A 144,179-nucleotide genomic window follows, 5' to 3' on the forward strand; every position below is an offset into this window, starting at 1 on the left:
CCCTTTAAGAATCTGATAACATAGTCATTTTCCCTATATTTTCGCACAGTGACAAGAGCTGCACAGATACATGGAGTTGCACAAGTACATTGAGGAATAGGGCGAAAATTCTCTAGTTCATCCCATAAAATTTTCAAATGAGTAAAGTAATCTGTGACAGAATGTTCACCTTGTTTAAAACTGTATATCTCTTCTTGTAAGTCAGAAATCCAATACACATCTCCTTGAGAAAACCGATCCTTAAGATCTTTCCATATATCTGCTGCAACATCAATCCATAGGACACTTTGTGCTATGGACTGAGATACTGAATGTGTGATCCAAGAAACTACCATCGTATTACACCTTTCCCAAACAGAAAACATTGGATCTGTGGCAGCTGGCATCTTGAGAGTTCCATCAACAAATTTCATTTTATTCTTAGACTGCAATGCCATTCTCATTGCCCTTGCCCAAGAATGATAGTTGGATCCAGATAAAACAGGAGAAACAAGAAATAATGCAGGATTTTCATTAGGATGCAAGAAATATGGATTCGAAGGATTTGTGAGATGATCAGGAGCTGAATTTCCAAATTGAGAATTAGCAGCTTCAATTGCCATGAGTGCAGATCAAAGAGAAGCAAGCAAATACAGAATCAACTGGAGGAAGAATAAAAAATTGATCAAGAAGGAAGGAGAAAAAAATCTCAAATGCAAAGAAGAACAGAGGTTACCAAAAAAAAAGCTCTGATACCATAACAAGTTTCTGGAAATGAAATTGTAATTCATTCTCATTGATAGAAGGCCCAAAGATATGTTTTTATACACCAGCTAGAAAATAAGCGGGAAGAAAACTAACTGCTATATGACACAAGTTACATGTGCTAAATATTTCTAACAAACTATATTTTTAGAATAAAGTAAATTTCAGCTCAGTAACTTCTAGCTGAATTCTAGCTCTCAGCTTTATTGCTTTGTAACTGCTTTGCTTCATGTGATACATTATTAACATTAAGTGATGTTGGAAGAACACCTTGCTTTTAACATTGATTAGTTGATTAATTTGAATAAATTTGATTTCTGATAATGCACTCTCTCAATATTCTTAATCTTAAATTAATGGCTTAATTCAGTGATAAATTGAGATTATTTTACAAGTGTTAAATTTAGTAAATTTTATTAATGAATTTTAATTTAATAATATTAAAATTGTTTTTAAAATTATAATATATTCATTTAAAATTACAACGGAAATCGAATAAACAAAAAGGTATGTTGGTTGGGAGGAAATTAATTTCGCTTTCTGACACTGACTTAATCAAAGTTCCTGCCATGGTTGAGGTGGTACATCTATGTACCAAAGGAACTCTCACCGACTTGAAAATGTAAAAATTTTTAAAAAGGAAAACTATTAAATGAATTTAGTTTGTCACATTATCTACATAATATATCAAAAACATTATGCTTTAGAATAAATTTATCATTTAATTACTGATATCTATGAATAAATTAATAAGAGTTGAATTTAATTAATTTTTTAATTAATTTTTATGTTTACAATAAAAGAATTTAATTTTTTATTTTATAAATTTTTTATTTAAAAAATAAAATAAAATTTATACATAATTATAGAAAAATTCTTTTAAATTTTTTTCTTATAAATAATTTATTCTAAATGAATTCAATATGTATTGGACTTCAAGTAGACATACTTATGTTTTGAATATACAATTATTAAGTTTAAATAAAATTTTTCATTATTAATTAATTAACCTACTTTGAAGATATAAAAAGCCCTTCATTAATTCTTGCATCCTTAAAATATTTTGCTAATCTGTTGGATGAGGCTAAAAGCCTATTTTAATCCTTAAAATATTTTTTAATAATCAATTAAGCCTCTAAATAAATTTTAATTTCGGCTAAATAAGTCTTATATGTTAGAATTTTAATCTAATTAAGTCCAAAATAGTCAGGTGCCTCACTTGACTATTAATTCTATTAAATCTCTGTCCATGCAACTAATAAAATATTATTAATAAAGTGGTCCCAATCTGGTGATGCAATCTTCGCGAATGTCGAGCGCGTGGAAGCTAGACTTCTTTTTGTTTTCCTTTCCATTTTCTCAGTAATCAAACGGAAAACTCAAGATCCTATTGTGATTGAATGCTCTTGTTTATTTCTGATTCCATTACAATTTCCTTATGTCAAAATTTTGTTCTCTGTCATTGTTTGATTAGGCCTCAATGATTTCTAGTAGTAATTTCAAAACCACTTACAAATTGGGTCACTCCAAAACTTGTCACTCTGTCCAATTCCATGAACTCTCCACCATCCAGTCTCTCACCCTGACTATTGAAAATCACTGAATGGATTCTAATTCCGTTTCGTTCTCTGAATCCTTTCGAAGACGGTGCTTCTAAATCTGTTCCAAGCAATGAAGTATTCAAAATGAGTCCCATAGGAGGAAGAGTGTCGTCAGCATGTGCTCGGTTTGAAAAGAAGGAAGGGATTGAAGAGCGAAAAGTGGAACCTGTGGTGGATCAAATCTTCAATGTAGGTAGTGCGGAAGCTAGGGTTGGAAGGGATTTGGAATTTCGATGCCCTTCAATTTTCTGCACTTTCTCACTATCCAAACGGAAAATTTCTATTGGAATTGGAGATTGTTATTGTTTTTTTTTTTTTTGTATTGTTTGATATTGGGTAGTCAATTTGTTTAGAATGCGAAGCTGTTTACATTAATGTATTGTGTGATTATCATCAGAAATGATAAGCGTGAGTGGGTTGCGAGTTTCGTAGGCAATTTCGGGAAGCTTCCTGTAGATGTAGCTGAGCTTCGGGCTATGTTCGTTGGTCTCTAGCAGTTATGGGACCTAGGTATTCGTAAATGTATTGTGGAATCTGATAGTTAAATTGTGGTTAATGCTATCCTTGGAAATCAAGATGCTTTTCTATTGCTTTGGCCGCAGCTAAGTGCTGTTTTAAAGTTGCTCAGGAACGATTGGGATATTAGTGTTTGTTGTGTCTGAGAAAGAGGAACTTCACCTTTGATAGCTTAGCGCATCTTGGCTTTGATTAGCCTTTGGATGTGCAGTTCTTGGATTCTCCTCCAGATGTTGTTTTTGCTTCGCTCGTGCATGACTATGTTGGAGTAGCTTACTCCAGACTCTGTGTTAGTTAGATGCTTTGTTGTTTCTATTTTTCTCGCGAGACAATATATGGGGTGATTGTATGCCAATTGCTTATGAATCTGGAGGCGGTTGAAGAAGTCAGCAAACAGCTAGATCAAATGTCCGTGATGTATCCTTTATTTTTGGTAGAGCTGGGACAATTTTAGGAAGGAGGTAGGATTGGTGTTGGCCTTTGTTTTTGGTGTTTGGTTGCCAAGAAATTAAAGGAAAATATGGATTTTGTGTTTGGTTGCCCAGAAATTGAAAGAAAATCTGGGTTTTTCATTTGCTTTAGTTTTTTTATTTAACTTTAAGTTTTGATATTTTTAAGTTTTTTTAATAATATTTTAATTATTTTTTCCCCTGTAATAATAGTGTTAATTAACACTGTTTAAATAAGGTTTAATTGTTAAATTTTATTAATATAAAGATTTGATTGGATCAAAATTTTATTTAAGGGCTAAATTGATTATTATATAATATTTCAGGGGTTAAAATAAACCTTTGGCCATTGAATGAGTTTTTCGAAAATCGACAATTTATAATATATAGACCAAGACCAAGAGCTCATTGGCCATAAAAGATTTAATATTTTTTTTATTGCAATAAATGACTTAAAATAAATAAATAAATAAAATAATAAAGACGACAAAGCTCTTCTGATTTTTTATGTGATTTCCCATTTAATAATTTGTTTGACAGTATATTCCCACCTACTCTCACCCCCAGATTTCATTAAATATGTCTATTCCTATGTTGGATATATGAGAGTTAATTATTCAATTAGACATTTTATAGTATATAAACCAAGACCAAGAGCTCATTGCCATAATTATATCTATGGTAATGACCTAATGTCAATTTGTGAGATTTTGACATTCCCATCGTCATTGATATTACTTGGTGAAGTTGTATATGGTGAAGGAATGCCTCTAGAATTTAAGATCGGTCCAATCATATTTAAACTGCAGCTCTTAAAATTTATCAAGAGCAAACACTTTCACCCACAACCTATATGGACATCGTATGATACTAATTTCTAATTTGAAGAATGGATAAATAAAACTACCAAAATAACTTTTTTAAATTTAATTAATATGTATATATACACTACTATTACTAGGAGATGTCAATGATAGATGATAGCTATGCAATTTGAATAATTTATGATTGATTTGTCACTTATACAAATTATCCTACATACAAAATTATGAGAATAATATATAATTACTTTATCAAATACACGAAATGACCGTATTATCAATTAACTTTGGCTAATAAAATAGTTACTTTTCTTTTCTCTCTGATTTTTGGCTAGTTCCTTGAGCTAGGGTTCATGTAACACCCTCATTGTAGCAATTTCGTACATTCTACTGTTTTGATGACCGGTATCGGTCTGGACAGCTAAAACATCTGGAAAAATATTTAGACTAGAATAAAGAGTCATAAATAACTCAAATAATGGTAAGAAAAATTTAGGAAAAATTTTAGAAATAAAATACAACTAAATTAAATGAGCCGGTACCCTAGCGATGGGTAACCCAGTAGGAAGTTGCTGTTTTTACAGCTAGAAGCCCTAAACCTAGGGAAAAATTCATGAAATAATTTTTGGGGCTCCAGAGAAGAGTCATTGAGATTTCTATGGCATTAGAATGCAAAGAAAATGTTTAGAAAAATTTTTCGATCGGTACAAACGATTTTGGCTCAATGAGCCAAACAGAGGGCATTTTGATCATTTCGTCTTCGATGATGATTTTTTACCGACTTTTCCAGTTAAGTAAATAATTATTATGACATAAAATATGAATAAATATTGCTACAAATTAAATTAAAATTGAGTAGAAAAGAAAAGAAAAGAAAATGAATTAAAATTACAATTTTGACCTCATGCTTATGTCATTAAAGTACTCCCACCCAGTCACATTTTGACACCTCATTATAAACCCAATTAAAGGAGGTAAATAGGCTGAAAAATCAAAAGAAATTATACTCCCTTCTTTCTTCTTCCTTCAGCCGAATTCCACTCTCTCTCTCTCTATCTCCATTGATGACCTCACTTCTCTCTAAATTTTCTTCATAAACACTCCCTCAAATCCTTTACTCCTTTCACTAAAACTTCTCCTTGCGACTAGAGCAAGCGTAAGGCAGCAATTTGAAGAGGAAAAAGTGAAGATTTACAAGCTCAAGTTAGAGCTCCAAAGTGGTTAGTGTCCAATCTCCTTATTTTTCTTTAAATTCATGTTTAGGAAGTTGAATTAAGTTGAGATTTATGAAGAATTGAAATGAAATTCATTGGCATGCCCACTCTACATTTTCGGCAGCCACGGCAATTTTAGTGTAATGATGAATTTCTTTGATTTAAAGGAGTGTATAGGCTGCCCTTGATGTGAATGTATCACTTCAATTATTAATTTATGAGTTTGGTGCAAGAAATTGGAACTTAGCAAAATTTAGGGCTAGGGTTTGAAACTCAATTGGTGGGAAATGGTCAATTGCCTCAATTGACCCTAATTGAGGTTAGAAATGGTTAATTAGGACCATTTGTGGTGTGGTTGAATTGGTAGATTCAAAGTACAATTTAGATTGGTTAATAACCTATTTTGGTAGTTTGACCTAGGTCCTTTTGAGGGACAAAAACTGAAATTTTACCAACCCGATTGGTGTGAGGCTAATTGGAAATGAAAATAAACACATAATGACACATTTTTCATGTAGAGACCATGCCCAGAAAATGACATTAACATAGTGCAAAATTAGGTCAAACCCGAGTATGGTGCACTGCCACTGTACCAAAATAACCAAATGAACAGTGTTCATTCATTTGGCCATAACTCAGCGTAGAAAGATCTAATTGACCTGGAGTTTATATCAATGGAAATGTTAGACAATTTAGAACAACTTTCATGTAGAACACAAACTCTAATTCCGGACTTAACCAAATAAAATTGTTAGCCAAAATGGGACTACCAAATCTAGCAGAATGGTATTCTGCCTAGAATTTCTGGGTAGTTACCAATCCGGCCAGCCTTGCTCAAAATTGCATATCTTGAGCTAGAAAACTCTAAATGGAGTGATTCAAAAAAGGAATTAAAGAAGACACATAAATAAACAGCTTTCATGAAGATAATATTGCCAAATTCTTACTGTACAATTAACCAATGGAACAGTAAACCAAGTACTTGAGATCTAAAAATTTTAAATAACCAACCCTAAGCTTTGAAATGGAATTGGCAACCAATGCCAACAATTTTAGAAAGCAAAATGTGGTATGTTGGTGATATTAGAACTAATATATCTATTGTCTATGAAAAAGACAACATTTTAGTTGACTAATGAAATAAATAATAGCCATAAAATTTCAATTTCAAAGAATTACATAATTAAAAAGTGTAATTGCCCTAGTAAGCCTAGTGTGATTGGTTTGGATAGGTTGGCATGTCAATAGGGTTTTGTTAGCAGTACTGCACATGGCATCATGTTATTCTGTGATTCATGGCTTAAATGGTCATTCTGTGATTTTATGGCTTTTAGCCATTCTGACATTGTTATGATACTCAGCCTTGTGCCTAATATTTATTACAGCTTATTAGCTGTTTTGTTGCACACCGGGAGACACTTTGTGACCGATGGTGTGACGGCCTGAGGTACTTGGTACCCAGTGCTAGTTTACCCGTTATTCAGTCCAGTCAATTGGTATAGGTTACTTGGGCAACTAAAAATAAATACTGAAAAATTTTAATCAATTATTGACCAAATAAATAATATTACAAATAATTATCAAAAATTTGTCTGTATGAGAAATTAACATATACACTGCATGTTTATTTCTTTTAAGTTCTTTTTATTTTATTATTGGTACCACTAGGCAGTATTGCTTAGCGCATTGCTTTTGCCACGCGTAGGTTTTGGACAGACTGATAGAGAGCCCAGCAGACCACAGACTGGGTGAGGCCACAAATCTGCATATAGTCAGAGTCACCTCTCAGGCTATAGTGCATTGGTAGGACATTAGGTCTCATTTTGTATTTTGTAATTTTTGTAAACTTGTAATTAAACTTTTATTTTATTATGTATATTTAAAACTTCTGTAATGTAATTTTGGATTAATGTGATTATCTATAAATTTGTGTTTATAGATAAAATTTGAGTATGATTTTGATATGAAATGAATGAATGACAAATTGAGGAATTATTGAGAATTTGATGAGAAATTTATTGAGAAATGATAATTAACTGGAGTTGTGGGTTGAGAAAATTATTGGAAGTGTTTTCTACAGGTTTCGAAGAACTATTTTCTCCTTTTTTAGCCGATACTCTACTAGATTTTTTGTAAAATTTACGGAACCTTAAATTAATTCAAAATTTCTATAAATAAATTAAATGTTTTAAATTTCACTTTGTGATAAATCAATAAATAAATAAATTAATTAGAAAAGGATAAATTGTAATAAAACAAGATATGGTGCTCTGGCACACTGTATGACATATCTTGCTCGACTATACTGTAGACGGGTAAGGGGTGTCATATTTAGTGGTATCAGAGCACGGCTTAGTGCATTTCTGGGTCTAGATAGAGTCCATACCGTGCATTGCATTTGTAAGAGTCAAGGTAACACTAATACAGATCTGTTTATTTTTCTTATTTTATTAGGATATGGACCCCACGTCACAGAGAGTAGTAGATGAGGAAGTGGAGAGTCATGCTCCACCTGCAACTGAGACTGGAGGCAGGGGAGAACCTGCTCCACCAGCACCAGAAGTGCCTGCACAGCCTCCGCTGGCTATGTTTCAGCACATGGCAGATTTCTTCAGACAAATGGCTGGGATTATGCCACCACCACCACCTCACACAGCAAAAATCTTACCTGGAAAAAGTGAGGAAATTCGGAGCCGTGGACTTTTTGGGTAAGAGTGAAGAAGACTCAGTGGCAGCTGAAAATTGGTTAGACAGAACCATCCGGGTATTGAAGCAAGTGCATTGCACCCCAGAGCAAAACTTAGAGGGTGTTGTGTCCCTACTCCAAGATGATGCCTATCAGTGGTGGGACACGGTATCTAGTGAGGTGCAGCCCGAGCAGATCACTTGGGAATTCTTCCTTGCTGAGTTTAAGAAGAAATATGTGGGCAGTGTGTACTTAGAAGACCAAAGAAGAGAGTTTATTAGCTTGAGGCAGAGGCAGCTATCAGTAGCAGAATATAAACGGGAATTTGTGAGATTAAGTAGGTATGGGAGAGAGATAGTCCCTACAGAAGCAGAGAGGTGCAGAAGGTTTGAAGAGGGGCTAAATGACAATATTAAACTTATGATCGCTACCTTGGGGATTACAGACTTCACAAAATTAGTGAAAGCTGCTTTAAATGTTGAGAAAGTCAAAATAAATGAGCAAAACATAAGGGAGAGACAGCAGAAGAGGGGTCCAGGTCAATCCAGTTCATCCTCTGCACCTGGGAAGAAATTTAAAGGTCCACCTGCTTAGAGTTTGGGTCAACCTCAAGATTAGGGTCAGTCCCAGGGGCCCAGATCACAGTTCACACCTAGGAGAGGCCAGTCCACACCATCAATGGGCAGCTCTCCAGGGACGATGTTCAGGGGACCAGCCCCAGCATCTTCTACCTGAAGTGGCATAAGGGGGAGTGTTGGAGAGTGACTGGTGCCTGCCTAAGGTGTGGGTCTACAGAGCATCAGTTAAGAAACTATCCACGCAGAACTACTACAGCTGCTCCAGCACAAGCAGATAGACCTGCCTCTATACCTCAAAGGGGTAGGAAGTTCGGTAAATTTGAGGCAGCTGGTCCATCATAGAGACCTGCATCTGAGACAGCCGATAGGCCAGAGGCCAGAGTACCTGCTAGGGCTTATGCCATGAGAGCTCAGGAGGAGCAAGATGCCCCGGACGTCATCAGGGGTACTTTTTCTCTTTACAACACATCTGTGCATGCATTGGTGGATCCAGGATCCACTCATTCATACATCTGCATCAACCTTCCCGTAGAAAGGGGGATACTAGTAGGGGAGAGTGACCAAGAAATTCTGATCATTAATCCATTGGGCCACAGTGTGGTGGTGAATAAGGTCTACAAAGATTGCCCGTTGAGGATTCAGGGGTATGAATTCTCGGCAGACCTGATTGAATTGCCTTTCCACGAGTTCGACGTGATTTTGGGAATGGACTGGTTGTCACATCATCAGGCAATAGTTGGCTATAAATTGAAGAGGATATCCTTGAAAACTCCTGATGGTAATGAGATCACAGTTGTGGGGGAAAGGACAGATTTCTTGTCCAATTTCATCTTAGCCACAGTTGCAAGAAAATTGATGAGAAAGGGCTGTGAAGCCTACCTAGCACATGTGGTTGATAGTAGACAGGCTAAGCTAAACCTGTGTGATATACCTACAGTAAGAGACTTCCCAGATGTATTTCCTAAAGAATTGCCTAGTTTGTCGCTAAAAAGGGAAGTCGAATTTGCTATTGAGGTACTGCCGGGTACAACACCAATTTCCATTGCTCCTTATAGGATGGCATCCACAGAATTGAAGGAGCTAAAAATACAGTTACAGAAGTTACTGGACAAGGGGTTTATACGCCCCAGTGTGTCACCATGGGGAGCTCCAGTGTTATTTGTGAAGAAGAAGAATGGGACTTTAAGGCTATACATTGATTCTGGCAATTGAATAAAGTGACTACGAAGAATAAGTATCTGTTGCCTAGAATAGATGATCTGTTTGATCAGTTGAAAGGAGCTGCAGTATTTTCCAAAATTGATCTCAGATCAGGGTATCATCAGCTGAGGGTAAAGGATGCAGATGTGCCAAGGACTGTATTCAGAACCTGATATGGGCATTATGAGTTTCTAGTGATGCCCTTTGGCCTAACAAATGTACCAGCAGCATTCATGGACCTTATAAATCGTATCTTCCATCCATATCTAGATCTGTTTATAGTGGTCTTTATTGATGACATTCTTGTGTATTCCAAGACCAAGGCAGAACATGATGAGCATTTGAGGATTGTTCTGCAAACCCTGAGAGAAAAGAAGCTATATGCTAAGCTATTCAAGTGTGACTTCTGATTGGTTGAAATTGTATTCCTTAGACACATAGTATCAGCTGATGGGATTAGAGTGGATCCCAAGAAGATAGAAGCAGTGATGGAGTAGAAGCCTCCCATAAATACAACTAAGGTCAGAAGTTTCTTGGGGCTAGCTGGGTATTATAGAAGATTTGTGAAGGGGTTCTCTTTAATAGCTACTCCAATGACCAAGTTGTTACACAAAAATGTCAGATTTGACTGGAACGACAAATGTCAGGTCAGTTTTGAGAAGCTGAAAGCTATGTTGACAGAGGCACCAGTGTTAACTCAGCCAGTGTCGGGAAAGGACTTTGTGGTCTATAGCAATGCCTCACATAATGGGTTAGGATGTGTATTGATGCAAGAGGGGAAGGTGGTCGCCTATGTTTCCAGGCAGCTAAGGCCACATGAACAGAACTATCCTACCCATGATCTGGAACTTGTAGCAATTATCTTCACACTGAAGATATGGAGGCACTATCTGTATGGGAAAAAATGCTATATTTACACGGACCACAAAAGTCTGAAATACTTGCCAACCCAGAAGGTGCTCAACCTTAGACAGAGGCGATGGATTGAGTTCCTAAAAGACTATGACTGTGTGATTGACTACCATCCTGGGAAGGCAAATGTAGTTGCTGATGCTTTGAGCAGAAAATCCATTGTAGCCCTGAGATCTTTGAATGACCGTCTATCCTTGGCTCGAGATGGAGCTATTTTGGCTGAGTTGCAAGTGAAGCCAAACCTGCTATAGCAGATTCTAGATGGGTAGAAGGTAGATGAGAAGTTAATGGCTATTATGGGTAAAATCCTAGAAGGGAAGGAAACTGATTATGCGATAAAAGTAGACGAGTGCCTGTACTACAAAAGAAGAGTATGTGTACCAGATGATGGGGAATTAAAAGCCAATATTTTGGAAGAAGCACACACTAGCGTTTATGCTATGCACCCAGGAAGCACAAAAATGTATCATGACTTGAAGCTTCATTTTTGGTGGCCTGGTATGAAGAAGGACATAGCTGATTCTGTGACTGAATGCCTGACATGTCAGCAAGTTAAGCAGAACATCAAGTTCCATCGGGTTTGCCATAACCTATAAGCATACCTGAATGAAAATGGGACTGGGTCACTATAGATTTTGTAAGTGGTCTACCTCTCACCCAGAAGAAGCATGGTGCAGTATGGGTGATAGTGGATAGATTAACGAAGTCAGCACACTTTCTGCCAGTTAGGACTGACTACTCACTGGAGAAGCTAGCAGAATTGTACATCAGTGAGATAGGTAGACTGCATGGAATTCTACTTTCCATCATATTTGATCGAGACCCAAGATTTACATCGAGATTTTAGAAAAAGTTGCAAAAATCCTTGGGCACACAACTCTACTTTAATACAACTTTCCATCCTCAGACGGATGGGCAATCAGAAAGAGTAATCCAGGTAAACATTGAAACTTATTGAATTAGTACAAATATTAAACTAAAATGATAATAATAACATGAAACATATGATAGGTCCTTGAGGATATGCTGAGGAGTTGCGTCATTGAGTTTGAGAGAAATTGGGATAGATACCTCCCACTGGCAGACTTTGCATACAATAATAGCTATCAAGCTAGCATCCAAATGGCCCCGTATGAAGCACTGTATGGAAGGAAATGTAGAACCCTAGTGTGTTGGACTGAATTGAGCGAAGCTAACTTGGTAGGGCTAGACCTAGTGAAACAGACTTAGGAGAAAGTAAAGTTAATCAAAGCCAATCTGAAGGTTGCCTCAGACAGACAATAATCCTATGCTGACCTGAAGAGAAAAGAGATAGAATATGCAATTGGTGATAAAGTATTCCTCAAGGTGTCACCGTGGAAGAAGGTACTGAGGTTTGGTAGAAAGGGTAAGTTGAGCCCTAGGTTCATTGGCCCATATGAAGTCACTGAGCGTGTGGGTCCAGTGGCCTACAGGCTAGCTTTACCACCAGAGCTGAATGAGATCCATAATGTGTTTCATGTATCTATGCTGAGAAGATACCGCTCAAACCCTTCACATGTCATCTCCATGGAAGAGATTGAAATTCAACCAGATTTGACATATGAAGAAGAACCCATACAGATCCTAACTCGGGAAGTAAAGGAATTGAGGAACAAACAAATTCCACTGGTGAAAGTACTTTGGAGGCACCATAACACCGAGGAGGCAATCTGGGAAAGTGAGGAGACGATGAGGCAACAGTTCCCTCAACTGTTTGCAACAGGTAAATTTCGAGGACAAAATTTTTATTAGAGGGGAAGAGTTGTAACACCCTCACTGTAGCAATTCTGTACATTCTACTGTTCCGGTGACCGATGTCGGTCCGGACAGCTAGAATGTCTGGAAAAATATTTAGACTAGAGTGAGGAGTCATAAATAACTCAAATAATGGTAAGAAAAATTTAGGAAAAATTTTAGAAATAAAATACAACCAAGTTAAATGAGTCGGTACCCTAGCAATGGGTAACTCAGTGGGAAGTTACTGTTTTCACAACTAGAAGCTCTAAACCCAGGAAAAAATTCATGAAATAATTTTTGAGACTCCAGAGAAGAGTCATTGAGGTTTCTATGGCATTAGAATGCCAAAAAAAGGCTTAAAATTTTTTTTCGATTGGTACAGACGATTTTGGCTCAATAAGCCAAACATATGGCATTTTAGTCATTTCGTCTTCAGATATGATTTTTGACCGACTTGTCCAGTTAAGTAAATAATTATTATGACATAAAATATGAATAAATATTACTACAAATTAAATTGAAATTGAGTAGAAAAGAAAAGAAAGGAAAATGAATTAAAATTACAATTTTGACCTCATGCTTATGTCACTAAAGCACTCCCACCCAATCACATTTTGATACCTCATTATAAACCCAATTAAAGGAGTTGAATGGGCTGAAAAATCAAAAGAAATTCTGCTCCTTTCTTTCTTCTTCCTTCAGCCGAATTCCACTCTCTCTCTCTATCTCCATTGATGACCTCACTTCTCTCTAAATTTTCTTCATAAACACCCCCTCAAATCCTTTACTCCTTTCACTAAAACTTCTCCTTGCCACTAGAGCAAGGTTAAGGCAGCAATTTGAAGAGGAAAAAGTGAAGATTTACAAGCTCAAGTTAGAGCTCCAAAGTGGTTAGTGTCCAATCTCCTTATTTTTCTTTAAATTCATGTTTAGGAAGTTGAATTGAGTTGAGATTTATGAGGAATTGAAAAGAAATTCATTGGTATGCCTACTCTACATTTTTGGTAGCCATGGTAATCTTAGTGTAGTGATGAATTTCTTTGATTTAAAGGAGTGTATAGGCTGCCCTTGATGTGAATGTATCACTTCAATTATTAATTTATGAGTTTAGTGCAAGAAATTGGAACTTAGCAAAATTTAGGGCTAGGGTTCGAAACTCAATTGGTGGGAAATGGTCAATTGCCTCAATGACCCTAATTGAGGTTAGAAATGGTCAATTAGTACCATTTGTGGTGTGGTTGAATTGGTAGATTCAAAGTGCAATTTGAATTGGTTAGTAACCTATTCTGGCAATTTGACCTAGGTCCTTTTGAGGGACAAAAACTGAAATTTTACGAACCCAATTGGTGTGAGGCCAATTGAGAATGAAAATAGACACATAATGACACATTTTTCATGTGGAGACTATGCCTAGAAAATGACATTAACATAGTGCAAAATTAGGTCAAACCTGGGTATGGTGCACTGCCACTGTACCAAAATGACTAAATGAACAGTGTTCATTCATTTGGCCATAACTCAGTGTAGAAAGATCCAATTGACCTGAAATTTATATCAATGGAAATCTTAGACAATTTAGAACAACTTTTATGTAGAACACAAACTCTAATTCTGGACTTAACCAAATGAAATTGTTAGCCAAAATGGGACTATCAAATCTGGCAGAATGGTATTCTGCCCAGAATTTCTGGGTAGATACCAATCCGGCTAGCCTTTCTCAAAGTGGCATATCTTGAGCTAGAAAACTCCAAATGGAGTGATTCAAAAAGGGAATTAAAGAAGACACATAAAGGAACAACTTTCATGAAGACAATATTACTAAATTTTTACTGTACAATTGACCAATGGAACAGTAAACCAAGTACTTGAAATTTGAAAATTTTAAATAACCAACCCTAAGCTTTGAAATGGAATTGGCAACCAATGCCAACAATTTTAGAATGCAAAATATGGTATGTTGGTGATATTAGAACCAATATACCTATTGTCTATGAAAAAGACAACATTTTAGTTTACTAATGAAATGAATAGTAGCCATAAAATTTCAATTTCAAAGAATTACATAATTAAAAAGTGTAATTGCCCTAGTAAACCTAGTGTGTTTGGTTTGGATAGGTTGGCATGCCAATAGGGTTTTGTTAGCAGTACTGCACATGGCATCATGCCATTCTGTGATTCATGGCTTAAATGGCCATTCTATAATTTTATGGCTTTTAGCCATTCTAACATTATTATGATACTTGGCCTTGTGCCTAATATTTATTACAGCTTATTAGCTGTTCTGTTCACACCAGAAGACACTTTGCGACCGATGGTGTGACGGCTCGAGGTACTTGATACCCAGTGCTAATTTACCCGTTATCCAGTCCAGTCAATTAGTATAGGTTACTTGGGCAACCAAAAATAAATATTGAAAAATTTTAATCAATTATTGACCAAATAAATAATGTTATAAATAATTATCAAAAATTTATCTGTATGTGAAATTAACATATACACTGCATATTTATTTCTTTTAATTTCTTTTTATTTTATTATTAGCACCACTAAGCAGTATTTCTTAGCGTGTTGCTTTTGCCACGTGTAGGTTCTAGAGAGATTAATAGAGAGCTCAGCAGACCACAGACTAGATGAGGCCACAGATCTGCATAAAGTCAGAGTCACCTCTCAGGCTACAGTGCATTGGTGGGACATTAGGTCCCATTTTGTATTTTGTAATTTTTGTAAACTTGTAATTAACCTTTTATTTTATTATGTATATTTAAAACTTCTGTAATGTAATTTTGTATTAATGTGATTATCTGTAAATTTGTGTTTATAGATAAAATTTGAGAATTATTTTGATATGAAATGAATGAATGACAAATTGAGGAATTGTTGAGAATTTGATGAGAAATTTATTGAGAAATGATGATTAATTAGAGTTGTGGGTTGAGAAAATTATTGGAAGTGTTTTCTACAGGTTCCGAAGAACTGTTTTCTCCATTTTTAGCTGACACTCTACCGAATTTTTCGTAAAATTTACAAAACCTTAAATTAATTCAAAATTTCTATAAATAAATTAAATGACATAAATTTCACTTTGTGATAAATCAATAAATAAATAAATTAAGAAAAGAGTAAATTGTAATAAAATAAGATATGGTGCTCCGGCATACTGTGTGGCATATCTTGCTCGGCTATACTGTAGACGGGTAAGGGGTGTCACAGTTCAAGCCATCATTCTGCCGTCTAGTGGCCTCTTTTGTCTTGGGGTCTCATCCCTTCCACTCAACAATGGGTTTGTTTCCCTCCCTTTATTGGGTGGTGGTTGTAGATAAGTTTTTGTTGTGTTTTCTTGAAGGTCCAGCACTTATGTCGAAGAGGGGTATCACTATGGACTTGAGAGGGCTTGTGTGTTTTTTTTGTCTTGGTTTGAAGCAGGACTATTATTAAGGTTTGGAAGCTTTGGTTTGTAGCTTGGTTGGTTGGGTTGCTTCTGGATTGCATGCAAGAAAGTCACCTAGTTTAATTTTGGGATTAGTATCTCAGGGGTATTTCCACCGGCCACAATGATAGTTGTCGACCCTCAACGGCTATAAGAGAGTGAGATCGTTGGTTGAGCTCTACCTCTTCGCTCTCCTTGCTGGTCACTCTTTTATCTCTCCCCTCAGTTTACATGGCCTAAGTTCCTTTAGTGCATCAAATGATTTTTAGCTTGGTCGATTGGTGGACGCATTGGGTGGCTTGTGTTTTTAATTATCTTCAACATGCGAAACCACCGATGGAGAGACCTCTGCAACTAGGAGGGCGAGCATTGTTGTTGGATGGATGTTTATAGAATCTCCTTTTTAGGTGAGTAATCTATTTTTTTCAAGGGTTTTTTTGTATTGGGTCTTATGGGCCTAGTTCTTGCTTGTCTTGGTGTCACAGTTCGACTCCACAAGCCAAACCTGTAAGAACTTGAATTTTTAAATTATAAATAAAATAAAAAGAAAATATTATGTTATTAATATTATGGAATTTATTTAAATTGATTTTAAAATAAAGGAAGATAATTAAAAAAATAATAAATAAATAAATAAAATGAAAAAAAAAAAATATATATATATATATATATATATATATATATATAAAGATAGTTATATTATATTATATTGTGGGTTATAGTATTTTAATGTTAAATATTTTGAAAGTTTAATAATAATAATAATAATAATAATAATAATAATAATAATAATAATAAAATTAAAAAAAAAAAAACAATACAGCTCTAAAAAGCTGTTTGCCGTGCGTCCCCCCCCCCCCCCCTCTCCCTCTCCAACACACATTTTCTCTCTCTCTCTCTCTCTCTCTCTCTTCATTTTTTTTCCTTTTCCTTTTCTAGCAATAACTTTCTCCTTCGATCACCATTTTTAGCGTTCTTGGTATCAAAATGTTCCTATCTTCATGGACATCGTGTAGATACGAAGTTTGCGCGGTATCGTTCACTGGTTTGTGCGAATCAAGCTTTAAAAATTTTAGTCTATTTTAACTTCTAGGCTAGATCTCTTTTAGACTGTAAATCCTACCAAAAATCTAAGACCACCAGCATGCTCCACTCGTCGAGGGCTTCGCAAAGACACTAATTTGAAATTTTTCCGACACCAAAATTTCAGTGGGTTCCTTGAACTTCGCAGTGCTTTTCGAAGCTTAAAATGAGCTTATTTAATTTTCTAACAATTTTATTGTAAACCCTGGAGTTATAGACTTCATGTAGGTACCTTTGTTTAGCAGAAATTTAATTGTCATCCGGATTTGTAAATTCAAGCCAGCAGACAGGCTGCCGGAATCGATTCAGAATTGGGTTGGAATTGCAGTCCTCCCACTATTTCCAGATGCCCCGAATGCATTCCAAGTGTCAGAATTAGCATAGGTAAACCCGAACTTCTAGTTTCTTCAATTTCATTGTGCTGAATTTAGAATAAAATTTCATAAAATATTCGTGGGAGGTTAGAAAATTATAATTCCTTTTGTATTAGCTTGGTAATATTGATAAGGACCGTAGGGCATAATTTTAGAATTTTTAGAGCTAGTTTGGATTATTTTTGCAGAATGTTAGTTTTAAAACTTATAGTTGAATTATCTTATTTTGTGGGTTTTGCTTGGACTAGAGGGCCCAGGAGGGTCTATGTGTTGTTGATGAGATATGGGTTGATTTTAGAAGTGTGATTTGAACTACTTTGCAGTTTGGGTAAGTCTTAGGTACAGGGGAGATTCTGCCAGATTTTTGGCATAAATTAAGGTTTCCTTATTTCTTTAAAATTTTTAATTCGAGTTAACACTAATAAATTTATAACATAATTATCTAGGTGATCAGGGTCATCCATCCTTCTCCCTTTAGCCACCACAGCAGTTTCTAGTCAATCAATGAGTAGATATTGATTTTATTTATATTTTCAATATTATTATATTTCAGGCATGCTCATGCATCCCTTATACATATATGTATGTAGTTAAATATAATACACGCCCTATATTACACTTGTATTTGATGATATTATTATGATTGTTGTGTTATAGCGATCTGGAGCAGTGTATGTAAGTTGGTGTGTGTGTGGATATGGGTACGAGTAGACGCGGCTAGAGCTTAACCCACTGGGACCCGATCCTTATTATGGACAAGTCGGGATAGGCACGACTTTGAGTTGATCTCGCTGGTAGAGATTAGAATTAAGAGAGCTAGGTAGGGGGATCAGCTCCCCATATACATATGTGTGAGTGCTCCATATTGCCTTTGATGTGATCTAACTTGAATTGTATGGTTTATATGAAGTTGTTGCATTTCATTTCTAAGGATGCATTAGAATTAGATAGTTATAGAAATTGTATATAAAATCGATATCTTACTCTATGAGTCGAACGCTCATTCTTGTTTACCCTATTTTTCTAGCATACAGGAGGAGTTCTTTTATCAGGTTTATTATCAGCTATTCATGTGTATAATTATTTCCTAAATTTGTAATCTAGAATTCCGCATGTGTTAGTAGCATTGATCTTGTTAGAGGCTGTAATAATTTAAGTTTTTGTTGATATTAACAAATGCAAATTTTTATGATATTTAAATAATTTGTAAATTATGGTATCAAGGTTGAGCTAGGCTCCCCTGGTTTTAGTTTCTAAGTGTTATCTGGCTGGGTTGACCAGAATTAAAATTTTAATATTTTATTTTATTTTATTTACATATCGGCCTCAGTTTGGGCCTTTATTTGGGAATAGTAAGGCTTACTACGGGTCTCGGGGGCTTTATGTCAGCCCAGGTCCTAGTGTCGGTCTGGCCTATGAGTTTGGATTGTGACAAGAGTGGTATTAGAGCTTAGGCTCCAGATTCATGAGAAGTGCATGTCTGGGGATTTAAAAAAAAAGGGTCTTTTCAAGAGGTCACATGCGGAGTATAGGTTCTTATTTCGTCTTTTTCTATAATTTCTTGTTTTTAGATTTTACGTTATACCTCAGGTAATATAAGAGTGCTTCAGTTAGTGTCTTGATTTTTATGAAATATACAGAGATGTGAAATAGCGTTAGCAGACGTGTTGAGGTCTGCCATGGGCAAATGTATTCCAAAGAAATGTTATGTTTCTATCATAGTGGGGTTAATGGTGTGCCTATCTAGTGCAAAGCGCAATGACATAAAGGTGATTTATTGACAGTATAGCTACCTTAAATGGGAGTGAGGATATCGTTGCTGGCAGTCATCAATAAATAGCCAGTCAGAGTAAGTTCATGGTATCATTGGATTCAGAAGAGATAAAAGAGTGGGAAACCTAGTCTATTGGGACGTATCGTAATAACTATACAATGTTATCGATATTTGTGCTGTAAGTTACAGATTACAGTATCGACGTGGGATTATTGTGTAGAGCTGTGTGCATCCCCATGGTGCTCCATAATGAGGGTGTTTGCAGATGGCCTCTGTTTTGGTACAGTTATGCCAGAATAGAGTTATATACCTATAAAGGAGTTGGGAACTCCTAGTTAGGGGTCTAGAGCTATATTATCGAAAGGTCACAGTTGGGTGGTAACTAGAGTCAGTGACTCAGTTACCCTAGCATGAGCTAGAGTTACATTAGGAGTTTCCATTAGACTAGAGGTTTCAGATTAGTTACGAAGTAAAGGTGACACCTACAGAATGAGACCATTTGGTCTTCAGTGTGGGATTTTGGACAGTTTTGGCATTACAAAAGGCATTTTGCCTAAAGCTTAGTGAGAATAGTATACCCTGCGTGTGTTAACAAGGTGCAAGCACAACCCTACTACTTGGAGAAGGTCGAAAACTATGAAATAATGATTTAAAGAGTTGCGGTATGATAAGAAGGTAAATGATCTGACATTGTTTTGGCTTATTAAATGGATAGGGGAAATTAGAATTGCTATAGATCCCCTCCTTAAGGTAGTAGGGGATAGTATGTAGTCCAAATGGGTAGGACCAGAGATCAAGCAGGGAATGTATGACTGCTATTCTCTGAGTTCATCCTTAGCTTCTTATTGCTCAAGACAAAAGTATACTTCAAATAAAGAAAAAGAAAATGACAGAAGTTAGCATCGATAAATCATAAAATATGCATATATAAAAAGGGGTGTAGAAGGAGAATATTAAATAGTTGGTTCAAATGCAGCAGAAGAGATAACCTAAATGCCAGTAGAAGTATTAGCTAAAATAATTAGAGGACCAAATCTGAGTAACATCGAGGTGCAGATGACATGATAGGAATAGTGAAAAAGGTATAAGTTTCTAACAGGACAGTCAGGTTAAGAAAGAGAGTAGAGCTAAAGAATAAAATAATCAAAGTTTGGATTCGAGTAAGATAAAAGGAGTTGGTTAAAGAATGAACTGAAAAGCCCAGATTAGGATAAGAATGGGAAGAATAGAGCCAAGATATAGAGGAGGAAAATGTGGTTCTAGGGAAGGTAAATGAGATAAACAAAAAGGTAAGGATAGAGAGTTTAGAAATGGACAACAATAGGGATAACGTTTGTTAAGGTATAGAACCTAGAAGTGCCAAACTCAGAGCAGGTCGTAGTTGGTGCAGTGTTCTAAGCCTGAACTTAGAGCTTAGAGTTGTAGGATCTGGATTAGACCTTATCTATTTTCTGTCCCCAAGTTAGAATAAAGAGGTGATGAAATAATAATCCTTTTGGTTGTTAACAGTATGAGAGAAGTTATATGAGGTGTGCAACCAAAGTAGGTAGTAGCTGTAGAGTGTGTTATGGTAACTTAAATTGTCTTATAAGACAAAGAAGCAAAGTTAGTAGGAGTAAGCTAAATAAACGTTGACATAAGGGATTTAAATATGCAAGATGAGGGAAAAGAATGAGGGATAATGTTACAGAGGCTTAATGTTAAAATTTAGAATGGTGAGACCTAGAGTCTATAATTGGAGTTAAACAGATATTTTAAGTGTGACCGATAGGATAATTATGTAAGAAAAAAAAATGATAGTATGATAAAATGTAGCAGAACGCTAGTAAAAGTTAAAATAGGACAAGATAGATATAGATGTAATTATAAGTTATTAAGAAGCATATGGATTAGAGGAGTAATTGTTAGTATGATTTGAGTATATCTGAAAGAATCTATCTATTAGTGCTTTATCTTCCAAAATATAACCAGTTATAATGAGTATTGAGGACAAATGGAGAATAAAAGAAATTATAAATTCCAAGATATAATGTTGGATGGGGCAACAGTATAACATGGATAGGTACAGCTGATATCTTATGATAAAACATAACAATTGCAAAGAAATAATGAAATGAAAAAGGAAGACTAAGAGGTATGAGCTAAACCTTGTTTATCAAACAATAGTATACCATAAATAGTGAGAGAAGATTTCTTCTTCTTTCCAATTAGCTCGTATTTCGATTCTAGGAGATTATGTTAAGAAGAGAGGTTGTAACAAAGTGACCCAATTAATTGAAAATTTGATGGGCGTTAGTACGTATCCAATCTTCTGAGGCGAAAATGACCGTAAGTACATACCTAATGACAAGGATGAAAAGATAATTAGGATAGTGACCGGAGTTAGATCAAGTTAGTTACCAAGGTTTGCAACCTTTCTAAACTATGAGCTGGAGGAAGTGCTATTTATGGATAAGTTATAGTGGGTGAAATTATTGCTGATGGGTAGATTTGAGACTGAAGTCTAGAGAGTCGTGGGTAGTATGTGTGGTTAGGGGTGAGCATATTTCGATTTAAACTGAAAAATCGAACCAAATCGAATCAATTCGATTCAATCGGTTCGGTTTTAAAATTTAATCGGTTTGGTTCGATTTTCTATTATAAAAATTTCAGTTATTTCAGTTCGGTTTGATTTTGAAGAGAAAAAAATCGATTAAACTGAATCGAACTGAATAGTAATTTTATATATTCAAATCGAACCAAATCGATTTTTGAATTGATTTATTTTTATGGGGAATTTATAAATTATATTTAATTATATATATATATAAATTGTTTAATTTCATTGATTAATGTTTATTAGGTTCAAACAAAAGTCAAAATTAGACCAAATAACTTAAAAATCAAGTCTAAATTAAAAAATCAATCAAAAATCAAAATCAATCGATTTGAATAGAACCAAATAGAAATAGAGCCGTTCAATTTGATTTGATTTGATTTTTCATCCATTTCGGTTCAGTTCGGTTTCTAAAATATATAATTCAGTTTTCATAATTTAATTTGGTTCGATTCGGTTCGGTTCAGTTTAAATCGAATGCTCACCCCTATGTGTGGTTGTATTAAGGAGAATGAACACGTGAAGTATCTTGACTGAAATTATAGCCTAGCACATTTTTCCCATAACCATGTTAGTTTAGGTGAAACTTATAATTTCAAAGGTTCCTATCTAACCATAATGAGCGATTTCCTACAAAGGGTAGTAGAGAATGATAATGTTCTGATAGTGAAGTTGGGAAAGGAGATACAAGAAGAATTTTTTGTGATCAATTACAAGTGTTACGTGATGTAAAGGATGTGCTAATAGAAGCCAATCGTAAGATTAGAATTTCAAAAGTAATAGAACTAGTAATCAAGATAAGACTAAGAGATAAAAAGAAAGTCAAAGTAGATGTTGGGATGGGTATCCTTGACGGAAAGGCATAAAGGTGAGAGAGGACAAAGGTTAAAAAATAAGTACAATAAGTTGGAAAGATATTAACACTAGTAGAAACAAAAAAAAAAGTAGATAAGATCCAAAGGATTGGTGAAAAGCTCAGTAGAGTTGGTTACAATGATAAGGATAAGAAAGAATAAGTATGCTAGGGACACACTAAGGGATGTTTAAAACAAATTATGGTGAAATGATAAGATAAAAGAATAATGGAGCCTCAATTTAAGTACCAATGTGTCAGGAAGCATGTCAGATAGTCAGAAATTTCAAGCAGAAGGCAAGTGACTCTCTTTTTAGAAAATGAGTAGGATATGATAAGTTATTTTAACTAGATGGCTTAGGAATACATAGACTTTTGTTAGGTTAGAGAAGAGGCCCATCCCACGTTCTACTATTAATAGATAGAATATGAATGCCCAACACTTGGATAGAGCTCTACATAACTAGTTACATAAGATGGACACGAGTTGATTTGAGGACCTTAGTAATGACATAAGTAAATTGGGAATTCAAAGTATCATCGGAATGAGAAGATGCATAGGTGTTGACCATTGGAGCCATAGGACAAGTAAAGATTTAGAATAAGATGCCTATGATAGGTGCTACAGAAAATATCTTATAGAACATTATAAGATAAGGAACATAAGTAATGTCCTTGGGAAGCAGAAATTGTTGAAACAAATAAATGAGGACTAAAGTCACTAAGAGACATATTGGGGCGCATTGAAAGAGGGGTAAGCACCAAGGTTAATTGAATTTATGAGACATCAAGTCAAGTACAGAGAGGTATAATGAATACTTGAGATGACAGAAAAAATGGTCAATTGATAAGAGCATCTCTAGTAAGAGATAATAACAGTTAGGACACTACAGTAAAATCAGAGAGCTGAGGAATGAGATCTATAGTATACAAAGAGTTTGGAAAATAAAGCGTTTTAACCATCTTTGCTTAGCTGAAGGAATAAATGCTCGCACCTATCCCAATAGCCATATTTCTTTATCCCTTATTTATTTGAAAATTCGAAGATAAATTTTTCTTAAAGGGAAAATAATGTAACAACCCGAATTTTTTAATTATAAATAAAATAAAAAGAAATTATTATGTTATTAATATTATGGGATTTATTTGAATTAATTTTAAAATAAAGAAAGATAATTAAAAAAAATAAATAAATAAAAATAAAAATATAAATATAAATATAAATATATATATATATATATATATATATATATATATATATATATATATAAAGATAGTTATATTATATTATATTGTGAGTTATAGTATTTTAATGTTAAATATTTTGAAAGTTTAACATAATAATAATAATAATAATAATAATAATAATAATAATAATAATAAAATGAAAAAAAAATACAACTCTAAAAAGCTATTTGACGTGCGTCATCCCCCCCCCCCCAACACATTCTCTCTCTCTCTCTCTCTCTCTTCATTTTTTTCCTTTTCCTTTTCTAGCAATAACTTTCTCCTTCGATCACTATTTTTACTGTTCTTAGTATCAAAATGTTCCTGTCTTCATGGGCATCATGTAGATACGAAGTTTGCACGGTATCGTTTCTTGATTTGTGTGAATCAAGCTTCAAAAGTTTTAGCCCATTTTAACTTCTGGGCTAGATTTCTTTCAAAATTTCTAGGCTAGATTTCTTTCAAAACTTTTGGGCTAGATTTCTTTCAAACCGTAAATCCTACCAAAAATCTAAGACCACCAGTATGCTCCGCTCTTTGAGGGCTTCGCAAAGATACCAATTTAAAATTTTTTTTACGCCACAATTCCCTCGAGTTTTGCAGTGCTTTTCTGAGCTTGAAATGAGCTTATTTAATTTTCTAATAATTTTATTCTAACCCCTGGAGTTATGGACTTTGCGTAGGTACCTTCATTTATTGGAAATTCGACTGTCGTCTGGATCTAAAAATTCAAGCTAGGCAGACAAGCTGCAAGAACCGATTCAGAACTGGGTTGGAATTGCAGTCTTTCCCACCATTTGCATGTCACACCTTACCCCTCCATAAGGCATAATATGATCCCGTAGTATACCTAATGAATTACCGAATTTCGCCTGCCGATAATCTATTAAATATACTATAAGGGATTTTAAACCAAATTCAATTCATTTTTAAGTGAAAAGTGATGTTAAATCATTACTAAAAAGCCTTTAAATTCAATTTATTTTATAAGTCAACATTTTGGTTAATTCGTCTGTCCGCAAATTTTATAAAAATTTTAGCAGAGTGCCGGCTATACTTTGAGAAAAACAGTTCTTCAAAACCTGAAAAGAAAATACTCCCAATATATTTTTCTCAACCACAACTCCATAAATGCTCAATTCAACACAAACTTAATGCATTTTCAATATCCATCAATTCTCAATTCAACAAATTTTCAATAAACATCAATTTTATTTAATATATTCACTAAACATACAAAAGTCTTAATTTTATAGAAAAGAAAACAAAAAAAAATAATTACAAACTTTACTGTACAACTGCTTGACTAGTTCAATGGATACATATGAACAAAAATATTTACATCAAACTAATTTACAAAGTGTATAAATAATATACCCATATAAAATTCGCAAAATATGCTCTTATATCACTATAGCAGCTCACTCTGCTACTTTGTCCTTTCCCCTATCTGCGACAGCAAATAAAAGCTATCGTTGAGTAATTATACTCAGTGGTATACAATGAAAATTTAAAATTGCTGAACATAAAAGCATATATCGATAAATAGATATTTAAACCCTTTTCACAATCACATTTTATGAAATTGAGTGTCAACAATTATAATACCATTTAATCAAAATAATTTATAAATCATAGTGTTACCAATCCATAACACAACTCAGGTCATGAAAAAAAATTTTCAATCAATGCAGTATTGTACACCACGACAAAGCAATCTCAACCCCACTAATCGAAATCAATGAGGGAGGTGGTTAGCTAGCTATATGAGTACTCATCCAATCTCAACCTCAAATTGGCAAGCCAGAGAGGAAGGAACATAACCAATCTCAACCCTATAGATGGAGGAGGAATATAGTGATATTGCTATGCCAAGTGTGAAGCCAAAACCAAATTCAAAATCATAGTGTTCAAACATTTCATACAAAGCACTAATAAATTTTTATTTCAAATTTCCATTTAGAAAATAGGCAACACAACATTTTTCAAGCATTAATAAGCATAAATTGTTTCCAAAACATATTCAAGTGAATTTTCCAGTAATAAACAAGACGTGAAAAATTATTGTGCATAAACCTCTAATGAGTCACCTCTCTGCCTTGACTCACGTTATCCTTATCTTTTCTGGTCTCTTCTTCTACTGAAACACAAAATTAAGGTGTTTCAATATTTATCCAAATTATGTCTAACCATAATTCTAGTAATTGCATTTTGCATTTTAAAGTGACTTATAAGGTCTTATAAATAGAGCTCTTTATATTCTTGGTTATGAAGGTTACTATTCATTTGACCAATTGAGTAAAATATTGACTTTTTCATACTTAATAGGTCTAGTAGTTCTAATTCCATCCACATACCACATTTTGAGCTACAATTATGTTGGCATTGATTGCCAATTGAAATTCCAAACTCCCTAAGTGAAATCCCAAAATTTCAGTTTTGGGTCACTTGGTTCTACTGTTCCATTGGACCTTCTACAGTTGAAATTTGGCTAAACTCTCTTCATCACAGTTGTTCCTTAATGTGTCTAGTTTAATTTCCTTTTTGAATCACTCTAATTAGAGTTTTTTAACTCAAGTTATGACATTTTTACCATTACTTGCCGGATTAGTCATTTCCAGATTTTCTGGGCAATTTAGGATTCTAGCAGTTTTGGTAGCCAAAATTTTGCTAGCAATTTGATTTTGTTAGAGGCCGAACTGGATTCTGAGTTCTTCATGAAAAATGTGATCCTATGTCTAACATTTCCATTGGTATAAAAATCAGGTCATTTGTACTTTTCTATGCCAAGTTATAACCATTTGAACAAGTACTGTTTATATGGTCAATTTTGTACAGTGGCAGGGCACCTAATCCGGATTCAACTCAACTTTTCACTAACTTATGGTCAGTTTTAGGGCAAGGTTTCTACATGAAAATTGTTGCTTTGAGTCTTAATTTTCATCTTCAATTGGTCTCACACAAATTAGAGCAACAGAATTTCAATTATGGCTATTTGAGTGGACCATGGTCAGATTGTCCAAAATTGGTCATTACCATTCACAACTCAATTTCAATTTTAATCATTCAATCACACTCCAAATCACACCAATTGACCAATTTAAGCCTCAATTAGGTCAATTGACATTAATTCACCAAACTCCCAAATTTTCCCCCAAACTTCCAATTGTCAAGAATCCTAATTATGCATTTACCATAATTCTTGAAATTCAATTGCATAAATCATCTCTACCTGTTCAATTGAGCTACCCTACACCTTTAATTCAATCAAAGTCCATCAATTTCAATTGCTTCCTAGGCTGGCCAAATTCCACTAAGTCTCCTAAAATGTTGTTGTTTTTTTTTTTTTCACTTTTCCCCACATAAATCAATCAATTCTCTATTCAATTTAATCAATTTCACTAAAGGATAAGATTAAATTAGCTTACCTCTTGTGAAGTTTTCCCAAAGCTCTAATTCTTCTAGTTTTCTCTTCCTTTTTGCTTTCAATATTCTTGCCAAGATCTAAGAACAAGATTCACTTAAAAAATTTATGGGATTTATGGGATGGATTCAAGCTTTAAAAGCTTGAAAATGTTTGGCTATGGAGGAAATGAGAGAGAGAGGAGAGGGACGGCTTGGGGTGGTGAAGAAGAAGACCAAATTTTCTAATTTTAATTTATTGTAATCTCTTTTTAACTTATCTTCAAAGAATATAATTAAATAAATAAAATTTTATTACATCAAGCTTACCTCATCGATGATGTCATAATTCTTTTCCTTTTTAAATTTTTTTTCATTTCTTTTTCTTTTTCTTTTTCTTTCACTCACCTCTTCACTTTGAATCTTTTTTTTTTTATAATTTTACTTTCCTACATTTTATTGGACAATTATGTCAAAAGTCACCTCTACGGGTGAATTGACCACTTTGCCCCTTACTGGTCTGATCCGTTTTTCCAGTAACATTTAATTGCTTCTGAAACCCTGGTTCAATTATTTAAGCTGGTTCTTGATTCTTTTCTGTGGCTTTCACAATACCCTTAGCTTCACAATAATTCTTAAGCCTAGGATGCCATAAGGTCCCACTTGAAAATAGAACAGCGACTGATCTCGCAGTCACTTCCCAGTTCGGTCACCCATCGCTGTGGCCTCAGCTCATTTAACCCATTATGCCTTGTTTTCTTGATTTCCATTTTACCTTCATGTAATGGCTATTAATTTTTATTTATGACTTTTCTAGATGACTTAATTATGGTTCTAAACCTCTAGACTATTCGGACCGACACTGATCACCGGAACAGTAAAATGTATGGAACTAATGAATGTAGGGGTGTTACATTGCAAATCCCCCGAACGCATTCCAAGCATCAGAATTGGCATAGGTAAACCTAAACTTTGAGTTTCTTCAATTTTATAGTGCCGAATTTAGAATAAAATTTCATAAAATATTCGTGGGAGGTTAGAAAATTATAATTTCTTTTGTATTAGCTTGGTAATATTGATAAGGACCGCAGAGCATAATTTTAGAATTTTTAGAGTTAGTATGGATGATTTTTGCAGAATGTTAGTTTTAAGACTTATAGCTGAATTATCTGATTTTGTGGGTTTTGCTTGGACTAGAGGGCCCAAGAGGGGCTATGTGTTGTCGATGAGATATAGGTTGATTTTAGAAGTGTGGTTTGAACTACTTTGCAGATTTGGTAGGTCTTAGGTACAGGAAGATTCTGCCGGATTTTCGGCATAAATTAAAGTGTCATTATTTCTTTAAAATTTTTTATTTGGGTTAGCACTAATAATTTTATGACATAATTACCTAAGTGATCAGGTTCATCCATCCTTCTCTCAGCCACCGCAGCAATTTTTAGTTAATCAGTGAGTAGATATTGATTTTATTTATAATTTCAATATTATTATATTTCAGGCATACTCATGCATCACTTATACATATATGTATGTAGTTAAATATTAGGCACACTCTATATTACACTTGTATTTGATGATATTATTATGATTGCTGTGTTATAGCGATATGGAGCTTTGTGTGTGAGTTGGTTATAGAACAAAAATTAAGGCCCAACATGCTAACAAAAATAAAATAAAATGTCATAAATTTGTTTTGGGCCAACTTAACCCGATTCCTATCAATAAACTAAAATTGGGGGAGCCTAGCTCAACTCTGATACCCATCATATATAATCTATTTAATATTATAAATTTTTCATTAATTAATACAATATATACATAAACCAATGTCACAGCGAAGCTCTAGCTATTAAATAAATAAATAAATAAATAAATACAATAAATTATTGACTAAGAAGCACAACCTGCAGAGGAAAATGCAGGTTAGACTCGAAGAAATAAATTCACTCCTTCTGCAACTTGGAAAAAATATTTGTACAAGAATGAGCATTCGACTCAGAGAGTTTAGAAATATTTTACAGATTTAACCAGCTAACTTAATCAAAGCACAAACTACCCAACTTGAGTTCAGGATTACCTTTGTGAATTCTGTTACCTGAAATGCGTCCGAAATGTTTGAAAATATTGGAAATGACTATAAATATTACCCCTTTTCTGGACAACCCATCGGACACCCAGACCGAGCCAAAAACTCGATCCCAAGTGCAAGTGAGCTATCGCCGATCCGATTGCATCTAAACGATGCTAAAAAATTGTTAATAATTATCATATAATTATATTTAATTTTTGGATATAAAAAAAATCAAAAATCTCACTAAGCGATCTAGACCGTCCGATGATTTCTTTTTTCAAACGATGTCTGATCGAAACGAAGTCGTCACATTTTAAAGATTTCATCGCTCTGAGTTCAACGGTGGTCTCGGATTTCTAATCTAATGGTCGGATTGCCGAAAATCTAGCTAAAAAGCTTGAAAAGACTCATTTTCTCTCTCATTACCGGTGCCGAAGACGGGTACCAAATCTGGCATGATGAGTCTCATCTAAAAGCATTCTTCACCAGGGGTCCATAGCAATTGGAATCACTCCAATTGTACGTCGGAATCACCAAATATGGGCATTCAAAGTTTGAAACGTATTTTCTCTTTCTTTGCAAAATCACCGGAAGACCACCATTGCCAGCCATCGTTCATGGCTTTTGGCCATTGCTAGAGCTTGCTGGAGGTGATGGAGTGTTGGCCGTTGGTAGTCACTCCTTTGCCAGCTGGAAAAACATGAGGAAAAGGGAGAGATGGGAGAGCGAAGAAGAGAAGCCCAGGAGAGAGCCGGGGGAGGGGTGGCGCGTGTTGTAGGGGAGGAAGCGTGATTAGTGTAAAAGTTAAACTTTCATTTTTTTTTTCTTTTTCTGACGCAAATTGCGTCCTGCATGATCAACTTTCTTTTATTATTATTATTATTATTATTATTATTATTATTATTATTACATATCACCAAATCCAATAAAACAAATTAATAAAATTTAATTAAATTTCCTTATAATATAACTAATTAATAATTTAAATACCACTACTAAACATTTAAATTATTTCATTTAACTAAAATAATTAATACATTAAAATTTTAATATTTCAATACTAAATAAAATATTTAAAATTTATAATAAGGTTTAGATATAAAGAATAACAATAATGCACTCACATTCAAACTCTTAGAACCCATAACTAATTGATATCAAATTTTCAATAATATTAATAATATAGCTTTGCAATTAATTATCATTCTGATTAAATACTTTGGAATAATAAAATTTTAATGAGAATATTATTAACATGCAAATATGAATAAAATTCTCTTAAATCAAAACTAGCAGTTATATTTAAAATGTTCATACAATTAAATAATATATATCAAAATATATGAATATTTATAAATAGCATTTTTTTTATTAACAATAATAAAAATCTAAGTATAAATAAAAGCATGATAATACTAATACTTTAATATTTAATATAATATTAAACTTTAAGACTAATCATTTAAATTTAAAATTGAACCATTAAAATAATTTTACAAAATATATTTAAATAAATAAAATACCATTAAAATAATCATTTTATAATTTATTTAAATTTTATAAATTTTCAGGGCATTACACTAGGTTTGGGGTTATTGGGGTTGTTTATGGAAGGGGCTTGGGCCTTGTTAGGAGAGTTAGCGACGGGTAATTAGTTGTTTCTTTTATTTGGGCCTTGAGTCCTGAATTTATACATTTTTTTAAGTAATACAACCCTCCTTTCCTTCCAAAAAAAAAAAAAAAACAATCTTAGCTCATAAAATGCTCACTCTTACTTTTTTTTTTTAAAAAAAAATATATTATAATTAATAAATTGTATCATATCAAAAAATTAAAGAAATAATCCTTAATTTACCCCATATTTATATGTTTAATTCAATTCATTTTCTACTTCCGCACTAAATTAGTACAAAATTTTCCATTTAGGCTCATATAGGCATAATTTTTCCCACTTATTTTTAATTTTTCTTTATTATTTGAAAATATAAAAATAACATTTTTTATATTTATACATTTATTTAATTAATATTAATTTGACTTTAGTTTTATAATTTTAATTAATTATATGCAAATATAGAAATATTACTTTTTATATTTACTAATTTAAGTTAATTATAATTAATTTTAGTTTTAATATAAAAGTAATTTAAACCAATTGTGTGAAAATATAAATACAAAAAATATTATTTTTTAATTAAAATTCATATTACTTTTGTTAATTAACTTGTGGCAAATGGGTTTGGTCTTTAATTCCTTTTGATTCTGTTCTTGTCTCTTATCCTCTCCTTCAATTCCTCTCCTCTCAGCCTTTGACAATGGGTCATCATATTTGTGACAGAATCAACTCATTGCTTGTTACAAATGGAGCATTGCCTCTAATTCCACTCAATAGTCGGTTCACCTCGCCTCTGCGCTGCACCTTTATGTGCAAGGAAGAATTGCCTCTGCTCTGGGTTTGTCTTGCCTGCGTTGCTTGTGTGATTTGCATATTTGTTTATTTTGATTTTCTGAAATGCGATTCAATGAAATGTTTTGAATTTTTCTTTTTTTTTGGGAGAAAATGGATTTGCATATTTGTTGTCATTGGTGATTTGGGGAAGTTTTATGCTGCGGATTTGTTGTCGTTAATGATTTGGGGAAGTTTTTAGCTAAGGATTGGGGCTTGCTCTATAAGTCTTGGGGGAAGACGGTGTTCAGGCATGGAAATGATACTGTTAGAGAATGGAAGGGTTTGGGATAAATTACAAAATGGACGGTTTTAACCAAACTGCTTTTGGTTTGGTTTGATTCGATTCCTTCTCTCAAATCGGTTTGATTTTCAACTATTGCACACTTCTTGTGGCCCTTGTCTTGATTGGCTTGTGCAATTAAGTATGCAATATACTGAGTGTGTATTTCATTTTGCTCGTAGACAACATTATGTATTTTTTCGATGTGGTTTTCAGATAATTGGAGTGTGAAGGCCATTAGAAGAAAGACAACCAGAACCGGAAGAATGAGGTACCTGCGCCATGTACCGGCGCAGGTTCAAGAGTGGCTTCAGAGAAGGTAAATGACGTCTCTCTCTCATTTTAGTTGAATTTTTGCCTCCACACCCCAAAAAAGAAAATATCAATCTTATGCTATATTCCGTCTATAGTCTTGTAGTGCTATTTGGTTTTGATTCAATTTTGGGCATCTTGTTCAGGCACTCAAGCAGCACCGAGGAAGAAGGGAGCAGCAACATCTGCTTAAGGCTAGAGGGCTATTGTGGGCAGAATTCGGATATCCTATTACAGATTCAGTCAACAAGTATGTGTTGGGACAAATTTTTATGAGAACACTGTTTGATGCTATTTAGTCTCATTGTAGTTTTCTTTGCTCTGTAGTTGTTTTTGATGTTTAATGGGGATTTTGAGACTATATACCATTTAATTACCTGATGTCTCCATTGAAGTGCATAAAATAAATTCTATCTTTTGGCTCGATATGAAGTACTATGTGCAATATCTGTTTACTTATTTAGCAGTGATTCTGTCATTTGTTGTACCTGTGCCAAATTCAGGTTTCAATACCCACAGCAACGCAGTATAGCAATTCCTTTTGTTTTTCATGTGTGTCGCCATATTAAAGGGGACGATATTACTTTTAATATAGCTACATCTTGCAAATTTTGTTAAGCATTTAATATTATATTTTCAATTTTTTTTAAATTTAGTAATATTAATGTTAGAGAAGACTAAGAGAGACTAAATAATATATTTATTATGAGCAGTTATATAATATGGGTTCGTATGAGTTTTTTTAAATGTAATTGGGTTTATGGGTAGTATGGTTTTGAGCTTGTAACGATGATTCATTATTGTTAATAGTGAAATAACCACGTAAATATTAGTGTTTTATATATTTACTTTATTTCCTTACGGTTTACATGTTTTCACAGTGCGCAACAATTAATTGATACCAATACGCATTGCCTTTCAAGCAACCATATCAGTTGCGTGCCTCAAAATTTAACCTATATTTTAGGAGGGTGCACTGTGAGCTTCTCGCGTCTCACATTGTCCACACAACTCTTTCTATGGAGACGCCAAACTCCATTTTGAGAGACGGATGTTCATCACCTCATTAAAACATTAAGATAGCTCACTTCAACATTATTTGCCAATTAATTTGGAGGTGGTGGAGACCCAACTTGAAGTTCAAAAGATGTTTTGGACCTTTCCAGTTCATTCAGAAGGAATAGAATGAGATGTTCATTTCATTTTTAAAAAGTGAAGCAAAATAATGTTGATGAATTCCCTCTTATCTGCGCAAGGTGAACTGTATTTCTTATTTGAATTAGAAATTAATTACTTAAAACTGCTGCAGAGAGGATAGGAGGAAAGCCTTGAGGAAAGCTAAAAAGAAGACAGCAAGAAAGAGTGGCACTAGAGAATAACCAGCTGTTCCACAACAAAGCAAGCAACTGCCTTCTGCTCATACAAGGATGAGAATGAGGATTTGCTAGAAACAGTTGATATACGCTTTATGTGATGCGCAAAACCACAATTGGGAATGCATGATCTTCTCAGGTTCTTCAACTCTTGTAATTGAAGGGGAGTTGCCATTCATAGTCCAGAAAATTTTGTTTGTAAAAACCTTCTTCTCTAGAATTGGTTAGTATAAATAGAATGGATGGGTATTAACAAAAAGGCTGTTTCATTATCATTTTTAATTTCTTAATTAAGGTACATGTAACTGGGGTGGCATGGACCCGGCTTTCTCTCACCAAAGCAAGCTGACGCCACAACCAAAACAATCTCAAATCACGGCCGAATATCATAATGAAATAGAAAATAAAGCCAGAAAATCAGTCAATAACCATAATCAAGCTACACAGTACTTGTGTACAGAGAAGTATACTCAAAATTCATCAAATCAGAAGGAAAGAGAGGAGTTCTATGTACAACTCAAATTTACAAAATCACAAATCATATCTATAAATAAAAAAACTGTAAAAACCAATTGAACAAAAGGAGGCAAGTGCAGCGATAAGCATTGATGACGATGTCGATATATGAAAAGGGAACAGAGAGTTGTATATATTAGTCGCACCTGAGGAGACTTAATCATCTTCATCTGCCGAACTCGTGCTTTCTTCTGTTGGGTAGATTTCTAAATTGTCGTTATGAGAGTCACTTGGAAGCACATGACTTAATTTCTTGCAAATGTCATTGACAATTTCCTCAATTAACATGGAGTCAGGCCTGATCATATGTGAACAACAAATGCTAGTAAGCCAGAATTAAGTGAATTAATATCAAAGCCAAATCTTATTCTTATCGACACTAAAACATGTATACATATATATAACAAGAATAAATTGCATCCATATACTGAGAAAACAAAAAGTTTCATTAATTAGATCCATATAGAAGATTTACTAAAAACATACATATACAATAACAAAATTCATGACAGATGTATATCCAATTAATTAAATATATTCTAAGCACCTTGTCAATTTTCTTTTAAGAAAAGGAATTAACTAATTATCAAATAAATTTAAAAGAAGATATTCGAGCATTCAACACGAGTCATCTGATAATTTTCAGATAAAATGACTACTGCCACACTTGATTCTTCGATTATTTTCAAGAGAGCTGGTGAAATCTCTTTTCCTTCACGAAGTGTGTTATCCACGAAGGTATTGATATATTTTTGCTGCAAAGCATTAAGGAGATGGCTGAGAAAACCTTTACTGACATCGTCATTCCCTCTAGAACTAATAAATACATCCCATGTCTTCCGTTGGGAAAGGGTCCAAGAACTAGAAGCCATAGTAAATGATGAAAGATGGCTTATGGAAGTCGAGTTTAGCCCTATACTTTTCAATGGCATAGACCCTTCTAAGACTTCAACAATCTGCATCAAATAGCAATGGTAGAAATAATGCTTAATATTAATTAATTAGTACGGACAGTGATGATAATTAATTTACAAATACATTATTACATGTTTGGCTTTTTGTAAACATATTCCTTTTTTTAAAAAAAAAAAAGAAATTTGATCAGTAATTTTATATCAATTCTAAAGGTTGTTCATAATTGTGTCCACTGATAAAAATTGAAAGTGTTATAGCATACCATAATAAAAATATTATTATTATTATTATTATTATTATTATTATTATTATTATTATTAAATTTTGAGATTCATGTAAATGAATTTCATAATTTTATTAAAAAATATTTTAATAATATTATGTGGATCTTATAATTAATTAAAATAAATAAATGGAACGAAGCCAACTCTATATAAACAATAAATTATCCAAAAATTTCCTTTTATATAATTTTATTAAGGAATTAGCCGTAAATTAGGTAAGCAGGCACAATCAATTAAAATTGTTGTTTAAATTTACTTGAAATTTAATTTATATAATTAATAATAGAGTTGAAATTTAGGATTTATGAAAAACCTATTATAAACACAATTAATCAAGAATTTATGATAATTTATCTAATGCATGTATATAATTTTACCTCTTTCATTCTTGATCGAAAAAGTGCAGGTTTATAAATCGAAACGGCAGCACAACAAATCATTTTTCTTATTTCTTTTTTGTCGTACAACTCTCCCAATTTGGAATTAACAAGACCGACATAGTCATTATTGTTCAAAGCTTGTCCAATTCGATCCTTTGCCTGTATGTTGGTAGGGGAAAGTATTTGTTAATATCAAGGTTTTTAAAGTCAACCCAATGTGAGAATCAATGAAGATGTAAAATTGAAACTTTAAGATTTAATCATATTAAATCGATACATTATATATTGCCAATACTATTTAATAAATGAATAATTTTTATATATTAAATTTATATTATGTAATTAATAATTTTTATGAATAATAATATATTAATATTAAATAAATAAATTAACATTAGTATAGTTAATTAATAAATATAATTTTTAATAAAATAATTTTAGTATATTAACTTATATATTAGAAATATTTTCTTTCAATATTTAAACTTGTCTAATTTGTCCCTGAACTGTAATTAATATTACATAATTTTTAATAGATTGACCAAATCACTTGTTATCCTATTATGTTACCAAATTTTAATTGGATTTCAGTCTTTTTAATTTTTAAGAGTTATCTGAACAAATCATAAAATTAATTTTATTTCTTTCAATTAAATTGACACGTTAGTTTGAATTTGAAAACAATGGTTAATTTTTTTATCAAAATAAAACTTTAATTTTTTTTACGATCATTACAATTATTTATTTTCATACATATAATTGTTCAATGTAAAGGCAAAATATGATTTAAGGAATTTAAAATTTTTCATGGATAACCTATAATATAGAAGTATGAATAGGGATACATAAAATCACCAAAATATGAATATCTACTCCTATACACAATTATGTACAATGGTGGCTTCAGAGATGAAAATATGGTTGCATTATTTTTTTATGATTGAATTTGCGTAACCAAAGATTTTTTTTTTTTATAGCTTTCTTTAAAGAAGAGTTCTTGTACTAAATAAATCTATCTATATAAAGTAAGCAAAACTCTTCCAATAAGTGACATTCTAAAAAAAAGTTGTCATATGGTATTCAAAATTGCAATTTATGTAAAGATTAAAAACAAAAATACTAAAGTGAGTGTATATTACAAATTTTAATAATCAAATTATATAAAAAATATTAGAAATTATTAAAATTTATGGATAACAACTGTAATTTTCAAATTTTTATAATTTTACCCTATACTATAAAAATTATCAATTAAACCCTAAACTTTATAACCATTACTAATTCTACTTTACCGTAAAAAAACCGTTATCTCACTAGCAGAGACGTCACATCAATTGCCACATCAGGTTTCACGTCACACCAACCATAGACATAATTAATTAAAGTAGAAAAGTATAAGGTTTAATTGGTAATTTAATTAGTGTAGGGTATAATTAAAAAAAAATGAAAGTACAGACAATTTCATCTAAAATTATTAAATTTTAAAATATAAATTATTAATTATAAATATATTTTATGTAGATTGTTAATTAAAATACTAATTGGATTTAAAAGGAATAATTTTCACAAGTACTTTATACATGGTCATCCCCTAATATAATTTAAAGAACAATAAATAAATTTTTCTTAAATATTTTCTATAAAAGTTATATATAATAAATTAAAATAAATGCAACAATAATAATAATTAAATCTCTAAAACTAGTTAAAATTGGCTATATGGGTCTTTTTTGCCATTTAATTATGTTCGAAACCAATTTCATATAAATATTCAAAGCTTATAAATTCTTTTATATTACTTTCTTTAATGTCATTTGAGTTATCTCCTTTTGTATTTTCATTTCTTTCATCACTACTTTATCATATTTTCATGTTGAAACATTTTTAGGTCAATCAAGTTAATTTAAATCGAATTGTTAATTAACTCTTAATTCTAATAATAATTTAAAATTTTGTATAAATTAAAAAGGATTGGAAAATTTGCCATAAATTTTTTTACAATTATGTCCATACTAAAAAAATTGCCAATTAAACCCTATACTTTTTAACTCTTATCAATTGTACCCTATTATTGTCTAATGTGGCGTTTCCATGGTACCTGACATGGCATCTCCGCTAGATAACAATTTTGTTAACGGTAGGGTAAATTTGATAAGAGTTAAAAAGTCCAGGATTTAATTGGTAATTTTTATAATATGAGGTAAAATTGCAAAAAAATTAAAAAGTATAGGATCTTTTGGTAGTTATCTCTAAAATTTAAATTAGATATATAAAAAAATTAATTTCTATTAAATTCGTGCATTGGCACAAATATTTAATTAGTTATATATATAATGGAAGAATTGCTGATGAAAATTTTGTATATTTTGTATTTATTCTCTAGTTGTATTATACAATAAATAATATATATACTAATATATAATAATATAAAAATAATATATGATAATATAAATATATAGATAAATATAATAAATATAAAATAATAACAGATAAATAAGAAAATAGAAAATTAACATACCCAATGAATAATGTTATTGCCTTGTTCATCGATGGGTCTTCTACCAGTAATTAATTCTAAGAGTACAACTCCAAAGGAATAAATATCTGATTTCTCTGATATTTTTTGAATATTATCATATTCTGGATCTGCATAACTGTAATGAAAAATTGAGTTAAGACTTTTTTATTTTTTAAAAAATGAAAATCTTCACCATATAAACTTTTAAAATTAATGTTCTATGTTATTATTTTGTATTTTTAACTATTCAAAGTAGACTAACTGTTATTTAATTAATAAAAGAAACATAAATCTTACACATTAGTTCCCCTCAATAGACTGGTGATGTGGGTAACATCATCAATATCCGGCAAAAAATTTGCAAGCGAAAAACCTGCGACCTGATTAATGATTTATATAAATTAGTAGATATTCTGGCATATAATTTAATATATAAAAAAAAAAAAACCAAACACAATAAAATTAACTTTACATCCAAATATCAAATTAACGAAATCACAATTATTCAATATCTTCTAAAAACTATCTGGCATTTAATTGAAAGTTGAAACGCTAAAATTGTATTTTTATTTTGAAAATATCTTACCTTTGGTTCAAAGTCATTATCAAGAAGGATACTATCTGTTTTGATATCTCGATGTATGATTTTAGGTTTACCTGAAAAATATATATGTTAAAAGAGTAGAAATTTTAACTGAATATAGATTAAAAAAAAAAAGAAATAAAAAATGCCAAAGCTCAATTGCTAATTATAGCTAGTTAATTAAAAATGAAATTACTTACAGTCTTCATGAAGATACAGCAACCCTTTTGCAGAGTGTATGGCGATTTTCATTCTCTTTGACCAATCCAAAATCGTGTTTGTTCCTATTATTAATAATATAAACCAAACTCAATGAAGATTAAACTATATATTTTAAATTGAATTTTAATTATGATTTAATATTACTTAATTAATTTTGAATTGATATTATAATTTCTTGGTTCGGATTTTGTGTGCCTATCTAACAATGTAAGGTTGGGGATATGGTGTGTGGGAGATGTGTAAGACTAACGAGTCATCATAAAGACATCTATCTGGCCAAGCCAAAAAAACCAATTTCGTAAGATCTTAATATCATAAATATTTACAGCTGCCTACATAATTATATGTATGAATATTTCAATGATATGTAAATGATATCAAGGTCCAGAAAAAGCGCTTACCATGCAAATGATATGCCAAGGTCTTGTTGGGAACATACTCTAAAACAAGGAATCTATTTTTTCCCTCACTGCAGTACCCGATCATCTTAACAATATTTCGGTGTCTCACAAAGCCAAGGAACTCAATCTCCTCCAATTTATTTTCCAGCTTTCTTTTAAGCATCTTGATAGCAACGACTTCACCATCTAATGTTCCCTTGAAGACTTGACTAAAACCACCCTCGCCAAGAAGGAGATTGTTGGAGAAAAAATCAGTTGCCATTGCGAGTTGTCGAAAATTATATTCCTTCAGCTTATGTATTTGAGGTATATCATCTGACCAAATTATAACAAGTCACATAAGATTGTAAATAAGATTATGTTTTAGCTTTATTAGAATTAATGTAAAAATTCAAATATAAGCAATCTTATATGAGTTTAAATTATTATATATTAGAGTTAATTTAAATTAAAATAATATCTTTTATAAACAATAATTTAAAATTTTTTTAATAAAATTGAAACGCAAAGCATCCTTTCATTTGTTCCGAAAACTGTAAACATTTTAATATTACGGATGTTGACCGTTTTCTATTAAATTAATTGCTTTAGAAAAATTCAATAATAAGTAGAATGTCATGATTAGGTAATACCAGAATTCCAAGCCTAAATTAAGATTCTACCGTGTTTATGCAAATTCACAAGATTTTTTAAAATAATTTTAGTTGTATATATTACAGAAATTCAATAATTTTAGGTATAACAGATTTTTTGCTGAAATTGAAATTGAAATTGAAATTAATTTTAAATTAATAAATAAAAAGATTTAACTCAAATTAAAAATTCACATAATTTTTTTTTTAATTTGCCAATACTCTTGGAAAATCTTTAGCAAAAACTTATTTTATTTTAAATAGGTAATAATAAAAACTATATAAATTTAGTTATAAATATTAATTCAAAATCCTCCTCCAAGAATTAAACATGTATACATAATATTCAACCATATAAATAAATATTTTTATAATGCTTTCTCGTAAGACATTTAAAGTAAAAATTGAAGCTTGTAATTATTTATAATTACTAAATATTTTAATGAAGTTAATTTGATATGGGTGTATAAATGTTTTAATAAATTATAAGAATAAGAGATTAAATTAACGTGAAATGTTTTTGGTTATCTATTCAAACAAATAATTAAGTAGTGGTAATTTTATATTAGAAGAAAAAAAACAACTTAAAATTATTTTCTTAAATGAAAATGATGAGTAAAAAAATAGAATTATATGTTTATGATTTTTTTTCTGCTTTAATTATCGTGAAAGCATTATTTAATTAATTATTTAAATAATTAATTAAATAATAATTTAGTAAATATATTAAGAATATTTTTTAAAATTTAATCTTTATTCATACTTTTATGTATATTGATGATTGATAATTAAATCTATTTTTAGTTCGTAGGTTCTCAGTGTTTTTATATACCCAAAGGGGTGTGACCTGGACAAATTCAGTAATCATACGTAATTTATCTGTAAAAAATAATAAATAATAAATAAATAAATAAGGGCACGTCATAGTTGTTGTAAGAAATGGAAATTTATATCCGGTACCGTGTAAAGCTACGCTGCCGTCGTTCCCATCCATTAACTTCTCGGGAAGCATACTTCCTTCAAGAACTTCAACTATCTGAATGACATGGCAATTTTATAAAGGTTATACATTTATTAAATAAGAAAGAAAATTCAAGTAAACAAAATATTCATAACATAAATTTAAGATGTTATTTATATTTTATTATAATAAAAAAAATTGAGCATAATAAGTAATTTAACTAATGTATGAGATTTTAGCAAGAAAGTGAATGACCAATTTCTTATCAAACTAAAGTCATTTTAATATTAATAAAATTTTTATGATTATAAAATTAACCATGTTATAATTTTAATAGTCTCACATTAATGCAAATAAAATCTATATAGATATATAAAACATACAAAAGAATTGTGAAAATAGAAAAAAGGATGATTTTTACCTGTCATCCTTCAAATTTTAGGATTATTTCAATTTCATCCCTTAATTATCAATTTGTTATAATAAAATTACCAATTTTAATTTAATTTAAAAAAGTAAGATTTTATATTTAAAATTTTTGGGTTAAGTAATGATAGATTTTAAGGTCACTAAAGCATTTTTAACCAGTGATTACATATTTAAATTTGAATTTGCAAAAATTTTGTCAGAGGGATTTTTTTTAACTAAATTAAAATCAAGTGATTTCATTAACACAAATTATAATTAAAGAATAAAAAAGGAATAATTCTTAAAGTTGAGAGTGCTAAGTAAAAATTAATGTAAGAACTCATTATTGTTATGATTATTATTATCATTACAAAAAAGTAAATTTTCAGTGATGAATTAACATATTCGTCGCTAACAATATAGATTAGTGATAAGGTTTTCAGCGATGATCATAATTCATCGCTCATTCATAATTAATTCAAAAAATTAAGCTTTAGCAATGGATTTTAATTTGTCATTAAAACCCTTGTCACTAAGTCTTAACGACGAGTTAAGTGATGAATCTATCATTAATATATCACTAATTAATATTATTGGCGATGAAATTTTGATCCATAACTAAATTCATCATTAAAATTTTTGGTTTTTTTTATTATTTAAAATAAAAGCACTATTATAACATCCCATTGATTGGGATATAAGAGCTCAAACTAGCCCAAATAATTTTCAGACATTAAAATTATTGAATTCAAATATATAAAAATAAAAATAAAAATAAAAATAAAAAACTATTCAACTCAAAATAATTGACTCAAATCATTTAGTAGTTAGGACCAAGGGCTATATAGACCCTTTTATTACTTACTTATATTACTTACTATCCCACCAATGTGGGACATGTATCCCAAGCAGTGCGATGTTACAACTATAAATCATATAACAAACCAAATTAAAACTGGAAGATAAAATAATGACGTTTGATAAAACGCATATGAAAACTTTTTACCTGTTTCATTTTTGACAGAAATTGTGAAGATTTATACACAGAAGTATAAGCACAATAAATCATTCTTCTCATTTCTTCTTTGTCATACTTGTCTCTCAATTTGGAATCAACGAGATTGGTATAGTCATTATTGTTCAAAGCTTGTCTAATCCAATCCTTAGCCTGAATGTTTGAAAGAGAAAGTATTTGTTAATATTTTTTTTATCAAAATAAAACTTATTATTATTATTTTTTTTAACTATCATCCAAATTATTTCTTTTCCTGCATATAATAGTTTAATTTAAAGGCAATATTTGATTTAAGGGAATTAAAAAATTTCCATCGATAATCTATAATATATAAAACTACAAATAAAAAATATATAAAATTACTGAAAGATTAAAGGTTGATTGACATTGTTGTTATAAAGACTATTAAAAAAACATTTTTTTTAAATATATTAATTAAAAAATATTAAAAACTAATTTAAAGTTAAATTTAATATCTTTTAGTCATAAAAATTTCGGTACCACTAAATCTGGCATGTAAAATAATAATTTTCAAAAAGTAACTTTTTAACCTTTTTACCACAATCTCAAACGTAGTACAATATTTACTTATATATATGCCTAATTAATTTATTTTTTTTTATACATTTTAATTTTGATTAATTAATTATCTATTTTTGTTGAAATAGAGTATTTTCATTAATTTTTATAAATAGTTAAATATTTGAACATTTTTATTTAAATAAAGTCTAAGTCTAAAAGAAATTTGGAAAGTGAAATTATAGAATGAAAATGAGTTAGAAAACAAAAGTAAATAATTAAAAATTGAAGCCGAAACTAATATATGCGCGCGTGTGGTTGTGTGGGTAAGACATATATGGGTTAGTGTCTTTATATATATATATATATATATATATATATATATATATATATTAGACTCTTACCCATTCAACAATAGAAATGTCTTGAATCAAAATTTTTCTTCCCGTGCTCAGTTTTGAAAGTATAACTCCAAAAGAGTAGATATCTGGCTTTTCTAAAATTTTTTTAATATTATTGTATTCTGAATCTGCATAACTATAATAAAAGACTAAGTTAAGATTTTTTTTTTCCTCTGAAAGATGCAAATCTTTTTGCTGGATTTTTTGTGTTTTATCTGTTATTATTTTATTTTATTTTTTTTAACTATTCAGAGTATAATTATACAAAGTCATTTAATTAGTAAGAGAAAAAAAATCTTACACGCTAGTTCCCTTAATTATGGTAGTGATGTGAGTAACACCATCGGTATTTGGCAAAAAATTAGCGAGCGAAAAATCTGCCACCTGAATCAATGATTTATGCAAATTAGTAGAATTTTTTTTTGCAATAATTGAATATAAAAAACAGCAAACTATAATAAAATTAACTTATATCCAAATATGGTATAAATGAAATCACAGAATTTTTTCAGTATATTTCAAGAAATTGTTTGGAATTTAACTGAAGGTTTAAATGTTAAAATTGTATTTATTTTGAAAAAATCTTACCTTTGGTTCAAAATTATAATCAAGAAGAATATTATCTGCTTTGATATCTCGATGTATAATTTGAGGTTGGCCTAAAAAATATAGATGCAATTGAAACTTTAACAAAAAAATAGATAAATAAAATTAAAAAAAACAATTAATTCAATATACACCAAGACTTAATAGTTAATTATAGTCTAGAATGCAGAAAGATTACTCACAGGATTCATGCAAATATAGCAACCCTTTTGCCGACTGTAAGGCAATTTTCATTTTCTTTGACCAGTTCAAAATTTTCTTTTTTTTTCCATGACCTGTTAAAAGTATAAATCGAATGCAAGTAAGAGTAATTTGTGTTAAGGTTAGGGACATGGTGTAAAAGGTTTGTGTACCTAAGAAGTCATATATAAGCCATTTGACCAGGCAATAAAACCTAATTGGTAATAAGATCCTAATATATCATATAATCATATGCACAAATATTTCTGTGCATTAAAAAGCACTCACCATGTAAATGATATGTCAAGGTCTTATTAGGAACAAACTCTAAAACAAGCAATCTATTTTTTCCCTCACTGCAGTGCCCAATCATCTTAACAATATTTGGGTGTCTTACACTGCTAAGGAACTCACCCTCCTCCCATTTATTTTCCAGCTTTATTATTTTAAGTTTCTTGATAGCAACAACTTCACCATCTAATTTTCCCTTAAAGACTTGACCAAAACCACCTTCGCCAAGGAGGCGGTTGCCGTTGAAAAAACCAGTTGCATTTGCTAGTTTATCATAACCATATTTCTTCATCTTATATGTACCATCTGAAAAAATTATAACACGCCACAATTAGTTAGAGGAGGGAAAAAAGAATGAAAGAAAGAAAGAGCATCAGTTTAGTGATAGAAGATAAACAACAGAAGTATAACTCAATGTAGGGAGGGGGGCGTGAGGCGAAATATCATCCATTGGAATTATATAAAATGCACCAGGTAATGCCCAGGAAAGATGGTGGAGTTACAATGGTCTCACTTAAGTACCACCTTCTTAGACAACATTTCCTAGACATGCACTTTATACAATCCTAATAGAATCAAACCACTGGTAAGTACCGTCTTCCCATAACACTACCACGGTACTAAGGATTTATGCCACGAAGGCATAGATAGACAGGAGTCGCTACCCGTATAATAACCGGGACATATTCAGTGTTTCTTCCGAGGGTCATGGATGGCAACTTACTCCTTGCAGAGTTTCCACAACCGTCATTACCATAGCCCAATGTCTAGGTTCGGGATAGTGGGTACGTAAGGGGAAGGTGTTAGGCACCCCTTACGCCTGGTCTAACCTCGTTGATTCGAGTGCCAGTCCTCTACTAATGTTTCTAGAAGTCTTATTTATTATTCCTTTACTAAACTTTATCCTAAAAAATGCAATTCTAATCCTACACACGCAAGTAATTCACAAAAGGATTGTTGTTTACACACAATTTTCATGCACAAGTAATTCCTATCTATGGGGTTGCTAATTATTTAAATGATATTTACCAGATGACTAAAATTAATTTATTATTGAGAATTTAATTTACAAACAAATTCAATTTCAAATAACCCTACGTTTCTGTTTAACTTAATTAATTAATTTTCATCGAGTTACCCTAAGGATAATTGAACTAAGTTAATTATGTACATGTGTGTGGATATAGGTACGGATAGACACGGCTGGAGCTTGACTCATTGGGACCCGATCCTTATTATGAACAAGTCGAGATAGGCACGGCTTTGAGTTGATCTCGCTGGCAGAGGTTGGAATTAAGAGAGCTGGGTAGGGGGATCAGCTTCCCATATATGTATGTGTGAGTGCTCCAAATTGCCTTTGAAGTGATTTAACTTGAATTGTATGGTTTATATGAAGTTGTTGCATTTCATTTCTAAGGATGCATTAGAATTAGATAGTTATAGAAATTATATGTGAAATCGATATCTTACTTTATGAGTCGAACGCTCACTCATGTTCACCCTATTTTTCTAGGATATAAGAGGAGTTCTTTTCTACATAACCTACTCTCTTTCTCGCAGGATTATTATCAACTATTCATATGTATAATTATTTTCTAAATTTGTAATCTAGAATTCCGCATGTGTTAGTAGTATTGATCTTGTCAGAGGCTGTAATAATTTAAGTTTTTATTGATATTAATAAATGCAAATTTTTATGATATTTAAATAATTTGTAAAGGATGGCATCAGGGTTGAGCTGGGCTCCCCTGGTTTTAGTTTCTAAGTGTTATCGGGCTGGGTTGACCCAAATTAAAATTTTAATATTTTATTTTATTTTATTTACATATTGGGCCTCAGTATTTGGCCCTGATTTGAGAATAGTATGGCTTGCTACGGGCCTTGGGGGTTTTATGTCGGCTCAGGTCCTAGTGCTGGTCTGGCCTATGGGTTTGGGTCATGACAAGAGTGTATTAGAGCATAGGCTCTAGATTCATGAGAAGTGCATGTCTAGGGATTTAAAAAAAAAAAAAGGTCTTTTCAAGACGTCACATGCGGAGTATAGGTTCTTGTTTCGTCTTCTTCTGTAATTTCTTTTTTCTAGATTATGCGTTATACTTTGAGTAATATAAGAGTGCTTCAGTTAGTGTCTTGATTTTCATGGAATATACAGAGATGTGAAATAGCATTAGCAGACGTGTTAAGGCCTACCATGGGCAAACGTATTCTAAAGAAATATTATGTTTCCATCATAGTGGGGTTAACGGTGTGCCTATCTAGTGCAAAGCGCAATGACATAAAGGTGATTTATTGATAGTATAGCTGCCCTAAATGGGAGTGAGGATATCGTTGCTGGCAGTCATCAGTAAATAGCCAGTCAGAGTAAGTTCATGGTATCAGTGGATTCATAAGAGATAAAAGAGTGGGAAACCTAATCTGTTGGGATGTACTATAGTAACTATGTAATATTCTCGATATTTGTAATGTAAGCTGCAGATTACAGTATCGACATGGGATTATTATGTAGAACTGCGTGCATCTATGTGGTGTTCCATAATGAGGGTGTTTGCAGATGGCCTTTGTTTTGGTACAGTTATGCCAGAATAGAGTTTTATATTTATAGAGGAGTTGGGAACTCCTAGTTAGGGGTCTAGAGCTAGAATATCGAAAGGTCACAATTGGGTGGTAACTAGAGTCAGTAACTCAGTTACCCTAGCATGAGCTAGAGTTACATCAGGAGTTGCCATCAGACCAGAGGTTTCGGATTAATTGCGAAGTAAAGGTGACACCTATAGAATGAGACCATCTGGTCTTCAGTGTGGGATTTTGGACAGTTTTAGCATTACAAAAGGCATTTTACCTAAAGCTTAGTGAGAATAGTATACCCTGCGTGTATCAATAAGGTGCAAGCACAACCCTACTACCTAGAGAAGGTCAAAAACTGTGAAATAATGATTTAAAGAGTTACGGTATGATAAGAAAGTAAATGATCTGACATTGTTTTGGCTTAGTAAATGGATAGGGGAAATTAGAATTGTTATAGATCCCCTCCTTTAGGTAGTAAGGGATAGTATATAGTCCAAAGGAGGAGGACCAGAGATCAAGCAGGGAATGTATGACTCTTATTCCCTGAGTTCATCCTTAGCTTCTTATTGCTCAAGACAAAAGTATACTTCAAATAAAGAAAAAGAAAATGACAGAAGTTAGCATCAATAAATCATAAAATATGCATATATAAAAAGGGGTGTAGAAGGAGAAGATTAAATAGTTGGTTCAAATGCAGCAGAAGAGATAACCTAAATGCCAGTAGAAGTATTAGCTAAAATAATTAGGGGACCAAATCTAAGTAACATCGAGGTGCAGATGACATGATAGGAATAGTGAAAAAGGTATATGTTTCTGACATGACAATCAGGTTAAGAAAGAAAGTAGAGCTAAAGAATAAAATAGTCAAAGTTTGGATTCGAGTAAGATAAAAAGAGTTGGTTAAAGAATGAACTGAAAAGCCTAGATTAGGATAAGAATGGGAAGAATAGAGCCAAGATATAGAAGAGGCAAATGTGGTTCTAGGGAAGGTAAATGAGATAAACAGAAAGGTAAGGATAGAGAGTTTAGAAATGGACGACATTAGGGATAACGTTTGTTAAGGTATAGAACCTAGAAGTGCCAAACTCAGAGCAGGTCATAGTTGGTGTAGTGTTAGGAGCTTGAACCTGGAGCTTAGAGTTGTAGGATTTGGATTAGACCTTATCTATTTTCTATCCCCAAGATAGAATAAGGAGGTGATGAAATAATAATCCTTTTGGTTGTTAACAGTATGAGGGAAGGTAGGTGAGGTGTGCAACCAAAGTAAGTAGTAGCTGTAGAGTGTGTTGTGGTAGCTTAAATTGTCTTATAAGACAAAGAAGCAAAGTCAGTAGGAGTAAGCTGAATAAAAGTCGACATAAGGGATTTAAATATGCAAGATGAGGGAAAAGAATGAGAGATAATGTCACAGAGGCTTGATGTTAAAATTTAGAATGGTGAGACTTAGAGTCTATAATTGGAGTTAAACATATATTTTAAGTGTAACCGATAGGATAATTATGTGAGAAAAAAAAAATGATAGTATGATAATATGTAGCAGAACGCTAGTAAAAATTAAAATAGGACAAGATAGGTGTAGATATAATTATAAGTTATTAAGAAGCATATGGATTAGAGGAGTGATTGTTAGTAAGATTGGAGTATATCTGAAAGAATCTATCTATTAGTACTTTATCTTCCAAAATATAACCGCTTATAATGAGCATTAGACAAATAATAATGAGTATAGAGGACAAATGGAGAATAAAAGAAATTATAAATTCCAAGATATTATGTTGGATGGGGCAACAGTATAACATGGTTAGGTACAGCTGATATCTTATGATAAAACATAACAACTGTAAAGAAATAATGAAATGAAAAAGAAAGACTAAGGGGTATGAGCTAAACCTTATTTATCAAACAATGATATATCATAAATGGTGAGAGAAGATTGCTCCTTCTTTCCAATTAGCTCGTGTTTCGATTCTAAGAGATTATGTTAAGAAGAGAGGTCGTGTCAAAGTGACCCAATTAATTGAAAATTTGATGGGCGTTAGGACATATCCAATCTTTTGAGGCGAAAATGACCGTAAGTATATACCTAATGTTAAGGATGAAAAGAAAATTAGGATAGTGACCAGAGTTAGATCAAGTTAGTTATCAAGGTTTGCAACCTTTCTAAACTATGAGCTGGAGGAAGTGCTATTTGTGGATAAGTTATAGTGGGTGAAATTATTGCTGATGGGCAGATTTGAGACTGAAGTCTAGAGAGCCATGGGCAATATGTGTGGTTAGGGGTGAGCATATTTCAGTTTAAACCAAAAAACCAAACTGAATCGAATTAATTCTGTTCAATCGGTTTGATTTTAAAATTTAATCGGTTTGGTTCGATTTTATATTATAAAAATTTCGATTATTTCGGTTATTTCGATTCAGTTTTGAAGAGAAAAAAATTGGTTAAACTTAATCGAACCAAATAGTAATTTTATATATTCAAATCGAACCAAATCGATTTTTAATTGATTGATTTTTATGGAGAATTTATAAATTATATTTAATTATATATATAAATTATTTAATTTCATTGATTAATGTTTATTAGGTTCAAACCAAAATTAAAATTAGACTAAATAACTTAAAAATAAAGTCTAAATTAAAAAATCAATCAAAAATCAAAACCGATCAGTTTGAACTGAACAGAATCAAAATAAAGCGGTTCAATTCGATTCGATTTTTTATCAATTTCGGTTTGATTCGGTTTCTAAAATATATAATTCATTTTTCATAATTTAATTCGATTCAATTCAGTTCGATTCGGTTTGAACCGAATGCTCACCCCTATGTGTGGTTGTATTAAGGAGAATGAACACGTGAAGTATCTTGACTGAAATTATAGCCTAGCACATTTTTCCCACAACCATGTTAGTTTAAGTGAAACTTATAATTTCAAGGGCTCCTATCTAACCATGATGAGGGATTTCCTACAAAGGGTAGTAGGGAATGATAATGTTCTGATAGTGAAGTTGAAAAAAAAGATACAAGAAGAATTTTCTATGGTCAATTAAGTGTTACATGATGTGAAGGATGTGCTGATAGGAGCTAATCATAAGGTTAGAATTCTAGAAGTAATGGAACTAGTAATCAAGATAGGACTAAGAGATAAAAAGAAAGTCAAAATAGATGTTGGGATGGGTATCCTTGAAGGAAAGGCATAAGGGTGAGAGAGGACAAAGGTTAAAGAATAAGTACAATAAATTGAAAAGATATCAACACTAGTAAAAACAGAAAAAAAAAAAAAAAAGTGGATAAGATCTAAAGGATAGGTGAAAAGCTCAGTAGAGTTGGTTACAATGATGAGGATAAGAAGGAATAAGTATGCTAGGGACACACTAAGGGATGTTTAAAACAAATTATGGTGAAATGGTAAGATAAAAGAATAATGAAGCCTCGATTTAAGTACCAATGTGTCAGGAAGCACATCAGATAGTAAGAAATTTCAAACAGAAGGCAAGTAACTCTCTTTTCAGAAAAGGAGTAGGATATGATAAGTTGTTTTGACTGGATGGCTTAGGAATACGTAGACTTTTGTTAGGTTAGAGAAGAGGCCCAGCCCACTTTCTACTATTAATAGATAGAATATGAGCGCTTAACACTTGGATAGAGCTCTACATAACTAGTTACATAAGTTGGACAGGAGTTGATTTGAAGACCTTAGTAATAACACAAGTAAATTGGGAATTCGAAGTATCATTGGAATGAGAAGATGCATAGGTGTTGACCATTGGAGCCATAGGACAAGTAAAGATTTAGAATAAGATGCCTATGATAGGTGCTACGGGAAACATCTTATAGAACATTATAAGATAAGGAACATAAGTCATGTCCTTGGGAAGCAGAAATTGTTGAAACAAATGAATGAGGACTAAAGTCACTAAGAGACATGTTGGGGCGCGTTGAAAAAGGGGTAAGCACCAAGGTTGATTAAAGTTATGAGACATCAAGTCAAGTACAGAGAGATATAGTGAATACTTAAAAAATGGCCAATAAATAGTTAAGAGATAAGAGCGTCTCTAGTAAGAGATGATGATAATTAGGACACTCCAGTAAAATTAGAGAGCTGAGGAATGCGATCTATAGAAAAATAAAGCGTTTGAAAAATAAAGCGTTTTAACCATCTTTGCTTAGCTGGAGGAATAAATACTCGCACCTATCCCAATAGCCATATTTCTTTATTCCTTGTTTATTTGAAAATTTGATGACGAATTTTTATTAAGCGGGGAAGAATGTAACAACCCGAATTTTTAAATTATAAATAAAATAAAAGGAAAATATTATGTTATTAATATTATGAGATTTATTTGAATTGATTTTAAAATAAAGGAAGATAATTAAAAAAAATAAATAAATAAAAATAAAAAATGAAAACATAATATATATATATATATATATATATATATATAAAGATAGTTATATTATATTATATTGTGAGTTATAGTATTTTAATGTTAAATATTTTGAACATTTAACATAATAATAATAATAATAATAATAATAATAATAATAATAATAATAATAATAATAAAATACAGCTCTAAAAAACTGTTTGCCGTCCATCGTCCCCCTCTCTCTCTCTCTTCATTTTTTTTTTCCTTTTCCTTTTCTAGCAATAACTTTCTCCTTTGATCACCGTTTATAGCATTCTTGGTATCAATAGCTCATTTTAAGTTCTGGGCTAGATCTCTTTCAAACCGTAAATCCTACAAAAAATCTGAGACTACCAGCATGCTCCACTCGTCGAGGGCTTTGCAAAGACACAAATTTAAAATTTTTCCGACACTACAATTTCGATGGGTCTCTCGAATTACGCAGTGTAATATGATTTTGAGCTTGTAATGATGATTCATTATTGTTAACAATGGAAGAACCACGTAAATATTAGTGTTTTATGTGTTAACTTTATTTCCTTACAGTTTACATGTTTTCGCAGTGCTCAACAATTAATTGATACCAATACGTATTGCCTTTCAAGCAACCATATCAGTTGCGTGCCTCAATATTTAACCTATATTTTAGGAGGGTGCACTGTGAGCTTCTCGCGTCTCACACTGTCCACACAACTCTTTCTATGGAGACGCCAAACTCCTTTTTGAGAGAAGGATGTTCATCACCTCATTAAAACATTAAGATAGCTCACTTCAACATTATTTGCCATCACCTCATTAAAACATTAAGATAGCTCACTTCAACATTATTTGCCAATTAATTTGGAGGTGGTGGAGTCCCAACTTGAAATTCAAAAGACGTTTTGGACCTTTCCAGTCCAGTCAGAAGGAATAGAATGAGATGTTCATTTCATTTTTAAAAAGTGAAGCAAAATAATGTTGATAAATTCCCTCTTATCTGCGCAGGGTGAACTGTATTTCTTATTTGAATTAGAAATTAATTACTTAAAACTGCTGCAAAGAGGATAAGAGGAAAGCCTTGAGGAAAGCCAAAAAGAAGACAGCAAGAAAGAGTGGCACTAAAGAATAACCAGCTGTTCCACAACAAAGCAAGCAACTGCTTTCTGCTCATACAAGGATGAGAATGAGGATTTGCTAGAAACAATTGATATACGCTTTATGTGATGCGCAAAACCACAATTGGGAATGCATGATCTTCTCAGGTTCTTCAACTCTTGTAATTGAAGGGGAGTTGCCCTTCATAGTCCAGAAAATTTTGTTTGTAAAAACCTTCTTCTCTACAATTTTTAGTATAAATAGAATGGATGGGTATTAACAAAAAGGCTGTTTCATTATTATTTTTAATTTCTTAATTAAGGTACATGTAACTGGGGTGGCATGGACCCGGCTTTCTCTCACCAAAGCAAGCTGACGCCACAACCAAAACAATCTCAAATCATGGCCTAATATCATAATGAAATAGAAAATAAAGCCAGAAAATCAGTCAATAACCGTAATCAAGCCACACAGTACTTGTGTACAGAGAAGTACACTCAAAATTCATCAAATCAGAAGGAAAGAGAGGAGTTCTATGCACAACTCAAATTTACAAAATCACAAACCATATCTATAAATAAAAAACTATAAAAACCAATTGAACAAAAGGAGGCAAGTGCAGCGATAAGCATTGATGACGATGTCGATATATGAAAAGGGAACAGAGAGTTGTATATATTAATCGCACCTGAGGAGACTTAATCATCTTCATCTGCCGAACTCGTGCTTTCTTCTGTTGGGTAGATTTCTAAATTGTCGTTATGAGAATCACTTGGAAGCACATGACTTAATTTCTTGCAAATGTCATTGACAATTTCCTCAATTAACTTGGAGTCAGGCCTGATCATATGTGAACAACAAATGCTAGTAAGCCAGAATTAAGTGAATTAATATCAAAGCCAAATCTTATTCTTATCGACACTAAAACATGTATACATATATATAACAAGAATAAATTGCATCCATATACTGAGAAAACAAAAAGTTTCATTAATTAGATCCATATAGAAGATTTACTAAAAAACATACATATACAATAACAAAATTCACGACAGATGTATATCCAATTAATTAAATATATTCTAAGCACCTAGTCAATTTTCTTTTAGGAAAAGGAATTAACTAATTATCAAATAAATTTAAAACAAGATATTCAAGCATTCAACATGAGTCATCAGATATATGCGTGTGTGTGTGTGTATGTGAGATTAACTTTTTAAACCTAAAAAACAAAAGAATAATAAAAAATAATAATAATTAAGTTACTTGATATATCTTGAGTCCCATCCCGATAAGTTGCTTATTTCCCTCAAAGCATGGCTCCATCTATCCACCTTGTGTAAAGAGTCTTTAAGGTTCTCTGTAAGCCTGACAAATGCCCTTTCAAAACTACCTCTCAGCTTTCTAACATCACTTTGATCTACACCGTAAAAAACTGGTAGGACTATTTGTCCTAATGCTTGCTTGCATTCAAGTATTTTCACAAGCTCTTCCAAGCACCATGCAGAACCTGCATAATTTTCAGATAAAATGACTACTGCCACACTTGATTCTTCGATTATTTTCAAGAGAGCTGGTGAAATCTCTTTTCCTTCACGAAGTGTGTTATCCACGAAGGTATTGATATATTTTTGCTGCAAAGCATTAAGGAGATGGCTGAGAAAACCTTTACTGACATCGTCATTCCCTCTAGAACTAATAAATACATCCCATGTCTTCCGTTGGGAAAGGGTCGAAGAACTAGAAGCCATAGTAAATGATGAAAGATGGCTTATGGAAGTCGAGTTTAGCCCTATACTTTTCAATGGCATAGACCCTTCTAAGACTTCAACAATCTGCATCAAATAGCAATGGTAGAAATAATGCTTAATATTAATTAATTAGTACGGACAGTGATGATAATTAATTTACAAATACATTATTACATGTTTGGCTTTTTGTAAACATATTCCTTTTTTTAAAAAAAAAAAAAGAAATTTGATCAGTAATTTTATATCAATTCTAAAGGTTGTTCATAATTGTGTCCACTGATAAAAATTGAAAGTGTTATAGCATACCATAATAAAAATATTATTATTATTATTATTATTATTATTATTTTAAAATTTTGAGATCCATGTAAATGAATTTCATAATTTTATTAAAAAATATTTTAATAATATTATGTGGATCTTATAATTTATAAATTAATATTTTTACCATAATCAAAGCATCATGTAAGTAGAGTAAACGATTAATTTTATTTATTTAATTAATAAAAATAAATAAATAAATAAATGGAACGAAGCCAACTCTATATAAACCATAAATTATCCAAAAATTTCCTTTTATATTATTTTATTAAGGAATTAGTTGTAAATTAGGTAAGCAGGCACAATCAATTAAAATTTGTGTTTAAATTTACTTGAAATTAATTTATATAATTAATAATAGAATTGAAATTTAGGATTTATGAAAAACCTATTATAAACACAATTAATCAAGAATTTATGATAATTTATCTAATGCATATATATAATTTTACCTCTTTCATTCTTGGTCGAAAAAGTGCAGGTTTATAAATCGAAACGGCAGCACAACAAATCATTTTTCTTATTTCTTCTTTGTCGTACAACTCTCCCAATTTGGAATCAACAAGATCGACATAGTCATTATTGTTCAAAGCTTGTCCAATTCGATCCTTTGCCTGTATGTTGATAAGGGAAAGTATTTGTTAATATCAAGGTTTTTATAGAAAACCCAATTTGAGAATCAATGAAGATGTAAAATTGAAACTTTAAGATTTAATCATATTAAATCGATACATTATATATCGTCAATACTATTTAATAAATGAATAATTTTTATATATTAATATTAATATATTAAATTTATATTATGTAATTAATAATTTTTATGAATAATAATATATTAATATTAAAAAAATAAATTAACATTAGTATAGTTAATTATTAATTATAAATATATTTTATGTAGATTGTTAATTAAAATACTAATTGGATTTAAAAAGAATAATTTTCACAAGTACTTTATACATGGTCATCCCCTAATATAATTTAAAGAACAATAAATAATTTTTTCTTAAATATTTTCTATAAAAGTTATACATAATAAATTAAAATAAATGCAACAATAATAATAATTAAATCTCTAAAACTAGTTAAAGTTGGCTATATGGGTCTTTTTTGCCATTTAATTATGTTCGAAACTAATTTCATATAAATATTCAAAGCTTATAAATTTTTTTATATTGCTTTCTCAATGTCATTTGAGTTATCTCCTTTTGTATTTTCATTTCTTTTACCACTACTTTATCATATTTTCATGTTGAAACATTTTTAGGTCAATCAAGTTAATTTAAATCGAATTGTTAATTAACTCTCAATTTTAACAATAATTTAAAATTTTGTATAAATTAAAAAGGATTGGGAAAATTGCCATAAATTACTAAAAAATTGCCAATTAAACTCTATACTTTTTAACTCTTATCAATTATACCCTATAACTATCTAATGTGGCATCTCCGTGGTATCTGACATGGCATCTCCACTAGATAACAGTTTTGTTAACGGTAGGGTAAATTTGATAAGAGTTAAAAGTTTAGGATTTAATTGGCAATTTTTATAATATGAGGTAAAATTGTAAAAAATTAAAAAATATAGAATTTTTTGGTAGTTATCTCTAAAATTTAAATTAGATATATAAAAAAATTAATTTCTGTTAAATTCGTGCATTGCCACAAATATTTAATTAGTTATATATATAATGGAAGAATCGCTGATGAAAGTTTTGTATATTTTGTATTTATTCTCTAGTTGCATTATACAATAAATTATATATACTAATACATAATAATATAAAAATAATACATGATAATATAAATATATAGATAAATATAATAAAAATAAAATAATAACAGATAAATAAGAAAATGGAAAATTAACATACCCAATTAATAATGTTATTGCCTTGTTTATCGATAGGTCTTCTACCAGTAATTAATTCTAAGAGTACAACTCCAAAGGAATAAACATCTGATTTCTCTGATATTTCTTGAATATTACCATTTTCTGGATCTGCATAACTATAATGAAAAGTTGAGTTAAGACTTTTTTTATTTTTTAAAAAATGAAAATCTTCACCATATAAATTTTTAAAATTAATGTTCTATGTTGTTATTTTGTACTTTTAACTATTCAAAGTAGACTTTAACTGTCATTTAATTAATAAAAGAAACATAAATCTTACACATTAGTTCCCCTCAATAGACTGGTGATGTGGGTAACATCATCAATATCCGGCAAAAAATTTGCAAGCGAAAAACCTGCGACCTGATTAATGATTTATATAAATTAGTAGATATTCTGGCATATAATTTAATATATATAAAAAAAAAACCAAACACAATAAAACTAACTTTACATCCAAATATCAAATTAACGAAATCACAATTATTCAATATCTTCTAAAAACTATCTGGCATTTAATTGAGAGTTGAAATGCTAAAATTGTATTTTTATTTTGATAATATCTTACCTTTGGTTCAAAGTCATTATCAAGAAGGATATTATCTGTTTTGATATCTCGATGTATGATTTTAGGTTTACCTGAAAAATATATATGTTAAAAGAGTAGAAATTTTAACAGAATATAAATTAAAAAAAAAAAGAAATAAAAAATGCCAAAGCTCAATTGCTAATTATAGCTAGTTAATTAAAAATGAAATTACTTACAGTCTTCATGAAGATACAGCAACCCTTTTGCTGAGTGTACGGCGATTTTCATTCTCTTTGACCAATTCAAAATCGTGTTTGTTCCTATTATTAATAATATAAACCAAACTCAATGAAGATTAAACTATATATTTTAAATTGATTTGTAATTATGATTTAATATTACTTAATTATTTTTGAATTGATATTATAATTTCTTGGTTCGGATTTTGTGTGCCCATGTAACAATGTAAGGTTGGGGATATGGCGTGTGGGAGATGTGTAAGACTAACGAGTCAACATAAAAACATCTATCTGGCCAAGCCGAAAAAACCTATTTCGTAAGATCTTAATATCATAAATATTTACAGCTGCCTAGATAATTATATGTATGAATATTTCAATGATATGTAAATGATATCAAGGTCTAGAAAAAGCGCTTACCATGTAAATGATATGCCAAGGTCTTGTTGGGAACATACTCTAAAACAAGCAATCTATTTTGTCCCTCACTGCAGTACCCGATCATCTTAACAATATTTCGGTGTCTCACAAAGCCCAGGAACTCAATCTCCTCCAATTTATTTTCCAGCTTTCTTTTAAGCATCTTGATAGCAACGACTTCACCATCTAATGTTCCCTTGAAGACTTGACTAAAACCACTCTCGCCAAGAAGGAGATTGTTGGAGAAATAATCAGTTGCCTCTGATAGTTGTCGAAAATCATATTCCTTCAGCTTATGTATTTGAGGTATATCATCTGACCAAATTATAACGAGTCACATAAGATTGTAAATAAGATTATGTTTTAGCTTTATTAGAACTAATGTAAAAATTCAAATATAAACAATCTTATATGAGTTAAAATTATTATATATTAGAGTTAATTTAAATTAAAATAATATCTTTCATAAATAATAATTTACATTTTTTTTAATAAAATTGAAACGCAAAGCATCCTTTCATTTGTTCCGAAAACTGTAAACATTTTAATATTAAGGATGTTGACCGTTTTCTATTAAATTAATTACTTTAGAAAAATTCAATAATAAATAGAATGTCATGATTAAGGTAATACCAAGCCTTAATTAAGATTCTACCGTGTTTATGCAAATTCACAAGATTTTTTAAAATAATTTTAGTTGTCTCTCCTATTGGTTCTTTTATATATATAACAGATTTTTTCTGAAATTGAAATTGAAATTGATTTTAAAAATTAATAATTAAATTAATAAATAAAAAGATTTAACTCAAATTAAAAATTTACATAATTTTTTTTTTAATTTGCCAATACTCTTGGAAAATCTTTAGCAAAAACTTATTTTATTTTAAATAGGTAATAATAAAAACTATATAAATTTAGTTATAAATATTAATTCAAAATCCACCTCCAAGAATTAAAAATGTATACATAATATTCAACCATATAAATAAACATTTTTATAATGCTTTCTCGTAAGACATTTAAAGTAAAAATTGAAGCTTGTAATTATTTATAATTACTAAATATTTTAATAAAGTTAATTTGATATGGGTGTATAAATGTTTTAATAAATTATAAGAATAAGAGATTAAATTAACGTGAAATGTTTTTGGTTATCTATTCAAACAAATAATTGAGTAGTGGTAATTTTATAATTATAGTGGAAATAATTTTTCATTTTAAAAATAAATTTTTAAGCATAATTTTATATTAGAAGAAAAAAAACAACTTAAAATTATTTTCTTAAATGAAAATGATGAGTAAAAAAATAGAATTATATGTTTATGATTTTTTTTCTGCTTTAATTATCGTGAAAGCATTATTTAATTAATTATTTAAATAAATAATTAAATAATAATTTAGTAAATATATTAAGAATATTTTTTAAAATTTAATCTTTATTCATACTTTTATGTATATTGATGATTGATAATTAAATCTATTTTTAGTTCGTAGGTTCTCAGTGTTTTTATATACTGGACAAATTCAGTAATCATACGTAATAAATAAATAATAAATAAATAAATAAGGGCACGTCATAGTTGTTGTAAGAAATGGAAATTTATATCCGGTACCGTGTAAAGCTACGCTGCCGTCGTTCCCATCCATTAACTTCTCGGGAAGCATACTTCCTTCAAGAACTTCAACTATCTGAATGACATGGCAATTTTAAAAAGGTTATACATTTATTAAATAAGAAAGAAAATTCAAGTAAACAAAATATTCATAACATACATTTAAGATGTTATTTATATTTTATTATAATAAAAAAATTGAGCATAATAAGTAATTTAACTAATGTATGAGATTTTAGCAAGAAAGTGAATGACCAATTTCTTATCAAACTAAAGTCATTTTAATATTAATAAAATTTTTATGATTATAAAATTAACCATGTTATAATTTTAATAGTCTCACATTAATGCAAATAAAATCTATATAGATATATAAAACATACAAAAGAATTGTGAAAATAGAAAAAAGGATGATTTTTACCTGTCATCCTTCAAATTTTAGGATTATTTCAATTTCATCCCTTAATTATCAATTTGTTATAATAAAATCACCAATTTTAATTTAATTTAAAAAAGTAAGATTTTATATTTAAAATTTTTGGATTAAGTAATGATAGATTTTAAGGTCACTAAAGCATTTTTAACCAGTGATTACATATTTAAATTTGAATTTGCAAAAATTTTGTCAGAGGGATTTTTTTTAACTAAATTAAAATCAAGTGATTTCATTAACACAAATTATATTTAAAGAATAAAAAAGGAATAATTCTTAAAGTTGAGAGTGCTAAGTAAAAATTAATGTAAGAACTCATTATTGTTATGATTATTATTATCATTACAAAAAAGTAAATTTTCAGTGATGGATTAACATATTCATCGCTAACAATATAAATTAGTGATAAGGTTTTCAGTGATGATCATAATTCATCGCTCATTCATAATTAATTCAAAAAATTGAGCTTTAGCAATGAATTTTAATTTGTCATTAAAACCCTTGTCACTAAGTATTAACGATGAGTTAAGTGATGGATCTATCATTAATATATCATTAATTAATATTACTGGCTATGAAATTTTGATCCGTAACTAAATTCATCATTAAAATTTTTGGTTTTTTTTATTATTTAAAATAAAAGCATTATTATAACATCCCATTGATTGGGATATAAGAGCTCAAACTAGCACAAATAATTTTCAGACATTAAAATTATTGAATTCAAATATATAAAAAATATATAGACCCTTTTATTACTTACTTATATTACTTACTATCCCACCAATGTGGGACATGTATCCCAAGCAGTGTGATGTTACAACTATAAATCATATAACAAACCAAATTAAAACTAGAAGATAAAATAATGACGTTTGATAAAATGCATATAAAAACTTTTTACCTGTTTCATTTTTGGCCGAAATTGTGAAGATTTATACACAGAAGTATAAGCACAATAAATCATTCTTCTCATTTCTTCTTTGTCATACGAGTCTCTCAATTTGGAATCAACGAGATTGGCATAGTCATTATTGTTCAAAGCTTGTTTAATCCAATCCTTAGCCTGAATGTTTGAAAGAGAAAATATTTGTTAATATTTTTTTATCAAAATAAAACTTATTATTATTTTTTTTTAACTATCATCCAAATTATTTCTTTTCCTGCATATAATAGTTTAATTTAAAGGCAATATTTGTTTTAAGGGAGTTAAAAAATTTCCATCGATAATCTATAATATATAAAGCTACAAATAAAAAATATATAAAATTACTGAAAGATTAAAGGTTGATTGACATTGTTGTTATAAAGACTATTAAAAAAACATTTTTTTAAAATATATTAATTAAAAAATATTAAAAACTAATTTAAAGTTAAATTTAATATCTTTTAGTCATAAAAATTTCAGTACCACTAAATCTGGCATGTAAAATAATAATTTTCAAAAAGTAACTTTTTAACATTTTTACCACAATCTCAAACGTAGTACAATATTTACTTATATATATATATATATGCCTAATTAATTTATTTATTTTTTTATACATTTTAATTTTGATTAATTAATTATCTATTTTTGTTGAAATAGAGTATTTTCATTAATTTTTATAAATAGTTAAATATTTGAACATTTTTATTTAAATAAAGTCTAAGTCTAAAAGAAATTTGGAAAGTGAAATTATAGAAGGAAAATGAGTTAGAAAACAAAAGTAAATAATTAAAAATTGAAGCCGAAACTAATATATACGCGCGTGTGGTTGTGTGGGTAAGACATATATGGGTTGGTGTCTTTATATATATATATATATAAAGTAAAATTATGGAAGGATTATAGAAGGAGAAGGAAAATATATATATTAGACTCTTACCCATTCAACGATAGAAATGTCTTGAATCAAAATTTTTCTTCCTGTAATTAATTCTAAAAGTATAACTCCAAAAGAGTAGATATCTGACTTTTCTGAAATTTTTTGAACATCGCCATATTCTGGATCTGCATAACTATAATAAAAGACTAAGTTAAAATTTTTTTTTTCTCCTCTGAAAGATGCAAATCTTTTTGCTGGATTTTTTGTGTTTTATCTGTTATTATTTTATTTTATTTTTTTAACTATTCAGAGTATAATTATACAAAGTCATTTAATTAGTAAGAGAAAAAAAATCTTACACGCTAGTTCCCTTAATTATGCTAGTGATGTGGGTAACACCATCGGTATTTGGCAGAAAATTAGCAAGCGAAAAATCTGCCACCTGAATCAATGATTTATGCAAATTAGTAGAATTTTTTTTTTTTGCAATAATTTAATATAAAAAACAACAAACTATAATAAAATTAACTTATATCCAAATATTATACAAATGAAATCACAGAATTTTTTCAGTATATTTCAAGAAATTGTTTGGAATTTAAATGAAGGTTTAAATGTTAAAATTGTATTTATTATGAAAAAATCCTACCTTTGGTTCAAAATTATAATTAAGAAGAATATTATCTGCTTTGATATCTCGATGTATAATTTGAGGTTCGCCTGAGAAATATAGATGCAATTGAAACTTTAACAAAAGAATAGATTAATAAAATAAAAAAAATTAATTCAATATACACCAAGACTCGATAGTTAATTAGTCTAGAATGCAGTAAGATTACTCACAGGATTCATGCAGATATAGCAACCCTTTTGCCGATTGTAAGGCAATTTTCATTCTTTTTGACCAGTTCAAAATTTTCTTTTTTTTTCCATGACCTGTTAAAAATATATATCGAATGCACGTAAGAGCAATTTGTGTTAAGGTTAGGGACATGGTGTAAAAGGTTTGTGTACCTAAGAAGTCATACTTAGGCCATTTGGCCAGGTAATAAAGCCTAATTAGTAATAAGATCTTAATATATCATATAATCATATGCACGAATATTTCTGTGCATAAAAAAGCACTCACCATGTAAATGATATGTCAAGGTCTTATTAGGAACAAACTCTAAAACGAGCAATCTATTTTTTCCCTCACTGCAGTGCCCAATCATCTTAACAATATTTGGGTGTCTCACACTGCTAAGGAACTCACTCTCCTCCCATTTACTATCCAGCTTTATTATTTTAAGTTTCTTGATAGCAACAACTTCACCATCTAATTTTCCCCTAAAGACTTGACCAAAACCACCCTCGCCAAGGAGGCAGTCGCTGTTGAAAAGACCAGTTGCATTTGCTAGTTTATCATAACCATATTTCTTCATCTTATATGTACCATCTGAAAAAATTATAACACGCCACAATTAGTTAGAGGAGGGAAAAAAGAAAGAAAGAGCATCAGTTTAGTGATAGAAGATAAACAACAGAAGTATAACTCAAGAGGCTGCATGGCTCTATTACTTTGGACTCATTATACAGTGTCAGCTAAAACGATATACCTTTAGTGTCAGAACTGGTGTTGCACCAACCCACCAAAAGTTGCAGAGGAGCTACAGTTTTCCCCATGGTGACAATATGATGGCTAGAGGTTTCTTGTATATGCTGTTATATATTCTAATCGAGTGAAGAAGGAGGGAGGGTAGGTGAGGAGGTAGACTTGTTTTTTTATTTTATTTTTAAAGATTATACATAAACACCAGAATTAATTTTTCCCCAAAAGAATGCAAATAAATTATTTCTGAAAATCGCCATAATAAATTATTTAATTTTTTTATTGTAATAAATAATTTAAAAAATAAATAAAATAAATAAAAAATTATAAAAGCTATCCTGTTTTTATGTGATCATGTTTCCATTAGCGGGATTCATGATACTAGTGGAGAAAAAAAAAATTTGTTTGAAATTATAATCCCATCCAATGTCACGGCTAACTTTCAGTAAATATTTTATTCACATGTTGGATGAGAGTTATTCAATTGGACATTTTATAATATATAGACCAAGACCAAAAGGCCATTAGCCATAATTATATCCATGATAACGACCTTATGTCAATTTGTCAGATTTTAACAATGCAATCGTCATTGATTCTGCCCAGGTTCATGAAGTGGAATTTAATATTTTTTCATATCAATAAATGATTTTAAAAATTAATTAAAAAATTGTGAAAGATGATAAAGCTGTCATGTTTTTAATGAGGTCATCTTTCCATTAGCTGGATTCATGATGATATATGTGGAAAAGAAACACTAGTTTGTTTGATAGTATGTTCCCACCTAATATCACACCCGATTTTCACTAGAAATTTTATTCGCATATTGGATGAGAGTTATTCAATTGGACATTTTATAACATAAAAACCAAGACCAAGAGCTCATTGGTCATAACAAATTATTTAATATTATACATTGCAATAATCTTTTTCATCTCACCTAATTTCTTGCCTAACTTTCAGTAGATATTTTATTCATATGTTGGATGAGAGTCATTCAATTGGATATTTTTATAATATATAGAACAAGACTAAGAGCGATCATGAGCTATAATTATATCCATGTCAATGAACTAATGTCAATTTATCAGATTTCAACGGCGGAATCGTCATTGATTCCGGCCAGGTCCATGAGGTGGAATTAAAAAATGTATATAGTTTTATATCTTTTATTAAATATAAAATTATATTAAATGTTATTAAAAAACTATTATTAATTTTTGACATAAAATTATAATTGATTAAAAAATGATAATTTTAAAAATATAAAAAATATATATTAAATTATATTATTAAAATAAAATCATAAATAATCGTACAACTGGCGGCAATCATTATATATTAAATAAAGGATCATTTCAAAAATATTTATTAAAAGAAATATTGATAAAGCTGTCATGTTTTTGATGTGGTGATCTTTCCATTCGCTGGATTCATGATGATAAAAGAAATAATCTTTTTCATCTCACCTAATGTCACGCCTAACTTTCAGTAAATATTTTTTTCATATGTCGAATGAGAGTTATTCAATTGGATATTTTTTATAATATATAGATCAAGACCAAGAGCGATCATTAGCCGTAATTATATCCGTGACAATGACCTAATGTCAATTTATCAGATTTTAAGGGTGTAATCGTCATTGACTCCGCCCAGGTCCATTAGCTGGAATTTAATATTTTTTTCATATCAATAAATGATTTAAAAAAATAATTAAAAAAATTATGAAAGATGATAAAGCTGTCATGTTTTTAATGTGGAATTTAATATTTTTTTCATATCAATAAATGATTTTAAAAATTAATTAAAAATTTGTGAAAGATGACAAAGCTGTCATGTTTTTAATGATGACATATGTGGAAAAGAAATACTAGTTTGTTTGATAGTATGTTCCCACCTAATATCACACCCAACTTGCACTAGATATTTTGTTTGCATATTGGATGAGAGTTATTCAGTTGGACTTTTTATAACATAAAAACCAAGACCAAGAGCTCATTGGTCATAACAAATTATTTAATATTATTTATTGCAATAATCTTTTTCATCTCACCTAATGTCACGCCTAACTTTCAGTAGATATTTTATTCATATGTTGGATGAGAGTCATTCATATGAGAATTTTTTTTTTTAATAAATTTTAATATCTAAATTTATTTGAAATATATCTGAATTTGTCTTCTCATAGTTATATTATTTAGAAATAAATTTTAGATTTTCTCTTCTATATCGGATTCTGCTTCTCCATTAGTGGGTCCCATCTTCTCTTAATGGATATTTTTAACTTTTTAACGGTTCAAAATATAGTGTAGATTATTAACTTTTTTTTTTTATTGAAGATTTTAAATTTTTAAGTACTAGTAATGAGATCTTCTGTCAATAAAATTTATTAATACGATTTGTTCTTTTAATTAAATTTGATGGTTAAAATTCTTCTATGAGCCACTGAAGTAATTAGTTCTCAAAAGAGTAATATTGTAAAGATTCTTTTGTCATTCAAAATGAAAAAAAAAAAATTAATTATTACTCAGAAGATTTCTATCTAAATCATCTTTGAACAGAAGTTTACATGTCTATATTTATATTTTTTTCTTCTCTTATAAGAAAATTATGTTATGCTTTGATACTTATTAATGAATTGCTAAAATTTATATATATATACACACACTGGCTCGGTCAGTGAATTGGTAAAGATAGAGAATAAGAATTTAAGATTCAATAGGATTTAATCAGTATAATATTAAATAAATATTCAATTTATTATAAAATTAATAGCTTCTTTAAAAATAATAAAAATAATAAATTATTATAATTAGAAGTTTTTTATATATTATATAAATAATAACTAAAATAAATTTACATAAATTTTAAACATGTAAATAATTTTTAGAAACAATTAAAATTTTTTAATTAAAATTTTAAATAATAATATTTTATAATAAAAACTATTTAGAATTCCATAATAATAAATTTATTTATATCAATAAAAAAATTAATATATTAAAATTTTATAGAACAATGTAAAAAAATTTAAAATAAAAAATTCATTCATATTAATATATTAATAAAATAAATTATTAGTATTAATTATTTAAATCAGAAAATTTTTACTTTTTCCATACTTATTTGTTACCTACCGTGTGTATATATATAGTTGGGAAAAAAGTTATATCAAATTTGAAGTGTGGTTGTAGTGGTAAGCAACACTTAAGTGCTTCAATGTAGGGATGACATTTTATTCAACCAAACTCGATTAAATTTTTTTTATTTCGATATTGTATGGAGTGAGGTTGAGGAGAAGGTCTTCGCATTTTGAATCTCCGTATGATAATATACTTTTTTTATTAAAAAAATTATTTTTATATATTTATGTATATAAATACTATAATTTTAATAAAAAATATATGTATATTATTAAGATTATATTTAAAACTTATATTTTCAACTTATAATTTATTTTTAATACATAAATTTATATTATATAATAATAATAAATGATAAAAAAAATTTCCCCAGGCAAACCCACCTCGCCCGACCTTGATCTCTTATGGGGCGAGGACAGGGGATTCAATCTCCGCCCTCGACCTGGCCCGTTACCATTCCTACTTCTATGGTCCAATGTTCGAGTCCTAAATGCAGCAACATGCACTCAAAATTATTTTAATGAGAAATCCATCTGATTGATTTAAATTAATCCATCCGATTGATTTAAATTAATCCATCCGATTGATTTAAATTAGACCGGATTAATCGATTGGTCGATTACCTAGTCGATTCATGTCAGTCTGATGTGGGTTTGTTAAAATAGGATTTTATGAACGAATCGGATTGAACTAAACTCCAATTTTCAATCAAATCAATCTAACCAACCGATCCGATTTGATTTCCAAAACCATGATGGTGATTACCTAAATTCAATTTGTAAGATTCTGAAAATGTCATCTTCATTGATACTGCCTTGCCTAGGTTCATGAAGTGGTGGAGATTACTTTGTCATGCTGTATATGGTGGAGTATCTCTAGAATTGATCAAAAGCTTTACTTTCTAATTGATCAAGAGCTCTAAATTATTGAAGTCGTTCCGTATTTAAACTACAGCTTTTGAAATTGATCAAGAGCAACCACCACCTAGATATATGGTCATCATGGAATCCTATTTTCTAATTTGAAAATTGGATTAATAATTTTTTATTATAATCGTTCTTTTAAATTAATTAAATGAAAAAGTATGCAATCAATTTCCACATTTTTTTGTGAGTAATTTTGAAAAAAGTGAGTAAGCCTGTACACTGCAGGTGATGAAATTATTTTGAGATTACGGATTATATAAAAATATTTTAGTCATTTTATATTTTATGAATCATTTTGAGTCAAAAAAAAAATTATCTAGTCAATTTGATATATATTATTTTATTGTTAAGAGGATTGAATCGTCAAGAAAGGAAAAAACTTAGAGTCCAATTATTTCTTAGTTTCTTGACAATCCTAAAAGAAACAAATCCCCCTCTCTCTCTCTCTCTCTCTCTCTCTCTCCGTAAGTGCAACAGCACACCTGCAAGAAACCTTGCTGGCAGCCATGACACCTGTCTCTTGCATCTGTGGGTTGTGGAATAGGAGGAGAAACGCTAATCACCACCCAATTGCCGGTATGTTGTTTTTTTAGCATATATTGTAAAATGAATCCAAGTATTGATGAATGGTTGTTTGAATTGCTGCTACTTTTGGTGTCAAGTTTAGAACAGTACAATTAAAAAAAAAAAAAAAAACAGAGAGAGAACAAAACAGGCACTTCGTCTGTCTTGCTTTATTTCTCATAGAGAACAAAAAAGCTAGCAAAAAACAAAGCAGGTTCTTGATTTTTCTTCTATTTTATTTTCGATTAGAGAACATAGAGAAAAGTGCTATTCCAATTGAGGCAGTCGTAAGCCAAGAAAAAGTACTTAAACAAACATATCTTTGAAATTTCATCTTGCATATGTATGATAAAAAAAATGTGTGGAGTTTATGTTTGTTAATCAATCCCAAATCACAAATAACTGCATAAAAAGAGGAAGCGGGAGACGTGCAAGAGCAAAGTGTGTGAAGTGAAAGTAAAAGAAAAAAATGAATAAATAAAATAGTTAAAAAAAAAAAGACGGAAAGGAGGATGCGAAGTTGGAAGAGCACCCGTCAACGACGAGATCCCAATTGATGGTGCAAAGCTGGTCTTCATTAGAGGTAAAGATAGTGAGTGCTAGAGAGAAGAAGAGCAGTTGAGAGTATATATATATATATTGAAAGATATAACTAACAAGAAAATTATTCATTATTAATTAAAAAGCATATTTTTATAGTTGATTAATAATATATATTAATCCAGGTGTTCGGACGTTTTCTCATAAAGAACTAGCAAAAGCAACTGGTTATTTCGACAAAGACAATCTCCTTGGCACGGGTACTTGTGGTGAAGTTTATAAAGGAAAACTTCCAAATGGTGAAGTCGTTGCAATTAAGAGGCTTAGACATCAGGATGACCAGGAGAAAGAGGAAATGGCGAGACGTCAATATAAGGAGGAGGCTGAAATCCTTAGCCGTATTGATCCTCACCAAAATATTGTCAAGGTGCTAGGATACTGCAGTAATAAAGCCAATAGATTGCTTGTTTATGAGTTTGTTCCCAACAACTCCTTAAGTTCTCATTTGCATGGTCAGTCTTTTTTTTTTTCCCCCTATTTTAATCATGTATATAAATTCATATACCATAATTATATATGCAGATCAGGGCTGTTGAAAATGAAAACAATGCATTTTTTTTCATTTATAATTTTTTATTTATATAATTTTTTCATTTATAAGCTGCCAAAATATTACATTGTTTCCTTATACAAGGAAAATGACATATTGCAGGAAATGGAAAGCCAACTATTAATTGGTCAAACAGATTGAAAATTGCTTTAGGTACTGCAGAAGGATTAGCATACTTACATGAAATCTGTGAGTATTTAAAGTTTTTTTTTTTTTTAATAAGGATTGCATGTATCATGAATTTCATTTCATACTTTTTTTTATGATATATATAGGTGCACCCAGAGTTATTCATCGGGACATTAAGAGCGGTAATATTCTTCTTGATGATGAATTTATACCAAAGGTAAGATATTTATAAAAGTTATAGTTGAAGTTTTGGATTCAAAGCCACGTTTTTATAAAAATGTCATTCAACTTCAAATAATTATAAAAATACTAATAAAAAACATTTTATTTTCATTTTATCATATAAAATTAAACTCTATAGTCAAAACATAAAATATTTATCAGTGATTATGTATGTGTATGTAATGGATTTATACTATAAAGTAAGTCAAATTTTTCTTAAAAATTGCCACGTGGCACTTCCTATAGAGAACTTGACTTGCTAATTAATATTATTATATTAACATTTTAATTTTTTTAATCAATTATGTTAAATTTAAAATTTTAAAAAATCAAATAATAAACCGCATTAAAGGATCATTGTTTTGTAATTTATGGTAATTATTTTATAAAAGTGATAAAAAATGTAATTTTATTAAAAAAAATAAATTGAATATGTAAATATTAAAAATAAAGTATTAAATGAGAGGATTATAATTATATATTATAAATTTTAATGATAAATTTTAAAAATATTAAAATAATTTTAATAAAAAGCAAAATATGAAAATTTAAATTAAATATAGAAAGTTAATTTTTATTAAATTTATGCAGAGTCCAACTAGTTATATACATAGATGGCAAATGCGTCAAATTGAGTGGATTAATATTATTTAATTAGGTTTTGAATCATTTTGAGACTATTTTTTTAGGTAATTTTTAATTGAACTATTTTGGATTATTGATTGATTTGAGTTACCCGTCAAATTATTTTATAAATACTGTTGAATCAATTTGTGTAATGAGTTATTGTCTATTAAAATATTAATTGTTTTTGTTTAATTTTTAAATCAAAATTTAAATTAATCAAATGGATTAATTTTAAGTCATTTTAGTTCATGTTATTTTGAGTTGAAACTTTATTCATATTGAAAAAAGATTATGAATAATTTTTAATTGAGCAAGTTTGAATTAATTAATAAGTTTGAGTGAAAATTTGCCATATCTAAATATATACTATTGAAAATATTAATGATAAAAAATAGAATCATAAGTTAAGTTTGTTACATATGTGGCCATAATAACTATGGTTGTTTAATAATTGTATAATATGATCAATAATTGTAAGCAACGATTACAACAAATAAACAATTAGCCGTTAATTGCTCAGCAGTCACGAAACCAAAAAGGCCCTTGCGAATATATATATATATATATATATATATATATATGCAGTCTATGTAAATTACTTGTGGGTATGGACCTGCAAAACAGAAAATTAATGGGTCAAAGGTCCACCGGGTATGGACTCGATGAGTACCCTCTGACTCTCAAGTTAGAACAAGTATGAGAGAATTGTGTATTGAATTGATTAGAGAGAAAGTCATAGATGATATGATATTTTTATATAAGATAGAGATAATGGCTAGTTATAGTAAGTCAACTATGTAATTATATAGATATTACTAGCTAGTATAATTATAAAATAACATTTCTATTTATAATGCATAATTATAGGTATAGCTATATTTGACAATCCTACAAATATTACTTATCTTTAATTAAGATTCTTTCCTTTTATATTGAGTGAGCCTTACAGTGGTTGAACTAATTGAACGAATCTCATGGTATCATTAGGCTCATGGGCTATTGAAAACCCGAGTTACTAGATTAATTATATATATTTTGAGAATATATATATATATATATATATATATATATATATATATATATATATATTCTTTTAAAATAAATTAACATAAATAAGTTAATTTCTTGATATAATCAATTACGTATATTTATTTAAATATCTAAATTTTCATTGATTTAATGTTTTTTTCCAACATTATTTTTTAAAAATATTATTAAAAAAAATACGTGCTTAAGAATAATTAGATATTTATTAATATTAAAAAATAATTATATATAAAATAATAAGTGAATAATGCATACTTCAATAAAAGTGTATCGCTATCATTTTTCTTGATGAGAATAATCATTTCATATTATGGTAAGTTATTTGAGAATAGTTGATAGTCGTAATTTAAATAAAAAAAAATTAATTTATTTTGAGAATTATTAATTTATAAAAAATAAAGATGCAGAATCTTTATTTTTTTTATATGCTACAAAGTTCTTTTTTAATTTTATTAAAAAATTTTAAATTTTTCTTTTTTCAGAGTGAACTAATAAGTATGGGAAAATATATAATAAATATGGCAACAATTTTAAATGAGACTGTCCTTTTTTTTTTTATTTTGGTTGCGGCCCTAATATGTTGAGTTGTGAAATAAGCCCTCCCTTTTACTTAACTTATTGTCTTTTGAATTTATGTTATATGACATTAATTATAAATACAAAAATATTTTGCAGATCAAGTTGATGCGCATCTATTATGGATTAAAGAGAATAATTGCATAATTTTATCATAAAAAAATTAAGTGATTTTACAATATTACTCTTCAATTAATTATCATAATCAATATAAGACTAAAAAATAAAGGAAATTTATATGAATTTTCATATTATTAATCGGCAATAAATGCGGATAATTTGATCCTATAGCATTACTCAATTAATTCTTAATTTCTTGTCAGATTGGAGATTTTGGAATTGCCAAAGAATTTATGATTTCTGTTACTCACGTTTCTACTGGCCCAAGGGGAACCTATTTGTAAGATTCATTCTGTTAATTTGTTAGCTAAGCATAACTACCTCCCTTAATTTTCATATTCTCAAAGAACATTCGCCGGGTAACTAGCTAGGTTCTTCTCATATACACTCTCTCCAACTGCAGTTATGAACCTCCTGAATATTATGAAGACGATCTAAAAAGGAAACTCACCGATAAGTCTGATGTCTTTTCGTTTGGTGTTGTACTTTTGGAATTAATTACAGGGAAATTTGCCCAACTTGAAAACAATGTTCGCTTAGTTGATTGGGTACGTACTCTTTTTACATCCATATTACTCTAGGACAATGCCCTATATATGGGCCTTGCCTATATTATTGCTTTACTTGATAAATTGGGTGCATCTAATATAAATTTAACTCATATGAAAATAAGTTTAACTATCGTTAGATTAAATATTTATATTGAGATATATGCAATACTAATTAAAGTGTATATATAGAGTGCATGAATTTAGATATAAAAATTTAACCTAATAATTAATAAACTTATACTTATATGAGCTTAAGCTCTCCATAGCTGTAGCCTGATAAATTTTAATTTATAAAAAGATATATCATTTTTCTCTTAGATCATAATTACTAATCGGCGGATTGCTTTTATAATATAGTTTCATTTTATTAACATTTTGGTTCATTCAAATCATTACATTTTTTTTTAGAGTAGAAAAAAAGTTTGAATGATTTAATAAAAGTCTAAAATTGCCCTTTTGCCATCATTGTAAGTACAAAAAAAAATTAAAAATAATATTTGCAAGTGATCATCATTATTTGTCTAACAAAGTAGTGATCATTGTAATATTTAAAAAATAATATTGCCATCATCATATTTTTAAAAAATACAGTAGAGATTATTATTTTGTTTTTTTCTGTCTAATGAAATGCTTAAGTAATCTTTGTGTATCCATTGAGATTCTCATTCATTTTATATGTTTGTGTCTTTTAAATTTCAGGCAATTTCTCGACTCAAAAAAGTTTTGGACGACACAGACATAGCAAATTTGGATTCGGAAAATTATAATGATCTTGTTGATTCTAAATTGCTAAAAAATTATGATAAAATGCAAATGAATCAAATGATTTATTGTGTTGCAGCCTGTGTATATAAGCCTATGACATCACGGCCAAAAATGAGCCAGGTAAGTACACGGTATCATATATTATAAATTTATATATTAATCAATCAGTGATTGCATGTTTTGTGATACAGGTAGTTGAAGTACTGAAAGGAACAATAAAACCCAAGGATTATATATGGCTAAAAAATGATAGCAAGTATCTATACGAAGGATCACCGTACGCTTCATTACCTGAGGAAGCCATAGACGACTCTTAACAGTGAATTCTACGCAATGCACCAAGTTGTCAATTAACCTCCACTAAGTAAATGCTTGTTTTTACTTCAGTTTATTTTTGTGTGCTGCTATTTGCATTCTTATTTAATATCATTTTGTTGTACTATTTAGTTTGTGGTATTATAATATTGGTGTACGATAATCGAGTTTCTATTCCTTGGAATTTTGCTTTATTTTATAAAGTTTGCTAATGTTTCTCCATTTTGGTTATTGGGGTTTTGGTGCATTTTGCATCAGATCTGCTGATGTTTCTCCCACATCTGCAAAGTGAGGGCTTTGGTCACTGCAGCACTTTTTTGGTTCTCTTTATCAAACTCTACATTTTTATTTTTATTTTTATTTTTTTTATCTTTTTTCACTTTGCCTACGTCAGATGTATGGGAATGGCCTATTGACTTGATTTTAGATGATTTCGTTGATGCTAAATTTTTCTTTGTTTTCTGTTGATAAATTTTCTCCAATTAAAAAAATTAATTATACATATTTTGAGGATATATATATATATATATATATATATATATATATATATATATATATATATATATATATATATATATATATATATTATTCTTTAATATAATATCTTTAAGTATAATTAATCCCTTTTTTACAATCCAATAAAGTTTATTTATGATAAATATATTTTTTGAATTAAAATCATATATTAATTATAATATCAAAATAATGTTGAAATTTATAGCTTTTTATTAAAATTAATATTCCTTGTGAAATATATTTTAAAATTATAGTATAATAAATGAAAATATAATTGATACTCAAATTAAATTAAGCTATTGAAATTTACATTAGTCTTTTGCTTTTAATCTCACTAGTTTTTAATTGTATCGTTTTATCAAATAATCAATAGCAATTAGCCTTATAGTGAGTCTATGGAATAAAAATTTTTAATAAATTACATAATTTAACTAGTTAAGTTTGCCCAATTTTAATATATGGGGAAATTTAAAATTTCAATGGAGGCATTTTAACTAAAATTCACATATAAATTATAAAAGTAATTAAAATTTTCAAAAATTCTAACGTTTTTAAATTTCAGCAAGTGCACTTGCGTCACTGATGAGTTTTATTTAGTTTCGTCCGGTAATCCTATATAATTTTATTTTAATGATAACTTAAAATAAGAGAGTTAACTTTAATAATTATTAAATATTAGGTTAGTTATTTAAACAAAAGATATCAATAAATAAATTACTCAAATGAGAAAAAAAAAAGTCTTAATTCCTTTAAAAAAACTAAAATTAAAGTCTTAAAACAACACCAACAAACTCAAAAAGGCTTGTGATTCGTGCAAAGATTCGACCCACCTAATGAGCTGACTCAATAAGCAACAACTATTCAGTTTCTTGAGCCGACTCTGACGTTGTATTGGGTAGAGCAGTAGAGTTAAAATCTGAGTTTTCATCAGGCAACGATAGATATGGAGCTCCATTGTATAGGAAATTGGTGTCCCCACTCACCCATATACGCTCCACTGCCATATTTCCTTGTAGGACTTCAACTATCTGTAACAAAAATTTCCATTTTCTAACAATTGATGATGCTAGTGCAGTCTAATGATATATGAATAAGATTGAAAAAGGAAAGAATTCGAAACATAGCATAGTATATATCTAGCTCATGTGGATTTACCTGGCTCATTTTTTGGCGCAATTTTTCAGGTTTATATACACAAGTTACAGCACAATAAATCATTCTAATCATTTCATTATTATCATAGTCTTGTAACTTCGAATCAGCAAGAGCCTTATAGTTGTTGGCGCGCAAAGCTTCTTTAACTAGAGGCACTGCCTGAATTTTGAAAGACTAAAATTAATATAATGATTGATAGATTGAAATACATATTTGCATAAGTTGTACATAGAGATTTATATTAGAATAAGAAAAAAACAGTTTTCTTTTAACTTAATATTAAAAAAAGTCAAACATTTGCGCTTTATAACAAATTATTTTAATTGTGTTATGGTCAAATATTTGTGATTTGATATGATTAAAACCAAATGAGCTAAATTAAATTTTAAAAGTTAATGATAAATTATAATATAGTCTCTAAAATTTTATTTAATTATTAAAATAGTTATATAATAAATAAATATTTTTATTTATTATATACAATATAATTTATATTTATTTTCAATTGAAATTATATACTAAAAAATATTTTTATTAATTAAAATTAACGTAATTATTTTTTAAATCAAATCAAACAAATCTATGCATTCAAAAATAAAATATAAAGCAAATTTAAAAAAAGAATATATAATTAAAAAGAATGCATCTTACATGAACTATGATATTAATTAAATAAAATGTACATGTTAATTAAAATAAACTATATATTAGACGCATGATCAATAAATCTTCAACTATAACTAAAATTTCTTTTTTATTTTAATTAGAGAACAAATTAAGTACAAAATTAAAATGTCAAGAAAACATCAACTATACTAATTAATAATAAACCATAAAATTATAAACATTTAAAAATTTATGTGGTAAGTTTTTATTTACATACATATTTCACTTATGATCATGCCCAAAGCTCTTCTTAATATGTTCCTGAGAATATGTTCCTAAGTCTATGTTTCACACTTTCTACTAAAAAAGGTGTTGAAAATAATTATTTACCCATGGGTAGCTTATAATATATTTGATTGTTTCCAAATAAAAAAAAATGCTATGCTGGAATTTCAGATTTGAATTATGTTGGATGTTATGAAAAAGGAAATTATTCCCTTATATATAACTAATATAATGTTTTGATACTAAAATATATTTTAATCAATAAAATTATTTTTTTAGTATGAAATGTCAATTAAAAGTAAATATAAAAGATATGCTATAAAACAAATAAAAAAAATATTTAAATAAATTAAACTAGTAGACTCTTTTGTTAATAAAATAAAACTTCAAGGATTATAGTGTAATTTATCATTAACTATTTTTAAATTCAATTAAATTCTTTAACTATAATTGTAACAAAGTATAAAAATTTAACTATAAAAAAAATTAAATAATAGACTATAATTGTGATTTATTACAAATGTTTGGCTTCTTTTCTCTATTAGACCATTTTCTATTTTATTTTTGAAATGTTGATAATATAAAATATTTTCTTCTTTTTAAAAGCAAATTCATATTTTATTTCCTAAAACAAACTTGAGAGGGGAGCAATTAACACCCAAAAACAATGTCTTCCCCACCTCAAACGTTGTTCTACCCCACTGTCAATTTATATACTGTGAGAACCCAAATCTAGTGCAGCTAATTATATACTATGTTATCAATTTATATGTCAATTCCTCTCTTGAAATCTCCAAATTTTCTGAGAATCATATGATAATTAATAAGTTAAGAATATGACGATGCAAGATTTGTAAGAATGTGTTGAGTGTTAAAGAGTAATAATGTGGATGGGGAGGAACAAGTACCCAGATGGCCAAGTTGATGGCAACATTGTCTTCCTTTTCAACGGCTAGTTTTCCAGTAATCAACTCCAAAAGCACCACTCCAAAGGAAAAGACATCGGATTTATCAGTAAGCCTTTCATCATTGACATACTCAGGAGCCAAGTAACTACAATACACAAATTGAAGTTCAAGACATATTTTACATATAATGATAGGGAGAGGAGATTATGTAATTGTTCTCAACTAATGTATAGGAGATAACTAAAAATGCATCTTTACCCAAAAGTTCCCCTTAGTTTACTGGAAACGTGACTCTGAGAATCCAGAAAATCTTTAGCAAGTCCAAAATCTGCAATCTGAAAAGCGGAAAAAAATACAAGTATATCAAAATCAATAGATTTTTCTCTTAAATCAATAGAAATCTCTAGATTGCCTTTGAGTTGGCAAAATCATTGTATTAATTAAGCACTTTTCAGGCCAAATATAAATTAAGTGAGTTACAAAATAGCTTAGTTCAATAAATAATAGTCTGATCAGTGATCACCACAAACCTTCTATATTACAAGGGCTTTTGTCTTCTTAATGGGTTATAAAAGTAGGTAATGAGAATGAGTTACATATTACCTTTGGTTCAAAGTTATTATCAAGAAGAATGTTTTCGCTCTTGATATCTCGGTGAATGATTCTAGGTGTACCTAAAGACATTAATATTGAGAAAAGAGAGTGAATTTCAGACACCAATAACTCTTAAAAGTTGATAAAAAGAAAGTACAGCCAAATCATAAACACTTACATTCTTCATGTAAATATGCCAATCCTTTAGCAGAGCCTTTGGCAATTTTCATTCTGTTTGACCAATTGATAATCTTATTTTCCTTTCCTGCAATGTTATTTTCCTTCAGTAAGGAAACAATATCATATTTTCCAGCTCAATCAATCAGTGTACTCTTTTTTTTTTGTCTCTAAATACATCAAAAAAGTTGTAAAGGGGAAATTAAAGGTCGATTTCGGAGTTTCAACAATCCTAACCTCATCTCTGTAAAATTGGTAATAATCACACATGGCATATTTGGAAGTAATTAAACTAGCGAAAGGACTGACCCTGCAAATGATATCTCAATGATTTGTTGGGAACAAACTCACAAACAAACAATGTATCGGCTTTGTCACTGCAATATCCCAGCACCTCCACAAGATTCCGGTGGCGGATGGGGCTAATGGTTCGAATCTCAAACTCAAATAGACGTTTCGCCCCTTCCATTTCCGCCGTTCCAGCGTTAAATTTAAACTTCTTAATGGCAACCACTTCACCATCTGGAAATTTTCCCTTAAAAACTTGACCAAAACCACCCTCGCCAAGAAGGTTGTTGTTGGAGAAATCCCCAGTTGCCTCTGCTAGTTCTTTGTATGTATATAACTTTTCAAGCTTCTGAAGGCCATTTGGTGGAGTTTGTCCATTTCTAAGAGGCTCAGGCTGAGCAGTACTCTGAAGTTGAGGGATATGCTGAGGTCTGCCACCTGGACGGGGAACCAAAATGAATTCACACAAGCATAAATAAAAGGAGGAGACAATATAGTTAGATCCGTAAGGTCTAGATCAAATTATAACGTAAACGTTTTTAGACCAAATGTAAAATTCCATTAGAGAAAAAGGTGTTCAAGGTCAATGGTTAGTGGAGGCCATCACAATTTATCATTTTTACAATTTTTTGTTTTATATTTAACAATAAATTATAAAAAATTATATTTTAAAATCTAAATATTTTATAGTATTATAAATTAAAAAAATTATTTTTTTTAGTGTCCTCCAAATACTTAGAAAATAATTTCATTTTATCAATAGTTTTGCCCAAACCATATGTGGAAAATAAATTATTTTCTTAAATAATGTTTTTCAAGCTATTAGTTATTTTTTTTGCTAAGCAAATAAAGCATAATTGCTATAAGAAATGCAAATTTAAAATATAGTACTGTGTAGGAAGTTGTTATCGTTCTCATCCCATATATTCTCCAAAGGAATAACGTCTTCAAGAGCTTGAACTATCTGCATGGCATAACATATTAAAAAGGTTATATATTAACTATGCAAGTACTCTCAGTTTTTAAATGCTTTAACAGAATTAATTGTGAATAATCTGGCACACGCCAATTACACACACACGTGTGCATGGTAAACTTTTACCTGGTTCATTGATGGACGAGATTCTAAAGGTTTATATAAACAAGCTGCTGCACAAGAAATCATCCGATTCATTTCCTTTTTATCATATTTTGATAATCTAAAATCGACAAGGGTGGTGTGTTCTTCTTTCAAAGCTTGTTTAATTCGAGTCTTTGCCTGAATATTAATAAATAAATATTCATCATTTTTTCATCAAAATTAAACTATAATTTGCAAGAACAAGCAAGACTTTTGAAAAAATTGAACAAGAAACCACATGAGGTGAAAATCTCGTGTATGATTGAAAAATTTATTTGAGAAGTTTCAGGTTGCACTTGATGAACAAAAAGTGTTAAAGATGTTTGAAAATAAAGAAAAATGAAAGTTCGAAGTGGTTATATAGCATGAAAAATCAAAGTATTATGGAGTAATTAGACAACTAATTTTGCCTCGGGGCCAAAATGCATTTTTGGCATTTCCGGGCAGAAGTATATTTAGACGGTTAATTTCAAAATTAGATGGCTAATTTCAGTTCTTTCAAGATTGCATTTCAGGCATATTCAAAACTAGAAAAATAGTTTTACAATTAGACATAAAATGTTATTAGACTTTCAGATCTAACAGTTTTGCAGAGAAGACAAAATAATGACTAATTTTTCAAGCGTTATTCTCTTTGATTTTGACGTCCAACAAATCTATTTCAAAAGCCTCTATATAAAGTATTATTTCACCAATTTCTACTTCATGAAGACCTTCAATTTCAAAGAAAACTTTTGCGAAGTTTTAAGAGCTTTCATCCTTGTAAAAATAATATGTAACACCCCAAATTTTTAATTTTTTTTTTATTTTATGAGTAATATTAATATTTTATTTTATTTAAATTTTAGGAAATTATTTGAAATTTTTCGGATTTTAAAAATTGGGTTTGATTTTTCAAAAATATAAAATTTGATGATTTTTAAAAATTAATTTAAAGACCACATGGCAAAACTAAAAATATATTTGGACTCTACGAATTTTTCTGAGTTTTCTAGAATTTTTTAGGTCCCAAGGCAGAGTAAAAATTCAAAATTTTGTATCATGAATCGAACCGGTTGAATCGAACTGGACCGGATCGGACCGGTCGAATCGGACCGGCCTCCCTCCTTCTTTTCTTCTCTTCCCCGTGCGTCCCGACCCTCCTTCCTCTCTCTCCCATTTTCTCTCTCCTCCCTCCTCCCCAGGCCGCGCCGCCGCCACCTAGCCTTCCCCACCTTGCAGGCGCACCGCCCCAGTGCCTCCCCATGGCCGGCCGACGCTCCAGGCGGCCGGAAAACCCGCGCGAACACTCACTGCAAGCGCTTTAGCTTCGGGCGAATCCGCCGATCCGGCCACCATTGGACAGGTTGTGTCAAACAAACACCATCTACACCTCGAGAGCTTTTCATAGACACCAAGAATACCAAAATCCATCGAGCGATTTATCCAATTTTTGTCCGGAAAGTTTTAGCCTATTTCGACTTTTGGGCTAGATTTCTCGCAAACCGTGAACCCCACGAGAAAATTGAGAGTACCAGAGGGCTCCACTCGTCGAGAGCTTCGCGGCCATATAAATTTCGAAATATTCTGACACCGTTTTTCATTGGATCCCACGAAACTTCGTAGTGCTTTTCCGAGCACTAAATGAGCTTAGAAAATTTCGTAAAAATTATATACTAACTCCCGTGTTGTGGGCTTCGTTTAGGTACCTTCAATTCGCGGAAATTCGATGGTTGTCCGGGTCTATGAAATTCCGGCCAGACAGACCGGCTATCGAAAAAGTCTTGGAATTGGATCGAGATTTTGGCTACCCACCATTGTCAGACGTCCCGAGCACGTCCCCGGAGTCTGAATCGACATAGGTAAACCCGAACCTCACTTTTTCGTAATTTTCTAGTGCTTGAATTGGATTAAAAATTCATAAAATATTCGTGGTAGCTTAGAAAATTATAATTCCTTTTGCATTAGCTTAGTAATGATACTAAGGACCGTGGGGCAAAGTTTTAGAATTTTTACAACTCATTTGGGTAGTTTTTGTAAGAGGGTTAAATTATGAGGACTAAACTGTAATTTTACATGTTGTGATTGATGACTACTTGGATGGGCGTAGGAGGGGCTGTGTGATGTGATTGAGTTGTGGATATATGGTTTGTGGATATGGAAGTGTGTTTTAAGCCTTTTTGCAGGTTGGGTAGGTCCTAGGTATAGGGGAGACTATGCCGGATTTTCGGCACGACTTAGGACATATTTGGTCTTTTCTTGATTTGTACTGAGTCAATTGTATTAAATAATTATAATAAAATTATCAGGTGAGTCGGGACAGCCTTCCTCCTCCACCCAGCCGCCATAGTGACTTCGGTTGAGTCTGTGAGTAAAATATTAATTTTAATTATAATTTCGATATTATTATATGTTCAAGCATGCCCATGCATCACTTATATGTATATATCCATGTAGTTAAACTCTAGGCACATTTTATATTGCATTCATAACTGTTAAAGTGCCATGGATGTTGTTGTGGTAATTTGGAGCAGTGTGCGTGCGTTGGCGTGCGTGTGATGTGGTGTTGGCTATGGACAGGATGGGTAGACACGGCTTGAGATCTTCGCTGGGACTCGGTCCTTCGGGGTAGACACGGCTTGAGTTCTTCGCTGGGACCCTGATTTGGTTTATTAAGCGAAAGTCCGAGCTTGAGTTCTTCGCTGGCACAGTTTGGATTAAGAGGGCTGTATAGGGGATCAGCTCCCATATATGTATTGTTTGACATTATCGGGTGTGTGAGTGCTCCAAATTACCTTTTTGCTGTTATGATGTGAGTGCTCCAAATTACCTTTTTGCTGTTATGATGTGAAAATATGACGATGTTGCATTTCACTTCGCAGGGTGCATTAGCTTTAGATAGCTATAGAGATTATGGTTTAAATTAATATTTTACTCTCTGAGTTGAATGCTCACTCCTCTTCATTATTTTTTCTAGGCTACAGGAGGATATTTGTTGTGGTTAATATGCTTTTCTTCTTCGCAGGTCGTTTATTAATATTTGTATAATTCTATTAACTCCTAGAATTTCTGCATGTATTAGAAATATTTATTTGATTTGGATTTGTAATATAATTACCATGTTAGACCTGTAAATTTATTATATGTATGTATGTTGGACTGGATGAGGGAGCTGAGCTCCCATTTATTTTTGTGACATTTGAGTATATGGAGGGTGAGCTGAGCTTCCCCAATTGATTATATATTGTGTTTACAGGTCCGGTGAGTCAAAAACTCCCCGTTGAAAGGTCCATTTTATGACCGGACTCTGTCCAGTTGAATTCTTGAAATTGGGCCAAAATGGGCCTGAGAGTTGGGTTGAGGAATAGTTAAGCTTACTACGGGCCTCGGGGGCTTTAGGCTGGCCCAGGTCCTAGTGCCGGTCCGGCTCATAGGTTGGGTCGTGACATAATACCCAATCAATAATTATAGTGCTTTCAAAACTAAGTATTTTACCTATGTAAAAGATCTCAAATTTCTAGATTAGTGTCATATATACCTATTAAAAAAAAAAAAAAAAAAAAAAAAAGACTAGTATCATACCCAATCAACGATTGTAGTGCCTTCAAAATTAGGCTGTCTTCCCGCAATTAATTCTAAAAGTACAACGCCAAAAGAATAAACATCTGATTTATAAGAAACTCTTCCAGAATACTCAGGGTCTACATAACTGCAGTTAGAAAAGCATAATGAAAAATTAGATAAGAAATGCTTCCATAAAAAAATGGAAAATTTTTGCTAAAGAAGCCCAAAATTTTGGTTTTTCTTTGTTTTTATCATGCTTTATTTTATTTTCTAACTCTATCGAATGTGTACCATAATATTGATATAATAAAATAAAAAGAAGGCTAAAAAATAATTCTCACACTTCAGTTCCCTTAATGGATTTGGAAATGTGAGTAACATTTTCTGGAAAAAATAAGGATAGTCCAAAATCTGTAACCTGGAAAAAAAATTAATATTGTTCGTTGATAGTTGCTTATAAAAAAAAATTAATATAAAACAACATCAAATATAAAGTTGATTCAATCCAAATATGAAGTTCAGGAATTACATTATACATTAAACATTTCATATAATTGTAATAAATTATCTTACCTTTAGTTCAAAGTTATTGTCGAGAACAATATTGTCCGTTTTAATATCTCGGTGTATAATTTTGTCTTTACCTAAACATATAACATGAAGAAAGTAATAAACTTTAACAGGAAAAAAAAAAAAAAACTTATATACAGCGAAAAGGCCTAGCAATCAGTGAGTATCGATTGCTTACAGTCTTCATGTAGATATTCAATCCCTTCGCAGAACCTACAGCAATTTTCATTCTATTTGACCACTCCAAAATCTTATTTCCTTCCTTTCCTGTGATGCCATTACTTATTTATAAGATTTTAATATCATTTATTATTTTTTCATATTAATATTTCAAAGCACGAAAAAGGACTCACCATGTAAATGAGATTTCAAGGATTTATTGGGAAAAAACTCTAAAACAAGCAATTTATTGGCTCCTTCAATGCAGTACCCTATCAGCTCAACAAGATTTCGATGACGGACACTGCTAATGATCTTAATCTCGTCCTCCATTGCTGCTTCAGTATGTTCATCTGGCAGCTTTTTAAGTTTCTTAATAGCATAGAATTTACCATCTATGGATCCTCGATAGACTTGACCAAATCCACCCTCGCCAAGGAGAAAGTTGTTGGAGAAATGATCAGTTGCAATAGCTAGTTCTTTATAAGTAAATCGCCTCGGCCCATAACCTTGATTATTCTTAGAGGTAGATGCATGACTCTGATTTTCATTAGGAGATGAGCTATGTTCAATCGGATCTCTGCCCGGTGAGTGGTCAGGCAGCAACGCTGGTCGCGGAGCTGGTAAGCCACCATCTGAGCAAAATCATAACTCGCCGCAAAGTCAGGGGAGAAAGAAAACGGGAGGAGAGAAAGTACAAATATAGTCTATGTATCCACCAAACTGATAAACAACTTCTAATCTAAATGATTCCTTCATGAAACAGAACATAATTCAAGAGCATCTGTTGCTTAAAACAATACCTGATCTCGTGCCAGTGTGATCTGCCTCAATAATGGGCTTGCTCGGGATACAACCCATCATAAATTGCAGAGCCGCTAAAGCTATGCTACCACCATCGTTAACAACGGCAGGCGCAATATCGTGGCCTAATAGTTTTCTTGCAAGTATTTATAAGCAAAGGGCGAAAAACTAATTAGAAAAATTTTTGAGTCATATCTATATGTCTGTGAAACTAAGTAACTCATATTAATTTTAAAAGCAGAATTTGACATTAAAATCATGTTTTAATTGAATTTTAAGAATGAAAATGAGAGCATTTTATAAATTCAAATATGATTTCTGAGAATAAAAGAATTTTTATTTTGATTATGTCAAAATCGAGGCTTGATTGATTTGTGAAAAAGAGAATTTTTTTTAATTAAATTCCTGTAGAATTGACAAAAATAATTTTTATTTTCTTATATGTGAGTATTTGCCAATCATAATCGCTTTAAAAAAAAATACATGTATACCTACTGATCTATTTATTAGCTGCGATATATATTGTTAAGTTGACCATATGAGCCAATAATAACAATCGGCAGTTTCCCATTAATATAGACTTACATATCAGTTGAGTTATTGAGACTTACAGTTTTATTTGATCAAGTTGTTTCCTTAAATTTTTCTTAGTTTTCATATTGACGATTTCTTTAATAGAAATTAAGTGCACGATATATACATAGCGTTTAAAAAAAAAAAAAAATCCTTTCTTTGTTTTTCAGTGAATTCCAAGGCAACTGAAAAAAATTCATTCTTTAAAAAAAAAAAAATCTAATCTTTTCATTCTCGCCTTTAATCACCAGTAATCTATCTTTGCTTCGGGTCTGTTTGGCACTCTAATGTGCTGTGTATTGATAAATGACAGCTAAGAAAAGATGCATGCTCCAATTTTGTTGCTGTTGTCTATAGGAGGGTCATTAGAGTGCTTTGGTGGTGGTGATGATTATTGATTTTGATCCTAATTTCATTCAGTTGCTGGTTGCTTCATTCTATTGGTTATCATATGAATCTCTATCAGATGCTGGTTTATTTTTAGCCTACTTTATTCATTTTTTAGTTTGGATTTGAGTCGCTGCTTGTTTGGGTAGTGCTCTATTTTTAGTCTTCAGTGTTGCTGCATCATTCAAATTTGATCTGTCAAAATTTACTTGCTGCTACGTTTTCTTTTGTTGGTTTGGTTTTATCTAGCTCTGCTTTTGTTTATTAAAAAAACTTTTTGGCTGTATGCTTGGTCTCTTGACTTTGATGTATTTGGGGTTTAGGCTTTGATGTCAGTAGGTGTTTTAACTTAGCATGCAACTTTCTAGGTAAGTTGTATTGGGTTAGCCTATCAATCTTCAAATTTTAATATTATTAATAAAATTCTTTGCTTATAAAAAAAAAATCATCATTTGAGTTGATTGCATTAATTTTCAAAAGGACAAGTAATTTAAAAAAAATTTATAAAAATTTACTACATTCATATACATAATTTTAGATTTATTTCTTCACATAGTGGCTATCATGAAGCTCTTTTTAACTTATTTTAATAATTTTTATTTCAATGGTATTAAAATTTTCTCTATGACTATAAGCAAGGGCAAAACTACTCAGTGCTTAGAAGGGGCTGTGGCCTTCTCAAAAACTTTTAAAATTAAATTTTTATCTATAATTTGTTTTTTAAAAAAAAATATACTATTTGCTCTCTCAAAAAAGTTTAAAATTAAAATTATATCTATACATTTTAGTTTTTTTTTAAAAAAAAAAAAACAATTTGGTCCTTTAATACTTTCATTTTTTTTAACTTCACACTTTTATGTAAATTTTATTTTTATATTATTTAATTTTTAATTTCATAATATTTTATATTTTTATTTTAGTTTTTATATTTTTGTCAAGATTTAATTTAACTTCTTTTTAATTTTCATTTTTGGCTTTTAAACATAATTTTTTAGTTCTGCCCTTGACTATAAGATTTTAAATTCGCCTCAATCAAAATTAATTGTATCAATTAAAAAAAATACCACACCCAACAGCTTAATTCAATTTTTTAGTTTAATTAATCACGGATTAAATTTTAGGTTTTCTTAATCAATGAAAATGACATATTATCAAAATCATAGCCAATGAACTCTTTGGTCTGGGTCTATATATTATAAAATGTCAACCATCATCACTAACGTCCAACAGATCAACAGAATATTCAAGGATGGAAGAGCATTTAATATCGGAGACTTGGAGTTGATTAATTACGCCTGGCAGTGACAGCTGCCATATTACCAACCACATATATAATAGTAATTAGATTAATTAATAAATTAATTAATTTTCGATGTCATCAATTATAGACTTGGATTAATGAAGGAAACAGTACACCTACCAATCTACTTATTAGCTACTATAGGACGAAAAATTTATATGAATTTAATACGTCAAAAACATTATGCTTTGGAATAAATTTATTATTTAATTATTGATAGCATATAAAATTTTCATCTTTAGCATTTTGATCTTAATATGAATTCGTTTATATATTAGTGAAATTTATATATTTATATTTTAAATATATAATTATTAAGTCTAAATAAAATTTTTCATTAGTTAATTGATAAATTAACCTACTATTACATTTGTGGTGGCTAATTGGAAGACGTCAGCCGCGCAATTTGAATATATAATGAATATGAAAAAGCTCTTCTGGTTTTTTATGTGATTTTCCATTAGCTGGATTCATGATATAATAAATTTGTTTGACCGTATATTCCCAAATTCTGTCACCCCCAAATTTCATTAAATGTTTTTATTCAATTGGACATTTTATAATATATAGACCAAGACCAAGAGCTCATTAATAATCATAATTATATCAATGGTAATGACCTAATGTCAAATTGTCAGATTTTGATATTATTTGGTGAAGTTGTATATGGTGGAGGACTACCTCTAGAATTTAATATCTTTCCAACCATATTTAAATTATAGCTCTTAAAATTGATCAACAGCATACATTTTGACCCACAACCTATATGGTCATCGTATAATCCTAATTTTTAATTTGAAAAATGGTCAACTGGGCTTGGGTTTTCTAGCGGTTCTAAAGTAAGAGGCTGACTCAAGGCAGACAGGAATATTGCAGGAATAAAGGGAATAGGGGCTTGAGTTTGTATGGTAGGAAGGTCCAATGGCTTAGCTGGCCCAAATTAAATTCTCTTGTTCTAACTTTAAAAGATCAAGATCAATGGGGGAGGATGCTCTTCTGGCTTTTCGAGACAATCGAGATAGGTAATAGTTATAGATAAATTATTTTAATTTTTAATAATTAATAATTTATTTTATTTCTATTAAATTTTTTATAATTACACCAATTTATTTAATAATATTTATTTAATTTTCAAAATTTTTAATTAATAAAATATTAATAAACATGCTAAGACTACATATATATTTTACAAGACTACCCAGTAACAAATTATATAAAATTCCTGTAATTTTATGTAGAATCATCTACGTGATTGCAAATTAAGCCAATAATTATTAAATATATATGTAACCCGTCTTAAAATATTATAATTATTAAATAATATTTATATGTATATAGACACACGATAATTTATAATTAACTTGTAATTTATGTAAAGTATCCTACATACAAAATTACGAAGATAATATATAACAACTCTATCTGATTTTACTCATTATCTGCTTTGGAATTAAATTAGCTCAAAATTTTTTATTTAAGCTCATATAGGCCTAATTTTCCCCTGCGTGAAACCCATAACCTTTCTCTGTGCGTGATTGACTTTTTTTTTTTTTAAAATACATATTTATATATTTTAATTTTAAAGTAATTAATTTATTTCTATTTCTTAATTTTGGTTTATTATATGAAATATAAAAATAATATTTTTTATAGTTATAAATTTTATTTAATTAATATTAATTTGACTATAGTTTTGTAATATTTATTATTTATATGCAAGCATAAAAATAATAATTTTTATATTTATTAATTTAAGTTAATTATAATTAATTTTAGTTTTAACATAAAAATAATTTAAAAATATAAAAATGAATATTAAAATTAATAGGAAATTAAAAAGTTAATTTGTTTTTTTCAATTAAGATTAAAATTATTTTATATTAATGAAAATAAGAATAATATTTTAATTAACTTGTGCTAAAGGGTTTTGGTCTTTCTCTTAAATTTTAATTAATAACATAAAAATAAAAATAATTATTATTAGAAATGAAAATTTTGACATGTTCAATAAATATTGGAGGCAAACTAAGCATTATTTCTTAAATATTTAGTTTATTTGGTGTGTGTATTTCACTTTTGAAGTGTTGAATTATTTTGAGAATAAATTGAAAATTCTATACTAATTTGACTCAAAAGGCCAAAATAGACTAAATTGTACAGGTAAAAAATTGAGCATTATTTCAAAAATTAAAATAATTTTTTAAACAGGGTAAAATTATTTTTTATATCACATCAAAATAGTTGAAATAGTCTCTAAAATATATTTTCATCAGTTCTTTTTTTTTTATCAATTTAATTATTAATTAAAGATTTAAAAATTAGAATATTCATAATGATAAAAATTCAGAAATGAAAGTTTTATAATAGTAACAATTAGAGACAAATTAATAATTTATTTTAAGACGTATTAAGGTATTTTTATTATTCATTAATGCTAAAAATTAAGAAAAAAAATTTAAAAATGAAAGTGTATGTCAGAACCGTAACTTAAAGAGGTTTTAGTCTATTTTTAAAATACAAAAATTTAATTATGAGTATAATTACAGCAATTAGCATGATTATAGGAAATTTGTGTAGCATAATTACAGTATGCATCCGACTTACTTTCTCGAGCAGGCTTCACCGATAGCAAAACAGTATCAACCCCGATGGAGCTCAATTGTAAACTTACACCTCTTGATGGCACTCCTCTTGATGATCCTACACAAATCTCCTATAATCATGCTAATTGTTGTAATTATGCTAAAATTAATAATGTTAATTATAATATAATGTAGAAATACAAAAAAAAAAAAAAAAAATTAAAAGATTGAGTCGAAAAAAAATCTAACATTTTCATTTATATTTTTAGAATTTAAAAATAAAAAATTCAAAGCTTTTATCCACTATTTTTTTTTTTGCACAAATTAAATTAATAATCTTAGTGAAATCAAAATTAAATTAAAATATAATCATTCTATAAAAATTATCCATAAATCATAAAGTATAAAAGAAATTATACATTTTAAAATAAATTACATTAATATAGCATAAACTCATATAAATGTATTATAATTAATATATTTTTGAAGTAATATTTATTGGAGTCCCACATCGGCCGTTACAAAGAAAGAAATGGAGGATATATAATGAGAGGGAGTCAAGTCATGTTGACTTAAGTTATTTTTATGTAAATAACTCTAAGCTTACTGAAGAACTTTGTGATAGTTTTCAATATACTTTAGATTAGAGAAAATCTCACAATGTTTTTATAATTAATCATTTTCTTTATCCATTAAAGTTTATTTACGACAAATATATTCTTTGAATTAAAATTATATAATAATTATTTTATTTAAAAAACTCATATTTATTAAAGACTAATTTTATTGTATCGCCATGATTTCATGTAAAGAGATTACATGGAATAACAAATAAATTATACATTGAGAAATATATAAAAATAATTTTTATTTTATTTGAAAAAAAAAAACTGTTTGGTAGTTACGATTTTTTGGAGACTTACTCACCTTTACATGTTCATATATAATTTGCTTGTTATTCCATGCAAGTCACGTCACAGTGCTGTATCATTAAATCGTTAATTTGAACCATTTTTCAGGGAAAAAAAAATTACAAATTAAATGATAGGAGGCAAGCAACCAATAGTTCTAACTCAAAAAATCCAAATCAAGTGAAAAATCTGAAAAGAAGCTCAAAGAGTCCACGACTTGTACAAAGCAAAGCCACAAACTTATTCCCATTAAATTTTTAATACCAAACAAAATAAGTTTTAATATTTATAGCAATGAATAACTGGAATGAAGGCTAGTTTGCCGGGTTATTCCCATCAAAGTATTTCATCTGAGTTTCAGATTTATAACTTCAAGTATCTGATTGAATCTTCCAGACTTTTATGTCCTTCCAGAACTTCAAGTATCTGCTTTGCGCAAAAATGGAAAAAAGGGTATTAGCAATCCAAATGATAAAATTGATAGAACAAATTAAGACAAGTAATAGAATATATCGAGCTTGGCGTGGAATTACCTGACTCATTGGTGGCCTACGTTGTGGATCATCATGTACACAAGCTAAAACACAAGCAACCATTTGATCCATTTGTTTAGGGTCATAGTACCCCTTTAATTTCTCATCAACAAAATTGAACTTGTCCTTGCCTTTGAACAAACTTTTTGAGAGCATGGGCTTGGCCTGTATATTAATACATGAAATTAAAGGATTGTTATACTAGTTGAGCTCAAAACGGAGCTCTACTTTTCATCAAAGTGATAAAAAAAAATGAATAAAAAATGATTTGTCCAACGGAAATAGGTTGAATTTCTCTTATGACCAATATTCTTACGCAGATTGCAATTTTAGACTAGATTAGTTGGGATAGCTACGTACCCATTTAACCATGTTAGTGTGCCCACTGAAATGCCCAACAGGTTGTTTCCCAGTAATCAACTCCAAAAGAATTACACCAAAGGAATAAATGTCAAGCTTATCAGTAAGCTTGATGGTAGTTTGATATTCAGGTGCCATATAACTGCAGTTGGAATTGGAAAAAGCTATGAGATACGAGAAAAACGGTTCAAGAAATATATTCCCAAAACTCCATAACATACCAGCAATATGATTTTTCTATTCCTAGTGGCAATATATATATATATATGCTAAGATTCTTATCTTCTTTTCTATTCCTAAGATGCCAAAACTCCATAACATGGCTGCAATATAATTTTTCTCAGGCAACAAAAATATAGAAAATTTCTGCACCCGGAATTTTTCATGATTTGGCTGATAGAGAGATGAGTAAAAGAATCCGGGAAAATCTTCGCACTTCCGAACTCTGCAAGCTGAAAAATAATGTTCCACTTAGATTTACTGCATTATTGTATAGTCAATATTCTAATCTACAATTAATTACTCACATAATTTTAAACATCTCACTACTATAAATATAGTTATAAATGTTTAATTTATAGTACTCTTTACCTTTGGCTTAAATGTGTCATCAAGAAGAATATTATCAGACTTGATATATAAATGCAAAATTCTGTGTCCACCTGTAAATAATAAATACATCACAAAACGAAGGGAAATCAATGCCAACACTTTAAATTTAAAAACGAATCAATACAAGAGAAAGAAAGGAAGAAAAAAAAAAAAAAAACGAATAGATTAAGGCTTAGTAGACAAAATGTAAGCTTTCATAAAAAGAATACTCACTGTCTTCATGCATATACTTTAATCCTTTCGCTGAGCCTATGGCGATTTTCAGTTTATTTGACCAGTCTATAGTTGAACTCCCATTTTCTGCAATATTATTAATATCTTTAAAGAGCACTATAAAGTGGTTGTATAACATAAAAACGTATAAATTATAAAAAATAAAATAAATACACAAAAAACTAATATTTATATTTATGTACTTTACCTTTTTCATACATGCATGAGCATATTATCTTTCATTATCAATAAAATAAATCATCTTACAAACTCAAAACCAACTACCCATCAATCGAAATTTACATTTAAAAAACCCCTTATGTTAAACTACTTATAGTAAACATATTACTTAGTCGTTCTCATTCTCCTCTAAACATGACCCAATATATTTACTACTTTAACTATGACACCTTTTACAATGTACAATAGTCCATTCATCTATGACACCATTTACAATTTACAATAGTTTCATTCTTTTTTACTATACCCTTCTTCACCTTAGGTTAAAGGTTTTTTTTTTTTTTTTTTTTCCATGGAGTTACAACAGGTAAGTGACACTCTTCTCAATGAGCAAAAGCCTCTTCTTTATAATGGGTAAAGCCACTCCTCAGGCAAAAATAAATAACCTTTTCATTATACTACTATTTATAGTGTTAATGCCTTTGTACTATCTAATTAAAAATCTAACTCAATTTAGGAAGAGCACTAAATTAAGAATAGAAATGATATCTTTTAATCCCCTTATAATTTTGAGTCACAAATCTAATAAAATTTTCATAACATATTAGAAGTCTCAAATTAGAAAGGTCAGTAAGAAATACTTAAAGAGTAGAAGGATGTTTATGGGATTGTCTCAAGGTCTTGGTTGTGAAAACATTAATTTTAGGTTAAAAGGGCTCACCATGTAAATGAAATTTCAAGGAATTGTTGGGAACGAACTCATAGACGAGCAGTTTGTCATCATCGTCACTGCAGTATCCAATTAGATTAACAATATTTCGGTGATAAACATTGCTAATAGCCATAATCTCTTTTTTGAATTCTTCTTTTTGCTGTTGAGAAAGCTTGTATCTAAATCTCTTAATTGCCACCTTTTGATCACTATTTGGTAGCACTCCCCAATAGACTGTACAAGAATCATGCTGTTGTCGAAGAAAGCGAGCTTCAGAGAAACTACGAGCTGCTGTTGCCAGATCAACAAAATCAAATTTCTTCAGCGACGAAGGACGCTTCAGTTCCAGTTCATTTGGCTTCATAGTCAACATCTAGGTTAGAGAAGAAAAGGGGTAAATTATATATACTAGTTTATCAATGGCAATAACAATAATAATTGCTGTGGTATTTTTTAAATTGTTCGTATTGTAGTTATATGTTGACTTTATAGCAGCAAAATTAATGTTGACATAAAATCTTTTTTTGCTATTAATTCTAACATTTATTGTAGTGAAGCTTAATTACTATGCATCTAAATAGTGCTTCCATTCCAAATTAATAAAAAGAAAAAAAAAACCAAAATGCCTCCAAGAAAAGCATTTTTCCAAGAATTAAATAAAAATAAAAAGAATGTGGGGAAGCAAATATTACCATGTGGGGAAGTATTACCTTCCACAACCCATAATTCATTAGAAGAAATTTTTCCTTCAAGAACTTCAACTATCTGCATTGCATAACAGTGATAAAAAGGTTATACATTTATTTTGTAATCTCTCAAATTCTCAAATTTTAAATGCATTGAAAGATAATTTATACCAAATAAAATTTGATACGTGAATTTATACCTGTTTCATTCTTGGTCGAAGTTTTGGAGGTCTATATATCCTAGCAGCAGCACAATAAATCATTAGTTCCATTTCACCTTCTTTATAGTCTCCTTTCAAAGTGGAATCAACAAGACGACTATAATTGATTTTCACTGAATCTCCTTTAATAATCAAGGGCTTTGCCTGAATAATACAAGCATTATATATACAACTTTCACATGATTGATTTGATTTTTTTATTTTTTTAAAATGTCAATTCTAGATTAGATTTAGTCAATTAAAATATTATGTATATTTGCACCATTATAGAGAAGTAACTTACCCAATTGACAATATCAACTTTGTGTTCATCGAAAATTTTTCTCCCAGTAATAAGTTCTAAAAGTACAACACCGAAAGAATAAACATCTGACTTCTCAGAAATTCTTTGAAGATTATTTTCACCATCTTGAGAATAATTATTTGCTAGATCTGCATAACTGCAATTTGTACATAAAACATTATTTGTAAGGAGAGAATAAATTAATTTTAACTCGAGATAAAACCATTTCTAAAGCTAAATCTCAACTAAAGGTCAATCAACTAAAACAAAAATCATCAAATTTCTTACACGTTGGTTCCTTTCCAATGAGAGCTGATGTGAGTGACACTATTAGTTTCTGGAAAAAACTTGGCAAGCTCAAAATCTGCAATCTGAACAAAATGGTAGTGTTGAGTTAATTTATTTTGGATTTATATAGGATTCTATATACTTAACCTTTGTATTATCTCACAAATAATTAATGGACATTATGTAAATTAATAGATTCGCCATGGTGCAAGACAACCAAAGATACATAAAATATTTAAAAAAAAAAAAAGAAAAGAAAATTTCAGTATTTAACTCAGGTTTCAATATGGTAACATATGGTCTTGAAAATTGTCTTGAAATAACACATACGAGAGGAACACATGCAGGACCTTCTTTGTTTCTAGTCAATAAGAAAAGGATGGAGGCAGACCATGACAATCTTCACAAATACAAAACTTGGGAAATATGTTTGGTGTATATATTTATTTATTTTATTGGTGGAAAATGAAGGGAAATCTGTTTGGTGTATATATTTAGATAGGATTCTCAATATTCATATGGATGAAAAGCTTTTGTATAATCAAATTACTCTACCTTTGGTTTATAATTATTTTCAAGAAGTATATTTTCTGCCTTAATATCTTGGTGGATAATTTTAGAATTACCTGAAAATAAGGTAGAGAGTGAAAATTAAATAAGATAACATATTTAAAACACAAAAATGAAAAAAAAAAGGAAAAAAATAAAGCAACAATGACTAAAAAGCCTTCTACTCACATTCTTCATGCAAATATGCCAACCCTTTTGCAGAACCTATAGCAATTTTCCTTCTTTCTGACCACTTCAAATTTGATCTTAGCTGATCATCTACTTTGCCATGTAGCATTTGTAAGATCACAATATTATATTTAACAATCCAAATTCTTGACTGTAATAATCTATCGAATTCTTGTATAGATGTGTTCTGAGAGCAGATGAAAAGGACTCACCTTTTAGGTGATCTCTCAAGGATTTGTTTGGAACAAACTCAAAAACAAGCAATCTATCTGATTCTTCATTACAGTAGCCAACAAGCTTAACAAGATTTCCGTGACGCACAATGCCAACGGCATTAACCTCCTTCTCAAATTCTTCTTGCTGTTGTCCATTGCTTGCAAGTTTCTTAATAGCTACGTCAGTGCCTGTCGGAAGGGATCCCCTATAGACAGTACCAAAACCACCATGGCCAAGGCTTCTGCCGTCGGTGAAATGACCAGCTGCACGTGCTAGTTCTAGAAATGTAAATTTCCTCGGTTCATATGCTTCATAATCCCCAGATGATGATTGCATTTCTGCGAACATAGAATAAGTATAAATAATTATACATGTAAATACATAATTAAAAAAACAAAATATAGTTAAAAAAAAGTCCAGCCACAGTTTTAATCGAATTATTGTTATTATTATTTTAATAAATGACTTATTTAAAAGAATACCAAAAATCGCAGCGACCATGCGAATCCAAAATTAAGCAACCTATCTAAATTATAACTTTTGTCAAATAGGTATAGAACTCCGTGGTTTCCACATTCCGATTCAATTTTCGTTTTCCGCATTGTCCAAGATTGAGATGTGAAATTTATATTCCTCGTAGAATGGAACTAGAAAAAGGAAAGCAAAGCCACTACTCTCATAAATAGCATGAAAACTTAAATGGTGATAATATTAAACAAAAAACTATTAATTAATTTATAAATAAAGTTGGTAGATTAAATTTAATTAAAAATTTTTAATTTCTAATTAAAATTTTTTAATTTCTTAAATAAAATAACATCATAAAAAAGGCAAATCATATATGATTGTCATAAGAATCGAACTTCTCGTAATAAATAGTACTTTGTGAGGAAGTTTTACCTTCCACAACCCATAATTTCTTATGTGGCATTTTTTCTTCAAGAGTTTCAACTATCTGCAGTACAAAGCAGTGATAAAACAGGCAATACATTTATCATATGATCTATCAAATTCTCAAATTTTGATTGTTTTGAAAGACATTTAATTCTTAATTAAATAAAGTCTGATATGTGAATTTATACCTGTTGCATTTTTGGCCTTGAGGATCTACTATATACGCCAGCAGCAACACAATAAATTATTCGTTCCATCTCACTTTTATTGTAGTGTTTCAACGTACGATCAACAAGACTATTGTAATTGACATTTATTGAATCTCCTTTAATCACTAGCGTCCGCGCCTGAATATTATCGCCTTTGTTATGACAAATACAAATTCAAGATACACATAAATTTAATAGAAAAAGACATAATATCAGCTCCATTCCTTCATCATCACAACAAATTTTATAAAAAATTCAATTAAGTCGCAACTTTTTTTTTTTCAGATTGAGTCATAATTTGAGCCATTAAATTATACTTAAAATATAAGTGACATCATAATAATGTAAAATAGGCCTTAGTTTCTGTAACATCTTTTTTTTTCCCATATTTTTGATAATTTTTCTTAAAAAAAAAAAAAGAGATTTTATTGGCTTTTTCATGAGTAATGGAAAGACTAACAGAGAAGTCGAGATCAAAACTTGAAATATTTATGCTATTGAAATAATATAAAATGTTACTGCTCTTTTACTGGATAAAGGAAAGTCTTAAAAGGCCCATTGAATTCGGCGAGCCAAAGATTTAAAGTTTACCGATTTAATGGGTGCAATCCAAGCAAAATTGGAAGTTCAAGTGAATTTCCTGGGGGACTCTGTTTTGCTAGTTTCCTTTCAATTTGTGCCTAAGAGTCTTGTTTTGAAGGAAGATGATTTTTTATTTTAATCTTTAGTTTTGCAAATCTAGGTAAATTATTATTTTTCTATATGCATTTACACCTTCATTTACAAAATTGTAAGTTTTATTTTCCTAAATTAAAGTGTTGTGAATATTTAATGCACTGTTTGTAACGCCCTCACCATAGGTAGTCCGTACATTTTACTGTCCCGACGACTAATGTCTGTTCGAACAGTCAAAATGTCTGGAACTACACCTAGACTATAGTGAGGAGGCATAAATTGAAGAAATAAATGTTAAGAAAATATAGGGAAAATGTAGAGAAAAAAATAAATTAAAGTTTAGAGAATTTATAAATTGATACAAAAATAATAAAAATAACCCAATATGCACTACTAAGGGCATTTTGGTCATTTCACCCCCAAAGGTGAATTTTGACCTAAATGTCAAAATTAAAAAAAATTAGATAATAAAATAATTAACATTAATTAAAATTTATGAAATAGATTAGGAAAATGAGAAGAGAAAAGAAAAGAAAAGAAAGGAAAAGAAAAGAAAAGAAAAGAAAAGAAAAGAAAAGGCTTAGGAAAATTCAAAAAAAAAAAGTATATAAATAGGGACTAGAGGACAAACTCCCACCCACTTCCATCTTCTTCCTCCATTTCTTCTCTCTCTCTTTCCCTCATTTCCTCCATTGTTGTCAAGCTTCCAAGCTTGATTTTCCAAGCTTCTACCCATCAAAACCTTTAGCACCCTTCACAAAAAATACTCCCTACTCCATAAGGAAGCCATAGATACCCATAAGAAATAAGAAAGTTGAGGTTTGAGAAGCTCAAGTAAGGTTAGTGCACTAATCCCTCTTCTTCTCTTTATTAAACATGAAAAGCATGTTTAGCTAAGCATAAATACCATTAAAACAAAAAGAAAATTTAGAGGAAAGAACCCTTGAATTTTTGGCAGCCATGGAACTTGAAGTTTATTGCTTTTAAGTGATGAAAAATAGTTCCATGAGAATGTGTAATTAGTTGAAATGTTTGGGTATTTGATTTTGTAGTGTTTGTGTAAATTTGAAAATTTGAAAACTAGGGTTTGTGTAAATGTTGAGGACATTGTGTAAAATATTGAAATTAACCTATTGGGATGAGATTGTTGCTTATAGAAGTGTATTGCATGCAAATTGAAGTAAGGAAGTTGGAGAAGATTGAGTTTTGGAAGTGTCAATTTTCTGCAGGTTGTGTTTATTGAGGGCAGTGTACATTTTAGGCCATAAATAAAATTGTGTGACCCTAATTGGTATGAGGCCAATTGGAGGTGAAACTAGACCCAAAATAGCCCATTTTCCATGAAGAAACCATGCCCAAATTCTGTCCAAAACTTGAGCTAAATACTGCCCAAATTCGGATTTCCCTGCACCCAACCCAGAAAATGACCAAATGAACAGTACGTGTTCATTTGGACATAACTCTCTCTATACTAGTCCAAATGACCTAAAATTTTACCCATGGAAAGTTTAGACATAGGGCTACACTTTTCATGAGGACCACTTAACCCAGTTTTGCCTTTAACAAATTCAAATTGTAAGCAAAAGTTGGGTCACTGAAACTGCCAACCCAGAAAATGACCAAATGAACAGTACGTGTTCATTTGGTCATAACTCTCTCTATACTAGTCCAAATGACCTAAAATTTTACCCATGGAAAGTTTAGACATAGGGCTACACTTTTCATGAAGACCATTTAACCCAGTTTTGCCTTTAACAAATTCACATTGTTAGCACAAGTTGGGTCACTGAAACTGCCAACCCAGAAAATGACTAAATGAACAGTACGTGTTCATTTGGTCATAACTCTCTCTATACTAGTCCAAATGACCTAAAATTTTACCCATGGAAAGTTTAGACATAGGGCTACACTTTTTATGAAGACCACTTAACCCAGTTTTGCCTTTAACAAATTCAAATTGTTAGCACAAGTTGGGTTACTGAAACTGCCAACCCAGAAAATGACCAAATGAACAGTACGTGTTCATTTAGTCATAACTCTCTCTATACTGGTCCAAATGACATAAAATTTTACCCATGGAAAGTTTAGACATAGGGCTACACTTTTCATGAAGACCACTTAACCAATTTTACCTTTAACCAATTCAAATTGTTAGCATAATTTGGGTCACTGAAACTGCCAACCCAGAAAATGTCCCAAAATACTATTCCTTTGGTATTTTAACCATAACTTGAGTTCTATAACCCCAAACTCAGTGATTCAAAAACTGAAATTCAAGTTTAAACATAGAGGAGCAATTGTTATGAAGGAATTGTGACTAAATAGATATCCCAACCTAGTCAAATTCCTAGATAAAGATAACACATCAACATGAACCTAAAGAAAGATTCATGAGAAAAAAGCTATATATGATAATTAAAATACTCATAAGGAGAATTAAATATTAAAAATGATATGAATATGTAAATTGGGACTAATGTCCTATTAATATGAAATTAATGGTACCAATGAACAGTACTAGAAAATAGTAATAGTGAATAGTGCTAAATTAATTAAAAATGTTTAATTGCCCATAGTATATCTAGACTTATTTATTTAGTTTAGATAAATTGGTATACCAATTAGGGACTTCAGATAGCAGTACTGCCTACTGAGAAAATCATGAACTGACAATATATGTCTGGTATGATTGTTCTACAGGCTATATGCCTACTTACTGGCCATTGTGCCTACTTTATTTCTGGCTTTACAAGCCTGACAGCGGGTCTCGTGCCCGACAGCTGGCCTCGTGCCTGACAGATGTATACTGGATAGACATATGGCTGTCTAACTAGTACACACCCGTACATCCAGCTTTTATAATTTGTTATAGGTTTTCTTGGGCACTGAAAAAAAAATTAATTAAGACTTAAAATACAATAAGTAATCATAAAAGATCCTGATAATGTTAATTATTTCTAAATAGCAATAAAAATGTAAAGGACCCAGAAATTATGAGTTGCATATATTGTTCTAAATTATTAAATTATTATTATTATAAATTATGCACCACTAAGCGTTATGCTTAGCGCGTTGATTTTCCATCGCGTAGGTATTGGAGATCAGTCCAAAGAATAGCGACAACACGGTAATGCAATTGTGAGCTCTGATCAGATCTGCTATTGTCCAGAGTCACCTCACCGGTTTTTTGTATTTTGGTAGGGCCCATGTATAGACTAGTATTTTGGTTCATTATGTTTAGTTATGATGTAATTACTAGTTTATGATGTATTTCATTTTGGACTTGAAATGAAAACTTATAATTTATTATCTATGAATTTCTATATAAATGCAATAGATGACACTTCATTTTGAGATCTCATAAATAGTTGTGAATGATATGATAAAAGAGAATATGATATGGAAATATGTGAGATGACTATGAATATGTTAACAGGTGATAGTGGAACCCGCCAGATTCTAATAAAACAGAGGAGGATCTGTCCGGGTCTCCACAGAAATAAGATATAAAAAAAAAAAAAAATTCTACACATAAATTACCTGATTTAAACGACATTAAAATTTATAATAGACATGACAAGACAAGATAGGGTGCTCCGGCACCGAATGTGACACTTCTTGCTCGGCTATACAATAGACGGGTAAGGGGCGTCACACTATTTTTTATAGTATACTTGTTATATTGCATAATATATTGTTGGGATTAAAAAAAAAATTAAAGAAATGTTACTTAAACAATAGACTTTCGGTGACATATTACTAAATTCATTACTAAAGCCTTTAAGCGATGAGGTTTTCAACAACGACTAAAATCATAATTATTTCAAAATTTAAATTTCAATGACAAATTTTAGTTCATCGTTGAAATACTCATCGTTAAAGTATCATTGATGAATTAACTATAAATCAGTAATAGATCCGTTACTAATCTATTACTAATCAATGTTATTAGGGATGGAATTTTTAATTCGTCATTGAAAATTTTTAGAAATATGTAGTAGAGAAATAAGAGAAAGGGGGGGAAAGATTATAGGGAGGACCAATAGAAAGCGGAAGAAAGAAAAATCGATAAATTTAACAAATTTAATGTGATTATAAAGATAGTAATTTTGGTAAAATATATATAAAAAAAAATTGGATAAAGGAATTATTTTATTGATGAACTTAACCGGCAACAACTATTGTATTTTTAAAAATGTATAATAATAATAATAATAATAATAATAATAATAATAATATCTATGAATAAAATAGTAATTCTTCCTTTTATATATATATATATAAAAGGATGAATTACTATTTTATTCATAGATATTATTATTATTATTATATATACTTGCGAATAATACAATAGAGATTAGATCTAGCTAGCAAAATTTTTTCTAAACTAATTTAAGCCTCAAAGTTTTCTTAATCAACAATTTCAAAGCGTTAATATCACTTGCTAGAAAATTCATAGGTTAGAACTTTGTTTCATGACATGGATCAAAATTGGAAAATTTATTGGCTAGAAAATGTATTTGACTATTAAATAAAGTTGTTACTAATCTTTGAAAGTCAAGTTACTAAAATTGTAAAACTCGGAAACTGTTTATAACTTTCTTTACTATTAAGCTTTATTTATTTGTTTGTTTTTACAAAACGGGACCACAAACTCAAAACCAAACTAGAGAGAACTGAATCTAGTATAGGCTATTCCGCATTCATCATGGAATAATCTTTTTTTTTTTTTCCCTTTACTATGATGCCTTTAATATAACGTATAAAACATGCAATTTTTTATTTAGCTAGGAAGACTAAACCTCACCTTAAAGCATTATAAATATCAAATCTCACTTCAATTTTGTGTTTGGGAAATCGAAGAAAGAGCAGGGGAAGAGAAAATTGGATTGGGAATAAGCAATAAGACAACACCTTAGCTCAATAATAGATTTCTAAACTAAAAATAAGCAACAAGATCATATATTTTTCATTATTTATTCATTTAAAAAAAAAATAAAATCAATAGATTTAGTGTCTTACCCAATCCACGATACTAAGGTGGTCTTCATAAATTTGTCTTCCTGTAATTAGTTCTAGAAGCAAAACACCAAATGAATAAACATCTGACTTTTCATCAGTAACATTTTGAAAATGTGAATTTTCCGGATCTTTATAACTGCCAATTGAAAATATAGAGAAGAATTAGCATTGTGATTTTTTTTTTCTAAAAATAAAAATAAAACTTTTACTAGCCATAATTAAATTGGCCTTTCTCCTTGGCTTTCCTTTATCTATTTTGTAGAAGCAAATCACAAAATAATAACCATATAATTATAATCAACAAGCAAAAAAGTATATCAAATATCTTACATGCTAGCTTCTTTCTGATCAGAGGGGATGTGTATGATACCAATTTCTGAAAAAATTTTAGAAAGCCAAAAGTCTGCAACCTGAATAAAAATGATCCACGTTAAGTAAATTGGTAGATTAATTTATTATGACTCATAACACAGTTATTATTGCTACATGCATAGTTTTTGTGATCTAAAATATGAAATTAATGAGCTCATATAGTTTTTCCAATATATTTTAAAGCACAAAGGTGCCCTAAGCATTTATTGTGCTTGTTTTAGCTCTAAGTTATGAGCTTTCTCATAAAAATATTTAATATTTATTTTAAAATAAATTCATTAATTCTTGATCTTTGCCATTTATTATCTTTCTAAATGATATTTTAACCATATTTAGCAATTAAAAATCAATAAATTAAAATTTTTCATTCACAAATAAACTCTTAATCACAAAATCCAAAATTACAATTTTAAAATCTAAAATTAAAAATTTTAAATTTTAAACTCTAATATTTTGAAGTTTATGCTGAAAATAAAATGTTGATTTAAAAAAAAATAGAGAAAGTGAATCGAGAAAGAGTGCGTAGCGATATACATATGTTTGCATGTAATAAACAAAAATACTGTACCTTCGGTATAAAATCATTGTCTAAGAGAATGTTGTCTGACTTGATATCTTGATGAATGATTTTAGGATTGCCTGAAAATATATACGGTGAAAGTAAAATATTTTATTAAAAGTTAAATTAATTATGTTAAAATAGGAAAAAAAATAAAAAATAAATAGCCTTAATTGTTAAAAAAGCCTAGTAAGGCCAATAGAGGATAGTTTGATTAGCTTTTTTTCACCTTTAAAGTTAAAAGAGTTTTTTTTTTTTTAAGCAATAAATAATATTATTAATAAAAAAATGAATAGAATCCCTTACAAAAATAAAGAAAAACAAGCCTACAAAACCGAAAAAACCACAAACCAAGCAAACACAAACCCAACAAAAACTGCTGCAAATTATTTTAACATAACTTACTTTTATCACTAAGAAGCGAAATAACTATCGTTGTATAGCCCAACAATTGTTAACAATCCATGAGCTTTCCATTGAATTAAAAAAAAAGAAAAAAAAGAACAACCTACCAAGCGTTGATTAATATAGAATACTCACATTTTTCGTGAAGATGTGCTAAACCTTTTGCAGAGCTTATGGCGATTTTCATTCTTTTTGACCACGTCAAATTTGATCTTCCATTTTCATCTATGATGCCATTTATCATTTGTAAGATCGATCAAAATCATATACTTACATCTGCCCAGATACTAATATATACTAACATTCCAAATTATGTGTATATACTCACCACTTAGATGAAATCTCAAAGATTTATTGGGAACAAACTCTGAAACAAGCAATCTATTGTATTCTTCACAGCAGTAGCCAACAAGCTTAAGAAGATTTGGGTGAGACACGATGCCAACGTCCTTAATCTGATTCTTGAATTCTTCTTCCTGCTTTCCTCCTGATTATATTTAAGTTTCTTAATTGCAGTATTGACCTTAGCCCTTGGAAGGTATCCCTCGTAGACATCACCAAAATCACCATTGCCAAGGAGTTTTTCGTTGGAGAAAAAACTAGTTGCTTTTGCTAGTTCTTGAAATTTAAATTTCCTGGGTTCATATGCTTGAGAAAGAGCAGGTTTTTATCATATAATTTTGCACGGAGGCATTATTAAATAGAAAATGTAATTGAAAAAGCAGGTTTTATCATTATAAAATGTATATGCCAAAACAGTACCTGGGCTAAATGACACAGCGCTGCTCATCTTTTCCTCGCGGGGATATAAATATATTTATATTATTGCTCATAATTTCTCTAAAGTGGCTATCTCTCAAGGTGGTTCTTCATGGATCCCTTCCGGCTACTGGTTTTCAACATGTAACAGTTGCTTGCTCTGATTAATGCAATTTGCGTCCTTCCATAGAAAATAATAAATTTTTTATTAAATTAAAAAAATTATTTTTTTTATTTTAAATATGAGAATTGACTTTAAAAAAAATCAATTAAATTAAATTCTTATAAAATTTTAATTTTCAAATAAAAGGATAATTAAAATATAAATTTAGTCTATTGAGAAAAAATTTCATAAGAGACTAGAAAGTGAAAATACAAAAATATTATAGGAGATGCGTCGTGAATGTAGAAGCTGCATAATCCACAACAAATAAAAATAAACAAATACAATATAAAATTTATGTGATTTATCCTTTACAAATGTACCATCTAGCATAACCACTTGAAGGAAAAAAAAAAAAAAAAAAAAAGAAAAAACATAGCATAGCATCAATAAGCTTAAAGTTTTATAATTATCTATCAAAACCATTAAATCTAAGAAAAATCACACTACTAATTACATAAAAAATGTATTAATTTACCGCTTTCATTCTTCTCTACACATAAATAATAGATTTACTACTATAATTTTACGATACACTATGATGGGCGTCTTCACTACATCCGTTGCAAGCTCTCCATAGGTTTTAATGAAAAAGAGTCTTCTTTTTATACTCTATGTATTTTTTTCACACATAAACAAAGTCAAATAACATCTTTTACAATGTTTTTTTTTATAATGTGACTCTTTTCAATTTTAATCTCAATAAAATAAGAATAATATTAAAATATGAGTTTTACTCTGGATAGAAAATAATCTTCTATCCAATTATGAAATATTTCTCGTATTCAAATTAAAAAAAAAATTATTTCAAATTAAATCTCATTAGAATTTTTGATGATCATGTTAAAAATTAATAAAAAAATCCATCCATTGGTTTGGATGATCAGATTCATTAATAATTAAAGGTTGAATTTGAATCAGGTTCGTTAGATGTGATCTTGGCTGTTTCTTGTGTTCTAGTAGTCAAGTCTCCTAAATAAGATTTCCTTAAGTAGAGCTCGAGGCTAACTTAGCAATAAAAAAAGGCCATTGGATTGGATACATTGAATCATTCTTCCTGTTAATTGATTTTTTCTTTTTGGTAAGAATCTATCCAGGTCTTTCTTTAGCATTGTACACCTTGTAATGCGAGTTGCAGTTAAAAAAAAGAAAAAAAAAAAAAAAGGCACAAGCACGTGATGCCCATGGTATTGTAGACAAAGTGCGAGTTGCAGTTAAAAAAACAATGGCAAAGCTTATGATGCCAACGATCTGCGAGACAGAGCATACGACCGACAGTAAACATAAAGTACGCATTCAAAGTCATCTTTCTCCGCGTTCCGGCATTTGTGCGTGCGAGTTCCCTTTGAAGGCTCACCGTCCGATGCAGTTTCCCAATCCAAGGCTATGATAAACTCATTTTATTAGGAAGATAATTTAGATTATCATTAACCTCAGAACATACAGGTTCTAAAATGACCAAAGCATTATTGGCAACTTCATTAATTATCTAATTCAGCCTCACGCATTCATTTAATAAACCATGACAAAGCCTTTCTTGAATCTAATTTAATCATATTAGAATATTAAATCAAAGATCAAAGGTTCAAACCATACAAAAAAAAAAATTATAACCATAATTAATTAAAATTATAAAATTATTATAATTAATTTTAATTATTAAAATTAAAATATATAAAATAATATTTTTACATTTTCTTATAATTAAAAATTGAAAAAGTAGAACTGATTATAATTAAAAATATAAAAAATGTTTTATGTTTTTAATTAAATTTAAAATTGTAATTATAGTTAAATAAAATTAGAAAATATAAAATTATTTTATATAAAATTAATTAAATTACAAAAGCAAAAAATATAAATATATACTCAACTCAACTCAACTCAACTAAGCCTTTAGCCCAAAAATTTAAAGTCGGCTATGTGGATTCTCTTTTTCTACTCTAAACGATTTTGGGTTAAATCGTTAGAAATGTGTAATGTTTCTAGGTCATGTTGTACTACTCTCCTCCAAGTCAGTTTAGGTCTACTTCTTCTTTTTTTTTTATCCTCGAACTTAATGTACTCTACTTGTCTAACTGGAGCCTCCATATGTCTACGCTTCACATGACCAAACCACCTCAATCTCTCTTCTCTCAACTTATTCTTAATTGGCACCATTCCTACATTTTCTATAATACTCTCATTACAGACTTTATCTAGTCTAGTATGGCCACTCATCTACCTTAATATTCTCATATCCGTAGCTCTTATCTTAGATACATACGACTCTTTTAGTGCCCAACACTCATTACCATATAACATGGCCGGTCGTATGACTGTATAGTAAAATTTTCCTTTCAACTTAATGAGAATCTTGCAATTATATAAAACTCCCGTGGCACGTCTCCACTTCAATCATCCGGCTTTAATCCTATGACTAACATCCTCTTTACATCCCACATATATATATATATATATATATATATATATATATATATATATATATATATATATATATATATATATATAATGTTATAGATTATTTTCATTCAAATACAAAATAAATAAGTTTGATTCCAACTCCATAATTTATATATGTTAACTAAACAAATAGGAAAGAAGTCTGATTTTGATTCTGTAACAAACTAAATATAAATGAAAATTCAAATTTTCATTTTTTATTTCGTTTGATTCAGATTTTAATATTGATTCCGATTTTAATATCCCAATCAAACAGCTCTTATATAATTTAATTAGTAATAAGTATATTAATTCAAAAAAAAAAAAAGTAACAAGTATAGTAGAAGTAAAATCTGTGGCTGGCTCTGGCTGACTGTAAGAAACTTTTTTTTTTCCTGAAAAATGAAGATCGATTTTATTAAATAAAAGTAGAATGTAGATTTGAATCACAGATTATTTTATTTTTCATAAGTAATAAATTTTTTATATAAAAATAATAATAATTATTTTAATTTAAAGGATTTAATCATGTTAATAGAATATTTGATTTATCAATTCACAGAAAACATATTTCACTGTGTAATAATTTATAACTACTATTTAATTTCGTGATTTTTCTTTGAGTCCACTCTAGCATTAATCAAATTTTAATCTCTTACTAAAGAGAAGATCAGCATTTCATACTACACTCTTACTCAAATAATCAAAATTTACATCTAATAACTTTATAAAATAGATATTATTTTTATGTAACTTGAATTTTAAATATGTTTTATGTATCTAATTTATGACCCGACTTAAAAGTACATTGCAACCCGATTACAATATTTTGTGATATCTACAGTAACAGCGAAAGGCACAAGCTAAAAAAAAAAGAAAAAGAGGCTAAAATAGTTCTTTTCTTTTTTTTTTTTAAAAAAAAATAAAAATCAAAAGTAGTCATTTTTATTTTTTTTTATTAGAAATCTGAAAAAAAACTATTTTTTAAATAAAATTAAAGTTGAATGATTTTATTTTATTTACTTCCTCAGTTTTTTTTTTCTCAATCAACAGCAGATTTAGTATAAGTGGGTATATGGGTAGAACTGTTGATCTTTGGGTTTTAATCTCTGTTGGTTTACTTTTTTATTCCCCTCACTGGGTGTTACTGTTCTTTTTTCTTAATGAAGAGCTATTGCTATTGCTTAAAAATATAATTAAAAAAAAAACCGAGGAAGAAAGCTTTATTAATTGCAATAATCTCAAATGGCATTGGAGTTCATGTTTTATAGTATCAAATGGACAAGAAAAAATAAGTATATTAGCAAAAGAGTTTCTCAAAATCTCACCATTAACACTCAACCCTGAATCCAAAAAGATTTCTCTATATTCTATTTTAAAGTAAATGAGGAAAAAGGTTCTCGCAACGATATGTCTTTTGATCTAAAGGCACCATCAAAAGATAACTACAAGTACATACTGCAGTGAAAGTGAACTGTTGATGAGAAGCTCATATAATTCCATTCGCATAGATAACCTTAATTAAACAATACAACGAAGTGACTGAAAATTCAGAGTTTGATTTACTTACTTTATTTTTTAAAAATTGTTGTTCTCTACTCTAGAGATATTCAGGCGGAATGTTTCCTTCTAAAACTTCCACTACCTGCTTTGCAAAGAAATTAAAAGAAAAAAAGCTTATCTAGTAATTAAGAATTTGATGATGATGATGATTAAAAATTACATGAAATAAGTTATATATAAGTCTCTTTATCGAATTACCTGGCTCATTTGCGGTCGCTCTTGTGGAGAACGACTTACACAGGCTCAGGCACATGTAATCATTCGAATCATTTTTTCTTCATCAAAATTGTTCTGCAATTTCTTGTCAACGAAATCATACTTGCCATGCAGCAAACCATCTCCGAGCACAGGTTCCGCCTAAATATTAATCAAATAAAGCATTTGTTATTCTTCCCAAATCAATTCAGCTTTAGCTTTTGTCAAATTTTTTACTATATTCTATTTTGCAAATCGACATGACAAAAATTCACATTGCTGAACTCCATTTATATATGGCAGCCCATCTCATATACGTACAGCTACAAATCAATTCTGTAATTGATTTACATGTACCAGTACAGTTGTGCACTGCGAAAGCGTATAAACTACAAAGAAACAAAGCAAACACATAAAATATCAATATTTACGTGGTTCACCCTCTCAACATAGGGCTACATAACGAGCATGTCATCTTCCACTATCATCAATTAATAAATCATCATTACAAGCTCATAGTTATACTACCCATCAACCCAATTACACCCAATAGATCCCACATACATCAAACTACTTATACTAAATATAATAGTTAATCCCTCTCAGTCTCCTCTAGACATAACTCAATATATTTACTATTACAATACTACACCATAAAGGGTGTCTTCAACTATATGGGCAAGAGCCCTCTAACTAATAGACAAGAATTCTTTCATCTTGAATTCTATATACTTACTCCACCTTAGGCCGAAGCCTCTCTCTATTGCAATGGGCAAGTGCCCCTCATCAATTGGCAGAGCTAAATCCTTAGCAATTGGCAAAACCCCTCTCTAAAATGGGTGACAACATCACTCCATGGGCTGAAAGCCACTCTCTTCAATGGGCAAAAGCCGAATAATATTTTTCATCATTCTCCTATTTATAATATTAATTCCCTCAATCCTTCTTTGATTAGGAGTCCCACTCAATTTAGGAATAACACTAAAATAAGAGTTCTACTCATTATAGGAAATATTCCTCCATCCTATTGAGGAATATTTCTTTTACTCAAATTAGGAAAAGATCTCTCTCCAGATCCCATTAGGATTTTGAGTCATTATTCTAACAGTCTCCACCTTAACTCAAAATCTATCAACCATTGCATACCTTAAATTCTTGGGTGTCATCAAATCATCAAATCTCCATGCTTGAGCTTGAACCCTTCAAATCATCAATTCTTCAATCTTCATCTTAAGTGTAACTTGCTTTATTCTTTAAAAAATCTTCGTGTCATCAACTATCTTGATTTTGCATCAAGAGCTCCACCTCAATTTCAACTCTCCACCACCACCATTATTGCATGTGCGATTTTCTACATATCGCAATAGCTGCACCTTCAACCAAACTCACCAAGATCATCCCATGCTCTGATACCAATTTATTGTGCACAGCAAAAGCGTGTAAACTATAAAAAAACAAAGTAAACACACAAAATACCAATATTTACGTGGTTAACCCTCTCAACATAGGGCTATATCCACGGGCATGCCATCTTCCACTATCATCAATTAATAAATAATCATTACAAGCTCATAGCTATACTACCCATCAACCCAATTACACCCAAGAGATCCCACAATACATCAAACTGCTTATACTAAATATATTAGTTAATCCCTCTTAGTCTCTTGTAGACATAACTCAATATATTTACTATTACAATACTACACTACAAAGGGTGTCTTCAACTATATGGGCAAGAGCCCTCTCAACAATAGACAAGAATTCCTTCCTCTTGAATTATATGTCCTTACTCCACCTTAGGCCGAAGCCTCTCTCCACTGAAATGGGCAAGTGCCCCTTATAAATGGGCAGAGCCAAATCCTCAGCAATTGGCAAAGCTCCTCTGTACAATGGGTGACAGCCTCACTCCATGGGCTAAAAGCCACTCTCTTCAATGGGCTGAAAGCCACTCTCTTCAATGGGCAAAAGCCACTCTCTCCAATGGGCAAAAGCCAAATAACATTTTCCATCTTTCTCCTATTTATAGTGTTAATTTCCTCAATCCTTATCTGATTAGGAGTCCCACTCAATTTAGGAATAACACTAAAATAAGAGTTCTACTCATTATAGGAAATATTCCTCCATCCTATTGAGAAATATTTCTCCCACTCAAATTAGAAAAGATCTCTCTCCAAATCCCATTAGAATTTTGAGTCATAATTCTAATAATCTCCACCTTGACTCAAAATCTATCAACCATTGCATACCTTAAATTATTGGGTGTCATCAAATCGTCAAATCTCCATGCTTGAGCTTGTGATTGCATCAAATTATATAGATATTTAAGGTTAACATGCATTGCATTTTGTTAGCATTTAGTATCCCTTTATGTTTATTTTTATGTGTCTTCATTATTATTTTAGAAAACATATTAATCCAACTCAATTCATTGATTTTTATATTTTATCAGGTGTTTTTATGTGGTTCTAGAATCAAAGATGAGTTTGGAAGAGATTTGGAGGTCAAAAAGTGAAGAATACAGAAAAATACATCAAAATCCTAGAAAACAATTGAATTTGGCCTCAAGAGGGTGGGGCCAATGAATCCTATTTCATTGGTCTTGATCAGAGCATCGTTTCCTTCAAAATAGGTGTTTGGGTAGAGCCCCACAGTGTAGGAGTGCAAAAGGAAGCTTGAAGAAATCAAATGACTGAGTATTGTTGCTGATACAAAGTACACGGGTCATGTAAGCCAAACCCTAGACCCGTGTAACTTTCTATCCGAAGAAAGCCGGATAGCCAATGGAGAAAAAAAAGTACACGGGCTGTGTAACTTGCCCCATGTAACTTCCTGGACCCCGTGTAACTCTCTGGACTAAAGAAAACATGAAAAATGAAGGGGTAGAAATTTACATGGGGCGTGTAACGGCCCATGTAAAGTCCCCTAATAGTAATTCTGATGCGACTTTTCTTCGCTCCAACCCGACCAGGATGGACTTCGAATGCTTCTAGGACTCTGAAATTAGGGTTTTTACACCAGATATAAATAGAACAAGTCAGGAATTGAGGGGGAGGAGAGAATTTACATCCAAGAATAGAATTTACGTTCAAGGATGCACATCAACTTCAAGAGAGGCAAGGGAGAAACAAGATCTGCAAGATTGCTAAGGGATTTTCAGCTGAAATTCCAAAAGTCCAAGGCTGCAACTCTCGTTTTGGGTTCTTTCACTCTATTTTCTTCTCATGTATTCTCTTTATCTTTTTATAAACTTGATTATAAAGCTCACCATGGGTGAGTAGGTTCTTTATTCTAGGGTTAGGGTGTAGCACTCAATTTCATTATGGATCTGGTTTTATTTTATTTAATACATTGGGTATTTTATTCTTTGATTCAATCTCTTGTGATCTTAATGCATGCTATGTGTTGGTGCCCACTTAGTATTGATTACAGATATTAATTGAAGGATTGAAAGGTGAAAATTAATATTAGAAAATCGAGATTTTGAACCTAGGAAATCTGACCTAGAGATAGGTTGATGACCTTTGTGGAGTTCCAAAATTAATCAAAGATCTTAATGGGTTTTAATTAATTTAATCACCACGAAAGTAGGGTTTAGGTTAATTAAAATACACCTTGAGTGCCTTGAGAGAGGAATTAAGATAACTTAGGATTAATTTTCATCAAAGTAATAATCTCCCAACTATTAAATGAATTAGATTGATTCTATAATTGATTGAAGTGTGAACCCCTAGCTCTAGAATGTTCCCGTCCATTGGTATTTTAGATTAGTTAATTATTGAGATTTTATTTCTTTTAATTTAGATATAATTATTAATTCTCTACAATTCGATCGTCTAGATAATTAAAATCACTATAGTTTGGTACTCAATACTGTCCTCGTGGAAACGATACTCTACTCATCACTTTATTACTTGTTAGCGATCTGTACACTTGCGGTGGTTGAAAAACCAGCAAACAGCTTGAACCCTTCAAATCATCAATTCTTCAATCTTCATCTTGAGTGTAACTTGCTTCATTCTTCAAAAAATCTTCACGTCATCAACTATCTTGATTTTGCATCAAGAGCTCCGCCTCAATTTCAACTCTCCACCACCACCATTATTGCATGTGTGATTTTCTACATGTTGCAACAGCTGCACTTTTAACCAAACTCACCAAGATCATCCCATGCTCTGATAACAATTTGTTGTGCACTGCAAAAGCGTGTAAACTACAAAGAAACAAAGTAAACACACAAAACACCAATATTTATGTGGTTCACCCTCTCAACATAGGGCTACATCCATGAGTATGCCATCTTCCACTATCATCAATTAATAAATCATCATTTTAAGCTCATAGCTATAATACCCATCAACCCAATTACACCTAAGAGATCCCACAGTACATCAAACTGCTTATACTAAATGTATTAGTTAATCCCTCTCAGTCTCCTCTAGACATAACTCAATATATTTACTATTACAATACTACACCACAAAGGGTGCCTTCAACTATATGGGCAGGAGCCCTCTCACCAATAGACAATAATTCCTTTCTCTTGAATTCTATGTCCTTACTCCACCTTAGGCCGAAGCCTCTCTCCACTACAATGGGCAAGTGCCCCTCTTCAATGGGCAGAGCCAAATCCTCAACAATTGGCAAAGCTCCTATCTACAATGGGTGACAGCCTCACTCCATGGGCTGAAAGCTATTCTCTTCAATAGGCAAAAGCCACTCGCTTCAATGGGTAAAAGCTACTCTCTCCAATGGGCAAAAACTACTCTCTTCAATGGACAAAAGCCACTCTCTTCAATGGGCAAAAGCCAAATAAATTTTTCCATCATTCTCCAATTTATAGTGTTAATTCCCTCAATCATTATCTGATTAGGAGTCCTACTCAATTTAGAAATAATACTAAAATAAGAGTTCTACTCATTATAGAAAATATTCCTCCATCCTATTGAAGAATATTTCTCCCACTCAAATTAGGAAAAAATCTCTCTCCAAATCCCATTAGAATTTTGAGTCATAATTCTAACAAATATATATGAGTAGCGCATAAGATAAAAATAAGTATACAATATTACCTAAAACTATGATGGATTTCGCTTGCCTAGTAACTTCAATTTTCATCATTAAACAAATTTACCACTATTATTTGAAATTATAATATAAGCACAAAATTATTATAATTAAAAGAAAGAGAATGATTTTTAAAAACTAAAAAATAACATTTTTACCATTAAAGCTAAATAAAAAAGTTAAAAAAAGGAATGACATCGCAATGATAAGACGTATATTAATATCATAATTAACTCCTTAAGGTCTTTTTAAACTTAAAAAAAAAAAATTCAACGATGAGTCAAAATTTTGTCCATAATCACATTGATTAGCAATAGATTCATCACCATGATATTTTGGCATCGAGAGTTTCAATGAGAAACTAGAATTTGTCGCTAAACATTAATTTTTTAAATAAATTATAAATTAGCGACGAGTTATGATGTTTGCTGAGAACCATGCCACTAAGGCTTCAGTGATGGATCCTCTATAGCTTGTATTACTTAGCTATGGATGGATCATTACTGAAAGTATATATATATAGTATTATCGGTGAATAAGGGCTCCTTGTCCATAATGACTAAGATTTTTATGTAGGATTATGTTGCAATTTATAGATTATTTCTCATTGGTGATAAATAGAGAAAATATTCAAAGCAATTATTAAACAATACGAAATTGAGCATAAAAAGCTCGAGAGAGATTATGAAATTGAGAAAGAAGTACCTACCCATTCAACTATGCTAATGTCATCATTAGGTTGCTTTCTAGTGATTAGCTGTGATGCGTCCCTACCGCAAGTGCACGGGTCGTACAAGTAGTATAGAAAAGATATCGATCCCACGAGGAGTTGTGTTAATGATTGAATTTTTAATATAAAAGTTGACTAAATTGAAGTATCTATGAAATTAAAGAAGTGAATTGATGGGTAATGGAGTATGAAATCTAAATACGCAAAATTAATATTCTATTCAACAATGTATTAATTAAACTAAAATTGCATCAAATTGAAATAAGCAAGTTCAAATATGGCAATATTCAAAATGGCAAGTGATTAAATTTAACTAGAAATTAACAATGGTAAAAAGGCAATTCCGGAGTTCGGGATTTCATATTCGAGCTATTTTGGGATTTAAATCGGTTATCCAATTTTATGAAACTTATGGGTTTTAAGGAGATTAATTCTTAAATCCTTTGGATTCCCTTTCGAGTGAGACAAAGAGTGCCTTAATCAAACTAATCCTACTTTCGTGGAGTTAGAATTAATTAAGACCCATTAAGTTCTTTAATTAATCTGTGAATCCTCTTAATCCTTAGCCTATTTCTAGGTCTAAGTTAATTAAGTCCAATTTCTTGATTATCTATCACAAGGCCTTCTCCTTTCGGTGCTTCAACCATGGATTAAGAACATCACTTAATGGGATCCTACACTAAGCATGTCATTAAGCATACAAGAAATGAATAAAACTCATTAAGACCACAAAATATGGATTACCCAATCAAGATCCACAAAATATCTCAAATATTACAACCCTTACTCCAGAATCAAAAGTAAACTACTCACTATCCATAATGCTTACAAGATATGATGAGTTTAAATGGAAATAAAGCTTTAATCTAAGCTAAGAAGTAAGGAATTAAACACTAGAAATATAGAAAAGTGTAAGGAAAGAAAGAAATCTGCAAATCTTGGTTGAAAATGGTGTGGAAGGTGAAAGTGACTCCTCAAATTCTGCCTCTACTCCCCTTTTCTTTCTCGCTCCTTGTCTCTCCTCTAAAATGGGATAATGAGACTATTTATAGCATTTTTCGACATGGAGCCTAAAATGGTATGTTCTAGGAGGAATTATTTGAGGAATCTCACGCGACTCATTAATGAACTCTTCAGGATTTGCATAAGTGGATGCATAAGTTATGCAGTCCCTTATGCTGAGCTGAGTCACTTATGCGAGTCGCATGACTTAGTGCATAGGTTATGCACAATTTCGTGAATGTGCATAAGGAGGCGAGAATGTGCATAAGCTATGCAGCTCCTTATGCACATTTCGGAGTTCAGAACATGATCTTTCTCCTTATGCAGATATGCATAGCTTATGCGCAAGTTATGCACGCTTGGTCAATGCATATTTGAAAACTTGTTTTGACATCTTGGTCGTAGAGTTACTCCTCAATGGCAAAATTTCTCTTCAGTCCTTCAAAAACACCATTTTTCCTAGAAAACAAAGTAAAAATTACAAATTAATGCAAAATTGACAACTATGAAAAACTAACTAATTAACTAATGAAATTAGCTAAAAATGACTAATAATCAAATAAAAAGGGTTATAAAATTAGACCTAAATGACTATGCAAAATGTATGTGATGCATACATTTTGCATAATCATTTAGGTTTAATTTCATAACCATTTTTATTTGATTATTAGTCATTTTTAGCTAATTTTATTAGTTAATTAGTTAGTTTTTCATAATTGTCGATTTTGGATTAATTTATAATTTTTACTTTGTTTTGTAGGAAAATGGTGTTTTGAAGGACTAAAGAGAATTTTGCCATTGAGGAGTGTCTTCTACAAAGAAAAAGATGTCAAAACAAGTTTTCAAGCTAAAATATGCATAGACCAAACTGCATAACTTGCCGCATAAGCTATGCAGACCGCATAAGGAGAAAGATCACTGCTCGTAATCCACCAAATGTGCATAAGGAGATCGCATAGCTTATGCACATTCTCGCCTCCCTTATGCACATTCACGAAATTGTGCATAACCTATGCACTAAGTCATGCATAAGTGACCTGTAATCAGCTGAAATCAGATAAGGGATCGCATAACTTATGCGATCCACTTATGCAATCCCATGAAGAGTTCATTAATGAGTGGCAGGAGATTCCTCAAATAATTCCTCCTAGAACATACTATTTTAGGGCTCCATGTCGAAAAATGCTATAAATAGTCCCATTTTCTCATTTTAGAGGGGAGGCAAGGAGCAAAGAAAGAAAGGAGGAGGCTGGCGGCAATTTGAAGAGTCATTTCCACCTTCCACACCATTTTCAACTAAGATTTGCAGATTTCTTTCTTTCTTTACACTTTTCTACATTTCTAGTGTTTAATTCTTACTTCTTAGCTTAGATTAAAGCTTTATTTCCATTTAAACTCATCATATCTTGTAAGCATTATGAATAGTGAGTAGTTTACTTTGATTCGGAGTAAGGGTTGTAATATTTGAGATAATTGTGGATTTTGATTGGGTAATCCATATTTTGTGGCCTTAATGAGTTTTATTCATTTCTTGTAAGCTTAATGACATGCTTAATGTAGGATCACATTGAGTAATGTTCTTAATCAATGGTTGAAGCAATCAAAGGAGAAGGCCTTGTGATAGATAATCAGAAATTGACTTAATTAACTTAGACCTAGAAATAGGCTAAGGATTAAGAGGATTCACAGATTAATTAAGGAACTTAATGGGTCTTAATTAATTCTAACTCCACTAAAGTAGGATTAGTTTGATTAAGGCACTTTGTCTCACCCAAAGGGAATTCAAAGGATTTAAGAATTAATCTCCTTAAAACTCATAAGTTTCATAAGATTGACAACCAATTTAAAATCCCAAAATAGCTCGAATATGAAATCGAACTCCTAATCACTTTTTACCATTGTTAATTTCTAATCGAATTTAATCATTTGCCAATTTAAATATTGCCATATTTGAACTTGCTTATTTCTATTTGATGCAATTTTAGTTTAATTAATACATTGTTGAATAGAATATTAATTTTGTACATTTAGATTTCATACTCCATTACCCATTAATTCATCATTTTAATCTCATAAATACTTCAATTTAGTCAACTTTATATCGAAAATTCAATCATTAACACAACTCCTCGTGGATCGATATTTTTCTATACTACTTGTACGACCGCGCACTCTGTTGGGACGCATCAAGTTTTTGGCGCCGTTGCCGGGGAGTTGTTTGTTTAAGATTGAATTCTTGATTATTTTAGTTGTTTTTAGTTTTATCTTTGTTATCTTTTCATTTTGTGTTTGTTTGTTCTTGTTCAGGTACCTTTAATCTTTTATGAGAAGAGATAGAAGCTCAAGTGACACAACTCATGCTTAATCCTGAAATTGAGAAATTTTATAAGGCCAACAAGAAAGAAACCAGAAGAAGGAAGGAAGTTTCGAGAGAGACTGAATTAGAAGCAAACATGGCTGATGAAAGAGTTAGAATTGGTGTTGGTAATGCTGGAAATGGTCAAAACAATGAAAATGAAGCCCAAGGTGAAGAAGTTGTTAATGCAAATGTGCCTAGGGGAAGTATGATGGATCATGCTTTTCCTCGTTTTGATGACTTGAGAGAGAGCATAGCAAGACCAAGAATTGATGCAAATAGTTACAAGATGGATTTTGGAGTTCTTCAAATGATCCAAAACTCTCAATTTGGAGGACATCCTTCTGAAAATCCACACACACACCTGAAGAAGTTTGCTATGATTTGCGACATGCAAAAACAACCTGGAGTATCTGATGATGCAGCAAGATTGAAGCTATTCCCATTCTCTTTGAAAGATAGAGCATTGGATTGGCTTGATTCTTTACCTCACAACTCCATTACAAATTGGGAGCAACTAACTGATGCATTTCTTGCACAATATTTTCCACCTGGAAAAACTCAAGAGCTGAGGAATCAAATGACCTTTTCGGACCAAGAGAAGATGAAACTCTCTATGAATCATGGATGAGATGGAAGGAATTAGAGAGATTATGCCCACATCATGCCATTCCAAAATGGATGATAAATCAATTTCTACACAAATGTCACTCCTGCAATCGGAGGAATTATTGATGCTCAAACAGAGGAGAATTTATTATAAAGCATGAAGATGAAGCTTATGAGTTATTAGAGAAAATTGCAAAGAATACTCATCTTTGGAGTAGTCCAAGAGGACCAGCCCAACTCAGAAAAGGCAAGCTGCTGGAATGTATGATCTTGATCCATTCAACATGATTAATGCAAAGTTTGATGCACTTACAAATGTCCTTGCTAAGAAAATGGAAGATTTGAGTATGTTGGTTAGTTCATCATCATCAGCTGGAAGTTCACAACAAGTGGCTTATGCAGAGGAAACAACCAGCTGTGGAGTAGATTATGGAGAACAAGCAGCATATGTTGGTAATTATGGAAACAAGCAAATGGGGAATCCTTATTCTCAAACTTACAATCCAAATTGGAGGAATCATCCCAACTTTTCATGGGGCAATCAAGGTCAAGTTCAAAATCGAATTTTCAACCACAACAACAGAGTCAAGTTCCATATCGCCAAAATAGGCAACCATTGCCCAATTTTCAGAAAAATATGAACCCTCCACCAAAACAAAGAAGAACGAAATTCCACCATCAAGCTTTATTGCAACAGATTCTTGCCAACCAAAATAAGCATGATGAGTAGATGAGATAGGTGAAAGAAAGGCTGGAAAAAATGCAAACAAAAAACATAATCATGTAAAATCAGATTGCACAACAAGCATCTTCCTCAAGTGCCAAATCTTTTGGAAAGCTTCCAAGTCAACCAGAAAATCCAAGAGAGCATTGTCAAGCTATTACTTTAAGAAGTGGTAAAGTTATAAATGATGAGAAGAGTGAAAACAGTGAGAAGAGAGAAAATGAAAAAGGAACTGATGAGAGTGAAAAACAAGAGAGTGCAGAAAAATGTAAGGAGAAATTTGAAGAAAAGAAGAGAAGTATATACCTCCCGAGGCCCTACAAGCCACAACTTCCCTTTCCACAAAGATTTCACAAAGCCAAGCTTGATAGGCAATTTGGGAAGTTCTTAGAGGTTTTGAAGAAACTTTACATAAATGTGCCTTTTGTTGATGCTCTTTCACAAATGCCCTCTTATGCAAAATTCTTGAAAGAAATTCTCTCAAACAAGAGAAAACTTGAAGATGATGAAACTGTAGCTTTGACAGAAGAATGTAGTGCTATCCTCCAAAGGAAACTTCCTCCAAAGCTTAAGGATCCAGGGAGTTTTTCAATTCCATGCCACATTGGAGAGTCTTGTTCTACAAAAGCTCTATGTGATTTAGGGGCCAGTGTTAGCCTTATGCCCCTTTCTATCTATGAGAAGCTCAACATGGGAGATCTAAAGCCAACCCATATTTCTCTTGAAGAATGTGAGAACAATCAAGTATCCTGAAGGGATTTTGGAGAATGTGCCCCTGAAGGTTGGAAAGTTCTATATACCTGTTGACTTTGTCATCTTGGACATGGAGGAAGATTCTAATATTCCAATTATCTTGGGGAGACCCTTTCTAGCTACAGCAGGAGCATTGATTGATGTGAAAGGAGAAAAGCTTACTCTTAGGGTTGGTGAAGAGCAATTAATTTTCAATATTAATAACTCTATGAAGAAGCATCATTCTGAAGCTGATACTTGCTTGAGAGTTGATATTATTGATGAGCTGGTTGAAGAACACTTCAGAAAGAAATATCCAGAAGATCCACTTGAAAATTGTTTGGTTCATGGAGGAGGCATAGACTATGACAACCCTCATGTAGCTGCATATACTCAACACTTAGAGGGAAGTCCACCATTCATTTCTGCTCCAGTTTTTCAACTCACACAAAAGGAAAAAGCAGAATTTAAGCAACCATCATTCAAGGAAGAAGATGCACCTAAGGTAGAACTTAAGCAACTTCCTTCTCAGCTCAGGTATGAATTTCTTGGCACTAATAACACTTATCCAGTAATTGTAAATGCAAATTTGAGTACTTTAGAGGCTGATAAGTTGTTAAGAGTGTTGAGAAAATTTAGGAAAGTTTTGGGATACACCATAGATGACATTAAGGAATAAGCCCACATTTTTGCATGCATAGAATCAGTTTGGAAGAAAATTGTAAACCATCTATTGAACATCAAAGGAGGTTGAACCCAAATATGAAAGAAGTTGTTAAAAGGAAATTTTGAAGTTGCTTGATGCAGGGATCATATATCCCATCTCAGACAGTACTTGGGTGAGCCCAGTACATGTTGTTCCAAAAAAGGGTGGAATGACAGTTGTCAAAAATGAAAATAATGAATTAATTCCCACTAGAACGGTGACTAGTTGGCGAATGTGCATAGATTACAGAAAATTAAATGTTGCCACTAGAAAAGATCACTTTCCACTTCCCTTCATTGATCAAATGTTGGAAAGACTAGCTAGGCATTCTTACTTTTGCTATTTAGATGGATATTCGTGTTTTTTCAAATCCCTATCCATACAAATTATCAAGAGAAATCCACTTTTACTTGTCCATATGGAACCTTTGCTTATAGAAGGATGCCATTTGGGTTGTGTAATGCACCAGCCACTTTTCAGAGGTGCATGATGGCAATCTTCTCAGATTTCATTGAAGACATAATGGAGGTTTTTATGGACGATTTTTCTGTTTATGGATCTTCTTTTGATATATGCTTAGCTAACCTTTCTAAAATTTTGCAGCGATGTGCAGATACTGACCTTGTGTTAAACTGGGAAAAGTGTCATTTCATGGTTCAGGAAGGGATAGTGCTTGGACATTTGGTGTCTAACAGAGGAATAGAGGTTGATAAAGCCAAAGTTGAAGTGATAGAGAAGATGGCTCCTCCTACCAATGTCAAGGGAATTCAAGTTTCCTAGGACATGCGGGTTCTCTGACGCTTTATTAAGGATTTTTCTAAAATAGCTAAACCTTTGTCTAATTTGTTAAGTAATGACACACCATTTGAATTTGACCAAGAGTGTTTGGATGCCTTTTGCAGTTGAAGCAAGCTCTCATCATCGCACCAATCATGCAACCACCGACCGAGCCTACCTTTTGAAATTATGTGTGATGCTAGCAACTATGCAATTGGGGCGTTTCTTGGTCAAAGAAAGGACAAAAAGGCTTATGCTATTTATTATGCTAGTAGAACACCTGGATGACGCTCAAACAAATTATGCAACAACCGAAAAGGAATTTTTGGCAATTGTCTTTGCATTGGAAAAGTTCACCTTACATTATTAACTCAAAGGTGTTTATATTTTCAGATCATGCGACCATCGTGTATTTGCTCGTAAAAAGGAGGCCAAACCGAGGCTCATTAGGTGGATTCGATGCTACAAGAATTTGATTTGGAGATTAGAGATAAGAAAGGAGCTGAAAATGTAGTTCTTGATAATCTTAGTAGGTTGAAATTGGATGGTGAAGAATTGGATGAAATCCTATTGATGAGTTTTTCTTGGATGAACAACTTTTCTCTCTTGTTGCTAAACTACCTTGGTATGCAGACTTTGTGAATTATTTATCTTGTGGAGTTTTACCTCTAGGTATAACATGGCAACAAAAGAAAAAGTTTCTGCATGAAGTGAAGTTTTATAGATGGGATGATCCTTTACTCTTTAGGAGATGTTGTGATGGTCTAATTAGAAGATGTATTCCTGAAGAGGAAATCCAGAGTATTTTGCATCATTGCCATGCTTCTGATTATGGAGGACATTTTGGCATCTCTAAGACAGCTAGTAAAATTTTGCAAGCTGGTTTCTTTGGCCAAATCTTTTAAGGATGTGAGGAAATTTGTGTTGGATTGTGATAAATGTCAAATTATTGGAAATTTTTAAAAAAGAGATAAAATGCCACTAAAAAATATAATTGAAGTAGAATTATTTGATTTTTTGGGAATAGATTTTATGGGCCATTCCTCCTTCATATGGTAATAGATACATCTTAGTGGGGGTTGACTCGGTGGCAAAGGGGGTGGAAGCTCTTGCATCTCCAACTAATGATGCTAGAGTGGTAGTAAAATTTTTGAAAAATTTGTCTTGAGCATTTGGAGCTCCTAGGGCTATAATTAGTGATGGGGGTTCCCATTTTTGTAATAAGCAATTTGAGAGCTTAATGAGGAAGTATGGTGTAGTGCACAAGATAGCTACCCCATACCATCCTCAAACTTCAGGACAAGTTGAAATTTCTAACAGAGAGCTCAAGCATATTTTGGAGAAAACAGTGAACAATTCTAGGAAAGATTGGTCTATCAAACTAGATGATGCTTTATGGGCATATAGGACTGCCTACAAAACCCCTATAGGAACTACTCCCTTTAGGTTGGTGTATGGTAAGTCTTGTCATTTACCTGTGGAGCTAGAACATAGAGCATATTGGGCCATTCAGACCTTGAATTTTGATCTTAAGCAAGCTGGTGAGAAAAGGTTGTTACAACTTAATGAGCTTGAGGAATTGAGGATTGATGCTTATGAAAGTGCCCGTATTTACAAAGAAAGAACTAAAGTTTGGCATGATAAGCATCTGAGGAAAAAGGAATTCAAAGAAGGTGATTCAGTTTTGTTGTTCAACTCAAGATTGAAATTGTTCCCTGGAAAACTCAAGTCAAGGTGGACTGGTCCATATAGAGTTTCTAAGGTTTTCCCTTATGGAGCAATAGAAATTTGGAGTGAATAATCTGGGAATTTTAAGGTCAATGGGCATAGATTGAAGCATTACATAACTGGGACCCAATACTAGGAGCAAGTTGTTACAAGCTCTCCAATCCCTCACCTCTTTTCAGTGAAATTCATGAAAAGTCCAGCTAAGGACTATAAATTAGCCCTCTTGGGAGGCATCCCAAGTCCTTTTATTTTGCTTTTGTTGATTTACTTTCATTTTCATTAATTTTGTTTTTATCTTAAATCTCCCCAAATTAAAATTTTGACATTGTTAAAACTTGTCCCTTGTAGATGTAATTCAATGAAGAAAGGTCAGAACTGTTGGGGAAGTAATTCTTAACTTGGAAAATTTTGTCCTTCAAAAGAATGATAAGCTTTTGTCGCATAATCTGTGCAGGAGCTGCAATCTAGTTCATGCAGAGGAAAAATAAAATCTGCAGTAAAAAAAGGGTGTCTGCAGCAAATGGCTCATGTTTTTGATGAGGTTGGATGTATTTAAATGGAGGAAGGTTAGTGAACTGCTGAAAGCTGCAATCTGGTTATTGCAGAGGAAAAGTATCTTCAGAGAGGTAAAAATAGAATCTGCAGATCACTTGTGTTTTTGGTGAGGTTGGGTGGGTAATTTTCTAATATTTGTGCTTATAATGATATTATGGTGGTAAGTTGGTCATTTTGCAGTTTTGAACTTCTTTGGGGTTATAGGATACAAGGTAGAAATGTTGCATTTTCTTGACAAATCTTGGAGATTTCATTTCTCATTTGTGGTTAGATGCAACTTCATGCAAATTTTATGGAGTTTTATGTGCTAAATGTTGATTTGCAAAATTTGAGTCAAAATGGCATAGCTCTCAAAGGTCTTTTATGTAGGATCCATTTTTACATGCTTGTGTGATGCACTTTTTATGAACTTTGAATATATTGATGTGTTTTTGATGAAAATTTCTCATGGTTTGTGCTTCATAGAATTATATTTCATCATTCCAGGGTATCTTTCACACTTGCAATCCATGTTCTATTGCATTCTTGATCTTGTTGAATTTGTGCATAAGCAACTGCATAGCTTATGCAATCCTGCATGACCAAAATTCTTGCCATTTTTCACCTTTATTGCAAGTGCATAAGCAGAGTGCATAGCTTATGCAACTCTGCATAACCTCATTTTGTCAAATTTCATATCTGTCAAAACTTGCATAAGGTGAGTGCATGACTTATGCACATTTGCATAACTTCAAATCCTTCATTTTCTCTCTCTGCCGAAGTTTGCATAAGGAAGGTGCATAAGCTATGCACTTCTGCATAACCAAAAATCCAAAGCTCCATTCTGAGAAGGTTGCATAAGCGAGTGCATAACCTATGCACTACGCATGACCGTAAACCCAGAAAAATCAACCTTGCCGAGGGATGCATAAGGAAGGTGCATAAGTTATGCACCTCTGCATAACCAAGATCTCCAAAAAATCAATTTAGCCGAAGAGTGCATAAGCAGAGTGCATAGCCTATGCACTACTGCATAACCAGAAATCAGAAAATCCCAAAAGTTGCCGAGACCTGCATAAGCAATGTGCATAGCCTATGCACTTCTGCATAACCAAAATTCTGAATTTCAAAACCTACCGCAGAGTGCATAAGCAGAGTGCATAGCTTATGCACTTCTGCATGACCACCAACCAAAATTCAAAAAAAATTGCCGCAGAGTGCATAAGCAGAGTGCATAGCTTATGCACATCTGCATGACCCAAGTTTCTGAAAAACCATTCTTGCCGAGAGATGCATAAGGGGAGTGCATAACTTATGCACTCCCGCATGACTTCGCTCTTCACCATTTAGTGGTCACGAAACATGCATAAGGACAGTGCATAACCTATGCACTTGTGCATAAGCACTTTTCTGAAATATAAATCCTTTTGAAACACGCACAGGTTATGCATAAATCATTTTCCCCTTATGCAGTCTCCTACAACCCGATTCAAATTCATTTTCAAAGAAAGACCATTCCCACCACCTCCACTTCCCGACTCTTGAACCCCACGACCGCCCTTCAACCTTCATTCTTTCCGGCATTCTCTGTCTCTCTCCCATCTTCTCCATCAGCGCTCTCATCACGAAACCCTAAATCCCCCTACATTTTCATTTCCCCTATCTCTTCTCCAATCGACCATGGATTCCCCTCCACATTCCCGCCCCGCCTCTCCTCTTGAAGTCTCTCCATTGTCTTCGATACATCCCCCTTCCAATCCTCCACCACAAACGACACCACCACCACCTCCATCAACAACATACAAACGCAAAATCCGATCCAAATCCGTGCGACCCATGTCCTCTGCTCCTCCTCTGTCCAAACGCAAAGACCCACCCACCCCATTTTCGGAGCCACCTCCTAAAAAGCCAAAAGCTCCAGCCTCTACACCTTCTTCCAAAGAAAAAGACAATTTCAAAGAACCCCATTTGTATCAAAGCTACCTGGCCTCTCCCTGATACAATTCAAAAAGCCGCTTTCAAAAGACTCAAAGATAGAAGGGTACAACCTACTAGGTATATATCTGTTGATGCTCTACAATCTATGGGTTTATTTGATAATGTAGTTGCATTTCTTGACGGTATGGGTTGGACAGAATTTGTGCATAAGCAAGAGGTAGTTTATCCAATTCTAGTTTTGGAGTTTATTTCTTCATTCTCTGCTACCCTCAACTTGCATGATGTAGACCATAAGCCAATTATGACATTTAGATGCTTGGGGCAAAATAGAGTCATCATTGGATCAATTTCATAGCATTTTGGTTTTGCAATTGATGGGTTCTTTAGAGTGCCACATACTGGAGTAGAGGTAGCCAATAAGGGCATCTGGAATCCTGCCCAATTTTGGAGAATCATAACAAACCAACCCCAAACCTTCTCTGCTGGTAGGTCCAAAACATCCCAAATCCTTGACCCTGCACTTAGGTTTATTCATAGGTTGATGGCTAGCACCATATTGGGCAGAGGGACTAGTTCTGGTGCTGTGGGCAAATCTGAACTATTTATGTTATGGTGTGCATTTCACAAAGTTAAGGTGTCTCCAGGTTACTTCTTTTGCGAACATGTGCTGCATATTGCCACCAAATCCATTGGTGACATTGTTTTGGGTGGGCTCATTACTGTCATAGCCAAGCATTTTGGCTTTAATCCTGCAGAGCACTCAATCCCAGCACTTGAGGACACTTCCTATTTTGATACTGCACACTTAACCAAAACAGGGTTTCATTTATCATATTTTGATGATACTGGCCACCCTGCAGCAGAAACTGAGCCTATTGCACAACCAGAAACCCAACCTTTCACACCAGTCCCACAGCACCCTACTACCCCTACCCCACCCCCTCAGCCTACTCAGGACACTCCAGCTACCTCTGCTCAGCCCATTCCTCCTACAGCTGAACCTACCTCATCCACAGCACCTCCTCCATTCAACACTAAAGCCTTATTCACCTACCTCGACAGGCTTAGTGATGATATCTACTTTGTGGATAGGAAGCTTGACAGTGGTCTTGATACACTAAAGGATCGTCATGATCAACTATTTGACCTTGTCATGGAAACCAGGGACAAACAGAAAGAACTGAAGGAGATGGTGAAGCAACTCATGATGTTTCTGGGCATGCCACCCCCACCTCCATCACCTCCTCCTGCAACATCCTTGGACAAAGGAAAAACAATAGACATAGATTAGTGTTTAGTTTACTTTTGTTCAATCTTGTAGGACCTTTTCTTTGTAAATATGTTCAAACATTTATACTTTGTTTTGGATTTTGTTGCTTTGTTCTGAATTAGTTTCTTTTAAATTCTGTTTCTTTTGAAGTTTTATTGAATAGCTATTACATTAGTCCTCTTTGATTTTTATCGCACTTATTGCCTTTTTGTACATATTTGCCCATACTCTGTCTATATTTCCATACTTTTACTGCTGGTTGTACATTTCCCCTTGCCAATTCCCCTGCAGCAGTTTTTGTATACACTGCACAGCTATGAATTTCCTCATGCATAACCTTTGCATAGCCTGTGCAACTCTTTCTGCTACTTCTGCAGAATCGCATGTGTTGTATTTCCCTTATGCAACTGTCCTGCATAGCCTATGCAACATCTATTGCCTCTTATGCAGCACCGCATGGCTTATGCACCTTACCTATGCACATGTTCTGGACAGCACTTAACTCTGCATAACCTGTGCAGCCTCTTATGCATCCCTTTAACTTGAATTCTCATACTGTAACTCTTTCTTTTTGTTCTTATTTTTACAATTCTGGTCAATATTATTTGCTTTGAGTTTTGGATATCTATCGCTTGAGACATTGAGGACAATGTCTAATTTTGAGTTTGGGGGTGCACATTTTGATTTTTAGCTTTATTTTTCACATTTTGAGTATAAGAGCATCTCATCCCATTTCATTTACATATATTGTAAATATTTTACATATACATCCATACATACATATTCATTACACATTTACACACACATTATACATCACTTAGAAATTGTACAAATTGCACACAAATAGGCTTCCTCCATTTAGTTCATGTATTACTCATTTTAGGAATCATACACCATGCATTAAAATCTTTTGCCAAATCCCTTGAGTATTGAAAATGTGCCTATGAAAGTGATTTGACTCACCTTTTAGTTGGGTTTGTGGATTGAAAGTTTCCTAAAAGGTGCAAGGTTTTGAAGTGTCTATCCCTTGCCTATATCTTCTTAGCCAAAAAGCCACCCAACTAGTCATTTGGAGATGGAAGTGTTTAGAGGGAATTATTGGATATAAGGTAGTCAAATGATGTCTCACCAATCCTAGAACAAATTTTCTAAACCTTTCAAGGCGAAATACCAGCTTGTACTTGAAAAGAGAGATGATTAGGCATTCTTTGATTTAAACCTTCTCATTTTAAACCTTTGGCCCTTTTTCCCAACTAAAATTTATCCTTGCAAACCCCTTTGAGCCTTTTTGTCCCTAATTTTTCTTGAAACCCTTATTACTACCTAGCCAATGAACCAAACACTCCAACCCTTTTCATGAGAATAATTATTCATAATATTAGGTACATAAAATAAAAAAAAATAAAAATACAATAAAAGGGAGAAGAAATACTTGTCACCTTGTAAAAGTGCTAGTATATGTGCTTTTCACTATTGCCATTCAAAATGAAAGAAATCCACCCAAAGTATCAAAAGAAATGAGTTTGGGGGTGCAAATTTTAGGGACAATCATCAAAAGAAAAATACAAAATACAAGTTAAAGTATCAAAATGTCCCTCCATTTTTATGTGTTTTGTAAACTATGCTAGCACTTGACAATTCTCATTGTGTATTCTTCTCTCCCATATATATAAAAAAATACATATATATATATAATAAAGTGTACCTTATGTTTAAAAATTGAAAATATTCTCATGCTTTGAATACTTTTTACCCATCTTTCTTCTTAGCCTCATTTTAAACCCCATGGCCTCATTACATCCCTAAAAAGACCTTTGATCTCTTGATAGTACTTGCTACATTAGTGGAGATAGGAGTAGGGAATTTGCCTATGGGATTGGAAAACTATTCATCTATTCATTCAATTCTATCATTCCATGTTGAGATACTTTGGTTATCAATTGTCCTAGAATTCCTTTTGAGCATGACTCTCTCTTTTGATTAGTTGGTTTGGGGATTTGAATGATAATTGACTTGATGGCTAAGCGGTGAAAGCTTGGATAAGCATTAAATTCTTTGCATTTTGAAGGATGGGTATATGGATTGTTGGTATGGCTAAAGGTGTGTTTAGTTACTTTAATAGGTAATTTTCATAGCTCTTTGGATAAGGCACCCTTAAAAACTTTGCACCACATTTTAAAGTTTGCTTGAGGACAAGCAAAAGCTTGAGTTTGGGGGTATTTGATGCATACATTTTGCATAATCATTTAGGTTTAATTTCATAACCATTTTTATTTGATTATTAGTCATTTTTAGCTAATTTTATTAGTTAATTAGTTAGTTTTTCATAATTGTCGATTTTGGATTAATTTGTAATTTTTACTTTGTTTTGTAGGAAAAATGGTGTTTTTGAAGGACTAAAGAGAATTTTGCCATTGAGGAGTGTCTTCTACAGCAAAAAGATGTCAAAAACAAGTTTTCAAGCTAAAATATGCATAGACCAAACTTTGCATAACTTGCCGCATAAGCTATGCAGATCTGCATAAGGAGAAAGATCACTGTTCCAGAACCAGTCGAAATGTGCATAAGGAGACTGCATAGCTTATGCACATTCTCGCCTCCCTTATGCACATTCACGAAATTGTGCATAACCTATGCACCAAGTCATGCAGCTTCGCATAAGTGACCCAGAACCAGCCGAAAACTGCATAACTTATGCAGTCCACTTATGCAGTCCCATGAAGAGTTCATTAATGAGCTGGCAGGAGATTCCCTCAAATAATTCCTCCTAGAACATACTATTTTAGGGCTCCATGTCAGAAAAATGCTATAAATAGTCCCATTTTCTCATTTTAGAGAGGAGGCAAGGAGCAAAGAAAGAAAGGAGGAGGCTAAGCAGAATTTGAAGAGTCATTTCCACCTTCCACACCATTTTCAACTAAGATTTGCAGATTTCTTTCTTTCTTTACACTTTTCTACATTTCTAGTGTTTAATTCCTTACTTCTTAGCTTAGATTAAAGCTTTATTTCCATTTAAACTCATCATATCTTGTAAGCATTATGGATAGTGAGTAGTTTACTTTTGATTCTGGAGTAAGGGTTGTAATATTTGAGATATTTGTGGATTTTGATTGGGTAATCCATATTTTGTGGCCTTAATGAGTTTTATTCATTTCTTGTAAGCTTAATGACATGCTTAATGTAGGATCCCATTGAGTAATGTTCTTAATCCATGGTTGAAGCACCGAAAGGAGAAGGCCTTGTGATAGATAATCAGGAAATTGGACTTAATTAACTTAGACCTAGAAATAGGCTAAGGATTAAGAGGATTCACAGATTAATTAAGGAACTTAATGGGTCTTAATTAATTCTAACTCCACGAAAGTAGGATTAGTTTGATTAAGGCACTCTTTGTCTCACCCGAAAGGGAATTCAAAGGATTTAAGAATTAATCTCCTTAAAACTCATAAGTTTCATAAGATTGGACAACCAATTTAAAATCCCAAAATAGCTCGAATATGAAATCCGAACTCCTAATCGACTTTTACCATTGTTAATTTCTAATCGAATTTAATCATTTGCCAATTTAAATATTGCCATATTTGAACTTGCTTATTTCTATTTGATGCAATTTTAGTTTAATTAATACATTATTGAATAGAATATTAATTTTGCACATTTAGATTTCATACTCCATTACCCATTAATTCATCATTTTAATCTCATAAATACTTCAATTTAGTCAACTTTTATATCGAAAATTCAATCATTAACACAACTCCTCGTGGGATCGATATTTTTCTATACTACTTGTACGACCCGTGCACTTGCGGTTGGGACGCATCAGTATGCATCAAATACCCCCAAACTCAAGCTTTTGCTTGTCCTCAAGCAAACTTTAAAATATGATGCAAAGTTTTTAGGGGTGCCTTATCCACAGAGCTATGAAAATTACCAATTGAAGTAACTTAACACACCTTCAGCCATACCAGCAATCCATATACCCATCCTTCAAAATGCAAAGAATTTAATGCTTATCCAAGCTTTCACCGCTTAGCCATCAAGTCAATTATCATTCAAAATCCCCAAACCAACAAATCAAAAGAGAAAGTCATGCTCAAAAGGAATTCTAGGACAATCATTAGTCAAAGTGTCTCTATATAGAATGATGGAATTAAATGAATGAATGGATAATTTTCCAATCCCATAGGCAAATTCTCTACTCCTATCTCCACTAATGTAGCAAATACTTTCAAGAGATCAAAGGTCTTTTTAGGGATGTAATGGGGCCATGGGGTTCAAAAAGAGGCTAAGAAGAAAGATGGGTAAAAAGTATTCAAAGTATGAGAATATTTTCAATTTTTGAAACATAAGGTACACTTTATTATATCTTTTTCTCTCTTTTTTTTTACATAGGAGAAAGAAATACACAATGAGGATTGCCAAGTGCTAGCATATTTTACAAGACACATAAAATGGAGGGACATTTTGATACTTTAGACTTGTATTTTGCATTTTCTTTTGATGCTTGTCCCTAAAATTGCCACCCCCAAACTCATTTCTTTTAATACTTTGGGTGGATTTCTTTCATTTTGAATGACAATGGTGAAAAGCACATATACTAGCACTTTTACAAGGTGACAAGCATTTCTTCTCCCTTTTATTGTATTTTTTTCTTTTCTTTTTTTTTATTTTTTATGTACCTAATATTATGAATAATTATTCTCATGAAAAGGGTTGGAGTGTTTGGTTCATTGGCTAGGTAGCAATAAGGGTTTCAAGAAAAATTAGGGACAAAAAGGCTCAAAGGGGTTTGCAAGGGTCAATTTTAATTAGGAAAAGGGCCAAAGGTTTAAAATGAGGAGGTTTAAATCAAAGAATGCCTAATCATCTCTCTCTTCAAGTACAAGCTGGTATTTCGCCTTGAAAGGTTTAGAAAATTTATTCTAGGATTGGTGAGACATCATTTGACTACCTTATATCCAATAATTCCCTCTAAACACTTCCATCTCCAAATGACTAGTTGGGTGGCTTTTTGGCTAAGAAGATATAGGCAAGGGATAGACACTTCAAAACCTTGCACCTTTTAGGAAACTTTCAATCCACAAACCCAACTAAAAGGTGAGTCAAATCACTCTCACAGGCACATTTTCAATACCAAGGGATTTGGCAAAAGATTTTAATGCATGGTGCATGATTCCTAAAATGAGTAATGCATGAACTAAATGGAGGAAGTCTATTTGTATGTTTGTGTGCAATGTGATGTATAATGTGTATGTAAATGTGTAATATGTGTGTGTGTATGGATGTATATGTAAAATATTTACAATATATGTAAATGGAATATAATGAGATGCTCCTATACTCAAAATGTGAAAAATAAAGCTAAAAATCAAAATGTGCACCCCCAAACTCAAAATTGGACATTGTCCTCAATGTCTCATGCAATGTATTATCAAAAGTCAAAGCAAATAGTAATTACCAGGAATTGTAAAGATTAAGAGCAAAAAGAAAGTGTTACCTGGTATGTAGCAGATGAGAATTCAAGATAAAGGGATGCATAAGAAACAGCATAGGTCATGCAGAGTTAAGAGCTGTCCAGGACATGTGCATAAGTAAGGTGCATAAGCCGTGTGGTGCTGCATAAGAGGCAGAAAGGGTTGTACAGGCTATGCAAAACAGTTGCATGAGGAAATTCATAGCCTGTGCAGTGTATACAAAAGCTGCTGCATGGGAATTGGCAAGGGAAATGTACAACCAGCAGTAGAAGTATTGAAATATATACAGAGTATGGGCAAATATGTACAAAAAGGCAATAAGTGCAATGAAAATCAAAGAAGACTAATGTAATAGCTATCCAATAAAACTTCAAGAAAAACAGAATTTAAAAGAAACTAATTCAGAACAAACAAACATAATCCAAAACAAACTATAAATGTTTGAACATATTTACAAAGGAAAAGTCCTACAAGCTGGAACAAAAGTAAAACAAACACTAATCTAGTTCTATTGTCTTGCCCTTGTCCAAGGATGTTGCTAAGGGGCTGGTGGCTGCTGCCGGCTGTCGAAATGATGGTGCTGGAGGAGGTGATGGAGGTGGGGGTGGCATGCCCAAAAAGATCATGAGTTGCTTCACCATCTCCTTCAATTCTTTCTGCTTGTCCCTGGTTTCCATGACAAGGTCAAATAGGTGATCATGACGATCCTTGAGTGTATCAAGACCAGTGTCAAGCTTCCTATCCACAAAGAATATATCATCACTAAGCCTTTCAAGATAGGTGAATAAGGCTTTAGTGTTGAATGCAAGAGGTGCTGTGGATGAGGAAGGTTCAGCTGTAGGAGGTATAATGAGCAGAGGTCTTTGGGATGTCCTGTGCAGGCTGAGGGGGTGGGGTAGGTGTAGTAGGGTGCTGTGGGACGGATGGGAAAGCTTGGGTTTCTGGTTGTGCAAGGGGCTCAGTTTCTGCTGCAGGGTGGGCAGTATCAAAATATGACAAATGGAACCCTGTTTTGGTTAAGTGTGCAGCATCAAAATAGGAAGTGTCCTCTAGTGCTGGTATTGAGTGTTCTGCAGGATTAAAACCAAATGCTTGGCTATGACAGTGATAAGCCCACCCAAAACAATGTCACCTATGGATTTGGTGGCAATATGCAGCACATGCTCACAAAAGAAATAACCAAGAGAAACTTTAACTTTGTGAAATGCACACCATAACATAAAAAGTTCAGATTTTCCCACAGCACCAGAACTAGTCCCTCTGCCCAATATGGTGCTAGCCATCAGCCTATGAATAAACCTAAGTGCAGGGTCAAGTATTTGGGAGGTTTTTGATCTTCCAGCAGAGAAAGTTTGAGGTTGGTTTGTGATGATTCTCCAAAATTGGGCAGCATTCCAAATGCCCTTGTTGGCTACCTCTACTCCAGTATGTGGTACTCTAAAGAACCCATCAATTGCAAAACCAAAAATGCTATGAAATTGGTCCAATGACAGCTCTCTATTTTGCCCCAAGCATCTAAATTTCATAATTGGTTTATGGTCTACATCATGCAAGTTGAGGGTAGCAGAGAATGAAGAAATAAACTCCAAAACTAGAATTGGATAAACTATCTCCTGCTTATGCACAAATTCTGTCCAACCCATACCATCAAGATATGCAACTACATTGTCAAATAAACCAAGAGATTGTAAAGCATCAGCAGATATATACCTAGTGGGTTGTACCTTCCTATCCTTAAGTCGCTTAAAAGCTGCTTTTTGAATCGTATCAGGGAGAGGCCAGGGTAGCTTTGATACAAGTGAGGCTGCTGAAGTTGTCTTTTTGCTGGAAGAGGGTGTAGAGGCTGGAGCTTTTGGCTTTTTGGGTGGCGGTTCCGACAATGGGATGGGTGAGTCTTTGCGTTTGGACAGAGGAGGGGCAGACGACATGGGTCGCACAGATTTTGATCAAATTTTGCGTTTGTATGTGGTTGGGGGAGGTGGTGGGGGTGTCGCCTGTGGAGGAGGATTGGGGGTGGGGTGTATCGATGACAATGGTGAAACTTGGAGAGGGGAAGTGGGGCGGGAATGTGGAGGGGACTCCATTGCCGATGGAGAAGATGGGAGAGAGAAGGGTGAAAGAAGAAAATGTAGGGAAATTTAGGGTTTACGTGATTAAAGTGCTAGTGGAGAAGACGGGAGAGAGACGGTGAGAATGCCGGAAGGAATGGAGGTTGAAGGGTAGTCGTGGGGAGAAGAGTCGGGAAGTGGAGGTGGGAATTTTGTTTGCCGAAAATGAATTTGAATCGTGTTGGTAAGAGACTGCATAAGGGGAAAATGATTTATGCATAACCTGTGCACTCTTTTATACATGTTTCAGAATGATTTAAACTTCAGAGAAATAGCTTATGCACAAGTGCATAGGTCATGCACTGTCCTTATGCACTGTTCGACAGGTATTGAAATCTTAGGTTGGTGGTCATGCAGTTGTGCATAAGTCATGCACCTTCCTTATGCATGTTTCGGTGACCCTTGAAATTTTGAGGAGCGAAGTCATGCGGGAGTGCATAAGTTATGCACTCCCCTTATGCATCTCTCAGCAGAAGTGGTTTTTCAGAAAATCGGGTCATGCAGAAGTGCATAGGTCATGCACTTTGCTCATGCACTGTTCGGCAATTTTTGGAATTTGGGTTGGTGGTCATGCAGATGTGCATAAGCTATGCACTCTGCTTATGCACTCTTCGGTGGGTGTTGAAATTCAGAATCTTTGGTTATGCAGAAGTGCATAAGCTATGCACATTGCTTATGCAGGTCTCGGCAACTTTTGGAATTTTCTGATTTCTGGTCATGCAGTTGTGCATAGGTTATGCACTCTGCTTATGCACCCCTCGGCAAATTTGAATTTGTGGAGTTTTTGGTCATGCAGAAGTGCATAAGCTATGCACTCTGCTTATGCACCCCTCGGCAGAATTGGAGATTTAGAGTTTTTGGTCATGCGGAAGTGCATAAGTTATGCACCTTCCTTATGCAAACTTCGGCAGAGAGAGAAAATGAAGAATCTGAAGTTATGCAAATGTGCATAGGTCATGCACTCTGCTTATGCAAGTTTCTAAAGATGTGAAATTTGATAAAATTAGGCTATGCAGAGTTGCATAAGCTATGCACTCTCCTTATGCATTTGCAATAAAGGTGAAAAATGGCAAGGATTGCATAAGCTATGCAGGATTGCATAAGCTATGCAGTTGCTTATGCACAATTCAACAAGATTAAGTTTGCAATGGAACATGAATTGCAAGTGTGAAAAATACCCTAGAATGAAGGAATATAATTCCATGAAGCATAAACCATGAGAATTTTCACCAAAAACACATCAATATATACAAAGTGTATCAAAAAGGCATCACACAAGCATGTAGACATTGATCCAAAAGACTTTTGAGAACTATGCCATTTTAACTCAAAATCTGCAAATCAACATTTAGCACATAAAACTCCATAAAATCTGCATAAAGTTGCATCTAACCACAAATGAGAAATGAACTCTCCAAGTTTTGCCAAGAAAATGCAGCATTTCTACTTTGAATTCTACAACCCAAAGAAGCTCAAAACTGCAAAAATAACTCACTTACCACCATATTAACATTATAAGCACAAGTATTAAAAAATTACACACCCAACCTCACCAAAAACACAAGCCATTTGCTGCAGACATCCTTTTTGCTGCAGAATGTACTTTTCCTCTGCATAAACCAGATTGCAGCTCAAGGACATAATTCATCTGCTGCAGACCTTTCCTTGCTGCAGATTTCATTTTTCCTCTCTGCATAAACCAGGTAGCAGACCCTGCACAGATTATGCAGCAAAAACCAATCAGTTTTTGGGAAAATTTGAAGGACAAAATTTTCAAGTTAAGAATCACTTCCCCAACAGTTCACCAGCCTTTCTTCATTGAATTACATCTACAAGGGACAAGATTTAACAATGTCAAAAATTGAATTTGGGGAGATTTAAGATAAAAAAAAATCAATGAAAATGAAAGTAAATTAGCAAAAGCAAAATAAAAGGACTTGGGATGCCTCCCAAGAGGGCTATTTTATAGTCCTTAGCTGGACTTTTCATGAATTTCACTGAAAAGAGGTGAGGGATTGGAGAGCTTGTAACAGCTTGCTCCTATTATTGGGTCTCCAGTTATGTAATGCTTCAATCTATGCCCATTGACCTTAAAATTCCCAGATTTTTCACTCCAAATTTCAATTGCTCCACATGGGAAAACCTTAGAAACTCTATATGGACCAGTCCACCTTGACTTAAGTTTTCCAGGGAACAATTTCAATCTTGAATTGAACAACAAAACTGAATCACCTTCTTTGAATTCCTTTTTCCTCAGATGCTTATCATGCCAAACTTTAGTTCTTTCTTTGTAAATACGGGCACTTTCATAAGCATCCATCCTCAATTCCTCAAGCTCATTAAGTTGTAACAACCTTTTCTCACCAGCTTGCTTAAGATCAAAATTCAAGGTTTGAATGGCCTAATATGCTCTATGTTCTAGCTCCACAGGTAAATGACAAGACTTACCATACACCAACCTAAAGGGTGTAGTTCCTATAGGGGTTTTGTAAGCAGTCCTATATGCCCATAAAGCATCATCTAGTTTGATAGACCAATCTTTCCGAGAATTGTTCACTGTTTTCTCCAAAATATGCTTGAGCTCTCTGTTAGAAATTTCAACTTGTCCTGAAGTTTGAGGGTGGTATGGGGTAGCTATCTTGTGCACTACACCATACTTCCTCATTAAGCTCTCAAATTGCTTATTACAAAAATGGGAACCCCCATCACTAATTATAGCCCTAGGAGCTCCAAATCTACTCAAGACAAATTTCTTCAAAAATTTCACTATCACTCTAGCATCATTAGTTGGAGTTGCAATAGCTTCCACCCACTTTGACACATAGTCAACCCCAACTAAGATGTATCTATTACCATATGAAGGAGGGAATGGCCCCATAAAATCTATTCCCCAAACATCAAATAATTCCACTTCAAGAATATTATTTAGGGGCATTTGATCTCTTTTTGACAAATTTCCACTCCTTTGACATTTATCACAATCGGACACAAATTTCCTCACATCCTTAAAAAGATTTGGCCAAAAGAAACCAGCTTGCAAAATTTTACTAGCTGTCTTAGAGATGCCAAAATGTCCTCCATAATCAGAAGCATGGCAATGATGCATAATACTCTGGACCTCCTCTTCAGGAATACATCTTCTAATTAGACCATCACAACATCTCCTAAAGATTAAAGGGTCATCCCACCTATAAAATTTTACCTCATGCAAAAACTTTTTCTTTTGTTGCCATGTCATACCTAGAGGTAAAACTCCACAAGACAAATAATTCACAAAGTCTGCATACCAAGGTAGTTTAGCAACAAGAGAGAAAAGTTGTTCATCCAAGAAAAACTCATCAATAGGGATTTCATCCAATTCTTCACCATCCAATTTCAACCTACTAAGATTATCAGCAACTACATTTTCAGCTCCCTTTTTATCTCTAATCTCCAAGTCAAACTCTTGTAGCATCAGAATCCACCTAATGAGCCTAGGTTTAGCCTCCTTTTTACGGAGCAAATACCTGATGGCTGCATGATCTGAAAATATAACCACTTTTGAGTCAATAATGTAAGGCCTGAACTTTTCCAATGCAAAGACAATTGCCAAAAATTCCTTTTCAGTTGTTGCATAATTTGTTTGAGCCTCATCCAGTGTTCTACTAGCATAATAAATAGCATAAGCCTTTTTGTCCTTTCTTTGACCAAGAACAACCCCAATTGCATAGTTGCTAGCATCACACATAATTTCAAAAGGTAGGCTCCAATCAGGTGGTTGCATGATAGATGCAGTGATAAGAGCTTGCTTCAACCTGCAAAAGGCATCCAAACACTCTTGGTCAAATACAAATGGTGTGTCATTACTTAATAAATTAGACAAAGGTTTAGCTATTTTAGAAAAATCCTTGATAAAGCGTCTGTAGAACCCGGCATGTCCTAGAAAACTTCGAATTCCCTTGACATTGGTAGGAGGAGCCATCTTCTCTATCACTTCAATCTTGGCTTTATCAACCTCTATTCCTCTGTTAGACACCAAATGTCCAAGCACTATCCCTTCCTGAACCATGAAATGACACTTTTCCCAGTTTAACACAAGGTCGATTCGCACATCGCTGCAAAACTTTAGAAAGGTTAGCCAAGCATATATCAAATGAAGATCCATAAACAGAAAAATCATCCATAAAAACCTCCATTATGTCTTCAATGAAATCTGAGAAGATTGCCATCATGCACCTTTGAAAAGTAGCTGGTGCATTACACAACCCAAATGGCATCCTTCTATAAGCAAAGGTTCCATATGGACAAGTAAAAGTGGTTTTCTCTTGATCATTTGGATGGATAGGGATTTGAAAAAAACCTGAATATCCATCTAAATAGCAAAAGTAAGAATGCCTAGCTAGTCTTTCTAACATCTGATCAATGAAGGGAGGTGGGAAATGATCTTTTCTAGTGGCAACATTTAATTTTCTGTAATCTATGCACATCCGCCAACTAGTCACCGTTCTAGTGGGAATTAATTCATTATTTTCATTTTTGATAACTGTCATCCCACCCTTTTTTGGGACAACATGTACTGGGCTCACCCAAGTACTGTCTGAGATGGGATATATGATCCCTGCATCAAGCAACTTCAAAATTTCATTTTTAACAACTTCTTTCATATTTAGGTTCAACCTCCTTTGATGTTCAATAGATGGTTTACAATTTTCTTCCAAAATGATTCTATGCATGCAAAAGTGTGGGCTTATTCCCTTAATGTCATCTATGGTGTATCCCAAAACTTTCCTAAATTTTCTCAACACTCTTAACAACTTATCAGCTTCTAAAGTACTCAAGTTTGCATTTACAATTACTGGATAAGTGTTATTAGTGCCAAGAAATTCATACCTGAGCTGAGAAGGAAGTTGCTTAAGTTCTACCTTAGGTGCATCTTCTTCCTTGAATGATGGTTGCTTAGATTCGACTTTTTCCTTTGTGTGAGTTGAAAAACTGGAGCAGAAATGAATGGTGGATTTCCCTCTAAGTGATGAGTATATGCAGCTACATGAGGGTTGTCATAATCTATGCCTCCTCCATGAACCAAACAAATTTCAAGTGGATTTTCTGGATATTTCTTTCTGAAGTGTTCTTCAACCAGCTCATCAATGATATCAACTCTCAAGCAAGTATCAGCTTCAGAATGATGTTTCTTCATAGTGTTATTAATATTGAAAATTAACTGCTCTTCACCAACTCTAAGAGTAAGCTTTTCTCCCTTAACATCAATCAATGCTCCTGCTGTAGCTAGAAAGGGTCTCCCCAAGATAATTGGAATATTAGAATCTTCCTCCATGTCCAAGATGTCAAAGTCAACAGGTATATAGAACTTTCCAACCTTCAGGGGCACATTCTCCAAAATCCCTTCAGGATACTTGATTGTTCTGTCAGCTAACTGAAGAGAAATGTGGGTTGGCTTTAGATCTCCCATGTTGAGCTTCTCATAGATGGAAAGGGGCATAAGGCTAACACTAGCCCCTAAATCACATAGAGCTTTTGTAGAACAAGACTCTCCAATGTGGCACGGAATTGAAAAACTCCCTGGATCCTTAAGCTTTGGAGGAAGTTTCCTTTGAAGGATAGCACTACATTCTTCTGTCAAAGCTACAGTTTCATCATCTTCAAGTTTCCTCTTATTTGAGAGAATTTCTTTCAAGAATTTTGCATAAGAGGGCATTTGTGAAAGAGCATCAACAAAAGGCACATTTATGTAAAGCTTCTTCAAAACCTCTAAGAACTTCCCAAATTGCTTATCAAGCTTGGCTTTGTGAAATCTTTGTGGAAAGGGAAGCTGTGGCTTGTAGGGTTCAGGAGGTATATATTTCTCTTCCTTCTCTTCAAATTTCTCCTTACATTTTTCTGCACTCTCTTGTTTTTCACTCTCAACAGTTTCTTTCTCATTTTCTCTCTTCTCACTGTTTTCACTCTTCTCATCATTTATAACTTTTCCACTTCTTAAAGTAATAGCTTGACACTGCTCTCTTGGATTTTCTGGTTGACTTGGAAGCTTTCCAAAAGACTTAGCACTTGAGGAGGATACTTGTTGTGCAATATGATTTTCCAGCATTCTGTTATGTGTTTGCATCTGTTCCAGCCTTGCTTTCACCTCTCTCATCTCCTCATCATGCTTATTTTGGTTAGCAAGAATCTGTTGCAATAAAGCTTCAGTGGTGGAATTTCGTTCTTCTTTGTTTTGGTGGAGGGTTCATATTTTTCTGAAAATTAGGCAATGGTTGCCTATTTTGCGATATGGAACTTGACTTTCTTTGTTGTGGTTGAAAATTCTGATTTTGAACTTGATTTTGCTGATTTCCCCATGAAAAGTTGGGATGATTCCTCCAATTTGGATTGTAAGTTTGAGAATAAGGATTCCCCATTTGCTTGTTTCCATAATTACCAACATATGCTGCTTGTTCTCCATAATCTACTCCACAGCTGGTAGTTTCCTCTGCATAAGCCACTTGTTGTGAACTTCCAGCTGATGATGATGAACTAACCAACATACTCAAATCTTCCATCTTCTTAGCAAGGACATTTGTAAGTGCATCAAATTTTGCATTAATCATGTTGAATGGATCAAGATCATACATTCCAGCAGCTTGCCTTTTCTGAGTTGGAGCTGGTCCTCTTGGACTACTCCAAAGATGAGTATTCTTTGCAATTTTCTCCAATAGCTCATAAGCTTCATCTTCATGCTTAATAATAAATTCTCCTCCTGTTTGAGCATCAATAATCCCTCTAATTGCAGGAGTGACATTTGTGTAGAAATTCTGATTTATCATCCATTTTGGAATGGCATGATGTGGGCATAATCTCTCTAATTCCTTCCATCTCATCCATGACTCATATAGAGTTTCATCTTCTCTTGGTCTGAAAGCTGTCATTTGATTCCTCAACTCTTGAGTTTTTCTAGGTGGAAAATATTGTGCAAGAAATGCATCAGTGAGTTGCTCCCAATTTGTGATGGAGTTGTGAGGTAAAGAATCAAGCCAATCCAATGCTCTATCTTTCAAAGAGAATGGAAATAGCTTCAATCTTGCTGCATCATCAGACACTCCAGGTTGTTTTTGCATGTCGCAAATCATAGCGAACTTCTTCAGGTGTGTGTGTGGATTTTCAGAAGGATGTCCTCCAAATTGAGAATTTTGAATCATTTGAAGAACTCCAAAATCCATCTTGTAACTATTTGCATCAATTCTTGGTCTTGCTATGCTTTCTCTCAAGTCATCAAAACGAGGAAAAGCATGATCCATCATACTTCCCCTAGGCACGTTTGCATTAATAACTTCTTCTCCTTGGGCTTCATTTTCATTGTTTTGACCATTTCCAGCATTACCAACACCAATTCTAATTCTTTCATCAGTCATGTCTGCTTCAATTTCAGTTTCTCTCAATGCTTCTTTTCTTTTTCTGGTTTCTTTCTTGTTGGCCTTACAAAATTTCTCAATTTCAGGATTGAACAGTAAGGTTGTGTCACTTGAGCTTCTAGCTCTTCTCATAAAAGATTAAAAGTACCTGAAAAAGAACAAACAAACACAAAATGAAAAGATAACAAAAATAAAACTAAAAACAACTAAAATAATCAAGAATTCAATCTTAAACAAACAACTCCCCGGCAACGGCGCCAAAAACTTGATGCGTCCCTACCGCAAGTGCATGGGTCGTACAAGTAGTATAGAAAAGATATCGATCCCACAAGGAGTTGTGTTAATGATTGAATTTTTAATATAAAAGTTGACTAAATCGAAGTATCTATGAAATTAAAGAAGTGAATTGATGGGTAATGGAGTATGAAATCTAAATACGCAAAATTAATATTCTATTCAACAATGTATTAATTAAACTAAAATTGCATCAAATTGAAATAAGCAAGTTCAAATATGGCAATATTCAAAATGGCAAGTGATTAAATTTAACTAGAAGTTAACAATGGTAAAAAGGCGATTCCGGAGTTCGGGATTTCATATTCGATCTATTTTGGGATTTAAATCGGTTATCCAATTTTATGAAACTTATGGGTTTTAAGGAGATTAATTCTTAAATCCTTTGAATTCCATTTCGAGTGAGACAAAGAGTGCCTTAATCAAACTAATCCTACTTTCGTGGAGTTAGAATTAATTAAGACCCATTAAGTTCTTTAATTAATCTGTGAATCCTCTTAATCCTTAGCCTATTTCTAGGTCTAAGTTAATTAAGTCCAATTTCTTGATTATCTATCACAAGGCCTTCTCCTTTCGGTGCTTCAACCATGGATTAAGAACATCACTTAATGGGATCCTACACTAAGCATGTCATTAAGCATACAAGAAATGAATAAAACTCATTAAGACCACAAAATATGGATTACCCAATCAAGATCCACAAAATATCTCAAATATTACAACCCTTACTCCAGAATCAAAAGTAAACTACTCACTATCCATAATGCTTACAAGATATGATGAGTTTAAATGGAAATAAAGCTTTAATCTAAGCTAAGAAGTAAGGAATTAAACACTAGAAATGTAGAAAAGTGTAAGGAAAGAAAGAAATCTGCAAATCTTGGTTGAAAATGGTGTGGAAGGTGAAAGTGACTCCTCAAATTCTGCCTCTACTCCCCTTTTCTTTTCTGCTCCTTGTCTCTCCTCTAAAATGGGATAATGAGACTATTTATAGCATTTTTCTGACATGGAGCCCTAAAATGGTATGTTCTAGGAGGAATTATTTGAGGGAATCTCCTGCCAGCTCATTAATGAACTCTTCACGGGACTGCATAAGTGGACTGCATAAGTTATGCAGTCCCTTATCTGATTTTCGAGTCACTTATGCGTTTGCATGACTAGGTGGATAGGTTATGCACAATTGCGTGACTGTGATTAAGTGGGTCGAGAATGTGCATAAGCTATGCGATCTCCTTATGCACATTTCAGTGGTTCGACGATGATCTTTCTCCTTATGCAGATCTGCATAGCTTATGCGGCAAGTTATGCATAGTTTGGTCAATGCATATTTCAGCTTGAAAACTTGTTTTTGACATCTTTGGCTGTAGAAGTTACTCCTCAATGGCAAAATTTCTCTTCAGTCCTTCAAAAACACCATTTTTCCTACAAAACAAAGTAAAAATTACAAATTAATGCAAAATTGATAACTATGAAAAACTAACTAATTAACTAATGAAATTAGCTAAAAATGACTAATAATCAAATAAAAAGGGTTATAAAATTAGTCCTAAATGACTATGCAAAATGTATGCATCAAGCTCCATAAGAATTTCACCAAAGAAATAAACATCAGTCTTGGCATATGTAGAAGTCGTAAAACTGTAGTCAAAGATGGAAAAGAGCTAAGATATGAGAATTGTTGGAACTGAGGTGAACACGAAACACTCAAAAGGAAGAGGAAATAATGGAGTATACTACCAAATAACGAATTATAGGTGTTAGAAGAAAGAATACAAGTAATGAAGGAAAAGATTATGTATTTATCTGTGTCTTATTTACAGAGATATTACATCTATTTATACATGAGAATATGAGCTAATTTAGACAAGAATAATAATTGCTGTAATTATGCTATACAAATCTCCTATAATCATGCTAATTGCTATAATTATGCTAACATCCCCCCTCAAACTCAAGGTTGTAGCACAGGTGCCAACTTGAGTTTGCTTAAGAGATCCTGAAAGCTAGCGGGAGGATGCGTTTTGATGAATATATCAGCGGTTTGGCTGACAAATGAGACAGGAATCAAACATATGGTGCCATGAGCAACATGATGACGTATAAAATGACAATCAATTTCGATGTGTTTGGTACGCTCATGAAATACATCATTATGAGAATTCTGTATGGCACTTCTATTATCGCAATAAAGCATTGTGGCAGAACAATGAGTGACACCCAAATCAGTTAATAACCACCATAACCAAAGTAATTCAGATGTATCATCAGCAAGAGCACGATATTCGGATTCTGTGCTAGAACGTGCAACAACAGTTTACTTTTTGCTACGCCAAGAGATAAGAGAATTACCCAAGAAGAAATAATAACCAGTTGTAGAGTGACGATCTGTCAAATCACCAGCCCAATCAGCATCAGAGTAGCCAAATAATACTAAGGAGGAGGTAACGAAAAAGTGCAAACTATGAAAAAGAGTGCCTTTGATATAACGAAGGATTCGAAGTACTGCAAAGAAATGAGTTGAGCGAGGAGCAGACATAAACTGGCTGACCAGATGAATAGCATATGAAATATCAGGTCGAGTAACTGTGAGATAAACAAGACTCCCGATAAGCTGTCGATATAAAGTAGGATCATCAAGAGGTGTAAGTTTG

General features: G+C 31.6%; 5 protein-coding genes, 2 long non-coding RNA genes, 2 other non-coding genes and 1 pseudogene across 9 annotated transcripts; 4 read left to right on the forward strand and 6 right to left on the reverse strand.

Moving 5' to 3' along the window:
• Positions 1–31,529: 31,529 nt before the first annotated feature.
• Positions 31,530–32,753, forward strand: LOC110656706 (uncharacterized). Its single transcript, XR_009149941.1, has 3 exons — positions 31,530–31,739; positions 32,232–32,334; positions 32,474–32,753. It is a non-coding gene; the product is annotated as an uncharacterized LOC110656706 (long non-coding RNA).
• A 2,059-nt stretch (positions 32,754–34,812) lies between these two features.
• LOC110656667 (proline-rich receptor-like protein kinase PERK15) lies at positions 34,813–44,089 on the reverse strand. The gene is made up of 11 exons (XM_058154463.1): positions 44,044–44,089; positions 43,757–43,839; positions 42,527–42,688; positions 41,112–41,187; positions 39,520–39,834; positions 39,097–39,180; positions 38,900–38,970; positions 38,611–38,693; positions 38,314–38,449; positions 35,793–35,954; positions 34,813–35,172 (listed from the first exon to the last, which is right to left on the reverse strand). Exons 3-11 carry the CDS (start codon positions 42,596–42,598, stop codon positions 34,813–34,815), a joined length of 1,359 nt encoding a protein of 452 aa, XP_058010446.1. The 5' UTR covers positions 42,599–42,688; positions 43,757–43,839; positions 44,044–44,089.
• Positions 43,753–44,824, reverse strand: LOC131183815 (proline-rich receptor-like protein kinase PERK7). Its single transcript, XM_058154465.1, has 3 exons — positions 44,530–44,824; positions 44,044–44,114; positions 43,753–43,839 (listed from the first exon to the last, which is right to left on the reverse strand). The coding sequence occupies exons 1-3, from the start codon at positions 44,822–44,824 to the stop codon at positions 43,753–43,755; spliced, it is 453 nt and encodes a 150-aa protein (XP_058010448.1).
• Positions 44,825–53,008: 8,184 nt separating this feature from the next.
• LOC110656707 (uncharacterized) lies at positions 53,009–63,336 on the reverse strand. Its single transcript, XM_058149570.1, has 16 exons — positions 63,186–63,336; positions 62,717–63,025; positions 62,431–62,523; positions 62,237–62,307; positions 61,947–62,029; positions 61,648–61,780; positions 60,684–60,845; positions 59,347–59,422; positions 57,734–58,048; positions 57,311–57,394; positions 57,114–57,184; positions 56,826–56,908; positions 56,526–56,661; positions 55,102–55,263; positions 53,844–54,412; positions 53,009–53,417 (listed from the first exon to the last, which is right to left on the reverse strand). The coding sequence occupies exons 1-16, from the start codon at positions 63,250–63,252 to the stop codon at positions 53,276–53,278; spliced, it is 2,556 nt and encodes an 851-aa protein (XP_058005553.1). The 5' UTR covers positions 63,253–63,336; the 3' UTR covers positions 53,009–53,275.
• A 4,335-nt stretch (positions 63,337–67,671) lies between these two features.
• On the forward strand, positions 67,672–72,238 carry LOC131169088 (proline-rich receptor-like protein kinase PERK1). The gene is made up of 5 exons (XM_058149477.1): positions 67,672–67,823; positions 68,537–68,863; positions 69,064–69,150; positions 69,237–69,307; positions 71,886–72,238. Exons 1-5 carry the CDS (start codon positions 67,754–67,756, stop codon positions 71,964–71,966), a joined length of 636 nt encoding a protein of 211 aa, XP_058005460.1. The 5' UTR covers positions 67,672–67,753; the 3' UTR covers positions 71,967–72,238.
• A 642-nt stretch (positions 72,239–72,880) lies between these two features.
• On the forward strand, positions 72,881–73,535 carry LOC110645694 (uncharacterized). The gene is made up of 2 exons (XR_009149945.1): positions 72,881–73,118; positions 73,190–73,535. It is a non-coding gene; the product is annotated as an uncharacterized LOC110645694 (long non-coding RNA).
• A 1,040-nt stretch (positions 73,536–74,575) lies between these two features.
• LOC110645695 (serine/threonine-protein kinase PBL34-like) lies at positions 74,576–86,313 on the reverse strand (annotated as a pseudogene).
• Positions 86,314–92,396: 6,083 nt separating this feature from the next.
• LOC131183817 (proline-rich receptor-like protein kinase PERK3) lies at positions 92,397–95,984 on the reverse strand. Its single transcript, XM_058154469.1, has 10 exons — positions 95,916–95,984; positions 95,734–95,788; positions 94,830–95,171; positions 94,618–94,707; positions 94,435–94,505; positions 93,880–93,962; positions 93,592–93,748; positions 93,288–93,452; positions 93,112–93,166; positions 92,397–92,692 (listed from the first exon to the last, which is right to left on the reverse strand). Exons 1-10 carry the CDS (start codon positions 95,982–95,984, stop codon positions 92,397–92,399), a joined length of 1,383 nt encoding a protein of 460 aa, XP_058010452.1.
• Positions 95,985–117,811: 21,827 nt separating this feature from the next.
• Positions 117,812–117,917, reverse strand: LOC131169830 (small nucleolar RNA R71). Its single transcript, XR_009140760.1, has one exon. It is a non-coding gene; the product is annotated as a small nucleolar RNA R71 (small nucleolar RNA).
• Positions 117,918–140,659: 22,742 nt separating this feature from the next.
• Positions 140,660–140,767, forward strand: LOC131169813 (small nucleolar RNA R71). The gene has a single exon (XR_009140726.1). It is a non-coding gene; the product is annotated as a small nucleolar RNA R71 (small nucleolar RNA).
• The last annotated feature ends 3,412 nt before the right edge of the window (positions 140,768–144,179 follow it).

The sequence above is a fragment of the Hevea brasiliensis genome, chromosome 1 (assembly GCF_030052815.1).
Source record: "Hevea brasiliensis isolate MT/VB/25A 57/8 chromosome 1, ASM3005281v1, whole genome shotgun sequence".
Lineage (NCBI taxonomy): Eukaryota > Viridiplantae > Streptophyta > Magnoliopsida > Malpighiales > Euphorbiaceae > Hevea > Hevea brasiliensis.

Excerpts from the sequence above, each read along its gene's own strand:
- LOC110656707 (XM_058149570.1), bottom strand. The coding sequence starts at position 63,252 with ATGGGGAAAACTGTAGCTCCTCTGCAACTTTTGGTGGGTTGGTGCAAC. Across the intron at positions 61,781-61,946 it reads ATAATTAAGGGAACTAGCGT|TTATGCAGATCCAGAATATG; the intron begins GTAAGATTTTTT and ends CTTTTATTATAG. Across the intron at positions 57,395-57,733 it reads CTTGGCATATCATTTACATG|GAACAAACACGATTTTGAAT; the intron begins GTAAGCGCTTTT and ends TATTAATAATAG.
- LOC131183817 (XM_058154469.1), bottom strand. The coding sequence starts at position 95,984 with ATGGAACGAATAATTTATTGTGTTGCTGCTGGCGTATATAGTAGATCC. Across the intron at positions 95,789-95,915 it reads CAAGGCCAAAAATGCAACAG|ATAGTTGAAACTCTTGAAGA; the intron begins GTATAAATTCAC and ends TTTGTACTGCAG. Across the intron at positions 94,708-94,829 it reads CTTGAGAGATCACCTAAAAG|ATGATCAGCTAAGATCAAAT; the intron begins GTGAGTCCTTTT and ends ATGGCAAAGTAG.
- LOC131183815 (XM_058154465.1), bottom strand. The coding sequence starts at position 44,824 with ATGAAGAAATATGGTTATGATAAACTAGCAAATGCAACTGGTTTTTTC. Across the intron at positions 44,115-44,529 it reads CTTGACATATCATTTACATG|GCCAACCTCAAATTATACAT; the intron begins GTGAGTGCTTTT and ends TATATTTTTTAG. Across the intron at positions 43,840-44,043 it reads ATTATAATTTTGAACCAAAG|GTGGCAGATTTTTCGCTCGC; the intron begins GTAAGATTTTTT and ends TCATTGATTCAG.
- LOC110656667 (XM_058154463.1), bottom strand. The coding sequence starts at position 42,598 with ATGAGAAGAATGATTTATTGTGCTTATACTTCTGTGTATAAATCTTCA. Across the intron at positions 39,835-41,111 it reads CGGCAGCGTAGCTTTACACG|ATGATATACCTCAAATACAT; the intron begins GTACCGGATATA and ends TAATTTGGTCAG. Across the intron at positions 38,694-38,899 it reads ATAATGACTTTGAACCAAAG|GTCGCAGGTTTTTCGCTTGC; the intron begins GTAAGATATTTT and ends ATCATTAATCAG.
- LOC131169088 (XM_058149477.1), top strand. The coding sequence starts at position 67,754 with ATGACACCTGTCTCTTGCATCTGTGGGTTGTGGAATAGGAGGAGAAAC. Across the intron at positions 67,824-68,536 it reads TAATCACCACCCAATTGCCG|GTGTTCGGACGTTTTCTCAT; the intron begins GTATGTTGTTTT and ends ATATTAATCCAG. Across the intron at positions 68,864-69,063 it reads CTTAAGTTCTCATTTGCATG|GAAATGGAAAGCCAACTATT; the intron begins GTCAGTCTTTTT and ends GACATATTGCAG.